The sequence below is a fragment of the Pholis gunnellus genome (genome assembly GCF_910591455.1).
Source record: "Pholis gunnellus genome assembly, chromosome: 6".
Lineage (NCBI taxonomy): Eukaryota > Metazoa > Chordata > Actinopteri > Perciformes > Pholidae > Pholis > Pholis gunnellus.
In genome coordinates this window covers 13,685,022-13,829,200 of record NC_136532.1, presented here as the reverse complement: position 1 = coordinate 13,829,200, position 144,179 = coordinate 13,685,022, and the positions used below count along the sequence as shown (strand labels likewise).

The following is a 144,179-nucleotide window of genomic DNA, read 5'->3' as shown; positions in this document are numbered from 1 at the left end:
TGACCTTGGACAAAATCAGTCCAATGAAGTACATAATGAGTTCATTTAGGTAATTAAGCATTCAGGTGGAATGAAAACAGGCTCACTGAATAGGCCTGAGGAGCCTTTTCAAAATAATCAAGATTCATAATACATCTAATTGGACTTTTATACCCCAAATAACTATTTGTATAGACGATATCTCAGTTTAGGGAAATTTCTTGGACAGATGCACAAATCGAAAACAAAATGAGACTTACAAAAATTAACAAGATTATTATTATTATTATTATTATTATTATTCCTATTATGAGTCTAAAAAATATCCACATTTGATGTAGGCAATTAAAAGCTAACTTTTACTGCAAGAAACGAGTCAATCCAGACCGTTATCCTATAATGACATGAATATAACCTATACACAACATTTCTTTGGTCAACAGCATTTTAGCAGGAAACGGAATAGCTGCATGGAAGTTCAAGAAAAAAGAAGTTTCGGTTCAAAGTTAACTGTTGACTTTTAAAAATATTTTTCCATAATGTTTCTTTAACCTTGACCTGGTGCTGGAACCACTTTAACTAAACCAAACAAGTTGCACTATGCTTTAGTTGCTTTGTATTGTAACGTTGATATCGTAGGAAAAATAAATGAAATGCGTAATAAATATATTTCGCATCCACACAGTAGTAACATTTTGCAACTTGGCTGATTTATTTATGAACAATTTTCTCATTATATGGTAATAAATGCAATGTGACTAACATCACATTTCTGTCAAAATGTTTTGCTGTTACAAATTGTTATATACATTTCTAAGAAACAGGTTGGTCCTATTAGGTACCTGTATGTGTGTTGTCAACAATAATAAACACAATGTGACTTTTTTGGCTAGATTACATGTATAACTTATCTGCACGCAGAAGCAATGTCCTAGTTATGCATGGCTCTGTGTCAGAGGAGGGAATTAAAGAACATACAGTTGGCATATCTTTGTTGATGTTGTGCATTAAGATGGAGCCATGACCGTGTTTTTTGTTGTTGTAATTATCATAATCTTAAAATTGTCATATCCATGGTTGACTTCCTGTCTATTAATCTTGAAAACTGAACTTTTGAATCTTGTTCTGTCACGTAAGCACAATGAAGTATTCACCTTAACAATAACTGACTCAGCACTCAAACAGTTGCCCTAGGTTTATCCGCACATAAAAACACTTTTTCGACAGGAGAAATGACACATGAATTGTGGTCCATGGTGCACTGGTAATGCCCAATGAATAGGAGTAGGAGCGCCTGTGACAGGTTTTGTGTTAGATTATCTCAAATTAACCACTCTGTATGTAAAATATAGATATATTTGTCCAACATTAGAGACATTATCACACACATAATATTATGGAATTAATCTTTAATTACACTAACAATGTGCCAGTGTTTTTTTCTTTTCTCTCCTCTTATGTTTAATTAAAACAAATGAACAAAGCCAGGGGTTCTCATAACCTGATTTGGCAAAGATCAACCTCATTTGGAGTCAATTAAAATATAATGCAGTGGAATTAATTACCTTCTTTCCACCGTGCATTATCTGAGCCAAGGTACATTTTGAGAAAGACAGGAGGTGAAAAGGAATTTTATCATTCCTAAAAAGAAAGTCATAACATTAAATAAAAAAGGTGTAACAAGCAGAGATTGACAGAATATTACAGCACATTAAACAGCATCATCTAAAGCTTTTGAAACTGTAGAATAGTTCACACTTTAATTTGACACAGCTCTAATTTGACAATTTCAACCTTTCAATTACTTAATTATTTCAAAAGTAATTCCTCTCACTAAGAGTATAAAGATATTGTTGGAGAATGGGTGTTGTGAAAAGCAGGTCTGGAGGCAGAGTTGTCTGAGGAGGAGCAGGAAGTGGGAGGGGCCTGGCTTGATTAGAGCCTGTAAAGGGGGATTGAGTTCAGGTTTGAGCCCTTTTTGTCCTTACCGGCCCTTGAACCCTGCTCTCTACTGTACTCAATCCTTGTCTGAGTAAACATGTGAGTTCCTTTCCATAGGGTGTTAAAGAGTTACCACTTATTGCTTCTGTTGTATTAAAGTTGTGCATGGTAATAATACTTTGTATATATTTCTGCTTAATAAACGCAACGTAGGTTGTGCCAGCGTCATCTGCCCTATCTGTCTACAATACATCAGTTCAAGTGGATTTCGTGGTGTATCATTGCATCTGACCGCACATCCACATCCGTATTGATTGTATTAACAACAAAAGCCTAGAACATTACATTTGTAAGTTAAACATTTCCCATGTCCCTCACCTCTTTATTCATTTTTAATCAATGCGTCAGTGTCACAAAGAGAATGGAAAATGTTTTCCTTTTTGTGAGTCAAAAGGATCTAGTGTAAGCCTCTTGTTCACTGTAGCTCATTATTAGGAAGCGTTAACAAGTCTGTGTTCAGGCAGAGGGAGAATAAGTAAACAGTAATTGACTCCTGACCTCTCATCGCATTAGAGGGCCCAATAAAATGGGCTCTGCTTTCACAGGCGTGCAAGATGACTGTGGGAACATGCTTGTCTCATTTGTCATCAGAACCCCCTGAAATAAGCGTACAGCCTCAGCAGATGAACCATGAACTTGGAACTAGTATTTTATAATAGACTCACTGTATGTCTCTCTCTCCTCCTGCATCTTTTTCTCTTCACTCTATCATCTGCCTCTTTGGTTGAAATAGCATTTCTGTGATCGTGTTTCACAGCGTAAAACAGCATTTTAACATTCAATTGCACACACACACACACACACACATATAGAGTGTACAGTATATGCACATGCAAACAGTGTGCGTTGGTGCAGAGCACAGCAGCGGTCTGGTGGCAGCTGAGGCTGGCGTGTGTCTGAGCAGGCTCCTTAGAAGCAGGCGAGGGTGAGGGTGACAGCGTCAGCTTGGCTCTCCTAATGAATGTCTCACTTCCCCCGGCACACTCCCTTCACTCTCCCCTCGCAGGCACCTAGCACCCCTCCGCCTACGGGCCCCGCATCTCACCGGTCGACAGCTAGTGCCATCATTGGTATGACCTCATGGCCTCCCAACCTCGCCTGCGGAGCCAGTGTCACTTTGGTTTTGGCAAAGGCTGGGGTTCCGGGGGTGGTGTCAGGGCACCGTGAAGGGTAAATAGATTAATGGAAGCTAATGAGAGGCAGAGGAGCAGTACAGCCAATACATACTAATTAGTGTTTGTCTTTATCTTTTCTGTTTCGGTCAGACGTTATAGGAAGACAGTATGGCAACACACACACACAGTACTTAATGTCAGGGTGCTGTGCATTTAAGTCTTTTTTTAGGTAAAGTCACATAACGTGAAATAATATTTTTAAGTGTAAAATGTACTCCCATTAAAAAACTGTAAACACATTTGTGACAGCGTTATGCTTCCTCAGGTGGACGATGTCCCAACGATGAAGTAGAAGGTGAATAAAAGTAATTTTCTCTTGTGAGAGCCGATGAATCCAGGACAAAAAGGATAAAACAACTTAGAAACACTTTATTATGCATGAATTACACACAAGTAATAATGTTTTGACTACTGTGTACTATTTTTTCTATTTTTTTTTTAGCCCCCTGTTGGTGTTGCTTTCCCTGAGGAGCTCCTGTCCCCACAAAGTATAAAGTGAATTGTGTTTTTAAATTTTCTGTTGGTGTGACTGTGCTTTTATACATTCACCCAATGCATGCTAGGATATGCTGATAATATCTATTTTACTAATATTTTTGTATTCAGACATATGTTTAACAGTTTGTTATAATAAGTTGATTGGTTATTCAAACTTGCATCAATAATGTCATAATAGAAATCAATGGTGGTTTAGCGATTAGTTTACTAAAATGTTAGCAAAAAATGTTAATTGAATTACTGAGCTATGCTTAGCCTGGCTTTTTCTTATTGAACAAGATAAAGCCAAACAAATACATGACAAGTCAGACTTGAATCTACACTACACAACATTATGCATGAGCACGTACAGCGTAGTATCAGGATTTTACACATTTTACATACAGCTCAAGTGTAGCATTTAGTTACATTCATGGCTCAATGAAGTGGATAGAAACTCACCCTGAACATGTTGGTCTTTTCAGTGACAAAGTGGAAACACTGCCAGTGTTATTGGTCACTCAGGCACTAATAATGTAATGGTTGTGATCACTGGATAAGCTGTGATTGTCCCTCACTCTAGTTGTTTCTATCTCTCCCACATACACAGGCAGATATTCACACACTGATTGGTTGAATGCACACTCTACATGAGCTCACTATACTGTATGTACTGTAGCACATGTTGTGTAAATCACAATTATTTCAGATGGTCACTGAGATGTCCACCACAAAGTTTCTCTTTTGGTCAGGTCTACAGTTTTTTTTGCTTCTTGTGGCATATCTCTCTACCTTTCCCTTTTCTTTGATTGCGGGTTTTCAGTGTGGTTATCCAATGTCTCTCCCCTCTCCCCTACTTGAGCAAGGTGACAATTACAGGGTTTTCAAGCTGAGAGGAGACACTCATCAACATCTATAATCTGTGGGGACCCCTGTCGCACACACACACACACACACACACACACACACACACACACACACACACACACACACACACACACACTTTACCACCCCCACATGTCCCTTGCTGTTCCTCACTCACAGGAGCGGAGCAAGCAAATCCAGAGGCATGACAGATAGACAGACAGACAAACGTATCATTATCCGAGCCTCACCATCAGGGTGGGTTGTCTGACGATAACAGGGCTGAGGACCACAGCTTTCAGTCCCATAATACTGTAACACAACTCTTTGCATGCTATCAAATGCCCAGTCACCCACATTATGTAAAGTCCATCTGTGCTCTTTATGTCACCCTTTACTGTATTAATGTTGGTCCGTAATGTGCGTAGTTTATCGGTCAGTCCAAAGTTTCGATGTTTTTGTAGAAGGTACAGGGAAAGAAATAACTCATTTATTTTACTCAAGGATAAGTTTGCAACTCTGGTAAATTTAGGACTGTGATCAGTTTAAAGTACTCTCTTTTGCGACAAGGCGGACAGGTGAGGGGAAAGAATACGCTTTTTTAGCATACGTCAACTACTGTGTTAGTTTTTACCAATCTCTCTCTCAACTCCTCTACAAATCTGGACAAATCCAAATCACTTTCCTACTCCCTGTCTCCCCCGTCCCCTTTCCTCTCCTCCTCTGCTGGTCTAGACCCTGTCTGGACCTAAACAGGAAGGGTGTGGCGCTGAGGTGGCACACCAGGGTCGCGACCTGGCCTCCCTCCCGTCATTAGAGCCTCCAGCTGGGCCAGGACTTCCGTTGATGTGGTCCACCGAGGAGGGGAGGCAAGGGAGGGACATCCCCTTAATTGTACCCTAGGTCATAGCGAAAGGAATGTCTGAGGTCTGAGGCCTTGTTACACACACACACACACACACACACACACACCAGAAACGCTCATATACACGCTCTCTCTCTCGCTCTTTCTCCACCGTCTCTCGTCCTTCTGTGTTCTCCACCTCCCATACACCCACCCCTGCGGAGAAGGCCACTAATTGGCACATTGGCTGCCAGTGTGGGTGTGGAGGGAATGTCAGAACGCCACGCCATAGCAGGGAACCCACAGACATCTCCAGAGCAATATGGGGACCCTGGGGAGAAACGGAGAAGATGAAGAGCACCCTACTTCACAGCTTCCTTTGACCATTACATAATAGAAAATAGGTAAAGATAAAAACATCCAGTACAGTTGGTCAGCATGTTTTGGGGGGATTAGAGATTACAATCAAATCTTATCCATTGCTTAGGTTTTCAATATTATGACAAGTGGTGGTGCTGAAAGAAGATTATCTTTTCGAAATTGACTCATTACCAGTTCACGGGCAAAATAAAATAGTATATTTTAAAAAACGACCAATGCAAAGACATTTACATTTAGGAAAGTTTCAGGTCCAAAGCTAAGTCTCCATCCACCAGTAACATTATATGGAGGAAGAGTACATTTGATCCAGACCATATAAAAGACTCTCCATTCATTGCCAGGAAGATAAATAAAAGTCCTGTTTCAGTTGGGCATTTTTTAGAAAGTTTTTTTTTATTGGCCCTCATCCTCTCTTTTATTGACTACTCGGGCTACTCAGGCCATCTGGAATGCTCCAGCTGTGAACATTTTGTCTACTGTAGTTTCAGTGTTTTTTTGTCGGACCATATTCCCATACAAAGCAACATACAGTGTGCATAAAGCAGACCTTCTCCTTAACTGGATCAGCACAATTTAAACACCAATTTTCAACACACATAATATAAATACAATTTCTGTGTAGGTCACTTATTTCTCCACTGAGAACAGTAACAGCTGTGTATTATAATAGCTGATGACTAAACCAAGAATTGTATTAGCTCTCTATGGTGTCCTATTACTGACATTTAATGGGTACTATTGGATTAAAGACCCTTTTTTTTCACTGTCAAATTGATTGAATGAATTCCTAATTTCAAGGACTGCCAGTATACCACAGATAAATATGGTTTCAGGTGTATTTTAAGGAGGTATAGATGTATTTAAAGAGTGTGTGCCTGGTTTGTTTTTAGCCACTGAAGCAAAATAGACTTGTATATGTGTGGAGGGATATTACAATTTTAGGTTGGTGAGTCTCTCAGTAAGTCTCACCCTTTCACAGTCCACAGGCCTAAAACTCAAGATTTAATTATGAATACATGTATAACATCTGCAGGTTTATAATTAAAGATCAAGCAATCTGATTTTTGTTAATTCGGTATGGCAGTACGAATCCCGCTCTCTCTCTCTCTCTCTCTGCCTCTTTGTCGTTCTCTTTACTTTGCATATTCTCAGGAGAAAAAAAGATTCTCAAACAAAACATGCGACACATGCCCATCATAAAACAACCCTAGGTGATCAGCTCTGACAAAATAAACAGCTGAAGGTCACTGTGAAACAATGGCAATTCTTCATCTTGAGACTAAGAGCATGGTGGTAGGTGGCGGTGCTGACATTAATACAAAAATAGAATGGTGATGAGGGCTTGTTAGAGTGGGTGGGAGGATGGGAGTGGGTGGCTATTGGTGCATTTGAACTTGTGGTGGGCTGAGGTGCAGGGGGCCCAAAAGGAGGGAGGGCAGGTCAGGGACTGATAGCCCACAGGGCTGGTGGAGCCTCGGCCCATCGAGCATGCAGCCAACTTTCCAGTCAACACATGAGTCAGTCAGCAGAGATGCGCCCAAAATAAATGGCTTTCCTGTTCCAGGCGGAACCACACCCTCTCGTGGTTTCTTAGAGGGCAGCGTGGGCAGGCTGGGCGACCGCCCCTCTGGGGTTTCTGGGGCCGGGGATGGATCTGAACGGGGGAGGCGGCGGAGGGGGAGAGAGGGAGTGGGTGTTGAGTAGGGGCTGCAGGGAGCATGGGGGCGTGTTTGAGTTCCCAAAATGGCAACATTGGGGCGAGGAGCTGGCAACCCCTCAGTCTTTTCATTGTTTATTGTTTACCCGCACCGTGGACAGTAAACAATGGCACGCCCTCTCTTAGGGCGCTCTGCGGCGGAGGCTGGAGCTGAACCTGGAGATCAGGCTGTGGGCAGGGCTTGCTCCAACTTCCAACCATCCCTGTTCCAACACACCGCTAGGCCTCCGTAGACAGACTTAAATGTCAGTCACTGTCTTATTCTCTGCGGAGTTTTTCCACTTCGTTCTTCATAAAATACCCTTTTTTTTAAATAAACAACTTGTTTCTCCCTCTCTATTTTTGAAAGCCCCTGTATGAGTGACGGTCATTTGTTGACTTTCTAAACTAGGTTGCTTAATGTTAGATCTCCACTCGGTTCCTGACGGGACACAAAGTTGTTTGGCCAGCCAGAGGTTAGCTGACCTGACGACCCCTGCCCTCCTCTTTATATCTTGTTTTCCTTCTATCGTTTCTCTTTTGCTCTTTCTCTCTGTCTTTCTCTGTGTATGTGTGCATGTCCCCGCCCATGATAGGTCTCGTTAGCTGTCAAGTGTCATCTTTATTAGCGCACTCGGTGAGTCAGAGGAGTGACAAGAGAGAGCTGGGAGTCGGTCTTTCATTACCACTGGCGACGGAAGTGTCATTCTCTCCATCTATTATTCATATTCTCTTTAATTTAACCAGGTAGAAGTGGCCTCGCAGCCTAGCGCTCACAGATACAGTGAGTCACCCCGCAAGACAAACATGGACAGGGAGGTTTTTTTTTGTTATTATTTGAAGCTGTTCCCAGTGAGGCAATCTGCTTGCTGGCTGTCAGGAGACAGAGCAATTATATGTTCGGCTCAAGATTCAAGACTTCAAAACTGTAATGATATGAGTGCCATCTGTTAAATATATTGTTTAGTTGGCACAAAGTCATCAAAATATTACTGTATCAAATTATTGTCAGTTCAAACTTTGAATTTGTTAAAGGCTTGATACGATTGTTTATATGAATACAAAATGTCTAAAGCTTTTCTGTGTTTCATGCTTGAAAAGAGGAAATGCTAATCATTGCACAATTAATTACATGAATATGATAAAATTGTTGTTTTTCTTTTGTTTGTTATTGTGTTTTTTTCAATGCAGAGATTTCTTAAATTTGCTCAGGGAAAAAAAAAAATCTTTAGGGAGTACCACCTTTCCTGCATTAGATAAAAAGATCAAACTGTAAGCAGACACCCTTTAATCCAACACACACACACTCTCACTCTCACTCTCTCACACACACACACACACACACACACACACACACACACACACACACACACACATAAACACATGCTCAAAATCCACTCAAAACCACCCAAAACACACACATTCACTAAAGCCTTTAGGAGCTCCAACTTCTCAAAGTTGGAATGATAAGAAGTACAAGGAGAGCAGAAAGAATGAGACAAAGGATGAGGGAACGAGAGAAAGAGAGAGAGAGAGAAAAAAAATATATTACATCTGCTAACCTAGAATTAGAGCGTGAATGTATTGTCACTCAACTGAATGTTGCAAACTCCAGGTTCCCTCAAAAACAGGGACGTCTCCCTCACCGCCTTTTCCCCCCGAGGACTGGGTGCGTTTGGGGAGATAATTGACGAGTCCCCTGGCATGCAGCGAGAGAACGAGCACCACACTCAGCGACTCACAGCCAGACAAAGCTTGGCTCACTCGGTGTGTGTACGTCAGTGTGTGCGTCAAAACAACAGACTGGAAGAGAGTGTGTGTGTGTGTGTGTGTGTGTGTTTATACCTGTGTGTATGTGCGTGGATGTGTCCGCGTGCGCCTACGCGTGTGTTTATCAGAGGAGGAGGAGAATAGAGTGATTATTCCTTTCTTTGTGTAGCATAATCCATTTCCGCTAAGCTTGAGAGAGCACCCAGGAGTAATGAGAGATGAACCTGAAAGAGCCAGACTCCATGAATACAGTTCTGAGGAGGGCCTGCGTCCTTTCTTTTTCTTTTCATCCCTCTCTTTCTCTACGCCTTCTTCTCCCTCCCTTCCCTCTGCCTCTCCATCCCTGTGCCTGTGGAACACTTCTGTGTTTGACTAACAACTGTTGTGTCTGAGCTCCAACTTCTTCGCTGCTTTCTCAAACTATAAAATGGCAATGCCAGATCCAATGTGGCGGATTGAATCCCACCTTTTCTATTCTTTCTTTCCTTCTTTCAACAGAAGAGCAAAGTGGCTGCTAGACTAGAGGAATTGTGGGTATCAAAGCCATGTACAAGAGGAAACTTTAGAGGGAAAGTTCTGTGGAGTTGTAAAAGTAAAGTTGGATTTGGAATCAGAGTCGTCTGTTCAAAAAGTTTGGCCATCTCTATCAGTAATTCTGTAGGTTTGTAAGAATGAGTGTCAAAATATCACACCTTAATATTTACAATATTTGTTATGATCTTTTCTTCCTTATGAAAGCTCATTGTTTAGTCATTAACAGTATAGTGTTTATTTTCAGACAAGCTGACAATAGCGTCAGAACAAAACAAAGAGAAATCTGTATAATTATAACAATTAATCCTTTAAAAAATATACTATGGGTAAAATATCATTGCTTTAGAAATGTTGCATGCATTTTTACCCATGCTCTCCTCACTATCAAAAAGTATTTAAAAAAAAACTGTTAATTTATCCATAACTGCCCTGCCTTTTAAGTGAAATGTATGTTGTCACACATTCTAAATCACTGCACACTAATGAATGCAGCTGTGCGGATTTTGGACATGACTGCTAATTACAGTAAATATGGTGATCGGTTGCTCGTAAAAAAAACAACTGAACAAAAAATGGCATAAAAGTGCATCTTGGAGCAGTGAGTATCGCTCCGAACTATAGAAAATCTTCAATTAACAGCTCTGAGTTTGAGCAGCCAAACTGAAGCTATAAATACTCACAACGGGCCAGTCTACTTGTCTGCCTGTTTACTTGGTCAACATTTTGCACAGCTTTCATTTATTCATTTAGTTTGTTTATTCATTTAGCAGAACTTGAATGAAACTCTGATGTCGCACAGGGCTTTATTCATTACACAGTACTTTCAAGTTTCAGTACAATTTCCACATTTCTTTCTTTCTTTAAAGTTCCTAGTTCTCTAGTTTTCATTTCAGGTGCAATAGACATTCACTAATCATACCTTAAGTAATACAAATATATGTCGCATGTAAAAAATAGCATTAGTTTATTCTGCATTTGTGATTTTCTAACATCGGTCTGTTAAAATCGCAGCCTATGCTCATCAGAGGAAATGGGAGAACCCAGTCAGACATGACAAAAAAACTATGACACAGGGCCAAGTTCCCTAATATTCTGACTGGAACTGTAAATACTTCCCCAGTTAACCAATTGAGGAAGCTGTCATATCCACATTTGCACAGGGACAAACGCATTTACAGTAAAATAAGAAGAACGGGCCTACACCCATAAGACGACGTCTCTCAATGTCTAACTTACAGTAGCGCATATTAGAAAGACTTTACGAAACACCGACTGAACCATCATCACTTCATCAAATTGTCCCAAAAAAATGATAATGTTAACATGGACACTTTTATTACCTTCCATTTTAACTCCATGAAGCCTATGGACGAGGCCAAATTAACACAGAGAATATGTGCTAATGTTTGTGTGGTGTTGGCTGTCTCTGTGTGATTTTTTTTTTTTTGTGTGTGTGCGTGTGTATGTGAGCTCCAGCATATGTGTGTGTGTGTGTGAGAGAGGGAGAGTGCATGCCAGATGAAGATTCAGCTGCGAGTGCAGTAGGCTCTCGCACTCAGTCAGTTTGTCCCTGCTGTGTGCGCTCCCACCCAACGCCTCCATTCCCGACCCCCTGCAGAGGCCTCTGATTGCCGTGGAAACCGCACTAAAGGAGAAAATTAGGATTGCCTCCTTCCTAATTTTAAAAGTAAGGCTTAATTGGTTTCATTTATTATGGATGGAAATACAAAATAAATGTTTTGCTATCTGATTTGTAGTTGTCCTTATTTGCTTCGAGAGACGAGATGGAAATAAATTAGTCAGAAATTTGTAATGACACTTTTAGATGAGGGATGGATATCGCTGAAGAATAATAACAAAAACACACAGATGCAGACAAGCGAAAATGTGTGCATACTTACAGTGCAGACACACAAACACACATGGAACCATACAGTACTTATCCTCATCAAAACGCCCTACAAGGTATCTCAAGTTGGTCTCGTGTAGATGTGGAAAATTACTGCTCTGATCCAACCACCCCTTGCACAATCAAGACTCGAGCCTGTGTGCTGAGTGCAGGTATATTTATCTCTTGTGGCAACCAACCTTACATACATACTGACATGCAGACAGAATTGAATTCCGCAAAAAAAGCATTTTTATACACATGTGCTGCGCAAACAGAAACCTGTTGAGTATATGCATGCATCTCCTGCATGTCTTCATAAGCATAAGCCCTTTTCATCTGAACGTGAGAACACATAAACATAGAGAAAAACACTACCTTCTGGTCATCTCTCTACCTCCCCGACATTCCTGGAGCAGGGGTGTGCATGGTCCCACCAGAGGGTGACAGCGGTCAGTGGTCACCTTTCTCTCACTGACTGGTTCTGTGTCGAACCATAACCACACCGCCACCACACGATGTCCCGGGGCCAGGTGAGCATGGCACTATCCGGGGCACAGCGCAAACATCCCTCCAGTCTTGTCTCTGTACATATACGCACGGGGGGCAAGCAGCGGGGCATGAGCGGTTAAAGTTTATTTCTGGATGTATTCATTACACAGTGAAAGGGTTGCAGTTGGGGCTAGGCAATTGTGGCGCCAGCGTGTGATTGTGGCAAGACAGCCTGACCGCCCAAAAATGGCTGAGCTAACAGGGACAGGAGAGAAGGCGAGGTTTACACTTGCACTCGCTAGCCTTTGGCAAGTTTAGTCTCCTCACCGTCCCCACCAACACACCGTGTGATGATTATTCATCCCACTGACACCACTAGGCACTGCAACAGTTTGTTGATGGATGACAAAAAAAGGAGGCAGAGAGAGCGCAATAGGGCAGAGAGAGGAGGTGAGAGATCAGAAGCGGAGAATCTGAGTCTCTCTGCTTTTCCGTTGAAACTAACAACTTCAAAAGAGACAGCCACCAAGCAATCCTGGCAATCACACACTCTCTTCCACAAAGAAATAATAAGCAGCAACCGGAGAGAGCGGGAGAGAAATTGCGAGAGAAAGAAAGACGGGAGGGTAAAAAGTGAGAAATGGATAGAGAGTTAAGAGAAACTACTTCTTTGGAGAAGTAACTGTGCTCAACCTCCGAATGTTGAGAGAAAGAGAGAGAGAGCAGTTTATTTGATGGCTCTGTACGTTTGAAATGGTGAAAAACTTGCTCCCGTCACCTTTGCCTTTCTATGGCCTGTGTTGCTGAGGGTGTTTCACTCAGAGATGTTGTGTAGCTGTTTTGTGATGAGAACACCCTGAGGGAGACACAGCGGGACACAGGGTGTTAGGGTTCAGCTGTGTTTGCTTGCTTACAACCCGAGGAGGAAAAAAAAACAGAGACATAAAATCAATGATGAGACTGTTAGTGGAGGTTTAAAAGGGAGCGTTTAGAGAGGATCCCTGGGTGGAAGGTGATGCAGTTTCAGTTTGTGAAAAGCATGTGATCCAACTCCACACTGCAAGAGAGCGAGGGGCAAGACGGCATCTATGTGAAATTGCGGTTTTGTGTGAAAGCATATAGGAGTGATTGAGCCGGAGCATGAGAACATGTGTTGATGTGTTTTTTTCGGGGTATTTATGTGAGGTGGAAGGAGTGAAGGGGTGTGGAGTTGGTGTGTGTGTGTGTGTGTGTGTGTGTGTGTGCGCGCACCCTCACATGCATGTCTGTGCACATATGCGTGGAAATGCCAGCGCTCTGGTTATCATGTCTTGAGTGTGGTTCAGGATGATAAATCACATCCCATTCTTTAGCAGCGACAGCTCTTCGTGGCAGCAAATCTGATTCTGGCCTCTTAAATCAAGACATGTGGTTGAACGGAGGCTGTGAGATCTGAGGTTTGCGATGCCTCTCAAAGAGAATGTCTGAATGGGCCTTTTGATAAGAAAACAGCTTGAAGCCATCCCACACAGGCATGAAAACAGCATGCACCTCCCGTGTGAGAGCCAAACAGATTGGAGGGGATGCGATGCTGGATCTGTTCCTATTACCCAACGAGCCAAGTGCGCAGAGTGATTGACAATGATTAAGTGTAAGAGGCTATGCTAGTGTCATTCCCTGAAACATATTTCCTACTTGTCAGTGTGTAGGAGGGTTGGGCAGAGCCTGTCCATCAAAAAAGACGGGATGAATACATGGTCTCTATCATTTACAGATCTTATCGCTCTCCATCCAATTCTCTTGTGATGTTTTCCCTACTGCATTGGTAAAGTGTATTTATTTTATTTAAGTGCAGGTCAGCACAACAGTAAATGGGTATATCACAGATATAAAAAAAAAAACAACAAAAAAAACTCCTCCACCTTTGGAATGCGATCATCCATATTTCAACTTGGAATCTGTTGTGGAGCCTTTGCCAAGTTTCAGGAAAGCAGCGCTTGTTGACAAGTTGGTTGAATCATGATCAAGGCACCTGCCACATTGAGAACCTGAAACAGGCACCATTTGGCAGTTCACAAGGTCACTCCGTCTGTGTTGAGGAGAGAAAGGAATGTGCCAAATTCTCCTTTCAATCATATAGTACATGTAGAGAGTACCACCCACTTTTCCACAGTTGGTTTTGGATCAGACGCAACAAAAAAACTTAGATTTGCTTATTAGTGGAACCCGTTCAGGGCCGTTCTTTAGCTCACTTGTTTTATACACCTCACAGTTTTCATTAAGAGTTCACCACCTTGTAGTCTGAGCTGTGTTTCATTAAGTACCTGCTCTCTGCTTTTCAGAATTAGCGGCCTGCTGAGTTCGGTGTGTTATATGTGTTTCCTCATTGCAACAGCGTAGCAAAATATAAACACTAAATTGAAGTGGTTATGGCAATTTCACACTAATCACGGCATTATATTTTCGATCACGTAGAAAACAGAACCAAATCAATTATTCTGGTGAAATGTCTTTATTTATTCGTAACCACCTTTTTATGTGAATTGTAAGAATCATACAGTAATGTGGCTTTCAGGGTTAATATATAAATATAAGGGATATTGTAGTACTCATGTGTTCTCATCATGTCTCTGTTTCTTTGGGCTATTGTCAAAATTATAATGTATTTAAATGCATATGAATCTTTCCTCTTCCAACTAAACCTTACTGAATAGATTTGTTTTATTTTATTGAAATTAATCTAAGAAACATCAAACTTTATTGCTAGTCATGTTAAATATTTGCAAATATGATGTAAATGTACAGTTGGTTTTTTCACAGGTAACAACTGTTGCCAGCCAAATCTCAATAGGGAATTACTTATATATAATGTAAAATAAAATAAAAACAATGTAAACTGTAAAACGAGCATTTATATTCATAGCACTAACACTAATATAATTATCTATTTTTTCATTTTCACGCCACATCTGAATGCGGGACACAAATCTGTTAAAGTGATGGCAACACATATCAAACCATAATTAATGATACAATCATCAATAATGCATATTATATGCAAAGTACAGCATAAACAAATATGAAAAACTTTTTTTCTGTATCTATCTAATTTCAAGGAGCTGCTGCACATGTTGCAGTCAACAAATGGTCTCAACAAATCAGGCTCTGTATCACCTGAGCCTGATTTGGAGGAAACATTATTCCTGCGGAATCTCTGCAGAACAAAGACTTCTATGTATGTGCTATTTAATTAGGAAAAGCAGGAGATGCGCCATCCAGGGAGCATCTGAGGGATAGGGAGGAAAAAAAGAGGGAGAGAAAGCAAGAAGGATACTGAGGGGGGGAACAACAGTTGCACACAGTGCTCTGTTTTTCTTTCCTTCTGCAGGAGCTTCCTCTCAGGTACGCTGAGATGCAGCAGCAGCAGCAGCAACAGCAGCAGCAGCAGCAGCAGCAGCGCGTCTTTGGCTGACCTATTTAGGTAATTGCACTCTTCATTAAAAAAAAAACTCCATCTGTAAGAGAAATTACACTTCCCCAATGGTATCTAGGTAACATAATCTCCCTCCGGCGGACTAATTGCATGGCATGATAACCTCATAGGCTCGGCCTGTTTAATTTTTCATCTCTTTTCAAATAATTATGGATCAGTAGAGAGAGGTATTGATTTGATTCATTAACTTCCTACACTGAGCCAAGGTTAACGATTACACAGATCCCCAATTACACAGTAAAGATCCACCGGTCTATTTGCTTTGATTGGCTTCCACTTTATTATTGGCAAAGGTTGTGTTGAATCCATGCACAGATTTGGTAGCAAGGGAACTAAGGAGCAGGTGTACTGTAAATGCACCATGCCTCACAGCTATAAGCACATTATTGACAAATAAAATGAAAGTGTGCAGCTGAATAATCTGCTTTAGAACAGACTGTGGCGATATTTCCTGCAACAAAGGGCTGCATACCCACTGAGATGCGTCTCTCCACCGCTGGCGTCTTTTGCTCATGCTTAATGGGAAGGAGACACCGTTGTACATCCTAGCCTGAAAGCTTAGCGCGTTGTATTGAGAAATTGAGAGCATTTCAATAAATGAGTCTCATCGCAGCAAAGGGAGCCACATTTCCACCTTGCACTTTGCTCAAACACCTGCTGTGCTCCACTTGTGAACAAACAGGTCTTTAGAAGACACGGGGCCTCAAGCAGGGTGAACAGGCAGAGGAAGCGGTTCAGGCTGTGACTCCAGGGCGTCTTACTTAACGTGCAAAAGAAAGGTTTGAGGGCATACTGTAAAGAAATGATCCCACATCATATGTTTGTTATTACAATATATTGTTTTGTTACACAACGCGGTGATGTCATTCTTCATAGGACACTATAGCACCAATTGCTTTTGCACTTTATGTCTTTAGACTGTTCAGCTGTGTATCAAACAATAACTCCGCTTCCCACACTGCACTTAGTCTCCCGCATTGCCTGTTTGATCCTGTCCCTCAGATTTCTAATCAGAAAATATTGTAAAACCCTTTTCTTGTGGTAGAAGAGTGTGTTTGGCCCCTCAACGATGATTTGAAACAGACATGAGGACATTTAAATGACTGGAACGTCTGAATGATTTCCTCCCATTAAGTTTCCTCTCCTCTCGTAATCATTTCTCTTATTTCCGCCACCTTGTGCCGGCAAAAGAGGAGGAAGCTTGTCTTCACCCATCCACGGATGAATTACATTTCTCCTCCATCACATCAAGGATGAAAAAAAAATATTAATAAGAAACCAAAGAGTTACAGAAAGTACCAGATTTTGTACATGTGTATATATACAGTGAGTGGGGGCCAATTCTCGCTGGCGCTGGCTGTAGGGGCAATTTTGAATCTGTATTATTACGTCCGTGATGAAGGTTTGTTCTTGTTTGTCACACTGTGGGGTATGTGCTAATCTACCCCCTGCCATCGCTTCCGCTCTCAGTCTCCAACTGCGGACCCCCTCGCCTACGTCCCCAGTACCTATAAACACACACACACTGTCCAATGATCTCACTTGCTCTGTATCTGGCTGTCTGCGAGCCCTTGTACGCACATATACTGTATGTGTCTGTGTTTAGTATTGTAGTTGCTATGACACAATGGAATATCATCATAGGGCTTGGAAGTGTAAAAAGGACTTGGCTGGGTGGCTTACCACTTGTCCAGTTCCTTCTGCAGTCTCACCGCTGCCACCAACGTTTTCACAAAAAGAGGGAATTATCCACGCTATCCCGCGCCTCTGGGTAGGATCTGAGCAGGACCTCACCCACAGTGGCCTTGGGACTCACCTCATCCCTTATTTTCTAATCAAAAAGAATCTCTAATTTGGGGGCCTCTCTTTTCTCCCTCTCTCTCTCTTTCTTTGGATTGTTCTCACGTCCTCTTTCTGACTCACTTCTTGCCTTCTTCCTCTCTTGGTCCCAGTTGCTCTTTCTCATTGAGCCTGTCTATCGGCGAACAATGGAAACTCCTCAGACAGGGTAGACTTTCCATGGGGTATAATGAACTAGGCCCTGAGACCTATAGGGGCCCAGAGGGGGAACCCACCAACTATTCCTGCAGTCGCTGCCACGGAGGCTCATGTTGCCTTTCACCATCCATCTGTGGACATAGAGAGAGAGTGCAGACAGGCAAGCCTGCTTTTATTTGCCCAGCATTTCCATTCAGGGTGATGAGGCCTGCCAAGGTTTCACAGGTACTGGTAATGTAAGCCCTGCTCTTGGGGTCTCAGTAGTCTAATTTAGGGGGTTTAGACAGCGGGTCAGGGGCGTAGGAGCGGTTCGGTTGAATGGCTCTGAGTTGGGTTGCTCTGTCTCTCAATCAGGCCCTTCATGAAGCAGACAGGGGGAGGAGAAGAGCATGGGCGCTACTTCCACTGTACAAAGTTATTCCTCCCTCCATTGCTTTCCTCTGCCACTCAGTCTCTTTCTCTCTCTCTCTCCCTCTGTTTCTCCCCTTTTCTTTTCTGCGTTGAGGTTCCACAGTGCATATAGTGCAGTAGCAGTCCCAGAAGGCTCATTCTCAGGCTGTTGACATTGCAAAAAAGTGTAAGTTTTACCAAGTGTTTAAAGAGCACGGCTGGGGACACGGGTCTGTGACTCTGAATGTTTGGAGTGTTAACAGGGCCCTGGGTACGTCTCAGCACAGCTCACGAACGGGATTCAGAATGACATGTTTGGAGAAGTCTGGTCATTGTGGCTTACTGGTTTTCCCCAGCAGCCCCACCCCACGCCAACACAACTGAGACAGGTCTGGGGTCAATACCAGACAGTATTGCTAAATAGGTGGATACAGAAGTTTGTTTTTGTAATTAGCTATTGCTCTCTGATTGAAGCCTCTAAAATTATGAGAAATAAAAGCGGAGTTTCTCTTCCTGAGTTGGCGGCTGTTAGGTGAAATTGGGTAATTTTGCAAATCACCCCTGCAGGTACCGTGGCCATTTTCATCAGTGTGGGGAACAATAAAAACAACAGAGGGAGAAGCAGCGTAGAAATAATTCCTGTTTTAAGTAACAACCCAATTACACCACAGCCATACAACAGACACAGAGAGACACTTGGACAGGGTTAATTTGAATAATGAGTGTAAATACTCTCTTTGGACTACTCAACGTTCCTCTTCATTGCACAGTTCATAGGCTTTATTTAAGTAATTACACAAGCTACTCATCTTCATGAGTTTTCAGTTATGGTTTTATTGTCAAATAATTTTCATTGTCCTAATTATATCTGAATTAAGATGCTTATGCCTAATTACTTGCATTCCTTTTTTACTATATAATTCGAATCCCATTCACTGAAGTAATTTTTAAGAACAACAATAAATGGGCTAAACTAAAGGTACAATAAATTCAAACCATACATTCCAGTACAACCACCAACAAAACTAGTAACACAACACAAACAATACCAACAGTCTATTTTTGTCTGTATTGTAGGCCTCAAGTTACTCATTGATCCGATTTTGCGCTCTCTTAGTTCAGAACCGCTGCAGTTATGTCCCTCTCAAGATCTGTAAGAATCTGTCTAGGTTACTCACTGCACCCCTAAAACCAACCTCTAAATCACATCTATGACATCTCTCCATCATTGGTTTGTTGCCAATTTACCTCATGGCAAAATCCCAGTTATACCCCACCTATCCCCCTTCATAGCTCCCAATTCAAACATTTGAGAGCCTCTGGAAAGGTGCAGTTCAAGTTTTTTCACTCAGACATCTCTCAAATGCAGTGTTAACAGACGGTATGAAAAATACCCCGAAGACACATATCAGTTTGGCTAAAAACAGGGTGTTAGGAGGAAAACATTGAAAACCCCTTGTGAACCAATATGTGTGGAACTCTCTGGAGATGTGGTGCTACTGCTTTCTATCTTTTTTGTTGAGACCAGCAATTAGCTTATCCTGAGTTGTAATCCCGGAGGAAAGTTTACTGTCAACCCACTGTTCAGTATGTGAAGGTCAGATTTTACACATAGACAAGGACTGTGTGGGTCTCAAAAGAATGTTTTACTTGTGCTTTATATTCACTTGCACACAACACAGCAGGTCATTTCTCATTTCCCTCCAGTGGTTGTATGTAAACTCAACAAAAATTCACAATTTCTCATTGTAGTCCTGTGGGGCGTCCGACAGGATGACAACTTACTGCTGGGTCCACTGAACTCTCTGAATTTTTGATTCTGAACATAATCCACAGCTTTGTTTTTATTTTCTTCAACAAAAACATAGCTGGTTACGGCACATACCTATCTCTCAACAGAATTTAACCCCAAACCTGCACGCCAATGATCCAGTGTATGTGGTGAACATTTATCAAGTTTCGTTTTACATACTGTTGCACAAAGAGCTGAGTGTTCTGGAAGTCTACAGTAGGGGACAGACCTCAGAGCCCACATGATCTACATATGTGCGCCGTAAACCTCACCATATTTTCAAGGGGATATTTCTTCTTCTTCTTTATATTTCAGATACATTTCTGTGGTCAGCATGACATATTTTGCATAGAGTTGAACTGAGGTGGTGGTTATAAAAAGGGAGAAAAGAGGAACTTGTTAAAGATTGTTTCTTCACCATCAGTATAAAATTATCACAAAGTTGAGTTAAAGGAAATGAGATACAATTCCACAATATGTTATTTTAATGTTTCCCGTACTTCAGGTGGTTGATGTTAAAAATAAAAATCATCCAGATATAAACAAACAAAACTTTTTTTATCCTGAGACCCAGTATACTGTAGCTCCCCCCCCCCCCCCCTCCCACACACACGCACACACACGCACACACACACTCACATGCACATACACATGCACATGCACACATGCACAGACCCATTTACACAAAACACTTGTACACAATAAGAGGGAGACCCTTTATTCTCAAATGGGATACGACAATCCAATCAGGCATGCAATCATGCTAAAACAGAGTGAACATGGCCAATTACAGAGCATTTTGCTGGATGCTGATTAGTGCCTGTTACCCCGAGGCTACAGTGAGGTAAACAGAGGCAGTGACCGACGGCGCGTCAACGTTCTCCTTTCACTTCACTTGCCCAACCGGATGAGGGATGACAAGTCGCCATGCGTAATCTGTTAAAGGTAGAATAACAAATACCAAAGTGCCACTTCGGTTCCTCCATTCTCCGGCAGCCGTTTCCACCCCTGGAGGGCAATTTGGACCAAGATTTATTAGACATAATTAACTGACTTTGCTGCTCCTGTCTTAGCCCTGATATTTAAATTTCTCATTTAAACAAAAGACAGTCAAATGAGATGTGTATATTCTCTGTGAATGCCTTTTGTTAGACTTGTACACTGCTATGCTCTCCCAACTATGTAAGACTTAGGGAAGTTTACATAGTTGCGACAGTAACGATATTAAAGCATGTGGCCATGCATACACATGTAGCCTCCACAAACTACTGATGAGACATTGAACTACCAGAGAATTACATTGTTTGTGTTGTCAACGCAATATTACTGCCATTGCAAACGGGAAATTTCTGTTTATAAATTTGCAGTAGTTTGATAGATTATAATGTCAGTTTACTTTTGACAAGTTCATAATTTACACAAAATAATACAATCAAAATAGAATCCATAGCATTCCCCTATCATACATTGCTTAACATCCACACTGTATGACTTGATTATACCAGAGGAGGTTTTCGGATGGAGCTATGCTTTATTTTAATGTGGATGAGTTCAAAGAAGATATCCATAGAAAGTTGAATTCTTATCTTAGCATTCTTTTTGTTTTTGTGAGAAATTCTCGCAGTGCAAGACGACGGAGGGTTTAATAGAACAAGCAAGATAAGAGCAAGCAATAATTTAAAAGTAGTTGGTAAGATTATTTTGCACTCCTTTTATCAAATTCTCTACAAATTCTCCATTGGTTGCAGTCTTTAGTAAAACATTTCAATTTCTCTCCGAGCAACACTGTAATACCAAAGCAATGCCTGTTTAAACTAACACTAACACGGACACATTTCGGCTTCTACCAAGCTACACTCACAATGTGCAAATGAGAATATCTTTATTCACAAACCAAAACGTATGTAGTTGCAGCAGTGTAAACCTGTATTCCTCTCTCATCCTCATTCTGTCATCTTTCACAGTAGTAGCGGTGGAGCAGGAGTGGTCTGTGCACTGTAACCAGTCCTTCGCTTAATCTTAAACATCAGACTAACATGCAGTTCATATTTTAGTAAACTGGTTATCATTCGTTAGAATCTCTCATCATAATGACATGAAGGAGAAGTAAAGAATCTTTGTTCATTTTATTCAGTGGGTGGTATTGGTGGCTTATCAGTTAGGGTTTGCTGTGGTGTATCGGGCATTAGTGGTACCAAAGGCTGCACAAAAAGGGGAAGTGTGCTCTTCGTAATGCTGGAGGCTGCGGTGTGGGGGTGGGGGGTGTGGGGGAGGGGGGAGGGGGGAAAGAGTGTGTGCATGTGTGTTTGTTTCTCTGTCTGTCTGGTTTTCAATATGGACCTATAAGTGTTCGGAATGTTTGAGTGTGTTGGAAACCCCCTCTCAGTCCTGAATGTCTGTTCAGCTGCTCTGCAAGAAGACAGAAGTGTTGAAACACTTCATTTCCTGAGATGCAGCAGACATCAGGAGCAGCCAGTCAGGTTCTTACGCGTGCTCAGCGTGCGTTTGTGCACATTGCATGAATGTATGAAAGTATGAATTAGGGAAGGGGGATATGACAAGTCAGTGTAAATATACAGTATCTATTATTTTTATATTTTACGTATTTCATGTCTTCATATTGTTTTTATCATTTTCCTCTCAGTCAAACCGTGTTCAGTGACACATAGTTACTATACAGGAATGGCGAGGATAATGGACACGGTGTCTGCAGTAACTTCCCTTACATGTGCACTTTTTGTCTCGCTTCCTCTTCAACAGCGACTTTAAGTGTCTTTTGGTCTTTTGTCATTATATTGTCATTGTCTGTACTACTAAATTGTATGTAGCAGTGGCACATTAGGATACAGTATTACAAAGCACTTATCTAAACATAAACTTACCATGCAATAGGGATCTGAAATTGTATTTCAAAATATGTGTAGTTTGTGGTTTACAATATTTTCTTTGTGAATTTGTGCTGTCGGGTGTAGTGGTGATTCATTGATGTTTTGTCTTTAGCATATTTGACACACAGAATTTCCTTAAAATAAAAGATTATCTTGCTGTGTGGCCTGTAAATGGAAAATAGCGTGAGTATTGTGCATTGCATTGTCTGACGGAAAAAGCAACTGCATAAAAAATATGAGTACACAGTGTGTGCCTGTGTGTGTGTGTGTGCATATGTGGATGACTGTGTGCCTGCACGCGTACATATACACAGTGTGTAATGACGAGACCCGAGACAAGGGATGCCCTGCAGCTGCTTGTTCCATCTGATGAGGGAGAGTCAAGCTCTGATATATTCCATCTACCTTGCCTTAACCTTAATTTGCCAGGATGCAGCACGTCAAACAGCCTCAGGACCAATGCAATCTGTCAGCCAACTTCCAAATGTTTTTCATTTATTTCTCTGCCGTAACAAAAGGGTTCAAACGTGTATCCACTCAAGCGGCAAGAGATCTTCTATCCTCTCTCTCGTTTGCATGTCCCCTTTATGAGGCTCGATTGAGAGTGCTAGTGGTTCAAGTTATTTTCTGTTTAAAAGCTTCATAAAGCAGATATTTACAATTACTTAAAAATAATTACTTTACACATAATACAGTAATCTAACCCTCACTGATGTGACCAGCGTGCTGGTATTAATGTCTACTTGCCATCTTTTATTAGTGTGTTATAATTGGCATGTGCGCTTTTTGCAAAATGCACTTTGACAAAACACTACGCTACATTTGATTTGTGATTGTCTTTTGTTTTCTTGGTTCCAATTGAGCTGATCTCAGTTGAAAAGTTTTGGACTCCTGCTGGCTTGTCGTTAAGTACGGACAGAGGCAGACATTCTCAGTTCCCTAATTCGGCACATGTATTTTCTTTTTACTGGCAGCACACTTAGTCACACTGAGAATGCAACTGCTCAGTGGAAGATTACTTTAAATTCATACAAGAGATGGTTTAATTTCTTCTCGTTCTCTTATTTAGTGCCGTTTTTGTTATTTGACTTGCACCGTGACAGTTTGCATGTGTGTCTAAATGTGCGCAGGCATGACCGTGGGTGCATGTGCTGTACGTGCAAATGTGCATGTTGGTGCGTCTGCGTACAGCTGTTTGCTTCTTCCATAGAGTGGATCTGTGGTTGCCTTCTCGGCCCTCAATGCCGGAAGTCCCCCACCAGCCGAATGTGACATTGGTTCCCGACACCCTCGTGTTTACAGTGAGTGCAGACGGACGTCGCCCCCTCCAGAAACGTTTGTCCTTAGTAAAAGAGGAGGTGTTTGTCCTTCCAAGCCTCTTGGGAAATTGTCCAAGGCTCTTGTTAAGCGGCTCCAGACCACACTGAAAACACAGCCCTGTCCACAACAGATGTTTGTTTTGCTTCGTCTTTGCTCTGTTGCGCTTTGAGCATAAGAATAGAATCCTTATGGAGGCTGTTGTCCACTGAGCTACTTTGCTGTGGAGACTGGGGTTGGTGGATTATTTCAACAGCAAAAATTATCGCCAAACCCCAAAAAGATTTACTTTCTTATGTCCCCTCCAGAAAATTGTCAAACATGGGAATAGATGTTATTTTTGTTATAGGATAATAATACGCGATTCAATCCATATGCTTTCCTGATTAGTGTTTCCCAAGTTTGTGTGATGAAAACTCTTAATCTCAGATGGAGAAGGAGAGAGGGTTTAAAAAGAGAAGGGGGAAAGGGAAATATGGCCCAGTACATTACCACCAGCCAGGTCATTAATGAGCATTGCTCATGCTGTCATGGCAACTATTATCACAGTGATGTCGCTAATGGCATCTGAGACAGAGCAAGAGAAATATGTGAAAATTATTGTCAGATTCAATTAGGATCCTTTCATCTGAACTCAGCTGGTCCTCCTCCAGGCCCCTCATTGATTAGCTATCAAATTGAAAGAAGAATAGGAATGCTAGAACTCAGACACCCTGATGTGAGAGTCATCACAGGATCCTGACGCTCACTAATAGAAGAAGGCTGACCCTATCCAGCAACCTTAATCACCATCATTGCTGACATATTTCTATTAGTTGTAGTGCAAACTATCATCTGCACACAGAATATAATTGTTCTGACAATGCCTGAGACGGCTTGTGTTTCAGTGCGGAGCGTTTCACTGCATTGTTTGGAACAAAAATGAAATCGGTGCACTGTCAAGAAACAACAAGTACAACTTTGTTAATATAATTTGACATAATTAAGTGAAAAACAAATTACTCTCGCTTTTTAAATCTTGAGTTTGTTTTGTATTTTTGTTTAGGCCCCAAATTATAGGATAATCAGTACGAAGGTTTACCGGAAAATAATGAAGCATGGCTCAAGGAAATGGTGTATTGAGAGTAATGTCAGCTTAATGAGAACCATATTGGCCTGATGGGCAGGTGGTTTGGTGAAAGGGAACAAGTGAAAAACAGCGTAGATGTTTAAGAGCTGGGTGCTGGAGTAATCTGGATTGATGAGTCCCGTTTGGTCAACATGTTTGTGCGCTCTGGAATGCATGAGGTTGTGGCGGCGGGCCACATTAGAGGAGCCGGCCCGGATGGCCAGATTCCTGTGGTCAGACAACGACAGAGCTTCTTGCCCCCGTTAACAAAAAAAAAAGAAGCAAAACCTCACTCGTGTTTGCTGGCTTGCTGTTGACAATAAATTCTCAACTCAAAGAACACTTAGCCAGCCTTCAAATTGCCTTGCTATTTTAACATAGAGGTATATATGTTCCAGTATAGCAGGCCTGGGTCTCATTATGTTTCTCAAGTGCAAAGTCTTCCATAAAAGACAGGATTTTGAAATAGACACGTTAATAAGAAAGTATAAAAACATTTTCTTTTCCCTGAATGAACATGAGTTTGGTTCAGATCATGTGTATATTTAGATTAATATTAATATGTCTGCAACCTGACTGTCAACCACAAACTACAACACAACCATGCCAAAACTAACCTTTAATAAGGTTGTTGGGATTATATCATTGTTCCAATCCCTTCCAAGATCATGTAACAGCAATAATTGCAGGTTATCGTGTGCGTGTCTTCAGGAAATCTAAAGCCAAGCACACAATGTGGCCTGTGTTTCTACATTTATGACTTTTACATTGAAGTTGGAGTTTATGTAAAGATTTGAATGTAATGAAAATATTGCAGAATCACTTTCCATGTGTGCTGAAATGCAATCCAGCTCGGAGGCAACAGTCAGAGTGCTCAGTGTTAATGTAGTGGTCACAGTGGAACGTTCTGTATCTGAGTCTTTGGATCCTGGATTTCACGGAGAGCACTTCCAGTCTAGACTTGATCTATGATCCTCTCAACCCAACTGGGCATTCCAAAATCCTCACCCGGGGATGGTTGCTTCGCCCTGGGACCTGTGTTCTTTGGCTCAGTCATCCAGCGAGCTCTTATGGGATTGTCTAGTTTGTCTGGGTGGGGGCAGCGGTCAGCCCTGTGGTGGCTGGGGAACACAGTGGTCTGCCGCCTTCATTCTGTGGAAAAGATCGTGATCAGGGTCAAAGGAAGAGATGTAACAATAAGGTCGCCTTTCTTTTAGATGTAAACGGAGAGCGTTTGATGTGTGGTGTGTTTTTGAATGTGGGTTTGACATGATGGAGGAGCGCTGCTTTTTCTGGAACATGTACTGAGTTTTACCTTCCTTTATCTTTCCTTTTCCACGTCCTTCTCTTATTCTCAGACGTCACACCACATGACTTAATCTAAGTCCATGGAGTTCAATCAGCTCTCATAGGTAAAATGTCTTGTATGCTTAACAATAACCTTGCCTGTGAGCACTTTAAGACTGCCACAGGTGCTGCAGGCACTTTAGTAGCAGACATTGAAGTTTATTTTTTGTTCATATCTTATAATAATGCATTGCACTGAATGGCTTGGCTTTCAAATGATGCAGACCAAATAACTGCTATTACTTCATGCAACCATGCACACAGCATGACATGTGTGCACGAAAAGGCTTTTCATTTGAAATAGGGGCTTTCAAATTATTTACAGAACCAAAACCCACAATTATATGAGGTGAAGCAAACCTGCTGCTTTCTTGCCAATGGGAAATTCTTCTGATTCTTGTGGATGCTTTTGAAGGATCCCTTTCCCGATTAAAAACTGGATCAACTTAGTGCAAGAGGTGAGTTCAGAGTAGATGGATGTGATGATTGAGACTTAATAACCACAGCAAATGCCCGTTCCTCATTAGAGTCACTACTAAACACTCCCATTGTTCTCAGTTTGGCAAGGCATCAAAAACCGAATCACCACAACCTCACGGTTCAGTCCTCTGCCGTTCACATTCAAACAAATCAAACATTTCCACACTGACAAACCATAAAATGTTGCAAGCTGTCACTCATAATGAGTGACATGTCTTAGCTGAGGCTAATATTATTACAGATAAATAAAGAGGATGTGTAATAATCCATACATGCCATTATCCCATTATGAAATTCTAGCCTGTGGCACAGCCCTTTGGAAACTTTTAGACTTGACTGTGTTTGCTCAGGGCCTATTAATAAACTCCCCTTTGAATGATAGAGTGTGTCCCGACCAGACAGCATATGTCAGTGATGAGGGAGAGACGGGGGAGAGAGAGAGAGAGGGAGGGAGGAAAGTTGACTGAACCAGAGAGGCAGGCTACCACAGCTCTATTACTATTTACAGAAGTATACTCGGTCCCCTTGTTCAGACAGGATCTCTCTCTTTTTGTGGCTGGATGGTGCAACCACACCACGCCATCCTTTTGCCCCCATAACAGTGACCTGCTGCAGCCTCCACCTCTGTTCTTTCCTCTAACGCCAACTTCCAGCCCATTTCCACTCCATCTAGTCCAGCAGTGTCGGCTTCCTCGTTTGTCTCACAACCCACTTTCCGAACTGGTTCACTGGCACTTACCACAGTACACCCACTGGCTCAAATGGCTTATGAACAAAGCATACTTTTCACATGATAAAAAAGAGACGGAAACGCTCATTCAGATACAAACCAGTATATTTGTGTAATAGCAGGGTAATTACAGAAGAAAAGGGCAACATAATTTGAATGTTGGTTCATGCAATTGCTTGTTTGTTTAAAGAATCTGTCCATCTGTGGACAAACTCTTTAAAGAAACAAGAGAAAGGGTAAATTATTTTACATTAAATCACTGAGTAAGAATAGATCTTATTCATCTGTGCTTGTGTTTACATTAGATCTGTGCACAAGCTTGCATTCCAACATGCCCCACAAACAGTTTGACCTCTAGGACAGATGCAACCATCAGGCTGGTCTGGTTGTACACAAGTGTTGGTGGAGGAATTCAAACCCTGCCTCCAGGAATGCTTTTCCCCGTAAGTCCACATTCCGAACGCAGACAACACACATTCCAAAAGGTTTTACTCCGGTGGCTTCTTGTAAGCTTGTATCCAAACCTAAATCAAAGGCCACTCTTTGGCAGGGAAAGTATTTGGTCCTGGTTAAGTATCTTTTGATCCCGGGGCAGGGATGAGTAAGAGGCCATACAGCGACAGACATGGCGTCTGCTTTGGGTGCGGCGATCACAAGCCTTTGATGAGACAAGAAGAAGAAGGGGAGAAAAGTGGTGGAGGATGTGATTTTGTCTGACATGCAGTCACACACTTACTTGCACAAATGCTTGTAGCCATGTATGGTTGTGCACTCCTCTCCCACCAATAGAGTACACAGCGGGCACTAACAATAGAACACACCTGTTGGTCATTACTGCACAGACACCCGACACCATGTAGACGCACCAGGCTCACTCCCAGAATCCCCACAGGGGGGCCTGCATGGCTGCTGCTGACGCACAGTAGCTTGTGGAGAGAGACACTTTCTGGACAGATGTACACACATCTAGAGGCACATAAATTCACTCAATAGCACAACAGAAACACAGACACGCAGTGACCGACAGGATACTTTTTGTTTGAGAATCACAATCATATTTAGTCTGCAGTCTGTGTGTTCATTCGCACATCCCTCGAATCCCATAAAAGGCATCGTAACTCGATGTCCCCAGTGTATGTGTGTGATTGTAGGGGTGGGTAGGCCCACACAGGCGGTGCTAGAGAGATACAAGCCTGAGGGTGGAGAGTAGAGAACGAACACTGACAATGCACGCAGGTAACTACTAAGCAAAGAGTCGGTTCAACGGCAGGGTTCAAGACAAATAGGGAAACATGGGCCCGTATCAAAGTTCATCTTGCAGCAAATCCCCTGTATAAGACTTCCACAAGGACCCGTAATCCAGAGCTTCTTACTGGGACTTTTCCAGCGCCCTCTTGGAAAGACCACCAACATCCTCCTTTTTCCCATGTTTTACTTGTCCTCCATGGTCCCATGCCAGCACCACCCATGGTCAGAATGCAAACTGTTGGGAAGTGGACAGGGAAAGTCCCATATTGGACCATATTAGTATTATTAAACCTATCTCTAGGGTATATTAAAATAAGCAGAACTTGAATATCCCAAAGTACCAGTAAGTAGTGTGAAGCCAACATTTCATAAATTTAAAAGGAATAGTTCATCAAAGAAGGTCATCATTCATGCAATTTGAAGCAATATTTTTTAATAAGGTTTGATTACATTTAAAGAATTTACATTTAATATCGGAAGCAATTAAAAAAAATAATAATAATATTAACGTATGCAAAGCATATACTGTATGTTACAGGCATTACATTTTATCGGTGTTGTGCCAAACATAAATTGTTGATTCTAAAGTATTTGTTAACTGCTGCATGTTGGCTAATGTTTAATACCATCTTTTTATGTTATAAACAGTAAGATAATAGCTGCCTGTCTCTACAACTGGAGCTTTCAACTTTCCGTGTATATTTTTGGACGCTATTCTCCCAACCATCTTGTATCCAAAATTCTGGCAAGGATAAAGACGCATTTTATGAACAGACCGGGAATGTGAGCAGCTAACCCAAATCAGAGAAATATGAAAATATTGCTTGATTGTCTATGAACATTTGTCAGCTTAGTGCTCACAATTAATTTACAGTCCATCCACTTACAAAAACCAAACCCCATCTTCTTTTGTCATCCACAGAAATCAATTTAGGAACCAGAGAATGGCCTCTCTGGCCCACTCATTATCCGAGCATACGATGTTGCATTTGTAATTCTCATGTAATCAAAATTGTCATTGATGTGTGCTCTCGTCCCTCTGGCAAGGCAATTCATGAAACATAGAGGTAATCACAATAACTGTGTAGTGACAGAATATGCTGATTATGTGATTAAGTGTGCATGTAATTGGCATTATTGTTATTTTTAGCTAGAAGTTAATTGCTAATGGAGATCCTAGTAATTGGATCACTGAATAGCAACACTGCAAATCTATTAGCTCCTAATAATTGCTGCAAAGTGAGAACAGAAAGAGTGGGTGGAAGGTGTTTATGGGGGGATAAGTAGCTGTCTCTGTGCTGTCGAGGGGATACAAATAGCATATTTGTTGAATTTTGAATTTACAGCATTACACTTAAAATGGGAAAGGTGTAATGGTGAATTAGGTCGTAAGACGGGTACCAATTTAAGTTTTTGATATCGGTATTCAGTGTTTGTTAAAATGACGTGTGTTCAGTAAAATATTCCTTAACAGGAGGACATCAGTGTGGACAGGAGAATGCACATTTGAGGATGGCAAATATATGAGCTGGAGTAAGAGAAAAGAAGAAAGAGCTGACTAGAAAGAGAAACACAGAGAGAGAAAGACGGGAGCCTGTGCTGTATCATTTGACAGGGGACCTCTCCAGTGCTATCAGATGGAGGCGTCAGAATGATCAGTCTCTCTCTCACACACACACACACACTCTCTCGCTCTCCTTCTCTGTGTCCCTCTCTTTCTCCTTGTCTCCTTCCAGAGCAGGGACCAGCCGTTCGCTGATAGAACAGGCCCATTAGGATCCTGCTATCGCCCTGCGCAGCGGAGAGATTGAAAGGCCCTGATAGCTGCTCTGCGATCCCCGCAGTCCCGGGAAAATCACTCCGTATCAGTCATTGGATGCCTTGCTTAAGACAGGGGGAAGAGAGGGAAGGAGGGAGCAGACAGAAAGGGAGAATGAAAGGCAGGTTAGACACCTAGTGAGAGTTAAAGAGGGAAAACACGAAAAAGAGAAAGCTGGGAAGGAATGACAGAGACTGTCAAAGAGGGAGACAAATTCAGAGAGAGACAAAAGGAAGAAGAAGTGTGCGAGTCTTTGTCTTACTGCCTTCATGCTGTGTACCGGAGGAGACAGCAGCAGATATCGGAAAGGGCACATGAGCCTTTCTGAAGTCAAAGCTTATACCGTCTGACAGAAAAGACTCCCATCCTCCAACACAAAGTGTCAGGATTTTATGCATCTCACAATGACACAAACTAAAGATTTCAGATGTAGATAACAGCATGCTTTCCTGTAGCACAGTTATCCTTCCTTTCAGGCTTCTACTTTGTACGCCGGTCATCATCTCCTGCCCGCTGCCTACAGGGACACTCGGTCATTTAGGCTGTGGGGCAAAGGGTCTGCAGGTCAGGCCGGAGCCGGGTGGAGGACAGGACAGGACAGTTGAACGGGGTACAAAGGCATGTCCTTGTATGGGCAGACACTTGACTGGCATGGCAGAGGCCAGCTCACTGGGTGCTAAGCTGCATGGCCTCCTATCAGTGGGGACACATGCAGGAGCCGCCAGATCCAGGGCACTTAGTGGATGACTTCCAGAGAACATACTGGGATAAACTTTGTGTCTGGTGTGCTGTGTAAAAAACTGTGCACATTGCGATGCGAGCGACAAAACAGTGCATATTAATGTGTGTGTAAGTTGCAAAAGGCGGTGACGGGGGTAATCTCGGTCACATTTATGTCGTCAAGAAATTGACTCACATAAGGTGGAAACCACAGTCGTCTGGAGGAGCTGTAGCCTCTGATTGAGTGAATGAGTCATGCAGATGGAGTGAGCCTCACTTGAGCTGAGTGACTCTGGATGTCAAAGCAAAGTTTAAATTGCCGTGTGTGTGTGTGTGTGCGTGTGTGTGTGTGTGTGTGTTTGTGAGAGAGTGTGGTGGGTGGGGGTGGTGGAGACTGAATCTGCTGTCCTCTGTGTGGTGGAGGCAAAAAACAGTGTCTCTGGGATTTTGGATGCTCTAATAACACCTTGCCATTGAGAGGCTAATGAAGCATGTCTGCTTTCTTCATCCTGACAGGGAATGAGAGGGGAGACACGCACACACACACACACACACACACACACACACACACACAGCGATGCAGAACAACAGCTCTCTGGAGGTCACTATAGTGAATGTGACTTCAAATATCTTTTGTACATCTGCAATAGAAAGAAAGAACAAGAGGGGAATCGAGCAAGAATGACAGTATCCCAGTGGTTTGTCTTGCATCAGCTGTAAGGGTCGGTGGGTTTGTGGTGCTTAGACCTCAGGATGCCTCCTGTACTGCCTGGGGGGCCTGTTTGAAGAGCAAGAGCTGATGAGGCTTCACTGTGAAGCCACATACTGGTTTAACGGTGCAACTAATACGCCCAAGTCCCAGAGTCAACCCAGCCAATGTAGCAATTCCACGGAACGGTAGATTTCTATTAATTAAATCATAATTGGGTTTTATATATTTATTTGGTGGAGACATTGGCAGGGAGAGGAGTAAGATTAGGCAGAGATTTGCATGTAAAATGTACGAGCTTCATTACACTACCTTGGCAAAGACAGAATAATTCGCCTGCCTGCGGGGCACACAGATGGCTCTGTATGTTTGCTAATTTGCTCTCCTTTCAAGGTCATTAGTTCTGTTTGGGGAACTATCAAAAAGTTTGTTTGAGGTGGATTAGTTTCTGAAATGTTTGTAATGTGACAGCTTTTTTATTGTGCGACTGAAGATTAGAAGCAAACTTTAACATCACCAAGTATCAGAAGGCGCAGCTAAAATACTGCAATTAGACCAAAATGTTAGAAAAATGAAAATCAAATATAGAAAACAATATTACAATACATCAAAAAACCCAATTAAAAGAAAGTTTTTGCAATACTGTCCACAGCCAACTCGGCGATCATGTGTAATATTTATTTTTCTCCAGATTTTGTTCTCATCAACACTAATGACTACTGTACAGACACAGTGTACCTGCATGTTATCTAAACAGCAGCAGAAGCACATTACTCAGTGAAGATCTGGAAAGCTGAATTAATTTTTCAAAGTGCAATATTCACCATATTCTCTTCCCTCTTTAGACGGGTCCTGTTTAGTTTTCTTGTGCAGGAAATGAGTTTTGACATAATGGATTTTTGCCCAGCGTTACATAAACACTGACGGCACTGGCACAGTGTGCGGCACAGGTTGCTATGGCTTTGTTTGCCCAAAGACCTACCGGCCCTCCTGTCACTCACATCTGGTTGTAAATAATCTAGATACAGTACTTTTTTATTACTTTTTATTAAATTTATGACAAACAAAATATTTGCCTGTTCGGGAGCTAGACAACTTCAGACGCAAAACAAATCCAGACGCAGCTATTTAAATGAGGAGCACTGCAGATTGCATTTGTTGGTACAGTGTGTAGTAATAACATATGAGCAGAAACAGTGAAGTAAATCATGAGCTGCAAGCCGCACAGCTTGTTGTTGTGTTACCTTTTCTTTGTAGTCTAAGTCTGAATCATTGATGAGCAGAGTTTGATGACAGCTATTGTTTTCAATATTGTCATAGACATTTGACGGACCACTTTGCACAAAGACCCAGGATAAAACACGGTAAAAGTGTCTGATTCAACGAAAATCAAAGCCATGTCAGCATATTGTGCAGTTTGAATGGAAATATATATGTACGTGGCTCTAGATTGGTCACGTCTTGTCAGTGGAATTGATTTAAAAACCCAAGAACACAATAGGATTTGTTAACTAGAGAATAAAAGAGATAGTTGTGGGCATGTATCTTCTGAGTATATGGCGCTACTGTAAGTGTGATAATTTAAAATTAGCATGTCGAATTCTCTGTCTTCTGAGATACGCAATTGCAGTGTGTCTTATAGGGCTATGTTTCATTTAATAATGAAATAGACGAGGGAAAAAGTTTAATCAGCCTGGGTATTATTGAGGATATAGTGCAGACAGTCTTGCATAGTAGACATAGAATAAAAAAGAATCACTTTTATTACTATCTAACTGCAATTAGTTTAACCCTTTTATCTCTCACCATTTGTAACGCTATTTGGACCATTTCACAGAGCCTGGAAATTTGAGCAGTAACAGTGAAATTGATATAGTGAGGGAGATACCATCAGCCCAGAGGGAAGGGTTGGGTGGGGAGTGGGGGGCCCTGCTTATTTCACAGTCTGTCCTTATGGCTTAAATCCAGCCAGCTAGTAGCCACAGAGCAGTCTCTACGATACAGTACCACATCATTTTTACTCGTAAATCAAAGCATGTCTGTCTGTCTATATATCCATTGGTCTATCACATTTATTGAGTGTTTCATTTAATTTACAAATAAAGAAATCTTTGACATTCATGGTCATTTAGGACACGTACAGCCAGAGTCACCTTAGTGTACTACAGGTGTACTCCAACCCACACCAGGCTTCACGGAGCTATATAACCAACCAATGCTTGAACTTAAATACAGGTCTGTGGTGGACGGGTCTTAATCCCAAATACCTCCTGTTCTTCTTCATAAGATTCACGAGATGGATATTAAAATATTCTCTTTCCAAATAATAATATGACTAAGTCATCTTATTAGCATACAGTGCAGGGAAGAAGACTTTAATGAAGGTATCAGAAGGATCTTATTGTCTGGGGATTAACACTTTCTTTTTCTTAAAAGCCATTATTCAACATTGACTAATGAACGTATTGTATTTATTTGTGTTATTTTTGGTATTTTCTTCATGTTAATTGGCTGTTTTCATATTTCTTCTTTTTGTTTTGTTTTTTCAAAATAGGGCATTGCAATTACTTCATTTTTTTGCTGTATAATTAGAGGTTAGATTTATTTGTTTATTTCAGTGCAACTTTAAACTTCAGATTGACAACAACAGGGAAATGATATTGGAGCCATAGTTATTGATCTGACAATTTAAGCTGTTGTTAAATGAACAATGAAAAACATGAGCTGATTTACAGTAAATGTATCAGGTTGTGTATCCGACAAATGCAAAACACAAACAATTGAAAACAAGTGTTTTGAATAACCTTCAAAATGTAAATAATATATGTCAAATTAGGTCTGAAATAATTACAAAAGATCTGTTCAATTGGTAACAAAGGGTGAATAGTATATGGTCCCCATGAAAGAGAGTGTGCTTCACTGTTCCTCTCCTGTTCATTAATAACTTGTCTGATTGGCCGGCATTAACCCATTAAAATCCAGCAGGGTCACTCAACCAGTTAAGCTCTAAACCATTACTGATACAATCGTACAATAGCTGCTGAAACTATCCTAACCATCAGTTAAATGGATGAGTAAATATATATATATATATTTTTTTTTAGCACATCCTGCGTGTATTCATTTTGTATGTGGCAAATATGTAAGCATGACACTACAAATCAAGGTGTCCTGATATAGAACAAAGATCCTGGCAGGAAAGGTACTGTGACTGTCCACACTTGGGATTAATCAACACAAAAGTTGTAGCTTTGAAGCTAAAATAGCTCCTGGTTATTTTGTCTTGTTTGCCTCTTGCCGCAGAAACAGGAAGTCACGGCAAGATGCTAACACCGCCCTGGCAAAATCTGACCAGTTTAAATTTCTCCAGACCTCTGCTGTTCAAGCTGAAGGTGTGAGATTAGACGTTCGGGAGTGTAACACAAATGACAAGATTTGCAACTCTTTCACCAAGAGAGGAGAATGTGTCGCGATCATTGGCAGGAAAAATGAGCAAGGCTCTGTGCCACATGGCCAAAGACTGTGAGCCCACTGTTGGCAGCCTGGGAGGAGATGGCTACCTTCCAGTCGGCACTCAGGGCTGAGTGGCTCAGGAAGACATTTGAATTAAGAAATGTGAATTTAGAAATCTGGTCTTGTAATTGCACTTTTAGGTTAAAATTAAAAATAATGTCATTAAATGTATTAAACAAGCTTTGTCGTCAAAACATCCGCTACTCAAAGTGGAGGCTGAACCACTCACCAAACTATAAGTAATAATAAGAATTCTACAGCATAACTGAGTAGCAGCGCAGAGCATTTGCATCTGACTGTCAAAGTTCAAAACAATTGGATGCAAAGATATTTGTTTTATACCCTCAGACAACTCCTCTAATCCAAGCAAATGCCCCTTCCTCTGCTTTGCCAGACAACCACCACATGATAAACCACTGCTGTCTATTACAAGTTATCGAGTTCCTCAATGGAGTTATCAATCCTCAGATTTCACAGCGCAATCAGGATTTGCAAAGCAAATAATGACCCAGTCATATTTGTCTGAAGCTGGGAGTTGTTATCCTTGTGCTTCCTAAATATTTTAATTTTCCATTTGGGAAACTCCCCTGACCCCCTGTCACTGGGGAAGATATAGTACATAGTGGTTTATTCCTGTCTGGGTCAGATGTTAAAGACGGCACAAACTTCCTGGTTTGTGCGTGAACCAGAAAAACAGCTCTCACAAACCCGTGTCCTCAACAACCTTTTAGTGTGAAAAAAATGAAAAAAACACTTAAATTGAGCAAAAAGTGAATTAGGTACTATTACAGAATATAAGAACATATGTTTTTCAATGCAAATGAATGTTTTTTGTGTCTATATGTGTTTTTCTGTGAAGTGTGTGCGTAAGCTTGCGTGTGTGTGTGTGTGAGCAGCCAAGCTCTAATGGCTTGTGTGTGAGATAGGCCAGACTGTACTGCTCTGACAGTGAAAAAAGGATAACAGGGAGATGAGGAGCAGAGAGAGAAAGAAAGAGCGAGGGAGAGAGAGAGGCACTCAGATACTCATTAGCCACCAGACGCTATCTGGAGTGTGTCAATAGAGTCATGTTAGTGGGGTGTTAAAGCATTGACCAAGATACGCTGAGAGAGGCAGAGAAAGACAGAGAGAGGGGGGCCGAAAGGGAAGGATAGCGAGAGCCCCCCCCCCCCCCCCCCCACCATCGCAGCACCTGTCACACCTTGAGATAATCATCCATCATGCCTCGCCAGTGACTGGAGAGTGTGTGGTCCTTTTTAATGGCCGCCATTGACACAATTCGTCTTCCCCGCCACCCACAGCCTGTCACCAAATTGCTACTCTTGCAGTGGGGATTCATTCTATTGCACCTGTGCTAAGATGAGATGTGTGCATTCTTGCATCTAAGAAGTTTTGCCTAGAAAGGGGCGACTCCTATGTGTTGATAGAGGCTAAAGAAAGTGGCCATTTCTATTGTTAAAACTACGGCATATTGGGAGGTCCTCAACTGATCAACTGACAGTGTATGAAAAAAAAAAAAAGTCTTTGAAGTTCCAGTCTTCACTCTGCAAGATTAAAACCTGATAGCAACTGAAAAAAAATCTGACTTTGATGAGAGAGCTTTTTGGTTTTACAACCAACTGACATTGAACTAGCTTGTCCTTTTCATCTGAATTATTACTTTCCAACTAAAAAGAGCTCGCGAGCTAAAAGCTACAGTTATGATTGCTGAAATAAGAAGCTGGGCAGACAGGTGGGAAAGCCATGAGACCATGTGAATGAATAATGTGTCCTACACCCGCTGTATAGATACCTGGCCTTCACACAAAGACACCATTGTTCCTTATAGACCGGCGACCTCTGTCTTCACGCAGGTCTTGCTCCACACCACAACAGACATGCATGTGTAGAAGCACGGACGTCTAAATGTGTGATTGATCGCATGAGCATGTGTTGAGTGTATAAGTAAAAGTGTCATTTCACACGTGCTCCTATGCTCTTGTAGGCCCATTACTGTGAATCTGTAGCGTGAATATGAGAATATGTAACTCACCAGGATCTCCCCAGGTCTCCTACTCCGCATGATGGCTTTTCCTGGGGAAACTGTGGTAAGGTGAGCTCAGACGTTGGAACAGGCGTTAATAGTGCATCTAACACGACTAGATGTCCCATGGTGCAGCTGGGCACGCGAACGGAAGAGGCCTAGCTAATGGGAGGACCCCGGTGGGAGGGTGGCACGCACCCAGGGCCTCTGGCGGCCCTTTAATAGAGGACCATGGAGATGCCTGCCTGCTGTGGTTTCTGGGTTTCAGATGATTCTAGTTTCAGGTGACATGCCTCATGCTCTATTAGCAGACTCTTCCGACCACAGTTTTCTTTGGCAGCCACACAGGTTCAGACTGCAGCAGCTCTGAGCAGGACTAGTTTTCCACACGCCACCTTTCTCCTCCTCCATCATACACACACACACACACACACGCGCGCGCGCACACAAATAAACGTATGCAGACGCATACCCGCACACATGCGTGGGCATACCAACACATACAAATCAAAATCTCTATTTCATTAATATATACACACGGAGACACATAATCAAACATCATCATGCACAGACACTGACAGACGAGCGCCGCCGTTAGTCTCACTGGTAAATAGAAGTCTGTTGATGTACATAGATAGGTAGGGAGTCCAGCACACAGACATCCATATATTTTGTCTGAGCCAATACTGTAGGTCGGCCTTGACATGGTGGCAGTGGAGGATTTAGGCTCCAGTGGTGTTTGTGAAGTACAGAGCTGTGTCCAAACATCCTGCTCATTCCTGTGAAGTGGTCGGATGCTGGTCCCTCTCTCTCTCTGCCCCTTTTCAGCACTCTGGCATGCGTTTCTGGGTGGCATCGGGTCTCAGGCCTCAGTCAAAGGGCTGTCTGCTTGAGTCCTGCTCTGCTTCATTCTCTCTTTCACCTTCTCTGACCTTCTCTGTCGGCCTCTCAGTGGAGTCGTTCAGACTGAAAACATTTTTTTTCTTCATTTCAGATAATCCTGTGAGAGTCGCTAATGCTAAAAGCAAGCCAATATGTCAACTCTCGCGATTTGCATGGAAATCTACGGAGAAATGTGAAATTGACTTTTATCTTCTGTTAAGAGTGCTGACTTTTTTTTCTTTTGTCATTGTGACAAGTGTTTTATAGCACCATATTTTACACACACAATGGCGGTCTTTGTTCTGTTCAAATCACAGCTCCTTAAGTTATTGTTCCGTGATATTGTTTTGTGAAGTATATGAGTTTTCCACGGATGTCTCAGTTATCATCTCAGTTGGATATTGGCTCTCGAGTGAATGCTGAACAACCGTATTGTGAAGTCGTTCTCAGTCTGCATTCGTGGAAAACTTTTCTGTCTATTTAGTTTTCAAAAGAGCAACTGTATTAATGAAATCAAAGGCACTCTGCGTGACAGTTCCACAGTGTTTCTTTCTGGTGTGCAGTGTACGTCTGGACCTCGAGAGGTTTGGCTGATTAAACCAAGAGGACAACTGCCGTGGGTGGGAACTCCTCTCGGCTTTTAAAGAGATGTTTATGAAGTCTGCTTACACATGTTAAAACGCCTGCTTGTGTATTTTTCATGCAAACGGGGACAATTCAAGACTAAATGGCAGTGAGTGAAGAAGGTATTTGGTCAATATACAATAAAAGCTCTAAATGAAGGGGGGGGGGGGGATTTTATGCTCTAGCAGGTGCTCAATGCACTTTTAGCTGGTGACTATTTTATTTCTTCAAGTTTAAAAATAATTCTGCCCAAATTAAAAAAGAAACTTTTTAACTGTTCTTTGAATATGACCTGTGCATTAAATCCATGTCAATCACTTGTAAAGGCATTCAGAATGGATTCTGGCATGCTGTGTATTGAAACCATTTATCTCAAAGCTGACAAGAGTGACATCGATGTATGTTCTTTGATGTATAGAGAGATCATTTTGACAAGGATGAGGCCATTCATGAATGCACTGATATGTGTCTGTTTATGTCTCCACGCTGCGTATTTGCTGTATAATCCGCATGGAATCGAGATTTTCACCAGAGGATATTTTCATCCGGGATGATCTGATTTTAATGAAAGCGTCTGTCACTCACTAGGCTAACCTGTGTAATTTGTTGTGTATACTGTGGCTTGAGGCAGAAAATGGCAGCCAACAGGCCTATCATGTTCAGGTGAGACGAAGCATTGAGAAGAAGTAAAGCACACGCACACATACTAACATCATGAATTTGTGTCGAGTCATTTGTTGTCATTGATATACTTGTTATATTTTATTTGCAAAGTATAGATACCTTTCTTAAATACTTTACGGTAAATTAATTCTACCTTTGATGTAAAATTAACCACTAATATGCAGTTCAAACAACATGTCACCAATAACAAAAATAGCCCATAAAACTTACCAATTCATCTATGTGTCTCCTTTGAACGTGGCCAGCGCGACGGCTCAGCTGACCAAAGAGAAGCCCAACCAGCAGGCTCACGTGACCGACATCAACTGTGGTATTTACATTCAGCTCATGGCGAGCTGTTTGCTGAGAGGGATAATTTGACAGTCAGATAAACAGACAGACAGACAGACGGATAAACAGAGTGTTGGCTACTGACAGAGATCTCACTGTCAGTCTCACTGCCACTCTGTTCCTCTCTCAAGCCCAACAGCCACGGGGCAATATTTGAGCAGACAGTCACCAAGTCTTCCAAATATTGAACAACATAGCTGTTTTTTTCCAAGTGATTTTTGGACTCGCTGCCTCTGTTTACTTCTTCTTCTTCTTCTTCTTCTACTCGTGGTGCAATACTGGCAGGACATTGCTTTGACAAGTCTCTGCCTTTCATTACTTTCTCTCCGTTGAACCCTGTTTCTAGCTTTATTTCTCCTTTATGACATACTGTTAGATTACAAATACAAAAATTAATTTTCATCTCATTATGTTCAGAATTTCTTTTTTTTATTTTAAGAGTAAAATGTACTGTACTGATGTAAGTTATGCCAATAGAGGTGTACTTGCTGTAGGAAGATGGGGTGAAAATAGGTTTTCACAATGTATACATTTAGCTTTGATATTATTAAAGTTAAATTATTATTTTTTATTATTAATTATTAGTTTTTCCAAGTAAATTTAATTAACGCCCATATATGACATAGCATCACAGATATCTGTCTCACTAGGTCTGTTTTGTGTAGGCGTGATAGTTTTGCAATATCAGATGGTGTCGGTGCTCGTCTTTGTGTCTCCCTTCGGAGTGTGTCTGTATGTGTGTGTAGCCATTGTGCGGCCGTGTGTGTGTGTGTGTGTGTGAGTGTGCGTGTGCGTGCGCACATGTGTGTTCAGTGTTCTGTGCCTGTTGTATCCAGTGACGTTGTCACACCTTTCTTGGTGTCCTGCTGTGTTTCCCGCGGCGTCCTGAGGTCCTGGATGCTGTCTCTGTATCGCTGCTGAGGATGGTGGGCGTCTGGCACAGATAAGACTATGATAGCTTAGTGATGGACAGCCGGGAAACTTTTTTCCTTTGCTCTCCTTTCCCCATCCCTCACTTAACACTATGACAACCTGATGTAAATGGACCTCAGAGGTGAGTGTGTGTGTGTGGGTGTGTGGGTGTGTGCGTGTGTGTGTGTGTGTGTGTGTGCGCGCATGCTTGCGCTTGTGCTTATGATTGCAGGATTGGGTGGGGGTTGGACTTTATTTGAAAGTACATTATACATTGAAATCTTGCCTTGATGAATCCTGGAAATGAAGAAAACAGCCTCTGAAAGCAGGGATGAAAAAAAAAGAAATACAAAAAAACTCCATATATAAAACAAAGAACTTTTAATAAGAAATGTGAATTAATTTCCCTTTTTATTCCTTTTTTTCTTTTTCCTTTGTATTAGCAGTTTCCTTCCTTTCTCAATTATATCACAATTTCTACTGCTGTTACTTAACTTGCTCCTACGTTTTCAGTGGTTGTTTGGTTATTCACAAATGTCATTGGCATTCTTTTATACTCCCCTTGTGGTGGCCTGTGGGGGAAAGGCTAATATCTTGTGTGTCAATTCACAGCATGAAACTTTTAGATCTATATAAGGTTACTCATTGCAGAACTTATTTTCTAAGATAGAAAAGAAATCCATTATTTATGAACATATTCCCAGTCCATGGCTAATTGTTTATTTTCTTCACAATTGCTTTGATGTAACCAGCTAGACACTTATAGAAGACTGTCGAAAGCTGACTATTTTCCATTACACTCCTTTAATATATGATTATTGTGTGTCATTCCCCTAAAGTTTATTTTAGTTCAATGTTTCCCACATGAGGAATTGAGTAAATTAAATAGATACTGTCTATGTCCTGCTCTAAAAGGTGACACCGTGATTTAGTATATTCCAAATTTTCCCTGTCAAATATTTCTAGATTTTTTTTCACCCCGGCACTGCTGGGCAGTATTATCTTTTGTCTACATTGTGGTAAACACGCATTTGCTTCCTTTGGTTATGCTTGTAAAACTAAATACAGAAATCACTTGCCTGCTACTGAGTAAAATAACAGATACTGCTTTTCGAGTGAGCTGGGCGGAAGGCGCTGTGTTCTTCACGGGGCTTTCTGTAATTAAGCGGGCTGCACATTCCTCAGTTAACATTACGTCTCAAGCTGCCTGATCAGCACTCTGCAGTATTTAGAGAAGTTTAGGGTGGGAGCGGACGCCCCAAGCCGCAGAAGAAATCAAACGTTCATAAAATGGGTTTAAACTACAACAAAGACAATGCCCCCCCTATAATTAGATTAGGGAAACATAAAACATAAAAAGAAGGCAGGGTTGTGTGTACGCACCCTGCCAATCCAGAAACGTCTACAATGCCCTGGAGTCGGGCTATTGTAGTTAAGGGAACACTTGTAGTGAGCCCAGTGTGGTTTTTCTATTTTTTACAGTCTATTATTTCAGTAAATGTAAATGCATTGCTATGACTGCAATGATTGCAATAACTTCACAAACACTCATTGAAATATATTTGGGTAATTTTTGATATTTTTCAAAATGTGTAATCAATGTCCGTGCATGGCACCCTCCTCCATGCACTCATATCAACAAAGTAGCCCAGGTTACTCTGCTATGTTCCCCATACAACCTCTCAGGTATGATCGGCTCTGTACCAGCCAGCTCCACCTGTCTAGACTTAACGTTCCCAGCTGGCAGGCTATAGGGGAATGGCCTCCTCACTGAGGCTTTACACAGAGCCATGTCGTTCAAATGCCAGGGTGCCCAGTGGCGGGATCTGCAGCTCTGTTCTGGATATCAGCTTTCATAGGATCAAAGCACTGGCAGCGATATCCTCCCCCTCATCAGCCGAGCAGCAGTGCACAGACCCAAGGGATACGATCGGCGGAGGGGAGTGAAAGGAGGGAGGGAGTGAGGGAGAGAGAGAGAGAGACAGACAGATAGACAGAGAGGAGAGAGAGGCAGAGGAGGGGGGGGGGGGGTGCTGGTGAAGAGGGGGATGGTTTAGGGGATAGGGAGATGAGAGCTAGGTTAAGGGCCTGCAGGGCTGGGGAGGACGAGTGTGGGTGAGAAAAGGGTTGGAGGATGGAGAAGAGGGTAGTTAGGGATGTTTGAAGACAGCGGGGGAAGTGCTGATGGGAGAGCAATGCAAGGAGTGCAAGGAGGGGGGAAGGGATGCGAGGGCTGGGCGGTGTGTGTGTGTGTGTGTGTGTGTGTGTTGTAAACGAGACAGATACGCCAGTCTCATCAACATATAGGGCCTGGGTCTCTAGATGGAGCCCTAACAGCTGAGTTTCCCCCTGCACAACAGCAGCTGTGCATCTCCCCCCCCCCCCCCCCCCCCCCCCCCCTCTTTGCCTCACCTACCTTCACCACCCCTTACGCCCAGGAGTCTATTTACTCACCTGCTTGTTTGCCAAGAGCGACAGCATACCACCCCCCCCCCCCCCCCCCCCCCCCCCCTCCACCCAGACACCCTCCGCTCCAGCTCCTTTCCCCCCCTCTTCCTATCCCCTCTATCATCTTCCTTAGAGATATGAGGAGCGAGGTGCAACACTTTACTCTTCCTGCTCTCCTCCCTCTCTCCAGGCGCTTTTTGATTTCTCCTCTCACCTCCTCTTTTTCTCTTCCTCTTTCATATCCCAGAGTGCTTCTTTTCTTCTGTTCGTCTCTTCCGATCGCGAGTTCTCCTCAAGGTATCAGTGTGTGGTACAGAGTTGTGGCGCAGTCTTTTCTTAAAAGTGCTAGCTCATTAAGGAGTGGGAGTGTTTGGATATGCGTAGTTTGTATTTTTAGTGTGTTTGTTTGTGCCGCTGTGCCGGGGCTGTGTTCTCGGTTCACCGTCTGCGTGTGTGTGTGTGTGTGTGTGTGTGTGGCATGTGTGCGTGTTGGGTGTAAAGTAGAGGTAAGAACAGTGCTGAGTCTGATTCTTTCTGTTCCACCTAGGCATTTGGGAAGCACAAACTTTATTCCTGTATAGCGATAACATCTGTTTACAATGTTGAACATACTGAACACCAGGCGAGGTGAAACAACAAGATGTTTTAAAATCTTACTGCATAATGTAAGGATGGGGTGGTACAGTAGCGGGTGTCGATTCAAACTTTGCAAACCCACTTTCTTATTATAGTTGTAGGAAATAGGGATAGCAGAGCCAAACATGTACTCATAATATGTTGTTTTTGACATTGAACAATGAGAGGTGACCTAAATATAATTTAAAAACAAAAACATGTTTTATTCAGACATTTAACTTCAAATTTGTAAATGAAACCCTGACCTGTAAAAAAGTGTCTTAAATGGACCTGCCCCTTGTGGATCCCCATGAAATCAAGTTAGGAGAACATCTTACATTTTAAATCTTTCTAAATGTTATTTTGTAAACTACGTACTCAGAATGGTATATCTCAGCTACTGTAAGTCATTATGCATACAATTTCTATATATGATATATAAGATTATATCAGTCAGTATCTTTTTACATTAATGCATTTTAAAAGGAATGAAAGACTGACATACTGTAAGGGATTCATAAAAAGGCCATGTTTGCGCCATGTTGGCCATGTTTGCGTGGGCGAAATTTAATATGTGTGACAGTTACAGAACATATGTAGTGTATTATTGCTTACAAAACTTACCGCTCACCATAACATGCTGCAATGTTTTCAAACTTACTATTTCTTTCATTCTCTACATGCATAAAAAACACTTTTTAACATTGTCATATTTAACCATTTGTCCATTTCACTCCATCCAGGGAATTGCTTTTAAATTGCACGGTATACTGTCTGTCTTTGACAAAATACCACACAATGACGATGGGAAGTATTTCTGCGACATGCCGTCATTCAAACAGGCGGGGACACTGGAACAGCAGCAGCATACGTGCATGCTACAGAGAGTTCATCTTCTAAAGAGCCATGTTTGCTCTTGGTTAAGACAGCAACTGTCCGAGAAAGTACTGTTCAAGTTAAGAGAAAAACTAGTTCCAGGAAAAAAAAAGGAATCAGTACTATTGAAGGGTATGGAGCGTATTATAAGGGGAAGTCAGTAGTGAGGGTAATGTTTTTTTTAAGCTAGACCCTCCACAATGCTATTCATATTTTGACATTTATTACCTTCCCCTATAATATTTCAAAATAGTAAAACCACAGTATGGAGTTTAAGAGTAACATGTGTTGTTTAATAATAATATTTAAGTCTCAAACCCTGACTATACACATGAAAATGGGCCTTAACAGGAAGGGGCATGTAAATAACCTCACTCTCTGCCAGGTTTGGGCCGCATTGGCGACCACATATTAGCGAGCGGACTTAAAATGGATATGTTGCTGTCACCTTATCTTCTGACAACAGATCACATTACACACACACACACACACACACACACACACACACACACACACACACACACACACACACACAAACCAGGAAGTTTAGCTGCCCCAGCTCTCAGTTTTGCACCCCAGCAACAGGCTGGCAGCTCCCAGTTCTGAAGTCTGTCCCAGAGTGAATATGTGTGATTGCGTGTGTGTGTGTGTGTGTGTGTGTGTGTGTGTGTGTGTGATGGAGTCTTCACCATGAATATTTCAGCCTTGACCCAGTTCCCCCATGCTCGGGATGTCCTGTCTTCACCAGAGGAGACGTGGTGTCATATATTCCAGGTGGGTAACTGAGTCACTGTGTGCATTGTGACATTTCAACCCACTTCCACTTAATTCATTTGCAATCAGGATTCTACCGTGTGTCAACTAATACTCTGCAGGCCTGATGGAAATTCATCATGGACAAAATGCTTGACTTTTATTACATTCACGATATAGAATGGTGCTTTGAATTATGTACAGTACATATCTGTGAAATAAAATACCCTCTGACTCTCAATGACTTCTGAGATCACAGACTGAGTGCAAATATGCACACATTCTTTAACTTGTGTATACACACACACACGCGCACACACACACACAAACAAACATGGTACACTAAGATGCCTTAAGGTCTATCCTGTATGTGCAGAGTCTTCCTGGAAAGAGGAAGGTAGCAGTAGCTGGCAGGCTCACTGCTCCAGATCGATACAGGACTGCTTTTACTGCTGTTTGTAGACGCCTCCTCTCCACTGTGTTATTTTATCCTTCACTGAGCTCTGTTCATTTGTTGTTCATTTGCTCTGCTGTGTTGGTTCAATAAATCTTATATCATCTTTGTTTTCCCCCATTACAAATAGCCGTCTCTCCTTTGCCAGGTCCTCCACAGTATGTCTGCTCGTCCTCGGCAGTTATTGTCTTTCCAACATTATCCGGCAGGCCCATCTGTGAGCCGGGAGAACAGATTTGATAAAAGCGTGTGATATACAAAGAAAATCAAATTTACATACACACATTTCACATGCAGACATACTGTACTGCTCACTTTGAAACAATACAAGACCGTTTACAAATGCACAAATACACACATCACACCCCTCCCCCTGAACCTACACACACACACACACACACACACACACAGACACACACACACACACACACGTGCTATAGCTACCCTGCCATGAGCTACATTTAGGTCACAGTCTTTCTGGCCACAGGTGGTCTTCCTGTCACAACCAATGGACCATGACTATGAAGGATTACTTTGGAAAGGTACCATACCGCAAAACACAGGTTACATTAGACAGGAGACTGAGCAGCTTTAGTTGCAATGAAAACAAGAGAGAGAGAGAGAGAGAGAGGCGGTTAGGTGAGGGACTGTATTGTAGCAAAGGAGAGGAGTCTGAATTGCTCTGTCCACCAGACGTCTGCAAACAGAGGGTGCCAGGCATGCCAGGGAAGCTGTCACTGCTCTCACTACTGACAACCCCGGTGCCACCCGCCTCTGTTTGTGTTTTATTCCCCTGCTTCCTCGTCATGGCAACCTGCTATGTTTCCTCTCCTCCTCTTCACCATCCTCCTCCTTTCCTCCACCTCGTCGCCTCTTTTTGTCCATGTAAAGTAATTCTCCAGGTGGAGGTTGGCCATTTGGAAGCTTGTGGACTGGCAGTTGACTGGTACGCGGTTTCTCCTTAAACCCGTGCTCACCCCAGGGACTGAAGCCCTAGTGGGCTCTTGAAGCTCAGTGTGGCTGACGTCCAGCATCTCCTCATCGAGTAAGACCGCCGCTTGGCCACGCTTAACGCTCCCAGCTCCAGACAAAGGCTGCCATGTCCTGTAAATACTGTCAGAAGCAGTTAGGAGTTACACTGATGGCTGATTAATTTGTGTGGGTCATTTCCCTCCAAATTTGGGCGCAAACCAGATTTGCCTATGGAAAGAAATTATATGACCTTATTTGCCACCATTCAGCAATTTTTCTGCCTTCTGTGTCTCTGTGTGTGCTGCTGCATGTGTGGGTGTGAATGAGCAGTCCATGACAGTTCGATTTACCTGCTGTACAACAGTACGACAGTGACATTTCAATCCGTCTGTATTGCGTTGTCTGTCCATGTGTGTGTCTGTGTGTACGTTCCTGTGAAGATGTGTGTTGTGGAACAGAAGATCACCTTGACTGTGGCCAGTCAGAGAGAGCCGTGGGCAGAGAAACTGAGAAGGCTGGGTCGAACTGGCTCCCAGAAGGCCGTTCTGTTCAGCACAGCCGTCTGCACCGCCCCTTTAGACTTTTTCTCTCTCTCTCTCTCTCTGTCTCTCTCTCTCTCTCCCTCTCTCACACACACACACACACACACACACACACACACATACACACACATCCTTACCCCCCCCCCCTCCAGCTGGGAGGTCCCGTGAGGTAGTGAGGCTCACTGACTGATTAGGTCCCAGGTAAAGCACTGGCCGGGAGCCTGCTATAAAGCCAAAGTCAATGACGACAGTAACACGCACACACACACACACACACACACACACACACACACACACACACACACACACACACACACACACACACACACATCTACTGTACACCTCTCCCCATGCCTTTTTACAGCATATGCACACACACACACAAAGACACACAGACATGCGCATGCCTACTGTCTCTATCAGACAGCTGCTCATGCAGTCTGCTCACCACTGGGATTTCCCTGTATTGTATGATATAATGATATTATTCCCTCTATTTGCTGGGTAGTTAGGCTCCATGCCAAGCAGCTCACTTATGAATTTGGGGTAATAGCACGATGTTATTTCAGGATAAGAAATGGCTATGGAGTCGAACTGATCTTATTTGGACTCTCTACATGATGTTTCTGTTCCTGTTTTAATCGTCTCCTCTTCTTATTGACTTTTCTCTCTTTCTCTTACTGATGTCTTCGCCTCTGAACATTCTAAACAATAGTCTCGCCTTTAACAATAGCCGTCATAGCACTGCAACCACATTTATAAACCAGGCACCACGGTGAAAATCAGGAAGTTACTGGACAATGGCTGCAGCCCCCTCCAATTCACTGGCAGTAAAACGTCTCTGTTTCTATTCTCTGCTCTCTGCCATTTTACAGTCTGTCAGCCCGTTAGGAGCTCTGTAGTTCGAAGCTCAGACCGGAACCCTCCAATGCTATTTCCAGCTCTTTTCTGAAAACCCGCTATTGTGGAGGTATAATTACAGGCCTATCTTCTGTGCTTAATTCTCAAACAATAGGGTGTACTTTTACACAAGGACATGAAATTACTCTCCATTCAGAACATGCTCGACTAGACAACAGAGCTCTTCATGTTCAGAGGACGTTCATGCTGCTGTAACGATGCTGTGCAAAAGCCAGACTGAAAGTCTCTTCCTGTTGTTCCCTCTCATTACTTCAGTGTTCGCTGCTGTTGATGGCAATGATGACTCAGGTAGTAGGCTTCTTTTTCTATCTGTCTGTCTGTCCATTTCTCAATCCTAGCATCAATTGAAAAGAAGGGAGATAGCGGAAAATCACAAAAAATCCAAATTGCAAACGTCAGCGAGCCTATGTGGCAGATTCTGCTTTGTCAATTACATTTATTTCCCTTTCTCACTTTCCTTCATGGAACAAGTTACCTAAGTTCCTTAATTAATTTACTGGAATTTATTTTCTCTATTTACAAACAGTTTCACATCGTCTTTCCTCTGTTTTTTTTAATTGTTTTTTTTTATCCTACCACAGCTCTGTTGTCCCTCAGTGGCCGTAGCTCTGTGTCTGACTCTGACAGTGATGGTGTTGTTCCCCCCCCCCCCCCCCCCCCCGTTCTCTGTTGGCCTCCTTCTCCTCCGACAGGCACCCAACTCCTGACTCCTAATTGGTGGTAATGCTAGCAGCAGCTGGTTCTGGTGAGCGTCTTTGTCGACGACGGCGGTTATCCAGCCGTTTGACAGCTGGTTGCCATAACGTCATCACCTTGGCGACAGACTGGACTCTGGCGCTGTTCTGGAGGACCTGCCACTCAGCATTACCAGCCACGCTCACAGAAGAGACAGGGCATTTCATGCATCCAAGAAATGAGGCAGTTTCAGAGGGAAATTTGATAATAAGCTTATTTCAGCCCCCACCACAACACAACACAACACGGCAAACGGCCCTTCCAGCGCTCCATGACTAACCCCAGCCTGTGGGAAAGAGGCTAATATTTCAGTGGATGAATTATATGGCCTGTTAACTTTGAAAGATTCTGTCGACAGCGGATCGTGTCAGAATGCCATTCCATATAATGCCGTTTCATTTTTCTACTTTTCACTGTAGAATTCCAGCTTTACTAACAATAGGGGGAAGCAGAAACCTTGTTGGCCTGGAAAAGAGAACGAAGGAGAATTAAGTCTTTGAGGGAATTTTCTCTTTTTCCCTCATCTCTGTTTTAAACCCCTACACTCTAGTCCTCTCCCCTTGTCTCCGCTCTCTTCATACCCCTGTGGCCACATCCACGGTATTCCAGGAATACTCAGGCTCGATGCTCGTTTGTGTCTGCCGTTAGTGCAAGATACTGGTGCAACTTCTGCAGCTGATGTAGTCATTGTCAGGCAATACTATACTGTGATTGATGCTTTCTGTTTATGGAAAACCAACAGACTTGACAGAAATCAAACAACTGGATTATTTGTTTAGACAATTAAATAATAAGAAATGTTTATGTCTGTGAGAACATTTTTTTATTATTATTTATTCGCATTACAGGACTGGTATTTTTCTGCCCTTGGGTCAGTTAGTTTGATTTGATTAATTGTGAAATTTCAAATTATGTTTTGAATCTAAATAAATAGGATAATCATCATAACGATTATATGTGCCTTCACTTGGCTCAAGCACTGCATCCAGAATGTTTACAAACTACTTTAGCAGGATATGATTTGAAAATTAAACTACATATTACCAGGCGAACCTGAACATTTTTTATTTGAGCTGTGTGTTATATTCATTCAGCATTAACCAGTAACATATACACTGACATGTACATATATTAAAAAAACTATCACAAGTGTTAGTGTTATAATACCATTGAAATTATTCAAATAGACCTTGTAGTTAGTGAGATAAGCCCCTTTGAGTGTGGGTATGAAATGTTCGAGCGGAGGGCTCAAAATAGGCTTAGGGGTTAAAAGGTTAAACCTTCTATGCTTAATCATTTATGGACACAGGTCTTTATTCATATTGCTACAAGGATTGTCAGGAGTTAGACGGAAATAGACACATAAGAAAAACGTAATAACGTAAAATAAACACGCATCTCTGTTCCTGCAAGGTGGCACTCCTTTCCACACATCACATCATATTTGCTGCTATTTCATATCCACGCATGAGCAAACACAGAGCTGGCCATACAGGAGAGGAGGCGGCGGCAGAGGAGCAAACAGCACGAGGGCACCGTGTTCAAACTGTGGTGACCAGTGGCTCCTGTCTGCCCGTGGCCTCACAGCATTGCCTCTGACCCAGTGGCTCAATGCAGGTATTCACGAACTGGATTCCAGTGGCCACCAAAATATCTAGCCCAAATGGACACAGTGACTCTTCTAGGTAAATAGTGGCCCGTGCCAAAATCTAAACCGTATAGCCTCTCCTTCTCTCTCAGTATCTAGGTCTCATTTTAGCTCTCTAGCTTTGTTTCCCTCTGCAACCTTTGCCAGCCTAAAAATGAAAAAGAGCATGCTGTGAAACAGAGCTCACAACTCACATCCTGGAATGAAATGCTCCCAGTCAGTAATAAATGTAAATGCTGCGTTGGTGCTATTTACCTCCACGAAAAGGAACTAATGATGATTTGGGGGAAGGTTTATTTCAAATCTACGTTTCTAAAAAGATTAATCGAATGACATTAGATGGTGAAAAAGAACAAACATGTTAAGCAACAGAGAGTAATTTCTCATCCTTTATTGTTAAATTGTGCAATTATTGTTCTACATTTAGTGTCTCACCTAAGCAGCTGTGGAAGCCGGAGGAGACTTGATGATTTGGCAGATTTTTTTTTGCAAAAACAAAAGGCAAACAGACGAGGCTACAGAAGAGGCAGACAGCTCACGAGAGAACAAACCACACCACAGAGAGAGAAATCAAACCTAAGCACAGCCCTCTGAAACCAGACAGCCCTATCTCCCTGCACGCCTTGGCTCAGATTGTTTCTACTTATTGTTTACTTGGCTGTTTGACTGATTGGTTTATTGGTTTCAATCCAAAGTGGGAGTGTAATGATATGAAGTTACATGTTTAATGGTTTCAGGGAGTACTCAAAAGTTAGTTTTAATGCCCCTCTGGCATGTATTTATTAATCCTTGTTGCATAGTTAATGCATTTACAGTAGTAGCCTGTAAATACCTTTATTTATATAACAGTCGAGCTTGTTTTATCAACTGTGCGGTACATGATATCACTTGTTTTCATATCAGCACTTAAGTAATAACTTGTCTGCTATGTAAGTGTGATTGAGATTCAGTCAATCAATCAGAGTGAATCAATGATGTTGGAATACATACTGATTTCTTCACCTTGGCTTTACTGATCGGCATAATTTGTGTTTTTCAATATAATCTTTTCTTTTTTTTTAGACTAAATGATTTAACAGAGAAAATGTATCAAATAATTGTTGCAACCCACAGTCTCAGCTGCTGTATGTTAGATATAATAGTTAAAACTACTTTAAACATTTATTATTGTCTTCTAACCGTCTTAAAAAAATAATACAGCATTTAAGTGGTAACTATTTGATTCGGCACAAATTTGGTTTACAAATTTGATAGTGACATAAAAATAAATAAATATACATTTTGTTTTGCCAAAACTTTATTCGCCAACAAAGAAAAGTTCAGTGTGTTATCTTACACAGTGACATGTTTGGGGTCAGTTAGACCCGGCGAATAACGTTATGGCAAACAAATAATCTATCTATGGTGAATAAGTATAGTTTAAGACCTGCAGTAGTTTCTGGGACTGTACCTGATATTAAAACAAAATATTTCTCATTTAACCTTTCTGCGTGATTTATTGGCTATGACATAAGTAGCGACGAGAGTATTTTGGTAGAAGCCTCATCTTCGTCTATGGCAAGCAGTGGTCTACATGCTTTACATTTATCAAGCATAATTGCTGCTTAAAGTCTTAAATTATTTATTATTGTGAGATCTGACAGGGCTGCTCAGAAGCAAATTGGGATCATCTTCCATGACCACCAAGGATTTGCAGATTGGAGGCAGAACTAAGTTTATTTCCTCCGCTCTGCTTTTATCCCTGCAAACGAAGCGTTTAAAAGGATCACCCGCGACAGATAACCACGTTACTGTACAGACGAATAACGCCGCTGCTCTTAAGATCCTGATTTTGTCTGTGGATTTTTTTTCTCTCTCTTCCCTTCACCCCGGTCTAATTGTGCTGATGCTCTCCCTGTGGGTTTTAATGTTTGACACGGCGAAACGCTCTTAAATCCTCCACACTGCTCCCTCCCTCATGAGACCCAGTATCTTAAAAGCAAAAAGAATGTATGTCTAATTCACAAATTTATCACTTCGCAAAATGATGCATTAAATGAGAGGGGACACGCTCTGATTTGAAATGCTGACTTTAGAAAAGAAGTTCTGATTTTCGAAATGAGTTTAGATGGGCTTCCCCTCACCCCTCTCCCACCCGCTCGCCTCCCACGTCATCTTGCTTTCTCAGTTGTATCACTCTCGCTCCTTGAGATGGGAGGCTATGTAGCTCTCTTTGTCTGTCTCACTTTCTGTCTCTCTCACACACACACACACACACACACACACATGCAAAACACAAAATGTTCAAACACGTGTTAAATTGACAACCAGCTTAACTAACCAATAAAATGTACTTTGTGTGTGTGTGTCTGTGTGTGTGTGTGTGTGTGTGTGTGTGTGTGTGCATGATATACAGCACTGCATACAAACATGTCTTTCTTTTTTTAACATCACGCTCACATGATCGCCTGCATGCAATTATCATTGCTTTTGAGGACAAGGCAATAGAAATACACCCTCTTTCACAAACCATGACTGATTTTAATTTCTCCAGCCTTGAGAAACACGGCACTTACATTAGTATCTGATTAAGGCCAGTTTAACATAATCAGACTTGTTGCAAAAGACTGTTTTTGCCTTATATTTCTCATCAAGGACTTCTTCATGTGTGCTTCATGTTAGCCCTCTCTCATGTAGTGTTCATAGAAAGCACACAGTTCAGCTGTAGCCAAAACACACAACCTGATTCAAACCAAGATGGCAGGGACGCTGATATGATCAGCAAATTAGCTAATCTGTAAAGTCATAAAGAGTTATGATTTGATTGACATCTCATTGACTCCTGCTTTAATACACACAATTCTTTATTTATTTTCTTCATTATTATATTTTCAAGTTTGGCGTTGATAGTAAAGCTGCTCTCCAGAGTATTCTGAGCTCCCCAGAGGCTGAAACCAGAGGAGGCCGTTTTGAACACAGTTCTAACTGCTTTTGAACGTAGCTCAAACTGGCTGTGAGGCACCGTGGGCTCCCTCTCGACAGGTCAACCTGCCAAGAAACAAGTTTAAAGAGGAAAAAAAAAAAAAAAAAAAAAGTCTGTTTAAAAAGAGTTAATGTAAATGTCTGCTCAAGAAGCAGTGATCCCTGGAGATGTGTTAAAACAAGGGCGAGGACTAAACTGATGACAACTCCATCCGCACGATCTACACCGTGGAGAGGAAAAGCAAGCCGGGCTTAGTTTTAAGAGCTGCTCTCTTGACAGTGTTAATGACGGTGTTAGCCTACTGGTGAAATCATGAGGGAGAAGAGTCCAAGCAGCATGTTGTGCTCTCGGGAGTGGGAGTTGTGTTTGGGTAAAAACACATTTTAGACATCATTTGCTTTTATTTATTGTTTTATTTTTTATGTTTTCTATTCACAACGATACGACCAAGATTATAAATGAAAAGTAACCCTTGCTGTCGTCAAGTATGATCACTTAAAATTCAACAATTTGTCACAAGATCTTTGTTACAAAAGGTTGAACATGGTCACTAAAACCGTGCACATATCTATATTTTACATTTCTTTCAAATTACATGTTAATTACTGATGAGTCAGCATATCATTTTGATGTAATATTAAAAGCAGTTTTGAGGGGTGTCCTGATGATGATCATATAATTGCAACGTTCCAGTCCACTTAGGAACCTTTTTTGCACATCAACCCTCCTGTCTGTCATTTCTCTACTGACATTCCCAAGTTTGCCCATGGGTATACTATACCAGGATGAAAATGTGGTATTTTCAGTGTTCCTATCATTTAAATCAAACACTAACAGAGATGCTCTTTCAGCCATGACACACAAGTTGTTTGTTGCCCTCCTTTATGGTATATATGGTGACGGCCAGTGGGTCTAATATATGGCCCGCAGTGTCAAGTTACCGGGCAGCCAGAGTTCTTTGGCTACTCACCAGACATAAAGCTGTAAATCAGAGTCAGCAGATTACTGAAGCATGGCGCGTGGTTAGAGGCCGGCTGCAGGTGTGTGTTCTCAAACACGAGAGACGGAGGGAGAGAGAAATGGAAGAAAAGCCAGAGAAGAACTGAGAGTGTATGTGGTAGATGTGATCACTTCCCTCAACTCTCCAGGTGCCGAATCGTATTGTCGGGAGAAAACAACGGTATAAAAAAAATATATAGGAGAGAGAAATGAAATGCATATGTATGCATGCATATGGTATATATCCTCAAAATGATCAGAACAAGGGCCTCTTCAAAACGTTGACGCTCTTTGGTTTGTGTTGTTTTTCCCAATTGATTAGGATGCCAGGATGCACGGTCTATATGTGTTTTTTTTCTGTATGTGTGTGAACGAGTCCCAAAGGGTACATCATGCTCTATGTTGTACACTGTTTCATCCCTCATTGTATGTGACTCAAACGCTGCTGTTCCCGTCCGTGTTTATGCGTCCCTCCCTCTTGATCGAAGCAAGCACAGCCTCATTAGACGCAAACACACTCGCGCAAAAACACGCATGCATCCATGGAAACATACAAGCCGTATACATAATGAACACGGAGACTTCCTCCTTCTCTCTGGGTTTAGAAGGTGAGGTTTGTTACAAACATATTTTGCCAGTTAGAATTAAAAGCCACTGAGTATAATTAGATACTTCTATCGTGAAAATGTAAATGGACAATTCGTGAGTGTATTTATATTGCATGGAGACTGCTTATGGGAACGTTAATGATCAATGCACATAGGTACACACTGATGCTCACACACATCCACACATCCATGGGAAGTTCACCTGTACAAGTGACTACCACTGTATCTGCTTGTATCTTATAGATTTGCAAGTATACAGGCAGCTTGTGTTTTCTTAACTTTATCTGAGACAAGGAGAAGTGTACAAAAAAAAAAAGAATCTACACCAACAGTCTCCATGAACCCACTGGGTATAAGGAACGGGTGGGGGAGAGTTTGAAGAGACTGTAAAGGTGAACAGGTGAAAGAGAAAAGCTAGCTTTGCCTGCCACCTCTCCGCCCTTTGTTGCCCCCCCCCCATCCCTGCATCACCTCGCCTCGGGGGGTTGAACAACTGCTCTTGAAGGGGGGGCAAGTGTTCTCTCTGTTCTTTCTCAGTGCCTCTGGGTGTACTACCGACTCTCACTACCCTGGCGATCTCCTGCCGCCTCACACTCTCAGACTTTCACACACACACGGAAACACAAACACACGTACGAGCACACAAGCGCTGCGCAGCATCTGAACCATCTTCACTCTCTGCTCCCTCTCATCTTCCTATGTGGGGCTCTTTGTAGCTGCTGTGCCTGAGCTTGGTGAGGAGAACAGGGAGAACAAAGCGAGGGAAAAGTGGGGGATGGAGAAAAGAGGACTGAGGTTGTGGTGGATGAAAAGGAGAAGGGAGGAGATGAATGAGAGCCAGCGAGAGAGGGAAGGAGATAATGTTCCCATCGCATTGGGAGTGTCGCCTGTTGTTGCTCACAGAACATGGGTCGGTGAGCGTTTGTGTGCCACAGCTTGATTTGGGGGTTGTCCCCAGCTGCACATGGAGACAGCAGCACGGAGACGTGGCAGAGACTCTAATTAGATGGGCCTAAGTGTGCTGAACTCGGGGAGAACCCCGGAGCGCGAGCAAATGCTGCTCAGCCCCCCTGCAAACAGAGCGGGAGGAGACCCCCAGCAGTAATTACAACGTTTCACAAACCAAGCAAGACACCTCCAGGAAGTTTTCAATCAGAAAAATCCCCTTTAAATCGCTGGGGAGCTGAAGAGGAGTTGCATTTCATTAGCCCTCACCATAGGGTCCTTTTTAAGGGAGGGGATTAAGCTTTGACTGGGGGAGGTCATCCTTTTTGCATCTGCTGTAATGGCATACCATCAACTGTGATTCAGCATTGTTGACAAAAATAGGTTAGACACAGCATCTCCAGGGAAAACTGCAACATCTCAATAAGGTTCATAAAAACTCCTTCCAATACTCATAATTGAGATAAATATGCATTGAAATCTTACTCATCGTACCTGAGTGCTGAGAACATTAAAACGCTGTTTGAGAGTGTAAGCTGCATAAAAGGGTTTAGTGCCCAGAAACGGCTGCCTGGTTAGAAAAATAGAACAGTGACTGAATTTTGGTGGCATGGAAGTAACACTGGAACAATTTTGTGGGACTTTAATTAATTTATTCTAAGAGTTAAGATCTCCATTTGGTGCAGAATTGTACTTCAAATGAGAATATTAACAATTTCGTGGCATGCCTAATGATGGTCTTTTGAATGAATGTTCAGAGCGGGGTCAGTAATTGTGATATAGTGTCAATAAGTAGATCTGGGGATCCATCTTTTATAGGGCTGCTTCTTGTTGCAGCCATGAGAAGGTTTGATGTTTGTTAACAAGATGATGTGGAAATTGTCAAAATCCTATGGGATTATTTGCACGCAATTAGAATATATCATCTCCTTGTATTTAAATCGTTAACTTTTTACTTCTGTCGATTGTATTTCAATTTAAAAATCATAAACTTGTGTACATTTGCGAAGATTATCCTGCTGAACAAAGCATGTGAGTACCATGAATGCTTGTTTGCCGCAGAGCTTATTTACGGCAATAATCCAAAATAGTTTCTTTGAGCCAGGGCGATGCTGATTTCCAGGTTGGCCTACAAAAACACGTCCTCACTGCAACAATCTATATCCACACTAATTTCATGAAGGCAGAGTTGTCATCAGTTGGACTATATAAAATGGCAAGCCATTTTTCTTTTCACTAACAATGCTAACAGAGCTAACAGTGTTAACCTGGGAGAACCAGAGGGTGGACGATACGCGTCTGCACTAACGCCGTCCCGTCCCATGGGGGCTTCTCTGTCTTTCTCACTGCTTCCTTCAGTTATGGTGAGGAATCTGATGCAGATGCGTTGCATCAGATTGACTTCATTCTCTGCTCAGGTAGACATTACTACACTATATTGTTACATGGCAAACAGCTGTTTGCTGCTATATTAATTCTCTGAATGTTGTATATGATACCATAACATTGCCAAATAGAGCATCTGGCCTTGGCAAAGATCTATACTTACCGAGTGCCCTTGTAGTTCTTTCTTTAAAAACTCTATACTCACTGGAGACCCGAGAAATATGAGTTCATTTTTCATTGACGGTATCCTCGATGCAAGCAATAGCACCCTAAAGTTTGTCTGTATTCGCCTATGTCACAGTAACATGATGGTACAGGCCACGAGTGTCAGGTTTAGAGAAGCTCTGCAGTTTTTCTTTATATTGGAAGGTAAGAATGGCAAAACTAGCTCAGACGATACCACCCAAGAGAAGTCAGGACTGGTGAGGGAACTTTAAAGAGTTACTTACCTCAGCTACCTCAACCTTGCTGCTTGAAACACACAAGTAGATTTTCTGGCCAGACTTCCAACTTCCAATCCATAAATTCTCTCAAGCATCACACTTTCCTGAAAAACCTTGGCCTTCAGCTGTTGTGGCTTACGCTAAGAAATAAGAATACAAATAAAAGTCTGCCATTTATAGATGTAATAAATTACAAATTGATGTTGTTAATTATACGAACAAGTTTAGAAGCAATATGATTTTGATATATGGCATAATATATAACTAACGTGTCGCTTAGGACCCAAAGTGTGTTGGAATGTTTTAAACTTTAGTGTAAGTTACATTAGTGTACCTTCTACAATATATGCAATGCACTCCGTATTCATAAACACAATGGGAGGGGATGGTGTTTTTTTAACTAAAGCGTTTGTTACTGCTCTGTGAGTGTGTTTCTGTGTGTGACAAAAACATCCACAGCAAAGGTGTGAAGGCACTGTCACCTGTCTCCAGCCAGAAGCATGCCAAGCCTGCACACCCTCACACATGTGTACACAGATGCATATACACGTTGTGTCATGCGTCACGGAAAACAGATGTGCAAGGAACAACACTGCATCAATTATCCCACCAAGTTCACTCAGAAAATTAGAAAGAGATAATTATGTTGTTCTTATTTTTCTAGCGTGTGTATCCTTTCACTGTTTCGTCTTTTTTTTTGGCATGGGTAGTGGCAGTTGTCATGAAGTGCATGTAAAATCATCTGCACAGGTACAAATGTTTAATTAATCTATGCTTTTCCTGTTGGGATTAGCCATGATGCTGTGGTACGGCTGTCACAAAGTATTAAGGGGGGAAAAAAGAGGAACAGGAGCAATATGGGACATCTACTGCCAGACCAAATTCACAATATATACATAAAAGTTCAGAAGATACATAACAGGACCTCAAGTGAGTTGCAGTTTCAGCTCACAGCCGTGGAATTATTATACCAAACACAATCATTTATAATTCTTATATCAACTTAAATCATGTAGGCTACTTCAGTAATAAATGCACAAATAACCTTCTTTTGCACATACATTTTATTTGTATTATTTGTGAACATCTGAAACATGAATATATATTAGCTTTATCTACTCTTCCTCACTAAACCCACATGCTTTTACTTTACCGCAGAGATGGTAATTACAATCACGCTAAATAGGCTTGAACCGTATCAAAAAATAATTAATATCAAATTTATTTGGGTTATCCATTGCTAAAACGCATATTTTTTGCATGCTAATGCCTCGTATTTTGAAGCATTCCTGCAATTCAATTACTTGGGAATATCATTAAAGGCAACAAATTTACAGTTTAATTGGTGTGGTCTATTTAAGTCGCTCCAGAGCTACAGAATCCCCTTCCTCTATAAGTGGATTAATTAATTTGAATCAATAAAGTCTCTTAGTCGGGTTGCTCTACTCCACCAAAAAATAACTAACTCCAAACAAAGCCTTATCAGCTGCAGCGTCCAAGGTCCAAGCTCTTGCTTTTCAGCTCAAGATGGAAGTTTTGCTGAGACAATTACCAGCAGATGATTTCCCCTCCGTCGTTTGCTCTTTCAGCTCTCTGAATCCGTGCAGAATGTTAATTTGTTTAGCTTGTTTTTGCAGCATGTTTTGTTTTGTGATATTGCTTTTATACAAGTAACATCAAGTCGGTACGTGCAGAGCTATTTTTATTTACTCTGTGGTAAATATGGTAAATATATTTGTATATGCATTTACTTTAAAACTATAACGTTCTTACTCTTAACTTTACAAAGAAATGTATCGCCACATGTATTTTTAGATGTAAGTCATTACCCAAAAATTACCAAAATATTGTTCAGTAAGCGCAGAGTACAGTCAAGAATCAGCATCTTATAGAGACTATGTGTGCTACACCCTAGCTCCTTTTGCGATGTCTTCTCTCCCTTAATGTATGAGCCGAGCACCAGCAGATCAACAACAGTTGCAGGTTACAAACAACGCCTCCCTTCTTCCCTTTCCGTATATGATAATATTGTGCATGTTGTAATGCAACTATGTAATCATTGCGTGAAAAATGGGTCAGGTTGTTTCATAAAATTAAAAATAATTAACCTTTTGTGTTTCTAAAAACACCATATACATAGTTAAACTGACTCAAGATGTAAATATTACTTTTATTAACACCACTTGAACGTGTAAATGTAAATGTGAATCATAAAGGTAGGTTTGTCGAAGAGCTGTTATATATGCTGAAACAGAAGCATTTTTTTCTCTCAAATAGTTTATTATAGCCTATTTATAAACTACAATTCACGTCACAGTCGATGCAATGCATTTCAGTAATGATTAAAGAACATCAGTGACTCAATCCCCGAAGTCTACAAAAGAAATCTACCACCAAAATGCAGATACTTGGCATTGATGTTCCAGTCTCTTTAGTGATGGTGAACCAAAACCAAAAATTAAAAAATACTGTTAGCCAGCCAAATGCTGCAATTCCGATTGCAAACCTGCGATTTTAACTCTTTACAAACCCTAAACTCTTTTTTTTTTGTTCTAATAGTGACGCAATTATTTCTTTCTGGTGCATTTATTATGGATGGCCTCAATGAACAAACTACCTTAGGAAGGGGAGAAAGGGAAGCGGACAGAGCAACTGCCTGCTACAAGTCAAAAGCTATGTTTAAAAATCCAGACTCTTTACTCAAACATTAAACTTTTTGATTGGCTGGTAAATAGAACTTATTTTGCTGCTGAGTTGAATTGCAAGTAAAGCTAAAGGATAAAAACAACACTTACCACTTGACAGGTTTTGTGTTAAACAGCAGGAGACTGAGTTGCTCGGTGAGTCACTATGACTACCCTGCAATGTAAAATTCATGTAAAGAACAATATTCTGCCTCCACATGTCAGTGTTCAACATTAGTTTTGCAGTTTTAGTGTCATTTTACATTATTGGAAAAGCATAAAAGTGCCTCGCTACGCCTTAACACATAAAACAGCTCCATTGGATTACTTCACATTTCTGTGTGCTCATGTTCATGGTTCATTTGGTTCCTACTTTCAATTAAGGATTTAGAACAGCTGTCTTTAAACATAAAGATTATATTTTGTGATTTATGTCGACTTTCTCTCCTGGTTTCATAGAGGATAGCCCAGTTTAGTTTTGATACTCGCAACAGAGTGAGTCTGAAAATAGTGTTGGCAGATGACTCTTATTCTTAACTAGTCAGAGGGTGTTTTGCACATAATGTTCATCACTCCACTGATCCAGTGAGTTTTCTGAATAGACAGTAAACATCGCAATCTTATATTAGTTTATATATAAAGTGTATATACACAGTATATATGTATTAGTGCCTACACTGTGTCTGTTTTTCCCTCCCCCTCTCTTTCTCACTCCTTCCTTCAGCCGCGGTGAGGAATCTGATGCAGAGGTGTTGCATTTCTGTTTGTGCAAGTGTCTGTCAGAAGTCCAGTTGGGAAAATCTGATCAGCTACACTTGTCCTCAAACGGAAAGCTGTTCAACACGGAAGACTAATGACAGGTGGCATTATTTATCAGATAACCCAAGCCTGCATGTGTTTGGGGTCACCAGTACACCAGTACTGTGAGAAAAAAAAACATACGCTTGGGCAAAATGCCCCTCGCAAGGTTTGTGTTGGCCATAGATGCATTTTATAAAGCTGTCAAAAATGTTATATTTTATTCCTAGATTGCATTTTATTTTAAGCCAAAGGTAAGTATATCCTCAGTTGTTTTGTTTACTTTTCGATCAAAACACAGACCCCCCCATGGTGAAAATAAACTCGTCACTCATGAGAAATGAGGAACAACACTAAATATAACATGGAGCATTGGTTTAAACTACTCCAAACAGATGGACACAAAGGGACTGTTTTCTGATGGGGAGACCATGCGTTTGCTTTATTAAATTGTCACATCTGTCTTGTAAAGCTGCAGTCAAACCTTGCTCCTTGGAATATAATCAAACTGAATGAAACTGAGTTCAGAGGGAGAAAATGAAAGACGAAAGAATATCAGTGGATGTCCTCCACGTTCAGAAAGGTACACAGACCCCAATGAATACAAGAGAGAAAATAAACGTGTTTACGAGAGGAAGTTTAAGTTAAACATTTCTGTAGTTACAGGAGCTGTTTGTTGATGATGAGTATCTTTAAAAATGTTTTAAACTCTGATTAGTTGCACAAAATAAAATTATACAATTGCAAGTTATACAAATGCATTAGTGAACAAAAAAATCTATTTTGACTTGTTTGACATGACAGATTATTGTAGATGGTAGTTTAAATATAAGGTGTGTAACTTAGCTCAACTTTTGTTAAAAAGCGTACACAAGAGTGTTTGATTAATTTGTCCATTTTTTTTTATCTGGTATACGTTTTGACACATATGGATGAGCATTATATATTTGCATTCCTCTTCGTCTTGCCTGTGTATGAAAAGTCAATGGTTAGTACAATTGAATTAATGAATTAATTCAGTCATAAAACTATGACCGGTCATGGCCATCATACCATTTCTTAATCCAGATATAAGAGCCTGGGATCAAAGCTTTGAGAGCACGTTAGACATTTAAAGTGGAGCTGTGTCGGCTTTGAGGAATAAAGGAAACATAGTTCCATTGAGCTAGGTTCCTCATTCAGTGGCACATGGGTCTATAGAACATAGTTACAATGCCTCATAGCTTTCTATAAGTTATATTGAGGCAAATTACATCTCTTTCAATGTATTACCTATGCATTATGGTCTGACAACGATTTAGCCTCTAAATGATTGACATTCAAATTATTGGTATTCAGAACTTATAGAAATATTGCGTGCAATAGTCCAGCAGCTTCCAGCTTCTATTCTTCCCTCTCTCTTTTAAAACACACAGCGAGCGATGCGGCGCTGTGTCCTAGGCTTTGTAATCATCTCAGTCCTCAGTCCAAATGTCAAATGTCTTGAAAGAAATATACTGATGTAATCACTTCCAAAATTTACAACATGTTTTGAATTATATTTGTTGGCGTTTAGCCTTCAATAAACTACTTTTTCACTGCGGTCGAACACTGTTTACTTTCTGTACGCACCCACTCGGCAGTCTAGCGACACAATAACACAAAATCAGACGTATACTAACATGTTGTTACTTTTTTTTTTAATACACTACAGCAATGCGGTGAAGCATAGAGAGTAAAAAGAAAGAGAGAAAGACTGAATGGAGCTCCCAAATCATGACAGTCGTTCTGCTATCGTGGACACGTGTGGACCATTACTGTTGCCAACTGATACTATGTCGGACAATGAATCCCGTCATATCGCCATAGCCCAATGCAGATATATATGTATGTTATATTACAGATGTATTTCATAGAAAGCTTTTTTCTATTAGAAATTGAAACCTTTTGTGTATTTCTCCAATCACACTTTTCAGATGAAAGTGTCTTGATATGCCAGCCTGAGAGCTGATGGATTGGATCAGGTATTTGAATCAAAACCAAGGACACATGTTCCATTTGAAAAGATCTCTTAGATCTATTTAATGAGTCAGAAACCATAAGCCAAAGCTGTTTAGTTTGCCAGCAGGACTGAAGCATCACATTTGTTCATAATAAAGCTGCATTAACTAATCAGTCTCAGTCTGTGTGTGTGTGTGTGTGTGTGTGTGTGTGTGTTTTTGACCAGTCTTTGGGACTTACTGTGGCAGTGATTGCCACTGATCTCTTATTTATGTCCTTAGTGAAGCTTTTAAAATGTTATTTACATTGTCCCTGCCAGACAATCACACGGATTACATTTTCATTCCTCTTAATGGTGCTTCTGACTTTATTGTTTTCTACCTATTTGATGTGGCTATACAGCATGTAGTCATGCAGTGTATTTAAAACCAACAAAAAAAAAAAGATTTCAGTTCCGGAAATAAAAGAAGACAAAGAAAGCAACCAGGTGGTGCCCTGCACCATTCACTGTCCTTTTAGGTGCATTTTTTCAATTAGGAGAGTGGTGGGCAGTTGGGCACTTTAACCTAAGACCCTAATGGATGACGACTCAGGGTGGTATTCCACATCCATCTACTCAGAACAGCACTAACAGAAACTAAGCTCAACCAAGAGCTGCCCTTTCAAAATGCTCTTACCCCTCAGTAGCTCTACACAAAGTGAGTGAGTTCTGGACTTGTGAAATGGGAGAAAATCAATACTGAGAAGAATCAGAGCTACAAGCACAGGTAATAACTGTAGTACTAAGGTCTGAAAAACTAGTCAACTTATGTAATGCTAAATCACCGTTAAACCCAGTAAGAAAATAACATTTTACATCCTGTCACTTTTAGATAACATGCTATTTTTTATCCTGAGCCTCGCAGCAGGCAGGTTTGTATTTCTGCTTTGCCTTTATTGTAAAAAGAAGTACATGGTTGTCAACAGACAGAAAACAACCACTAGTACTTCCAATGTTGATAGCGAAAATCCAGCCGGATGTGACCATAATCCAGCAGCAGTGCCAGGGACATATGGACGATTGAGAGACATGCCTCTCCATCTTGGTGGATCCATCTGTCAGTCTTTGGCGGTGCTTTGCTGCTTTCTCTGGCACATTTGACAGCCCCACGCTTCGGCAAGATTAGAAAATTATACAAAAAGGGTGGAAAGGTGTAATTGAAGATGGCAAAAGGGCTGATTGGGAGACACTTAAATGATTATTCTCCAGTGTTCAACATGGAGGGCGTGTACATGTAGCACAGGACGCAGAGAGAAACACTTTGAAATGATTACTGCTCCTGACAGGTGGATGACAAGTCTCGCTCTCTCTCTCTTTCTGTAAACCTATGCATAAGTGTCAGTGCACGCATGTACACAGTATGTGTGTGTTTGTACTGTCTGTGTATAGATTTTTGAGCTCTATGTAAACGTCTTAAGTGTCTCTTGTGCAGGTTCTGTGAATGTGCGTGTGATTTGTCTGGCGGGCATGCGTATAAGCCCCGCAGTGTTCCTTACTCAGAGCCACCACAAGTCAGAGAGGATTTACATCAGACAGATTATTAGAGCACTGCCGCCATGACAGCATCTAATGGAAGAAACAAGACACCTTTTTAATGAAGATGCTTATTTAGGAAATATCACACTCTGCTCTGAAATATAAATATGAAATATGAATCAGACTAAGATGCAACAGTGGAGGGAAGACATGGCCTGACACAGGGAAGTCCCACCTTATTTAGTTGTATTCAGTGCTAGTTTTATTTCAGTGCTAGATTTATATCTAATGATGCCCTTCAAATAAAGTTTGGGTTTTTTTCTTTCAAATTATTACTTTCAAACAAATGTAGCAAGTCTATAGTCTTAATTTATTTATTTGTATCAATAGCAGCATATAGGCAATGCAATTTCGTATTCTTAACAATTAATAAATTCATCAAAGATTTTGTTCACGTTATGTATGTGTCTGGATTTGTGAGGTCTTACATTTCTCTCATTTTCTGAGAGGGATAAACAAAAGCACAGTTTCCCGCTTGTCAGCAGACCATACGTTTTTTTTGTTTTTTTTTACTGAGCCTGTTCCTGTGTATCTTGGTGTATACTGTACATGAAATATAAACAATTGCTTTTTTGAATTCCTTTCTGTTTTTCTTCACCAAGTTACGACTTCCACTCCATTGCATGCGTGCGTGGCAGTCATACAATATGCCACAATGAAACGACTGACATATCACTTTTTCCCCTGACATAGTCAGAAGTTTTCTATCTATGTGGTCTGAGTCAGAGTTGTGTTCTGTCATGTTAAATGCAGTTGACAGAGGAGCCAGGCAACACCCTAAACCTCTGGCCTGAGACTTTGTTTTCCCTGGGCACCAAAGCACTGTACTCCCTCAGGCTTTTGTCTGCTGTGAGCTGCAGGCTGTGGCTGTTTCACTGTACTCTCTCATGTCATGCATTTAGCATAAGCGCTCCGCGAGCTGCGGCCGTTTGATTCTGCAATTTATAGCACGGCCGAACTAAAAGTTGGGGATAGCTTAACCTGCAGCCAATCAATAAGCAATGTCCTGTGACATGTTGACCTGTGTTACAAGCTTCTTACAACCCGAAACCCATGGACACGCCTCCTAAAATATAATTATTGCGACATGGTGTACTTTGCTGCTGCTTGGTGTGTTTCCAGCGTTACACTGCTTTGTCATCATAATCTCAAAGGGTGTAGCCAAGTATGGATGTACCTCACTCGTCATACACTTTCACCAGAAATCACTGCACACACTACAAATACTGACAGTAGCTTCTTGAAATGTGCATTACTGGTGTGTGTAAGGTGTGTGCAAGACAAGAAGAGACATTTTATCATGTCTCATCCTGACTTAATAAACTTCAAATGTTTCAATGGGACACTTACTACTACATTTCTATTTGTTTACTCTATTCACACCTACACACACACACACACACACACACACACACACACACACACACACACACACACACACACACTCCCACACAAAATCTAACTTGTGTATGATATAAAATGGGCATTTCTTACTTGAGACCATAACCCACTGGACCGTAGAGCCATGCTGTACCCATGACACCAAACCTACCCACATTACTGTCATTTCTGTATGTCAACCCAACAAATAGATATGTAAAAGTTCAAAATTTTAGAAATTCTATTCAGATTTTAGCATTACATCCCAAAATGTAATTACCTCGAAGGGTCCTCAACTTGACCTGCCAGATAGTTTGTTACACAGTACCATCTGAGAAACCGTCATTGAAACTGTTTGGAAAAGGGCCAGCGAAGTTGGAAGAAGAGCAAAAGCATCTTTTCCATCAAGAAAAGCCTTCAGTTCCGTTCCTTGCTCTTCTTTTAACGAAGAAATACTCTCCAGTTCTGATCTAATTGATGCTATGTTTAACGCCATTGTTGTTTAGATCGAACAGCAGGCTCTCTGAGTCGTCTCACACACACCTAAGTGCTCGTAACGCTCGTAACCTCTCTCGTGACTTGTGATGTCACGAGAATCCAGCTGCAGAAGGGACCTACAAGGTCAACTGAAACTACAGAAAACTTATGTTAAAGCAAAACCACAAGGACTTTTTGAGCTGTGAGATTTGCTAACAAAGCAGCAATATATACAGGTAAACAGACAGAGAAAACAATAATAAATCTTAGCTTTTGAAAGTGATAAATGAATCTGGTGTTGGTGGTTTAGGAAATGAAACCCATATTTAACAAATCGAAAATGAGCCATCAAAGTGATGTATCACTTCCAAAACAAACATGGAAATAATAAGTTGGAAAACATTATTGTGTGAATTTTCTGCAAAGTGTGTAACGAGGAGAAATTAAGAGAGCGAATGATTTCCCTCCCCTTAGAGGGTGTCAGTAACTCATGACGTTTACGCTGGCATGATGCAGGCACAGACATCACCAATGGTTTACGTTCTCCTCACTCTGAGCACATGGACATTGATTCTGGACACTACCTTGATTTATTTCACAACCTCTTCAACATATTTACAAGTTAATTACAATCCATTTTCCCCAAAACTTTAAAGATAGTAAAATACACAAGCATGCAGGCTGAAAGGCATTTTGCAAAAAGAGGTTAAACAAATTTGAAATACGTTAAAAGTTAGTGATTTACAGATATAAAACATTTGTTATTTTTTTCCAGTAATTGTAAAAAGAACTTTGCTCTTTCATTACACGCGACTCCCCTCTAATTTAAGAGAATTATTTTATATATATATATTCATTCATTCTATAGTTATATTCTATAGCAGGATGTGGAGTCCTGTGAATAAGTTATTTTTTACTGGCAAAAAATAACAAATATTTTCTATATCCGTCAATCAACTTCACTTAATTCAAATGAGTTCACCCTCTAGAGTAGTATTTTATCATTTCCTATTTTACATTAAGAACCCTCATATGTGTATGTGTGTGTGTGTGTGTGTGTGTGTGTGTGTGTGTGTGTGTGTGTGTGTGTGTGTGTATGTATATATATATATATATATATATATATATATACATGTGGAACTAATGCACAGTCCCATTTCATAAATATACTGCTAAACGATTTCTCAGACAATTGTGTGTTATACTTTTTTCACTCACCTACAGCGGATGTTTACATTCAAATTGAATGAGTTATTACACAAACATTGTAAATGCATTGACATTACAAACATATCTGGCAATAGAAAATTCAATGCTCTGATTCAACAAGCTAAGGATCAACTCCTATGCGTTGATGCTAAATATAGCCTTACTTTGAAAAATACACTAATAGGCAATTTCTTGCTTGGCAGGCGTTCAAAGGAAGTCAGGATCATATACTGAGTTAATATAGCATTATTGAACATGGCACAGTTTGTTTAGTTGGGCTCAAATGGCATCACAAGTTCATCACTGTCTCAGTTCTTATTGGCTTTCAAGTCAAAACATCTGCCATGGAGGTTTACTCTGGGGTGAAAACACTCAAAGAGCAACATGAGGAACAAATGAGAGATCAAGCAGTGAGATTGAATTGAATGATGTGGTTGCACTGTGTCCAACGTCAGTGATTAAAACTTAAAGCGTGAATATTAATCAAGTGTTTTTGATATTGTGAGGTTTGGTCCAATCCGCTTGTGAAAGCGTATTAGATATGGCTAATCGAGAAGTCATCCTATGTTTGCCCTTTCTTACCCTTTTGTTAATATCTTTTTACGTTTCCGACATTTCAATTGGACCGCCTGTCACTTTAAATATGGTGCCTTAGGCCATAGTTTGAATCACAGTATGGGAAGAAAAGAGGAGAGGAAAGCTTCTGCTGCCACTCGCAATCGTCTTATGAGTTCAGAATGCACCATATTATATAACTTTCATTATGTTTTTGATTCATGATTTATACACAGCAAGTATGTAGTATATGGCCTGTATTTATTTCACATTCAATTAAAAACTATGCATAGTGTGTTTGATTTATATTCTGAGTGCTCGGCAGTAATCACAGGACTCACATTTATTTCCTGTGTAACTGTCCTTTAGGAAAAATGTCAGAGTGGACTTACAGAAGGAACAGTGTGGGATAAAGAGTTAGCCATGGCACCAGTCATAATCCACCCTTCAAAAGAGCCAGATGGAGAGGGTAAAGTTTCACTCAAAATATTGTTTTTGGATTGTGGTGTGGACCCGCTCGCTCACTCTCGCGTTCTCCCAGTCTCTCTATGTCCTTGTCTCTCTCAATCTTTCTCTCTTGTACTCTCCAGCTCTCTTTCAAACCCTCCTCCTGCTGTGTTTTATCAGATCCTGTCACAGGGAGCTTCTTATAAAACCAACAGAGCTCATCAGGATAGAGCTCCAGAGGACCAGTTCGGTCAACCCTTGTTAATCCACTGTGTTCCGAGTTAGGTTAAGGCCTCAGCTGCTTTTTACCAGGCATATCAGATTTTTGAGTGCTGATTCAGAGTCAACGCTTCCAATCGTGTTTCATTAAGAGTGATTCGCGATGAAAAACGCTCAGGGACCTGAGCAGTGGTCCTAAATCAGCAGTCTTGCCCTGAGACGCTTGATAAACATACAGCCCCTGGGTTTGTGTCTGGGCTGGTGGGGCTGCGGGGCAGAAAGGTATGTGCTTAGTGGTGATTGTGCGCTGTGGCCTCCCCTCATTCTCGGAGGCCGAACACACACAGAGCGACCTTGTGTGGAGCAGAGGGCTGGGCAGACACGCTGAAGTCAGCTCACGCCATTCAGTGCTTTGTCTGCAAAAGAAAAAAATTATCCTTCTGGATTACAAACACAAATATTTACCAAAAAATCACTACTTCTACCATGGTCTTCCGCATTATTATCATGTAAAAATGAATTTAGAAAACTAACATGCACACGCATGTATTCTTACAAGTGATTCTCATAATCATCAGCTCCAAGCCAGACTGCAGGGCTGCCCCAGACTACTGTAGAGTTGTTAGAGAAGCACTCATAAATCCACCCAGACTTACATAAACCTGTCAGTGGGTTCATTACAATAATTACTTTAATTTTCTGCTGATGATTTAATGATAAAGCAACAGAAAAAAAGAGAGAAAATAAAACGGGGTGAAAGGAGTTTTCAGAGGAGAGGCCACGCCACGTTTCCTGTTGAGCGCCTGTCACTTCTCAGCTGACAGAACACTTTGTGTTTCACCATTGGCGAAGCCCACAGTGTTGTGAGCCACAGCACGGACACGCGGCCTCACCCCTCGGGGACACACACTAATATGGGCATGAACACACATATGTACACTAATGAGTGGATTCCATACTTGAGCATGGGCTACACAAAACCCTTACACCTGACCAAACAGAGCGTCGGTGGACTGGCTGGTCCTCGTTTGATTAGGACAGGATGTTCTCTAGAAGTTTACTGACTGTACTTTAGCCTTTGCTGGTTCTTGTGGTCGACAGTGTGCCACAGACTGCCATGCTGCTTGCTGAATTTCCCCTCCTTGAACCTGCCACTCTCATAAAAAGACAGCCAGGCTTTAGTCCGCTGTCTCTTTACATAGTCCCTCCACAAGCCCCATTAAAAGGGAGACAGAGCTAAAAATGTCCTCTCACCAGGCCCCTCCTGGCAAGGCAGCAGAGGAAGTCTTTAGTCAAAATACACAAGCCAATAAAAATGAACGCAGCATAATGTTGATGTGTGCGTACATTCAAATAATTGTGTATTATTCAAACGCTGTTGTTTCAAAAGCAATACGTTAGCTTCGTGTGTGCAGCACAGATCACGTCACCATATTAAAGCTTTGATCAAGACACTGAATCCCTCCCTCATCTAGGGATGTCATAATTAAATTAACTCCCACCGACATCCATCAACCACTCCCCACCCAAAAAGATCACTGAATTCCTGGCCATGAAGTCATCACACATACCAGACTGGGCAGACACTGATCCCTCGATGTATAGGGGTGCAGGTAGTCATGGCGACAGAAATTTCCCAAAATAAACCGATTAGTTGATTACCTGTGCCCAGAAACATGTAAACAATACAACCGGATCAATACAAAATATATTTCACTGTCAGAAGAGTGTGAATAGCGATCATCAAGGGAACACCACTGTTTTATCTCCTCTCACTGTGTTGTTCTTCTTTTGGATGCATTCTGGGAAAATACTAATCTATATTCCACTCATCTTTCCCTCACATTATCAATCTCCACATTCGCAAATCGGTTGATTTAAGACGGATATGTGAAACGCTAATTTGGGTGTATGATTCACTGTCATTATCATTATATTTTGGCATGAGGTATAAAATCCTGACTGAAAAATACTTGATCAAAATACAATTACCCCCGTGCCACCCCCACAGTAGTCTGATGTGAAACAGTCACAGAGGATATTGCGATTTAAGCTTGTTGATATGTACATTCTACTGAATGTATCATTTAGATCGAGAAATGGCTTAGAGTCAGGTCAGGATGCCGGCAGCTTAGGGAAACGCAAAACGTTTCTCTTTGGATGGAGATGTGTGATTTTTATCAGGTATTAATGAAAAACTGACATTCCCTGGGTATTGTGGTTCTTTGAAAAACTGTAGGCGGATTTTAGTCATAGATGTACTCTGTTAAACGAGCTTATAATTACCAAATTATAGGTGTATACCATTGCACCTGGTATTTTGACATTTGACAAGATGCTATCAATGCCGGTTAATCTCTTCCGTTGGGTAATTTATTTATGATTCACGTCGATTACACTGATGCTGTTCATGAGAGGGGTAATGGTGTTTGTACAGCAGTGTTTATTTAATATGTGTTGCGGCTGTGATACCCTAGGTCATCAAATTAAAGAATAATAACCTTTTAAATGAGCTCCTAATCTGCGATTGCCCATATTACAGGTTTTAGTGATCCGGCCCATTTAATATAGTATGCTGTGTTTTCTGTCCAATGTTGACAGAAAGGTTAAAGAAACACATTGGAAGTGTGTGCAAAGTATGCATACTTATTTCTGTAACAGCTCTGTTGCGAAAGAAGAATGTCGTCTGTACAGTTGCGAGTTGTGGACGTGTGAAGGGGGAGAGAGGGGGAGAAAAGGGGGAGGGGGGTCTTTTTTTTGCCACTGTGAAGATGGCAACATTCTTAGGGGGGCAATAATCCAGGGCATATATGCCCGTGCTGACAAAGGTCTAGGGTGTGTGTGTGTGTGTGTGTGTGTGTGTGTGTGTGTGTGTGTGTGTGTGTGTGTGTGTGTGTGTGTGTGTGTGTGCGTATGCGTATGCGTGTGTGTGTGCTTGGAAGGGGAATGGGGTTGGAGGGGGGATTGGGTGTCACTGATCCCTCAGAAGGCTAAATTTATCGAGGAGTGATGGGGGCAGGTGGATTCAACTGGGACAGTGGGGGTGGTTGTGGGGGGGGGGGGGGGGTGGTTGGAAAGAACCAGACCCGTTTTCAGTTCAGTCAGAGATCGGGGGCAAACACAACCCAAATCGGGGGTTTCTATTCAAAGCCAGCTGGTCTGGCTTTATCACATGCGGGACATTGGTTTCAGGAAATTTGATGTTATTTTTGTTTTCTTTTAGTCAACTATCTCTTTCATTTGTCTTTGATTTTTTTTACTTTTGAACTGCTTGATTGAGCCGGGCCTTAGCTGGTGCTGCGGGGTGTAACTTCCTGGGGAAGCAGAGAAACAGCACGGGTAAGTTTTCACAGCACACCTATTCCCTTCCTTCTTTCCCTCTCCTCTGGATCTCATTCTGGCGGTGGAAAACCTGTCTCTGTCAGTATTTAAAACCATGCTCCGCACAGTGGGTCATGACATGTTTAACAGATTAAGCCATAATTTTGATATTTGAGCTGCTCAATTTGAACTGAAATTCATTTTGAAGTGCTGTTGCCTAATTGTTTCATTATAGCCTTGCTGGATTCAGTGAATGATGCCTTTGTCATGTTGCCCAATACAGAAAAGACTGTACCAGTATGAACAAGGCCAAAAGATACACTTAATTGGTGTTAACTTTGAGTTTTTCCTGCTCTTGACAAAGTCAAAAGACACCAGAGAAGCTGAGGGAGGAGTCATGTCCCAGCTGTTGCCAATCACCTCTGTGGAGCACTTGGCGAATCACTTATTGAGGCTCCTGAAAGTGTGTGTGTGTTTAAGTTTTAAAAGTCTACACTTTCATTTCTCTCAGGCAAGACAAATGGTTTCAGTCGCTAAAGTGGAACTTTATATTGTGTTTCTCTGCTTCTTATTCTTCACAGTCAGTTTAGGTTGCTGGTACTTTTAAGGGTAATTGCTTAGAACATCTCATTGCACAATCTGGAATTATCAGCGAGAGAAAAGAGCATGACCTTAACATGCTGTTTGCTTTAGAAATGACTCACTCCCTCAAGGTAGCTACCTAAGTGGCAACTACACACTTCAGTAGCAATACGTGTCACACAGTTGTGTGTTTAAGTAAGACATGTTGGGCAAACTTTAGAAACAAAGGAGAAAACTTTTGTCATATTAAATGAGTGTGGTTTATTCCCAACCATATGGAATTAGAAACGGTCTCTACTGTAGGGCACTTGTCCCAAAACAACCAAATGGAATTTCATACTAAAGCAAAGGCTTTGTTTGATTTTAATGAGTGGTGAATGACATTCTCCTTCAACATTTGATTTAACTGTAGCTTTTGGATGGAATGAAAGAAGAAGTAATATTGTTCCTGAATTTGACATGCTTCTACTTTGAGTGATTTTTTTTTTTTAGATTTTTGGTTTTGCGTCCACTTGCTTTATTGTACAATATGCTACGACAACCACTAACACACTAATAATGAAAATGTAAACCGTTTCATTCAACCCTCTCCGAGCAAACAACACTGTAATAAGCTAAAATAGAGGAAATGAACAGATTAAAAATATATATATAAAGATATAAGTTGACATCCACTCACTTATTTCATACCTGTCCTCTTGCTATTAACCCAAAGAGGCAGAACCTGAGAAACTTTGACCCAGTTTACAGGAACCGCTCAGTCCTCACTTATTAGGCTTTCTGCCCCTGAATTCCACGGCTTTGATGGTCAGCGGAGTTGAGGAAGTGCGTTGTTATCTTTCTCTGTAGGGTGGCGAGCGCTCTTACGCAGTTGCCTCTCTGCCTTTGAAACTCTCCTCATCCTGTCAGTTCACCTTCACACCCTTCACACTTAGTTTCATTGTTGCTGCTGTTCTTCATAAGGTATCGGGGGATGTTTGTTCGTCTCCACTGGTAATGTCTGATATGAGTATAGATTGAATCTAATGCTATTTATAAATGAATGGGAGGATTGCAAAGCAGCATAGAAGTAATTTGCTGTTTGATTACTCTGTAACAGCCACTGACAGACAGCATAGCAGTAGATAGGGTAGTAGTTAGTTTCCATGGTTATTTGGTGGGCACCACTCATCCAGATGGTCTTAAGTTACCTTAATATGTTACTGTAGAAAGTGCATTTCATTTGTGAAAGAAATGATCACAGAAACCAAGACCTATTACACATATGGAAGCAGTTTCAAATGTGATTTGTTCCACTGTTATGGCTAACAGTAATGGCATAGTCATTTTTCTCTTATTTTTCATTCTCTTTATTATTTAATTTTGGAACATTTCCAGCAGCGGTCCAGCCTCTCATATGAAAACTCTCTTTCCATCTACCCCCCTGAGCACTGTTGAGGCCAGAAAACAGTATGACGCTCTGCCGTCACTGTACAACGCCTGTGTGCCGGGGCCGCCTGAATCTACAAAACACGAGTGCTGGCGCGAGGCAGCTTCTTTGATCTGCAGCTAATCTCAGTTGCCTGCCTCCCCTCTGATCATGTCTGAATAAGAATGAGTCGGGGGTGATCCTGGAGGCACAAAGAGCTTAAGACGCTGCCGCTCGTCTGCCGAGCTCCACCGTGTAACGCGGGCCCGCGCCGATGGTCGCTAGGCCTCACTTATGCATCAGAGCTGGGAAACCCTCATTATAGACACACATTATATTCCACTCCACTTGCTTTTCTTCACAGTGAGATGCTATCAGCTGCTTGTTGAGAGTGTGGGAGAAGTTGCATAGCCATGCTGAGTGATCTTTAATTGTCAGGGGAATTGGCTGAGGTCAACAGCTGCAGGAGGGACTTCTGCTGTGTAATGGTTACTCTGGGAATTGGAAACAGTGATGACTGTAGGCTTTTGTGCTATAGCTGAATGTATTTTAGCACAAACAGGTTAGTCCCCTGTCAGTCTAACATATTATAAGTAAAATAGAGATCAGATGATGACCTACGGAAATCGTTATGCTAAACCCTGATATGAAATCACTGAGATCACACTACTGGCCTGAACTAAAAGAATATTTTAGAATTTCTGTAACAGCTTAAGTCTGTCAAGTAGTCTGAAATGCCCAAATTCCTATACTACCTTTACAGAGAATGTAGCCTCCTGGAGTGGCACTTAATTCAATGGATGATACAACCAAACAACCAAATATATTATAATTGCCTTCCAAAACAACCCATATTCTGATGTGGTCTCAATTTCTCAGTGCTTTTCTAAACGCACATTATAAAATATCTTCATTTGACTGTTTTAACAGCCACCACTACGGTTAGTATTTGGTTAGGTTCAGTCACAGAACATACTTGGTTGAGGAAAGATGGTGGTTTGAATTTAAAAAGAACGCTGTTTCATTGCTTAAGTTTAGGGAACTATCGTGGTCATGGTTAAAGAAAACCAATGCTGACAGTTAGAGGAAATGGGAAACAAACAGTGGTCTCTCATGTCAAAGTCCATCTAAACCAACAGGTCAGGTTAACGGAGACATTAACCATACTACTACTACTATTCATATAATTTCCACATTTTCATGTTGGGATCTATTCCATTTCTGCATATTTAACATTAACACTGTTTCAGACACAGCTTTTGCACCACTTCAGGAAACACTGGTGGGCACCCCTTGTACACAGACATAAAAATCTATCATTGGCATCTCCCCTTTAAGCGCACAATAAGAGAAAGGGCAGCAAGAACAATGAAATAACTGTTCCTGTGTTGGAGCAGTTCATAGGGAATTACTTTCTAACCATTCCACCACAAAGGAAAAATCATTAGCAGAAAGTGAGTTTCTTTTTTCCCCTCGCATGAAGCAATCTAGTGTAGACAAAGACAACTTTGAGCCCCTGATATACGGACAGAAGGTCCAGCAATTAAACTTGCAAGAGAAGACATAGGAAGAGGAGGAGGGGGGAGAGGAGTGCCAGTGGCTGGGATTAGAAAGTAAATTGAAATAAGAATATTTGAAATGGTTTACGTGGGATAATTGGTACTGATATTTAATTTCTGTGACAGTAAAATTACTTTGCTTAAATGTTTAGATGATTTCTCTGAATGAAAATGTTATTATGCTACCCACTGAATAAGAATAACCTAGGGTTGAAACACAATAGTGTTTCAACTTTGCATGGAGACCTCCAATAAACCCAGTAGCAGTAAACTATATTTATTCTGTGTTGAGAAAGATGCAGAGCTCCCCTGCAGGCAGCTCATTTTATTACACAGCAGTGCTTGAATGCACCTCTACAGGCTAAATGTGCTTTTCATATGTAGCAGGTGGTGAACTGATGGCACCTGTCACGTATATGACATGCAGGATATTAAAGCATTTTGATTGTAAAATCAGTGAGCAGTTTTGACAGTTTAATCAAGATATTTCATCTGCAGGTATCAAGTCAGAATAATCAAATAATTTTTGTCAACAGCTGCTTTTACTTCTAAATATTAAAATGTTATTTGTATGTTGTGCCTTGTGGAAACTATTTCTTATCACACATTAAATTCAAGAGACGTCTGGTTGTTCAATTTGTAAGTTTCATATATCAGTGTGAACCTTCTCAGCAGGTGGCAAAGCATGTGTGAGTGTGTGTATCTGTGTGTCCGTATATCTACATATTCACAAATAGAAGATAGTATACAAAGTGAAGATGCAACAGGTCTGATCAACAGCTCGGCCAGCGGCACTGTGTCTCAGCCAGTCAGCGCAGTCACAGGACCATGGGGCTTTTCCTATGATGTAACTGGAGCATCAGGCAGAACAAAGGGAGAGCTTGTTGTTCAGCTTGTGCCTCATCCATAATGCATAAAAGGTGTACAGACAGAATACTGTTGGTTAAACACGACACATGCAAATCACCAGCGCCGTCTCTCCTTTAACACTGCTCGGTAAGGGGTCGTTACATGTCTATTACAGTTCCAGAGGCCTTCTGACTTTGTTATTATTGCATTCAAGTCTGTTCTGTATAGTTTGATCCAACAGGGTGCTGTTCTGAAACTGAACTGTAAGGACAAGGAAATGTATGAAATGGTACAGTGAATTTACTGCTGGCCAGACAGTTAATGGCCAAACCACAGAAAAAAAACATGTTATTGAAAATAAGGCTCTGTATGGTTTCACTGAAGAATGAGTCATACTGTTATAGAACACAGCAGCTAATGATAAGTAGACATTACTTTTTCTTTGTCCTTTGCTTTTTTTCTTACTTAGAAAACTAAAAGAATTGCAGCTGACCAAAGCTGTAGCAGTTAAAATGACTGAGGTAGATTTAAGGTTATGATATGTAGGATCATTTAATGTTCAAGTCAAAATCTGTTCATTGTAGTGTGATTTCTTTACTTTAAAAAAAAAAAAAGCGAGCTGTCATTTAAGACTTTTCCAATTTCCAAGGTAAGTTATCTACATAAAATATCCAAATATATTATACACACATATAAAAAAAATGTGAAAGGTATTTAGCACAAGGTGCTAATACAGTATATATGGTCTTGACTCAAACACTGCATTATTTCAATTGTAGAATTATCAAGGTAATATTGCTTGCAATTCAAATTTAGGAAGGCGAAGGTCAGGTCACATTACAAAACTTCAATCAACTGCACAAATAAATAATATTCTGAATTTCTTTGTTTTATATATATATTGTAATATGAGGACATATGATTCCAGTTAATGAAAACAGATTTTCTCACCTTTGCTCCCCTAATTATACTGTACAGTGGTACAATTCATGCAACTATAATTACTGATGATATTGCCCTCTGAGTTTCATTATAAACCTTATTAATAAGGATCTCCGAATCATGTGTAATATAACGCTGATTTACACAAAGACAAAGTGCGGATCGGCAGGCAAATGTCTCGCATCTCTCCTACTAAGTGTGAGATTACTTCTAAAGAAGTTTTTCTTTTCCTAAGAACAGAACCCAGGCTCACCAAGTCCTGCTCAATATCAATGTCATTAACACTCAAACATTCATGATATTGCCCTCTGAGTTTCATTATAAACCTTAAGGATCTCCGAATCATGTGTAATATAACGCTGATTTACACAAAGACAAAGTGCGGATCGGCAGGCAAATGTCTCGCATCTCTCCTACTAAGTGTAAGATTACTTCTAAAGAAGTTTTTCTTTTCCTAAGAACAGAACCCAGGCTCACCAAGTCCTGCTCAATATCAATGTCATTAACACTCAAACATTCATGGAGACTATTACACACATTATTCAGTCAAACACACATAACACATACACGTACATTTTTCATTTTCATTTTACTTCATTGTCTATTTCTTCTGGCTAAAGTATTTCTCACAACTAAGAACACAGAATGTTATGATACATGATGCTTCTTCAGAGGCTCTTCCTTCTGGTTAATACTAATGAAACTAATAATAGTGTTGCTGCCCATCTTTCGGCGCAGGCTGAAAACTCACCTCTTCAAGAAGTACTACCCTGAGCCTTCCGCTCAGCACTTATTGTTTGCTCTGTTTTATGCTCTTAGATGCTTGTTTAAAAAAGGAGATGCACTTATGACTTCTGGTGACTAGTAGTTCTCTTGAATACCTATGTTGAATACACTTATTGTAAGTCGCTTTGGATAAAAGCGTCTGCTAAATGACTGTAATGTGATGTAATGTAATAATAATTATTGATATATTTATTCATAAAGTCCCAATTAAATAATAGCATTATTTATTTAGGCTTTAGTCTTAAAATATTGTTATTGAGACTGTCCCTCAAACAACCATAAAGGTCTACCCTAAAGACATGCACACACACACACACACACACACACACACACACACACACACACACACACACACAGACGTGCAGAAGTAAGATCTATAGATCCCCAGCTGAGCCTGTGAGTTAAATTGGCCTGCAGGTCTTTCTGTTACCCCTGTGAAGCTTGGTCGTCACATCATGTCGCATCAATCTACTGTCAGAACACCAAACGTCTCTCATATTCATTAGGGAACGAACGCGGGAAGAATGACTGAAAGCAGTAAATACCAAATAAAGCTGGAAGCATCCTCAGACATATCTGATATACAACAAGTACTCCATGTGTCTTGTAGTGCTTCTGTAATAAGCACTGAGCTAATTCTCAGGAGCAGTGAGGCAGAGAGCTTGACAGCATCATCTACTGTGACAGGCAGATTGTGTTTTCACGTGAACGTGATCGACAACAGATTGCACTGAGCCCGGGCTGTTCCTGTTTGCCCTGGAAATGTGTTAGTGTTTATCTTTTGCTTGAGAGAGGCATTCCTTTCTTTCTCCCTCCGTTACAAAAAAAACACACGCACGTTTTCAGGCGAGCTGTTTTGCATGTGTGTGTGACACACTCTGTGAAGTGACTGCCAGCAGAGGCTTAAGAAACAATCCAAGCAAGATCAATATCAGCAAACCGCACTTATGTGTTTGACTTAACATGCAGTCGCAGTTTCCCCTCTTCTCTTTTTATGCGCAGTTGATGCCAAACCTTTGCGAAATTGCATTTACCCAAAAGCCTAACGTGTGTGTATACGCACTATGACATATTTGAAATTACATAATTGTATTGGCAAACTGTTGATTTTTCTCCATCAGGCTTTGATGAGACTGTCAATCTACACTTGAACACACACACACACACATACACACACACACATCAGAATATAAGTTCTAGATTGCGTGTTCTGGCTAATGAGTTGTGCAGGGAAAGTTTCAGATAGCAAGAGACTAATAATCTAGTTTGTTTTCATTGATGAGACACATAATTTGGCTCAAGATAACACAAATACCACAAACTACAATATTTAACCTATAGAGCACGCTTTGCTTGTTTGATCACACTTATTGTGTTGCTAACTCTAAATTCATCAGCTGTAAAAGGCATAGTGTGACACACTGTGAATGGCATTTTATAATGTAACAATAATCTGGCTATAATGCTCTGAGTTGTTTCTATCATATTCAGATTTAGCTGTAGACCCACACTTGGTAGTCTCAAGAGCAAAATATACAGTAGATCTTTCCTACTTTGCATTAAATGTGTGAGCATAGAAGGAGGCTGTATGCCTTCACCATAAGTTTATCCCTGTAGACAAGTTAGACAGTCATTTATGAATATGCATGAGCCAGTGTTTGCCTCGTTTAATGATTTTTCACCATTCAAATATATTCAATCCACCTCCCCCCATTTATTTCTTTGTACTTCATATGGACATTAAACACACACACACACACACATACACACATGTTAACATGGATCCTGCTCACTATGTGCATGCAAACAATTACCATTTTAATGGCAGGTTCACTCTCTCTTCTCCTCCTCACGCTACCCTGTGTTACTTCCCCTCCCAGGTGCCAACCAAAGACAACCTCAAGCACTGTGAACACTGAAAGGACCTCTCCGATGAATTGCTGACAGGCAGCACAGAAATCTACGAGACTGCACGCAAGACGGCTGACGAAGGAATATTGAACGTGGTATGTACGATCATCCAGGCACCCATAGGTTTCCATACGTCCGAGACATGTGAATGCAATTGCCAGTAGCACGTACTATCTGCACGGAGGAACTTGTCTACTGAGGGTGTCAAACCTGTATGCTTCATACAGGCTGATATGTGACGCCATTGATATCTGCCATGTTGCATTTATGAACCCACTGTCTCTAACAGACTACACCTTATTGATTATTATGGAGGTCTGGGGGGGGGCAGAGGAAATGCTATTAAAGATTAAAGGGTCAGGTGATGTGAAGGTGGTATCCCGAGTCATCAGACACCAGCGGCTTCAGTTACAGGCTGTAATGTCCGCCAGTCAAGCAGATTAGCCAGCTTGATTTATTTATTAACTGATTTCATGTCCCGCCATTTCGTACCCTGACCCACTGACTGGCATAAATGGTTTACGCTTCACAGGTGAACTTCTAAGGAAGGGAAAGATTAGGATGCTGCTTGGTGTCCACTTACACTTCACGCAGTCTGTAGTAACAGGCATGTGCTGCAAAGCTGTAAACTCATTGGGAAAATGCTTCGCTGTGTGTATGCATTTAGACAAAAAAGGTGTGGCTGGACTAACATTTTCAGTAAAAAGTGGATGGTGCTCAACTGCCAATACAATGAAGATGAGGAATAAAACTCAACAAAAGGAAAGTTTAAGGGGTTACACCGTCCTTGAATGACTTTAGAATTAAAAATGGTAAATGTTTATCAACTATATGTAAAACTTCAACCATCCAAAAAGATGAATCCAAACAGACTTTCTGAGGATGGATTGATGAAAACTCGAGAGTGAGAACTGATGGTGTATGGCAGTATAACAGGCTCCATTCAAGACAGCCGCTCTTTAAACTGATTCCGCGCCCATATAATGTGAGTATAATAGAACCACAGTATAACAAGGCCTATCTGAGATACATCTCTGTACAGACTGCCTGTCTGTGTCTTATCTGAAGTGGCAAACTTGCTGTTCTAATTGTTATCTTCACACTAATAGAGTGGATGTTTTGAAATCATTTGGTTGGATGGATAAAGGCTTGGTAATTCCCCCATGCTTACTGTCTGTGTCAGGGCTTATCTGAAGGAGATAGCTGGGTCCTGGAGAATGATTGGCGGCGCGCTGGAGGTATAAGTTTGTAGAGACTCAGACTGGAGGCCGCAGTAATGTTTCACAGACATGGAATACATCTGTTGAGAACTGAATGATTCTATTATTTGGGGTTTACTGAACAAGATATACAAGTTGAATCTACTTCAATTGCAAGAAGCATATACAATGAAGTTTTCCCCCTTCTTTCTACCGTTTTCCTGAGTGTAGAGATTTGCCTATTCTGTCTTTTTTTTCTGCATGAAACAACAGGCCACAACTAAAACATAAACTTTGGCGGCTGGATTTAGCTGTAAATCGGCTAAAGATGCTTAACGTGCTCTCCGTTGGTTCATTAGTTAAGCACACATCCCCCATCATCTTCCTCTAGTGGTCCTCTCTGAGCAGTTAATTGTCCGTCCACTCTATCGGGGCTGGCGCGATAATAAAGCATTAAGAGCCGTGCCTCTTTCATTAAAGTAGAGTTGGGAAATGTGAGCCCGCCCCCTTTCAGGAGTCAAAAAAAAAAAAGAGAAGAGAAAAAAAAAATCGATTATTTCTCGTCGCACTGGGAGAGGAGAGGGTTTGGGGAAAGACTCGGTCAGGATTGTGGGAAGGAGCAGAAAGAGCCTCTCAACATCACCATCAAGATCCAGACCTCCAGCAGTACAGAGTACCTGCACCACCTCCAACATCACCGCTCCACCGGCACCTCGCAGAGAGCCCAGGCGAAGCGTCCTCGCCGCCTCCTGAGCAGACACTGTCCGATCAGAGAGAGAGGGAGGGAGATAGAGGGAGGGAGAGAGAGAGAGAGGGAGGGGGAGAGAGAGAGAGAGAGAGGGAGTAGTTGTCTCTGACATTATAGAGACTCCTACCACGTACTGTAGGTTACTTTTTTTCCTCCCGGCGACGTCCTCAGCTAAGTTGCGCTCCTGGATTTTAAGTGCGTCTTGGCTAAGTCCGTCCCCATCAAGCAGCAGCTTCAACCCCTCCTGTCAGTCGGCCGGACCAAACAACCGGCGGACCGCTTGTTGTATCTTTCACTTCACCCGGACACGATTTCATGCGAAATAAAGTAAGTACCGCGCTCGCACTCACTCGCAAACATCTACAAGACACGTTGCATCATATGATCCGTATTTTCAATCTTCCAGAGGGAAACTTCAGGGTCTATTTTGATGCGCGCTTCCTCCTCCACAAAGTACAGTTACTGCGTCTATTGATTTGTTGGGACCCTGATCGACTTATGCCGGTGACAGCTATGTCATATAATTACAGGCTGACATCAAGTAGCTGTTTATGGTCTATTAGGAGCTAGTCAAGGTCTGTCTCGTGTTGTAAGTAGTGTTACTCTTGTCTCGACCTTGTGAAGCTTTCTCATGTCCACATGCAGGCGCGCAGCCCCAAAGCCACATCTACTCAATACGCTGCCCTCCTTAATAATATAACATAACACAGTATGTTCTGCTCTTCTGCGCTATGGGGTGGCACATGAAAAGTTACACTTTATGTTTAGTTTAAAATGTAGTGTTTCATCTACCTGATCTATACGATTTTACTAAATAATATAAGAAACTTTCTTTCAAAGACAATTGAAATAAAAATAAAAAATACATGGAGAAGTTGTTACTTCTTTTACTAAAGATAATTAGCTTAAAGCAACATAATGCAGGTAAACTCACTGCACATGAGATGGCCTTACTTACTTTGAATATGTAATTATTTGCCAGTGGTTTACACGGACTAAACTGAGGTGCACTAATGATCACAATAATCACATTAAATAAGGATAACCCATACATAGGCAAATTGCATTAAATATATTAGAAAAGACTGAATAGAGTAAACATTAAACATTTCCAAACTACAATACAAGAAGAACACAGTTTGCTGGACTTATTTGAGCGTTCATGTAGACTAGAACTGTGAATCAGGGTTTTAGAGAAGGTTTGGTGTGTTCAGGTGTGTTATAAATTCTTCTTTGTGACTGAGATTGATTCGACTTATTCCACTACATTGAGAATGTTATAATTATTCAGTGAGTTTAGTTCACACTCCTGGCTCAATTGAACCTGTTGCAGTGAGAGGATTAATAATGACACCATAATTAACCTGTGGCAACTTTCACAGGTTGCAGCTTTAGAAAAACAATTTGATGTATTTGTGATGTACTTAAAGTGTGGATGTGAAGCCCACTGATGAAATGTGCAGATTAACTAATGATGGTTATGACATTTTAAATTACTCATTTCATTTGAATTTGAATTTGGACAGATTTTGGAACTGACTGGGCTGTGTGCATTTAACTCACGTTCAGTAATATAAGCATACACGTTAATATCTGTACGGATATGCTTGTGCATCTGTTCAAAAGTTAAACAGCAATTATAGTACCGACATAAATACAGTCCCTTTTTTAAGTTAAAAAAATTGTTTTAATGTAGAGATATATTCAATTTCTCAAAATGATAAACCTGATATGATATTCACAGCATATGTAGAGATATATAAGAACTATTATTTTTTAAATGGCCTATAAGTGATATTTTGAGGGCAAAGAATATTTTTAAAATGATAAAGTGTTTCTGTTTACTACAGCGTATCAACCTAATTTGTGACTCTGTGAAAAGTGTGCCGCATACACTTAGTCACTTACATTTCACTAAAAATGATACAGCCGATATAAAGTATATGCAACATGTGACGTACTTTTCTGTGCATTGTCCCATCACTTTATATAATCTATTATGGCGTTTTATATGAGTTGTTTATTCATGAAAAAATATATAAAAGTGTATTAGTCTATAAAAAGATTTTACGCATGGCCTTCCCTTTTGCCCATCGTCAATGAAGTTGTTCTGTGTGGCCTGTCTGGCCTGTTGCTCTCTTGGGATTTAGCGTTAGGTTAATCCGCTCAGAGGAAGGTGAGCGCTCGCATGTGGACCCACGATTACACACAGAGGACTCTGTCAGCCAAGCTCTGTAATCTCAGAGACCCTATACAAACACGCACACATGCACGCACGTATGCAGTTGCATGCAAATTCACACAAATGCCGAGGCAAAAGCATGGTCTTCCTCCTTTCTGTCACACACACACACACACACACACACACACACACACACACACACACACACACACACACCATCACACACATGCACACAACGACACCCACACTAACTGGCCCGTGCTGCTTTTGTTTCTCTTATTCTCTTAAGACCTCTCCTTCATGACAAATCATTTGGGATTTTGGGCGCTGATTCACAAAACCAACATTGACAACAAACTCTTACCCCTTCACACAGAGAGGGATTAGAAGGTCACGTGTCCCTGTGATTGGCCAGGGCATTGAGCCGATTGTCAGGGCACTTTGCTGTACACCAGGGGCTCAGTAGAGCTTTAGTTAAGTGAAGGGAACGGACACATTGTGTGCCATGGTCAGGGTTTTGCCATGGGTTTTAAAAGTGCTCAGACAAAATCAGCATAGATAGGATGGACTGCTGCTTATATCTTTAATGATAAATGTCTAATATAATTCCTGCACCTTTCTTAAAAAAAAAAAAAAAAAAAAAAAAAAAAGGAGTAAAGTATACCACTGTGCTGCCTCAGAGCACATGTAATACTGTACAGCAGGCACATTTCAAGATTCCCTCCTTCTATGAAAACATTATTCTTAATGGAAACATCAGAAGCATTTATGTTTAAGCAAATAATTTAATGGCCCCTTTTGCTATCCTTTAAAGTTTTCTTTTCACTAATGGTTTCAAATATTTTGGAAAGGGTTTGCAGAGTTTGCTCAGTTAAACATCAGTAAAACACTCATTTGCAGATTGTAGGTTGGCAAGATCTGCAGGTAGATATTGAAGTACTGTAATTGGACTTCATGCCCTTTGGCTCAAATAGGAAAGTAATATAAGAGTCAATTGTGGAGAATCATATTTACCTCATATATAAAGAGCATATAATATCTTATACTGTCAAGAGACATCCCTGTATATCCTGTAAATAATGCAGCATACTTTTATTCTTTCAAATGAATGTAACAGAGAACACCAACAATCTAGATGTCATAGAATAAAGTTAACCTCTCCTTATAGTAAATTTATCTGACACAAATACTGTAGAAATGTTAAGCCATTTGCTTAGAATAACTCCTTTTCTTGCCTGTTTATAAGCAGATGAAAATACCTCAGTTTTATAATAACTCAAGGGCTTGTTGTATTCTTGTTTATTGCACAAGGCAGGTGTTCCCTCTTTTGCTACATGGAAGGAAAAGTCTTTTCATGGTTTTCATACATTTTAATAGTGCGAATGAAACGTGTAGGGCTCAACCTCACCCTGTGTTTATTTACTCATTTTAAACAGACCTCCCTTTCTTTGTCCTAACTGTTGTGCATGTTAGAAATGTTTACCCAAATGTTTCTGTGCCTTTGGAGTACTGTCTGTATATCTTCATAAGAGCTGCAATTAATCGTGAAACTTAAAAAGTAATAATCTAAAGTAAATAACACAGTCCTTGAATGGTTTATGGTGGATCGAATGCATATATTTGAATATGTCCTGTTTTTTGCATAATGATGCAAAGTCTTCTTCTGTCTCTATCTAGTAATTAACGGTGACGTTCAGCAACTTTCTCTGTACGCTGTAAGTGGATGGGGGTGTATGGGGTTTGTTCACTGGGGTGTTAAAGATCACAGAGGAATATATCAGCCTTTGATGTTTAATTGTATTGTAAAACACACTTTAGAATATTTCTGCATAAAGTAGTCTTCTGGCTGTGCTGTGCTTTGTGTTTGCTGTTTCTTTGTGTGTTTGTCTGTCAGTATGTGCTGTGTGTCTGGGAGGTGTGTGTGTGCGTTCAAGTTTGTGTCTCGTCTCCGTCTGTTTGCGCGTCGGAATGTTTGTGCTTTTGTGTTTTTTGTGTTTTTTTTTGTCTTGAGTTTTGTGAGGTTGTCGCTGGTGTATATTCAAATGAAACTGCGTGTATTTCTTTTTCTCCTTTATTCTCACACTGAAGAGGGTAGGATTTGATGTCTGGAATGATGGAGCAGTCTGGAAAACAGTGTCAGTGTGAGGGCTGAAAAGGCAAACTGAAAATGATGCTCAGAAAGACAGAGAAAGAAACACACACACAGATAAAACATAGATAGAAATGTATTGGAGCTTAGGTGACTTAAGAGCAGAGCGACAGAATATTTGGCCTCTGAACAGGTATTCTTCATTAAAGAGTGATGCTTTCGTGATGTCATGCTTAACACACTGATGAACAGGATGTCCTGCCTTCTTCTTCCTGTTTCCTGTTTCCTGCCCGGCCTGTTGGTCTTTGTGGCAGCAGCTGCCTACTGGGTGGTCTTTGCTCAGAAGTGCTGACCACACAATCATATCGTCAGCTGCAGCCCACCTAAAGAGACACCCAAAACACCTCACCATACTTGAGGCCTGCTGCCTGAAATATTTGGACAGGGAGAGAGTCTGGGAGGAGAGAAGGCAGGAGGAGTTCAGTGAGCAGAGGACTTTGAATGATTAGACAAAGAGAAACATTTAGAGTAGAACAGAGGTTGGATTTTATTGTCTAAACATTGGATAGTTCAGATCAGGCTGAATGCCTCAACTTCAAGACTTGAATCGGAAAAATGAGAGTTAAATTAACACGTTTATATATAAGGTCATTGACTTCCCCACCAGACACTTTAGTTGCCTTCCTGAGACTTGTGATCTTTATTTAGTAGCAGTGCAACGGACAGAATCCAGGCAGCCTAGTCTGTGATACCACATACATACAGTGTATATCTGTAATAGCTGCTCTAAACATGTTGTGTGGTAAATCCAGAATTAACTGGGAATCCTTTTTAGTGGGTTTTAGGGGTTAGTTTGAGGGAGAAGTATTTGCTGTCCATGTGCATAAATCTGGCGACAGAAGGCATGTTCCATCATAAAACACAGTACCTGACCTGTGAACGTTGAGGAGCAACTTCATACCCCCTAATATATTTTCAGAGAGCCCCCCCGCCCCCCCCCGTCTTCACCATCTCCCTTTAGTGTGGCACACATTTGGACTACACCCAATGCCAAAAAAAAGAAAAGACGTGAGCGAGTGAGAAAAAAAATGAAGAAATGTTTTCCAGTGGCTGTAATTTATCTTTGTCACGACTGCAACATAGCCGAGTCATTCTGCAACATAGTCCAGTGAGACGCACAGAGGTAGCTCTGTGCCTTGGCCCCACACAAGCTCACATCCGTCTGAAAGCCCTGCCACAATCTGCGCCGCTGCCGCCACTGCTCCCCATCCGCGCTGCTGCAGAGCTTCACATTGCTATTGCGTATTTTAACAGATCTTGTGTTCGCGCTAGATTCAGAGGAATAGGGACTTGAATTTTACCAAGTCAGGCTTTTGTGTGATGTTGCTCTTGTAATAAAACAGTGTCACACTAAATTGCCACTAATAGGCAGCACGATTGATAAGTCTATCTCTTTTTTTCTGCTCTAAGGAAGAATATTAAAGTCTTAAATGCGATGCTTATTTTTCATTTTCGAGTCTCAGTTTTCTGGGCAAAGTCTGTAACATCAGGAGGTTCGCTGAACAACTCCGAGGGGACCGTGCTGTTGAAAATGCTGTTAACACCGTCTAAGTCGAGAAAAAGCTATATAAGAATCCACGCTCAGTGCTCTCCCTCTTCTGCACAGCACACAGCTTAACCAGGCGGTGTCCTGCCAAAGTCCACACCAGTGTTCCTTTCCACTGTCATCTGTGCCATTCCCACACCAAAGGCCAGCCTGTAAAAGAATGCGCAGCACCGGACTGTTTTGAACACTTATATTACTCAGAAAAAAAGTCAGGGCAAAGAAAAGAAAAGGGGTGTTGCTGCCTGCTACATGAAGACATTTGGAAAAGAGAGAAATTAATTGTGCTTAAACTTTTCAGCTAAAGTGTATCTGAAATGTTAGACTTAATAACACACAATAACGTACAGCAATTTTTTTTTTTTACTTTTTTTTTTTTTTTATCCCGGCTCCTTCTGCCATGTGATGTATGGCTTTTTCCTACAGTGGCTCTTCCAAAGTGCAGCTCGTGATGTCATTAATTTTATTCATACTTTATGGATGCTCTGTCTGGAAAAAAAAAAAAACGAGAGAAAAGGGAGAAGATAGAGAGAAAGAGAGCCGCCTATAGAGGCAGAGTGAGAGAGAGAGAGAGAGAGAGAGAGAGAGAGAGGAGAAGAGATGGTGTTGCGGAAGGAGATTTTCAGTGCAGTTGCATGTATAATGAATGAGGGGGCACTTTGTTTGAAACTCCAGCCCGGCGCTTCACTTCAAGGTTTGCTGGGCAGAGTGGGGCCTTGTGATCTCACACCAGCCACTCTCTTCATCCTGCCAATAGATGCTTTCACCTGGCACTGTCGTTCGACCCAGTGGAAAAACAAATAACCTTGTGTGTGTGTGTGTATAAGAGAAACACAGAGAGAGAGAGCGAGAGCACTGACAATGGAGCGAGGGGTTGGGTGGAAAGGGTGAGGAGCGGGTGAGAGAGGAAAGAGGTGAGTTTGTATAACAGTGGCAGTGCAATGACGCCCAGACGATACTGAGGAGAATACTGGCACCCAGCCCACACTTCCTAAATAGTGCTCTCTACAGAAATAGCTCAGCCTTGATATTGACTTTTGTCTGGTGTGTGTGTGTGTGTGTGTGTGTATTAGTGTGTGAGCATGCTCGATAGGAGGACAGAGATGGTTTCATTGTCTAGTGAGGCAATTTTCATTTTGTTGGTATCTGTTGTTAATTCCTGTACAGTTTTGTTTTTTTACGCTCCTGGAGTGTGCGTTTGTGTGTGAGGAAAGGAGTGAGCCGCCTTTATTATTTGGGATATAAATGGCCTCCGTCTTATTTTTGGCCCTGTGCTGGACTCGTGGTTTTATAAATAGCTGAGGAAGTGCGGGGGATACCTGTCGTGGCTCCAGCCTCCCTCTAGCAGAGTCCCGGAGCCTCCACGTCACATCCATCCACCGCCGGCCCACTCCGGGCTACAGCGGAGCAGCACCCTCAGGGCCGAGCAAACAGGATGGGACTCAAATTGAGGGTGTGAGAAAATCCGTCTCTGTAGTAGAACACAAAAGGGCTTGCAGTTCAGGGTGAGCAGCCGAGCTGCCGCTGTCAGATTTTGTAAAGTACGGATTAAAAAATAAATTACAAGTTCATTTCTTATCGCCAACACTGAGCAGTGTATAATAGGAGTGTCAAGATGGCAACACAATAGAGAGTCTTTAAAATGAGAAGTGTGTTTTTTTGACACTTAGTCTACGCGTGTAAGGTCATAGGGTGGTTTTCTCTCCACTCCGCCATCTATATGCCGAGGTGTCTTGTTAATTTAATTTCAGCGTCTCAGGCATATGCCATGTGAACGGCACTGAGAGTGTTAACTTTCTCTCTTTGCGTCGATTTACACTGTTTTCCTCACATTCTGCTCTCACTTTCTTACGGGATGATCCGGCTCCACATTATTGAGGGTATAATCAGTGTTTTGGTACGATGGAGCGCTCAATAAAGACAGAATGTGTGAACAAACTTATCCTTCACTGCCAACGATGTTTGATGGTTGAACTGACTTATCGTAGTCTGTTCTATTATGACGAGGTTCAGACCATCCTGTCTTGTTGCTTATTCCTCTTATCCTCTGCTGGGCATCATATTCCTCCATCGGACCATCTAATTATTTGGTCTTGAATCCACATTATCACCCCGGGATGCTCTTTTATCTGTTTAACTGTCATCCAGCACAAGTGGAGTTTGTCTTGTAGAAAGTGGAAATTCAGCGCATGTTAAGCCTGTAATTCTGTTAAACATGAGCACCATCCCTGCTGCATCCTAGCCCGACATATTGTCACCCTCTAAATGAGTGGCACTCTACATCTTGCCCCCTCATAACAGGGGCCCCATAATCACATTAAGAATGGAACAGAAAGAGGGAAATAGAGAGAAGGAGAAATCTTTGAAAAGCTTTACTGCCCTTGGTGGACTGTCTCTTCACACGGTGAGAGAGAAATCATTCCCTTTTTTTTTTTTTTTCCCGAATGTGCTTTTTTCCCTCTTTCTCTGTGAAGGGAATTGTGCTGCCTGTTATTAATGTGCTTTTGACAGCTTAATTTGATAAGCGGGCTACTTGTTAAAGAAGCCTTGGATTGTTCTCATAGAAAGAAAACGCTTTTTTTTTTTCCCTCCCATGTTCTTCAAAATGCTGCCGCACAGTCTGTCGATGACCCAGTTCTGAGAGATGGTCGAAAACAAGGAAGAGCAGTGCAAAATCCACAGGGAAAAGAAAGGAGAGAAGGCAAGAGGGTAGCGGGAGAGAGAAGGATAGAGTGAGAAGGGATACTATAAGTAAGAAAGGCACTTGTGGGAAGTTAACTGAAATGCTTTTCTTTCTTCTCTCTCCCTCTTGCCGCCTCCTCACTCTTCTTCTGCACTGAGCAGCCTACCTTCCTGCGCTCCTCTCCCCTGTAGCCTAATCGGTGGAGAAACGCTAGGAACGATAACGGGGATTAGCTTCCACTGCTTGCCAGCTCCCCTTGGTTAAGTACACGTGTAATGAGTTGTTTATTTGGGATAATGCACAGTAGGTGCAGCAGGAGCCCAGAGCTGCCCTCACCTCCTTCCTCCTCTGCGTACATAGACACACACACACACACACACACACACAACAGGAATCTGCACATCAAGTAAATGTATAACACATGCAGTAACACAGCAGCATACGCGGTGTGAACATTGACATGCACAGGTATGTGCAAATACATACATTCACACACTCAACCCCCTCACAAACACACCCACTCATACAAATTCCCACACACAGCTGTGATGCAGGTCACTTTCTGTGCAGGGTTGTACGAAGGGGGAAAAAACGGGAGCTTGGAGTTGAAGGGGTTTAGTGTGTGTATTTGTGTGTGTGTGTTTGTTGGGGGGGGGGGGGGGGGGGGGTAGCGTTCTCAGGCCTTCAATGGGTCATAAGGCCAGGGGACTTTTCTCAGGGTGAAGAAATTGAATGATATGAGAAAAAAATGAAGGGAAGGAACCAAGAGAAGGAAAAGGAATATATTGTGCCCGCTAGACTGCGCGCGTGTCCGATGATCTTGTGTGCATGCGCGCAAAGTTTGTGCGTATGTGTGTATGTACATGAAGTGGAAAAAGCTGTTGCCTTGTGGAGGGGACGTGCTCTGCTATCATTAGCCGGGGGGGAGGGAGTAGGAGGGGGCAAGCGAGGTTATGTGAACGGTGCAGCTGTGCTCGCAGCAGAGGGATTTGAGTGGAGGGGGGGGGAACTCCAGGCAGCCAGGTCCTTCACTGAACCACCAGCTCGCAACACTGAGGAGAAGAGAAGAGAAAAATTCAACCAAGCAGCGGGCCTTGTGAACCAAACACAACTCTCCGCCGCCCCCTCTGTCCGCCATCCCTCCATCCCCCCACTCCTTCACTCCTCCGCTCCTCCACTCTAGCCCTTTACTTCCCAAATAGGAAAAATAAATAAATAACGATTGATGCTTGATGGCAAGGATAAGAGTGCAAGAAAGAGGAAGAGGAGGAAAAAAGAAACAGTCATGATTTATATATAGTGAAGAGTATGCTTTTCTGTCGGCCATTTGTGGTTTGACTGTCAATTTTCATCTCCGATTTCAGTCAAAATAACAGCAATAATATAATTATTATTATTATTTTAATTATTTTCAAATAACTGTATTAATAATGGAGAATTGTTGTTGAAATTTGCTGCCTCTTTGTTTGGGGGGGATTTCCCCACGACTTGGCGTACAATTCCAAAATCACTCAAATTTGTTTAAAGCTTCCTCCCCGCCTCTCTTATTTTTCTCGCTGAAAGAGTCGGAGCCCACGTAGCGAAGGATGGTGCGGCAGACGAAGACCCAAACTTGCTTGTCAGCCTGTGTGATCAGTAGCGGTAGAGAGACAAGGCAGAGGTGGCTGAGAGACGACAGAACACAGAATGGCATCGGCGTGCACTGCTAATGCATTCAGCCTGCCACCATATCCAACAACAAGGCAAAATATCACACAACTCACTTCACAAGATGTTCCTACAACAACAACATCAACAATAACAGACACATAAATGCACACATACGCGCAGACACACAGTCTCACACAGGCGTGCACACATGCATAAATAACCACACAGCATGTTAAAAACCAACCATGAGGAACAAGAATTTGAAGGAAAACAAACAAGTCAGAATGTAAGCAACTTGTCTGAGACTTTGTGACAGAAAAATAAATGAAAATTGAAAAAAAACACCTTTTTGTTTCATGAGAAAGGGAGCTAATATGCTGCGGTTCACCAGGCATTCACATTTTGGAATAAAAAAAAAAAAAAAAGCAACAACAAAAAACAGAAAAGAAGTTCCTGGTGAGCGGTGGGCTAAAAATAGAGCGTGGTCAAACAGCAGTAGTGCTTTGGCAAGAGGGTCATCTCCGTGTGATACAGTGGCCTTCACTGTAGCCACATATTGAGAGCAGAGGCACTCTGCCAGAGCATGTAACTTCACAGCAGTAATTTAATATTTGTTTGTCTCTATTATTTCTTTCCCCCTCTCGCTCCTTCTGCCTCTCTCCATAGCTTATGGGGGTTAAGTAACAGTAAGCTTTATCAGATTACTGGGTCTGAGGTCTCTTTTAAACCACTCTTGCCATCTTGATTTTGTGCAGCTGTGCAGACTCTTTAATCATACGCTATCTTTTTTTCACTCCCCCCCCCACTCCCTTCTTCACGACGTCCCTCCTCCCTTAACATATGTTAATTGGCTGCTTTCTGTGACAAATTACGAGCGCTCGCTTTGATGAGGTTGGGTTGTGATGGTGCTGGGAGTGGAGTATAGTGGAACTGCCAGACCCTCCTCGGTTCCCCCTTAACCACTCCAAAAAGGAGCGCGGCACCCAGCCGATGACTAATGAGAGGCTTGGACTGGGTCTGGCCAGGCTCTGGCCTCGGTGGGGCCACTCCCCTATACAGAGGCTGATCTGTAGGTACCGTATGCCGCCACACGCCCTCCACACTCCATGCAACCTTTATCCTCATGCACCCCACCACCAACTCTCTTCTGGGAACTGTAAAGCGCTGTGAGAGTAGTTCAGGCTACGTGCAGTTACAGATTCATATTTCAAAGACCCTTTTCCATGTATATATCCATTATATTTTATGTTTTTAAATGTATTTAGCTTTTTGATTTAATTTACTTTAATTGTATGTTTGACTTGAAACAAAGCACGGGAGCAACATAAATTATACATGCAATGTATACGACTTGTGTCTCAAGTTCACATTGTGTGTGTGGGTGTGTGAGTGAGTTTGTGTGTCTGTGGTGAAGAGACAGTGCCTGGAAACATTACACCAGCCTTGCTTAAACAAACACTAACAGTGGAACAATCTCTGTTTAATGATGCGCAGCGTCAACAGGGAAACAATGCTCACCAATAATCAGCACAATCAGCTTGCGGTAACCATAAAAAAAGAGGCGTGAACCTGACATCATCCTGGTGGAGTTTTTTTTAGTGTTAGGGTGATGGGGTGTCAAATTCTGACTCTGTCTCTCTTCAATCCTACTGCTTCTTTTTCTCAGTCTCTCTCTACCTCAGTCTCTCCTCATTTCTATCTCTCTCTTTCTCTGTCACAATCCCTCTCTCCCCCTACTCTACGATCTAGGTTACTCGGTTTCCTAGCAGAGCACAGGGACCGGAGGAAGAAAAAAAAAAAAAAACAGAAGGTCGAATCTATGAAGGACATCCTTGTTGAAGTGTGCAACCTTCTACTTCTCTGCAAATTACCCGCACGCTGTGCATAGACTCAAAGCAGTGCTGTGGCTCTCACTTCAGCTCAGCAAGCCTGCGACCATGACACACACTGCTGTTGGAGTGTCACAATTATAGGGAAAGCCACCGTTCTTTCTTGTTAACTGGAATTTTTATTAATTTTCTTTTTTTTTAAAGGTTAATTTGTAAGACATGTACACAGCCAAGCCTGAAGATTAGTGTGCCCAGTGCAACACAGAGTGATGCTAATTATGATAAGTGCCTGTTTTTTTGATTTTACATATATATAAGTTGAAGCCCTCAGCTCACTGAACTCAAGTCTTAACAGTCGATAAGTAGAGGAGCTCGCCAGCAGCTTCAGTATTTGCTTGTTACAGTCATAACTTCAAAAAAAAGCCCTCCACGTAATAGTTTCGGTGTGGAATCCAAATGTGCTGATGAAGCGAGACAAGGACAAATAGTAAATTCCACAACTTCCCCGTTGAGCTGCCTGCCCCCACATGCTGACTTAGTTACAACAAAAAGCCTGCAAAAAAAGGAAATCATTTCATTTACCTCTTTCCATTCAGCAAGTATTCAAAACAGATAACGACCCAAAAGCAAACATGCATTTCCATACCCACCAAGATGATAGACACGCACAGATGCACATGCACACACACATACATGCCCCAAAGGGCGACAAAACAAAGCTGGTGAAGAAAAGGGAAGTGTGCAGGCACCTCGTGGTTGCATGAGGGTTAGCCATGTTAGCAATAGCCTGCGGGCCTTAATTGAGGCCAGGAGGGAGCATTTAATAATTGCTGTCAGAAGATCAGATTTAATTCTCCTCTCTTCACAGCCACCACTGCTGTAGGGTAGAGTGAAACAAATTGTCATCAGAGATTCCTAAATGAACAAAGCTTTTAATTAGGGTGATTAGAATGCTGTGGCAAAGAGAGAGAGAGTAAGGGGTGGGGGTGATGGAATCATCAGCGGCTCGTCTTTACCGTGATGTCTGGTGTTGATACAGTTTGGGGTGAAGCAGAGGGGGCAGCACGGGCACACGACTGCTGGGAAGTCTGCTGTGCTTGAACATAAGTAAGCGCGGTCCATGCAGCAACAAGCCCTTAGCCCCTGTTTCAAACCTCTGACACAAACACACACACACACATACACGCACTCTCTGCCCTTCTCCCCCCCTGCTGAAGAACACTGCTAACATCCTGAGACATTGTCATACTCGGCAGGGAACATAATTGGGTGAATATGTCAGCGCTTTGTGTTCTTAGTGACATGACTCGCGGCTGTTCCTGTGGGGGCTGGGTACTCATTGAAGGGTTTATACTGTTCATTACAGAGTTGTTTTTTTTACTCTTGCTTTGTGAACATAATAGATAAGGAGGGGATTATCCGTGAACCTAGACGCACTCGTGCGCGCGTGTGTGATCATTCATGTAGGCGTGTGTCCATTCTCTCTTCCCATCCCTTCAGTTTCAGCAGTTGGTCACACCTGGGTCCTGCGGCGCACGGGGCAACATGTGAATTGAGGCAGTGGTTTACTCTCGCTGGAAAACATGACCTGCGGAAGAGCTTTTTAAATGACTTTACAACGACTGGAAAGAGGGACAGGGAGAAAGAAGTGAAAGAAATTGTGGCAGTGTTGATCAAGTGAAACTTACGTGAAGTTATTTGCGTTTAAACATCAGATGTGCGTCTCACCACAATCTGCACCACTTCCATATTCAAAACCATTTCAATACCTGTCTTTTTTACGCTGCTGCCCAACTTCCCTCTGTTTCCACCTTTATTCGGTTGATTCTTGTTTTTCTCTATCATCTTTTTTATCTTTATACTTGAATGCGTTCATTGCCCCACCTTATGCTCATGCCATGGAAAGACTGAATGCACTAAATGGTGATTCATTCCAGCCTTTCCGGGGCCTCTCCAAGTTGTGGCTCGCCAATGCTTCTGCTTTTTTTTCTCTTCTCCTTTTTTCTGATACCATTTTTTTTACCAGCATGGCACAAGGGTATGTGTGTGGCAAGTTTGTCATCGCTGTCCTCTAAGTTTATTTGTTTATCACTCATGGCTATAAGCCACTGTCACAACACAAAGCTGCTGACAATCGACAGGGAATGTCTTTCTAACCACAACGGCCACTCTTCCTCCCTATTCCCCGTCTGTCTAGCTTCGCCTGGCTTCATGTGTGCCCTCTTGCTCGTCTGACTTTGGCCTAGCAGCTGCGGCTTTACAGCCCTTGGCCTCCTTTCAAAAAGCGGGGCTGACGCATTGTCAAGTCATTTTGTCCTTGGGGAAGTCAGCAATGGGCTATGGAAAGATGGCTCTCACCTGTCTCCATACTGGCTCTGACGGATGGCTACCTGCCTCCATTGCGGCTCTGGTGGCCCAAGGCCCCTGTTTGCTGGTGCTGAGTGAGACGTGCAGCTGCCCAAACGAAGGGCAGACTCCGTACTCCTCTACCTCCTTTTCTACCCACTCATTACTACCTTACACTATCTCACTACAGTTGGCAGTACTCTTCATGAACAATAAAATCCTAAAATATATACATAAATTAGTCTTATTTATTATATTAGTCTTTAAGTTTAATTTAATTAAGACGAGGCCATGTTTTAGGAAAGTAAAGCCTACAGTAAAGTATTTCATTTTTAGAGGGCGTTTTGCTTCTGTTGATTTGCACATCATCTGCTGTTACTTAGTTTGATTCCCAATTTCTGCTCTCTTAACAGAGTGATTTGGGGAAGGAAGCACCTTTAGCACCTTTGATTGTCTGTGCCTGCTGATGTCACATCCTTCCGCTGAGCTGTCTGTGTGTGTGTGTGTATGTGTTTCCTGTCTTTCTGTCCTCCAAGACCCCGGGGCAGAGCCGTTGGATTGTAGGATAAGAGGGGAAAGTACTGCGGAATCTCATTAGTATGAAAATCAATTAAGTTTAAGTTAAAGTATAAAGTTTTCAGTTGAGAAATTGGTTGAACTGTGGTTGGCCAAACATTTGGAGCTCATCTTGTAGAACTTGAGCTGCTACTTATAACAATATACTTTGTTCCGTAATGTCAATCACAATTACGAGTGCTTGACAGAGTGTATAAAACTTGTGCCAACCAAGGCTATTGGCTCACTTTCCTCCTCATCAATAGACAGGTGTCTTAGTTCTAAGGCGCATAGAGATTGAAAATAGAATACATGTAAAACCGTCTCTGTCTCACTAATGATCCAACTAAATCATAAGCTAATAGAGAGAGACAGGTGAAGACATATCCTCCAACACACACACACACACACACACACACACTACATCGTCTCAAATTCAAGTTTAGCTAGAACGCTCGCTGGAAAATAAAAAAGGAATGAACACATTATGAGATGATCCACCACTATCACTCTAATCCCCAGATGTACATGTTGCTAATCTCTTTAGCCGCTAACATGTTAAATTAGCCCTAATATCTGCCGAGATTCAGAGCCATAGAGGCCCACCTACGCGTGGGCTACCGCCCAGGTTTAGGTCACTCTTCTCCCTCAGCACTGCAAAAAAGATACAGACATTAGAGTGGGGGTGTGGGGGTGGTGGGGGCTGAGGGAAGTAGCAGTGATAGCCATTCGTCACCCTGCCTATCTCGCTCTGACAGATGGGGAGTGCAGCGTGCCACATAGAGGAGTCACTGCCTGTAATGACATTAGAGGCACAATGAGACCTGATACACATTTCTTTTCCGTTCCCATCCTGCCTGGCCATCGACTCGCTCCTTTGCTTGATCCTTCCCCTCCTCTCATTTCTGCTGGTACGTCTCCATCCATCCTGACAAGGAGATAAAGTGCAGTGTACCACTATTTCCAAATAAAGCACAAACATACACAAATGAGCTCACAAACACATCCACATATACACCGGCACACGCGTATATAGCTACATCAAAAACCCAAAGAAGAAACCTCCAAAAATCGACACATCTGAAAAAAGAGCTTAAATGTTCTCAAGGTACAAACTGTCATGTAGGAAACCTTCTACATGACAGAAATGCTCAAGTAAAAATGAAGCACTGTCAATGTGTACTGACGTTCAGATTGTATCTGGAAAACCATATTAAAACGCTTTTTTTCGTCCTCCTCTTCAAGGAAATGGGAGTTTATTTAAAAAGAGAGAGCGTTTATTTAATGTACCATACACCTCCTAAAAGGTTTACTTACTGCAGTGTAATATGTTATTTCAAATCCTCACAACCACATTTCCTAGGAGGATAGGGGATACTGGCAATAAATATATATATAATTTTTTTTTTTTCAGGACACATGCTATTACCAAATGTGTTGCAGATGTACCATGAACCGAAGCTGTGCTGCCGAGGTGGGGTTTCTTGGAAAAACATCGCCAATCCTGTCATGATAAATCACCTTCCCAAATTTGCTATACCATGTATAGAATTAGGATTCGAGAACATCGGCATCAGCAAAATTCTACACACGCTGCATTTACAAGAATGCCAGTTTCACTTGAGCATCTGATAGATAACTGCGCAAAATGTTTGTTCTCGGAACTATGGTTCATGTGGATTCCTTCTGAGCTCTCCTCATTCGCAAACAAAACGATACAGCTGTCTTTCAGAGTGACAAATTACTCCCGAGCATGAGTCAAGGTAAAGTTCCTCATTTTGTCGCCTCCTCTTGGTTCAAAGGAGTCGCCTTCAGCGTCTGTCCTCAATAACAAAGCCACATTAACAAGCACCCTACAGACCGTCTATTAGAATGTGAAAAAGCGCCATGTGCTGTATATTAGTTTTTAGTGACTAAACACTTGGGAGAGAGGCGACCTAGAATCAAGCCTTGTGGTGCACTGAGTGTATATGTTCTCATCGTCCTCTCAGCTCCACTTCTGAGACTCAGAGAGAGAGAGAGAATGCTCATTAGATCTATGTGCTGAATCGCTGCTCCCTCTCCATCTCTTCCATCCTCCCCCAACCTTCATATCTCTCTCTCTCTCTCTCTCTCTCTCTGTCTCTCTCTTTCTCTCTCTCTCACTCTCTCTCTCTGTCTCTCTCTCTGTCCGTCTGCTTAACAGATGGGAGGGTCGTGGGTACAGCTCTTCCCCTCCCCCTGGAGAGGCCTGGTGCCTGTTCAAAAGATCCCTCTTTATGCTTCACTCCATTTCCCTCTCTTCTCTCCTTTTTTGCGTTTCTCCTCTCTCCACTCTCCTTCTCTTTCATTGTCACCTCTCCAACTCAAAGCACAGAGAGTTGGGACCCAGGATATAAAACAAGCAGAGGAGCAACCGTTTGTCCTTCTGTCTGCTTGGTGCGAGCGTGCTCTCTGACCCTAGCAGTCGCTCGCTCCAGCCTCCTTCCAGTTATCGAGCTCGTGTGAATGCAGGCGTACCATTAGTCAGACTCCACAGAGGAGATAAAGGCGGCCTTTAGTGTATTCGTCATTTTTCACAGCTCATTCCCTCTTTCCCCACGCCTTACATTGGGATTAGCAAAGTGGCTTTATTTGGACAAGCTTGTTAGTTATTTCTTCTGTCTCACTCTGTCTGTCTTCATTTATTTATCCTCTTGTTTCTTTCTCACCGTGTCTGCCCTCTCAAGGTCAGGTGTCAGTGTCAGTCCCCGTCGAAAAATTCCTGCTCAGGATTACTGCCCTGTGCCACTCGACCATCCTCACTAAGCAGTGCTTGTTTCCTGCATTCCCCTCCATTCCGCTGTCTTGGCGTCATGAAGCTAAATTAGATTGAGTGATTCAGTGGTAATCTGTTAAGTTAACTGATGCTTTAGCCACCATGAGGAAATAAGAGGGAAGGGAGCCCGATGAGGAGGTGGGCACTCAGTTCTCATCCAGAAGCTGCCTGGCACTCATATGGGACGGGGGCGGGTGTGAGGAAAAGTCGGTGGGGGTTGGCGGGATGGGGGGGGGGAGTCGGAAGAGAGGTGGGGACGGAGGGAAGAGGAACTAGGTTTGTTGTGTAGGAGGAGGTAGAGGAGGCAAGAGTGAGAAGGGATGGGGAAGGAGGGGGTGGCTGAGGCGGGGGACGCCGACACGGGACTAAGCGGCAGCAGAACCTCACCTCGGGGAGTGTTAGCTGGCGCTGAGAGCCAAAAGCAGGGATTAAATGTTCAGGACACGGGCTTAGTCTTAGCCTTAATGTTACGTAAGGCCTAAGGTGATGCCCCAGTGGTTGTTGACATTGAGAGGTTCAGCTCTGCTCAGTGTGCTGTGGGAGGAACGAGAAGGAGGTGGAGGCCAGGAGGCAGGGATCACGGAGGTAACGCCTCCTTGTTTGGAGCGATGCCCGGGCTGGGTAGTGTTGAGCACAAAGACTGGGAGGGGAGGATGCTGTCAGCCTGTGATTGAAGTACGCCAGCTTGATTGATATCCTTGTCTGGCTGTCTTGTGCCAAGCGCCTTAGTGTTGGCTTGTAATCCTAGTTTGTCTGACAACATCCTTCTTTGTTTTCTTCCAGAGGGCAGCGCTTTGTTTTTCTGTCTATGGATGGGTGTGTTTGCGCAAAGCAATGCTAAAATGTTTTGGGTAGCCTCTTCAGAGCTGCCACTGAGTTATTTTAGATCTTGTTATTATTATGATGGTGCAGTCCGGCTGTTGTCCTAACTGCCAAATGATGCATTTTTGTTTGCATCTCATTTCTTCCATAAAGTGGGCGTATTCCAAACCATCAACCAGGGAGGTTTTTGTCATGTATTTCATCATTGTTCAAATTGTATTGTCTCACTTTGTTGTCCATTTTTGTGTGATGGAAGTTTTTGGCTAAGAATCTTATAATATACACAGTAATCAGTGTGATGTCATTCCTTCAAAATGTAATACATTTACTAAATCACCAGATCGCCCACATCATCATAGTTAAACCTAACTCAACTAAACACTACAGAACCCGAGGTCTTGAATGATCCAAGCAGTGTCTTCTGTTGCAAATGAAAAGATCTACAGTTATGTACTACTGCTATAGGCCTCCGTCTGTCACTAGGAGACACAGTATCCCTGGATGTCCCTATTACGCACTTTCATTATCAATGTCCTACTCTCTAGCACAAAGAGGTCAAGTGCATAGCAATGTGCTACGCTCACCTCAGGGGTTTAGAGCTTTCCTGTGCTTTCTCATGCATGTTACTCGATAAATACATGGATTCAGGTTAGGGGAAGGAAAAAAAAAGGAAAGAAGGAGAACGGAAGTGCATTACAATGTGCATGTATGTGTGCGGGAGTGTGCAAAGGAGGGAAAATGAGAGATTGAGGAAGAGAGCAAGGTTGTATGAGAGAAGAGAGAGAGAGTGATGGAGAGAGAGACTGAGACTGACATGTCTTTTGGTGAAGCAGTGTCGTCTTCCACATCAATGTCTGATGCTCGTGCTGCCAGGTGCCGGAAATCTGGTTCAGAAAGGAGAGAAGAGAGAAGAAGGGGAAAGTAGAGAAAAAAAGGCAGGGTAGATGGAGGAATTTTTTTTATTTTTTTTTATGTGACGGCGCTGACAGCTCCCCTGCATTGCACTGAGCTTAAATAATGGGATGCTCATTTGCATAACGAGGGACGTTATCACCTCTACTGTCAAAAGAAAACACAACAACAGTTCTTCTGCTCCTCCCTGAGATAGATTGGGTTGGCCTACTTTAGCACTCTGGAGAGATGCACTGGAGCTCTGGCTTAGCCAAGCTCAGACAAGAACACACTCACACACAAACACACACACACACACACACACAAACATGTGCACAGTCACACACATGCACGCACGCATGGACACACAGTCACTCACTCACGCAAACTTTTTGGAGCGCGCAGCTTTCTTCTTCACACATGCAGTCCAGCTCATCAGCTGCTGGCCTCCACTCCTCGAACACACGCACACACGCACTTCGCCGTGTGCACACAAGCAAACGCGCAAGTGCATTTATTAAGATGCTCTCACTGAAATGCAATGTCTCCAGCTGGATTAGGTTCATGTTGGAATTCTTTTTGATTTCTGTCTCTAAGAAACGTCCTTCTACCGTGTTTCAAAAGATCTCTTGGCACTGTTCGTCTCCTTGTCGTTTTTTGGCTTTGTTTTGCCAAAATATGGCAAGAGTGATCTCGGTCTTACATCTGTATTCTATCCTGCGACTCATGTCTGCCATTTTGGAGATGAGCACCAGATAGAGTAGAAAAAGCTGTGTCTGGCAGCTCCACTGTCAATACAGTGCAGTTCGTGGGAAGAAACAAAATGTATTTCTCAGTCTGGAGGTAATGTTACAGTGTTGGTGATTAGAGCGTTTAAGTTAGCGGCACTTCCAAAACACTGTCAAACTCTCTGTGAACGAAGCGAGATCCTGACAGCGCTGTCTCTTCTCATAGTCGGTGCCTGGGAAAAAAAATGCAAAAGCTGATTTGCATGATATCGACAGTGAAAAACACAGCCGTTCTCACAACATTGTTGACAGATTCTTTGTCTTTCTTCACCCTCCCTTGTGGCTGCCATGATGCCACTTTTATTATTTTTTTCTCTCAGTATTTTGCCATATTTCATTTCATTTAATGCTTATCCTCTCCTCTCCTCCCCCTCCCCATTTCTTTCTTGCAGGTACGGATGCTGGAATCTTTGAGTTGATTGGAACAAATAGAAAGCAGAAAAAAGACAGATAAAGGAAGAGCAGAAGAGTGAGGAGAAAGAAGAAGAAAGAGGAGAGAGAAGAAAGCATAAAGTTCTTTAGAAAGAGGAGAGAAAGAAAGAGACTGGGACGATGGGGAGGAAAAAGATTCAGATCACGCGGATTATGGATGAACGCAACAGACAGGTAAGTCCCTGGGGGAGGGGAGGATGGATGAGTATGAGGGTGAAGAATGGAAGGGGTGGAGGATGGAGGAAGGAGAAACACCCTACACCCCACATAGCCCTCAACAATGAAGGTCTTCAGGGAGTCTGGGCAATATGTGAACTGGGCGACAGAGTGGTGTATTCAGAGATAGCACTGTTATTGCTTTGGGTGGAAGAGTTCCATTGGGTTATAATGGCAGGTTTGTTTCCCCACAATCTCAACAAACCAGTGTGAGGGCACCGGGAGGATTTTTCCAAACAGGGATTTGCATGAGAACATTTGTAATTCTCCAAAAACATTCAGCATATCACTGCCCGCTCTGAGGGCTGCGGCCTACACGCAACTGTAGCACCCTTCACACACCCAGCCTCTCACACCATGCCACCCAGTTTAGCTCACCGGCAGTGGAATATTACCGGGAAGAGGGTGGTAGCACCGGAGAAAACATAAACAAACAACTAAACAGAGATGGGATGGTCTGTAGTGACACACTGGAGTGGGCCAACAGGGTGGAGATGAAGAGCAGCCTTGGAGACAAACAAACTTGAGCTAAATCGGTAACAGTAGGACTGCTGTAGCTTTCCTTTGCATAGCACAAGAGCTACGTTTTGAAACCAGCGAGACTTTACAGACAAACCTATAATGAACCTAGCAACAATGGAATTCTTGCAAGACACTTTTTTAACAACAGCTGGCATTACTTGAGAGAGAGACATAATAAATTGTGGACAGCGTGATTCAAGCAGACACTGCCTCTGTGGCAGGAAATAGATAGAGACAGAGCTCTCTCACTGCCCTCGAGGCCCACAATTGATCACTTCCTGTGGCACGACTGACCACTGACACTTTGTCAGCATCCTGGCAGCCCAATTGGATCCATACGCTGCTAACGTGGCCCCTAGATCACAGGTCAAACAGGCACACACAACTTGCATGAACACACAGATCCACTTCATCACCTTTGCCTCCTTATCGTCTGACGAGAATAAGGAGGATAGTCCGCAACAGTTTCTCACAGTGGGCTGTATCAAACGTTTGCAGCCAGAGTAAAGTGACATAAAAAGGTTCAAGGAATCGATTGGGCAATACTGGAGGAGTAATTGAAGCAGATTGCGAACCCTGTCATGACTGGTCTCAGTGAGTGTGATGTGTAAGTAGCAAGAGGATGGTGAGAGGAGAGCGAGGATGTGAAGTGAACCTGAGATGAAGAAGAAAGTTCCTGCATTAATGGTTTTACTGTCTGTGATACACAGCGTGCTCATCTCGAAAACAGGGTGCCTTTAGAGTCATAGCTGCAGCACAGAAAGGAGAGAGTGAGAAAGAAAGATTTAATAAATATGCAGGGAGGTGTGACAGTGTGCACCCATGTTCTCTGTATTCGGATTTATCTATGCACATGTGTGTATGTTATTGTGAGACAGGCAGACAGAGAGACAAGAGCGAGGAGGAGGTCACAGAGTTTCAGATGAGGACGAAAGCTATCGTGTTGCTGCAGCACCCACACCTCCTCCTTACTGTTATCTCAGCCCTTCTCTCTCATCCCACCTTCGGCTGGGCCCGCCAGTTGTACCAGGCACTCCGGCTCCTGCGGATAAGGAGGGAAAGAGGGAGACAGGAAGGACACCTGAGGGGAATCGATGCCTGAGATATCCGGGCTTTACTTACAGAGAGAGGAGAAGGGAGGAGAGGAGGGAGAGAGGGTTCAGGGAAAGGAAAATCAATATGTCACTGTATTTTGTTGTTTTGATCTCTGATATGATAGATTACTTATTTAGTTGTTTGTTTTAGTTGAATAGCAAGTCCTACTGACATGAAGTCATCCAGTCATGTGGTCAACACTGCAAGCATGCTGAGCATATGTCATTTACTGTCAATTCAACCTATGGCCTAAATAAATGACATCACTACATTTTGTAGAGGCGGACATCACAAGACAGAGACGGAAAACTTAAATTTTCTTCTTAGAAAAAAGAAAAGAAAAACGGAAGCTTTGGCTTTGCATATTTTCACTTCCTTTTTGAGGAAACGTCCTAGAGCCCAAGCCAAATAAACACCAGATGATTTATTGTTTTATGTCTAAAAAGGTTTACCTTAAGACTTAAAAACTATTCTACGGTCTTCTGCATTTAACAGATTGATGTTTTTATGATTTGTACAAAATATCTACTATGTAGTGATAGTTATTTGACATAATCTGAATGTTCAGAAGCCCTTAAAAGTTTTATGAAATAGAACATGGTACAAAACCTTTTCACTCCAAAATAGCAATATAAATAGACAATAAATAAAACATTGTAACATTTCCACTGATTCTTAAATGTCTATACACACTGCAGTCCTCTTTAGAGTGGCACCACTCTGTGTGGCTGTCAACGCTACCTTGCCACTTACAGGGCTACAGTGCCTCCCGAACCCATGCCCTCCCTGCAGCGGCAGTATGATAGTAGGCACAAGGCCTGGCTCTCTCTCTGGGCGGCCACTTTGGGCTGCCACCCCCAGGCCCAGAAACACTTCCCCAGAGCAGGGACAGAAGGGCCAGGCCTCCCTGGCGTTGACTGGCTGCCCGGAGCTCTGGACAGTGGGCAGCAGTGTGGAGCCCTGGCTCCAAGCCCCCTGACCACTCAGACCCTCTCCCAGCCTCGGGCACATGAAAGAGCCCCCTGTGCCATAAACTCATGGGCTGCTCACAGAGAGCAGACTCTCTTGCCACAGCTAGATCACACACACACGCACACACACACACACACACACACACCTACAGTTCAAGATGCATGCACAGGTATTTTTGTGCACACACTGGTATAGATTTTTGACATTCAGATTATACAGTCAAACACATACTTGGATGGTGTATTTTGGTGTCAGGTTTATGCAGCGTAGACCAATGTATGCTTGTAAACATGTGTACACATCTAAAACGTGTCTATCTCTCTGGAGTCGGCCTTGTGGATCGACTAATTTGCTGCAATTGGCTCTAATTAGTGTTACCTCTCCAGCCAGTACACTCAGTGGGCTTAATTTAGGATGACTTGTTAGTACAAATCTGTGTGTGTGTGTGGGAGGGACATGCGGTTTTCAAGGGGGAAGGGACCCAGGGCCAAAGGTTAAACATGGATCAGGTCATCAGTGACAGGAAGTAAAACAGCGGGATCTCCCAGCTCCCACAAACAGCAGTCACACTAATACATACTTGGCTAGAAGAGATGGTAAAAAAAAAGAAACGTTTTTTTTATGTCGTCCTGCATATGCCGCTTCTATTCCCTCACCATGTTAACTGCAGCTGAAATAAGGGCTCTTTTTCTTTCAAGCATTCTTTCCTCCAATCAACAGCACTGGGGTGAGAAAATGTGCGAGTGAAATTAACAGCAGGAAAATAATGAGGCCCACAGGGTAGCTCTTCACCCCTGCACCCCTCCTATAATTCCCTGTTTCCCACCTTCTACCATCTCCTTCTTTTACCCCAGCGGGTGGCACTCCTCTCTGTCATATGTTCAGCGCTTCGAGACCTCACCTGAAAAGGGCTCACTAAGCTCTCACCGTCTCTGCGCTGTATTGTTGTATTCTTATGCCTTCTCAACTTATGTCTTGTTTTGGTTCTCGCTCGCATGTTCTTCACCTGGCTCTCTCAACCCACCTCTCTAATTTTCCTTTGCCTGCTGTTAGTATAGTATATTGTGCTCATTATGTTATGTTGTCATTGTGAAAGTAAAAGTCAGTTTATTTATCAAGTTGTATATTGGCTATAAAAAAATAGTGACATTTTATGAAATATTACTAATTCATAAATATGTGTAAAAATCTGATTATAAAAATATATTTGTCGCACATACCGACTGTAGACTGGCCATTCATATATTGCTTTTTTTTTAATTATTTGCTCATATACATCTTCCTGTTTTACTACTAGAAGCTAATTCTGAGCTGTGCTTATCATAAGAAAACTTTGTGAAAACCTGCAGCAGAAATCACTAAAACAATTAGATGTGCGGGGACATAATTTGCCTTAAGTATACAGTGTCAGAAGTTTATCCACCTCAAATGAATGACAAAAAAGTTATTTTTGTCATTCCGGCCCCTAACTTGGGCCCTTTTTGTCAGTGGGCATATCCTTTTCCAGTTGTGGTTTTTCAGCATAAACAGGAGCATACAGAGAAGTGGCCTAGCCAGCCATTACAGTGCTGTCCTGAAATGTAATTACAAGTTTTGGTAAGAACAATTTAAACTGGCATGTATTTTAAGACACCTATAACTAAAATCGGCATAATTAAGACACCACTCAATCAGTTCCACAGGTCAGCTTTTAACAACTCAAAGTGCATGGACACTTTCGATTCAGACACTGAAAAAATAAATGTTTGGAGTCTGCTGCCTCTTGTTCCTACTGTATAATGAGGACGCACTGAAACAGGACGATAAGTGGGGTTTTAGAAGAGCAGAGCATATATTAGAGGTGGGACAAAGCCTCTTTTGTCGTAATGCCCCTTTTAACAGCTTCTTTGGCTGTGAAGCAGAGTTCAGGACCAGGTCTTGGGCTCCTCTTATTCCTTTTGCGTAAGCCCGTGTCTTCCTGCTTGGCCCCTGACAATGGGATAAGTGTTTGTCTCAAGACAAATCGTGCTGCTCCATAGCTGACTGACATCCATGTGTGTGTGTGCTTGCGCGTGTGTGTGTCCCCGCACAGCCATGTTTGGTTTGCTAACCAGCAGTTTTTGGTGCCTTTCTCTCCACTCCTCCTCTTCCTCCACCTCCTCCTCCCCCAGGGAAGCAGGCAGGAGGTGGGAAGCAGAAGCGAAGCCATTGTGAAGGGGAAGCCACTGGCCTCTTCCTGTTATGAGAGGAAATGCATACAAATGTGCTTCCTGTGCGTCCGCCCCCTCTCTTCTCCCTCCTCCTCCCTCCCCTCTTTCTCTCTCCCCTCTCACCCATGTGGCATAGAATCAGCCACTATCCCTCCTTTCTTCCCGTCCCTCTGTTTATCCTGGGCGTTTTTTCTCCTTTTATTCCAGAGGAAATGTGACAAGTCAATTGTGTAGAGCAGAGCAGATTATTTTATTTTCATAATTTATTATTTATTGGGTATTTTCTAGCGGTACCGTACTTTTATTTACACGGAAACGAACATGTAGAAAGAAGAAAAACAAAGAACGTAGAAAGAAAAGCTAAATGATTTTGGTTTGAACAAAAATGTACAATAGCGAGGGATGTGCTCTGAAAGGAGATATGATGATAACACTTTTAGGTGTTTACAGGGGGGGTGTCTGACTGCATTTGTGTGTGCATGTGTCTAAATCTCTCTTGGGATGGGTTGGCGGAGGAGGATAGGGGTGAACGAATAAGGGTTGTGTGTCACTATGAGTCTACAGTGTATGTTCACGATGCTTATGCCTACGGGTTGACAGAGTGCTCATTATGTGCCAAATGTAATTGAGACTCATGTAGCATAAAGAGGTATTCGTGTATATACTAAGTAGATATGATGGGGCGGAGGGGGTGTTTTTGTCTCTTTCGAAAAGGATCCAAAATTTTTCAGGAGGATTTTTACTATCTCTTACACAAGGTTTTCCATAACACTGTAATCTCTTAAAAGGCTTAGCTGTTGATATGAAGTGTCCCATTATGTCATTATTTAGTCTTTACCACTACACATTTTTTAAATTGTCTACAAAATATTCCTGTGTGCGTGTGAAGATAGGTTTCACACCCTGGTTACCAATTTACTGTGAAAAGACACAGTTGGGTTCACACTCGCACGCTCACACTGGGCCCTTTTACCAGTATGTAAAGTTCCAAATGTGCTGTAACGTCATGCTCTCCGTTATTAACACAGTGGTGTGTCTAGCTGCACCCACCGACCAAGACACAAAGATTACACCCACTCCGACATAGGGGAGGTTTACAATTTATCTGGTTTAACAACAAGTCCAATGTAATCCAAAGGCTAAACCCCAAGCATCAGAATTATGGTGCTTCAAAAAATTCACGGATGAATTAGATGTAAGATTAAACACAGTGATGAATAGAAATAAGTTCCCTTACTTACATTACTTAGAAAATACTGTCACATGGCAACACTTGTATTGGTCTTCCATTTAGTGCGCTGCTTTCAAAATAAGTTAATTATCATAACATTTTACCATATCTTGAACATAGAATATACTTTTTTCACTTACTCAGTCCTTCTGTCATAAACATGTTTCTGCTCAGAGAGGCATCCAGTGTCTTTACCTGTCAGATATATATGTACATGTGTGTAGATCCACTGAGCCATTCATAGCATGTGTTTTACCCACTCAGAGGGCAGAGCAGTCGCTCGTCGTATAAAGGTCCAGCGCACTAGTTTACAGCTGCTGTGTGTGGGCCGAGAGCTGTTTTGACCTTGCACAGGAAAGGCCGAAGCTTGAATGTTGATGGGCTGAAAGGGTCACATGACGGCATCATGTGAGGCCATGAAGTCACGACAGAGTTACCTCAAGCTGTAAAATTGAATACTAAACATAAAGATCTCATAGCTAAGGTACAGCACAAATAAGTACATTTCACGTGATGTTTTGCATCAGTATTTACCATCAAGAAACTCTCTTAAAACCTGCGTAGTTCTTCAAGCAAGCTTGGATGCCTGTGTATTTATGGATGTATGTGCATAGCGTTAGTAATATATGTGATTTGGAAGGTAGCAGGTTGTACGTGTCAGATTGAGATGTGGGGGTGCGGTGTGATATTTATGTAGGTGTTATTGTTTGGTCAGTCAAGGCTTTTCATAATCACGCTCATTCTCTTTCTGCGGTGTTGTTAAAGTCGGTCAATAGGAGAAGTATAATGAATAAGAATGCACGCACAGTTCCTCGTTTACAGCGCGATGCTCAACATAACTTTGATTGGACTCTGCTTTACATTTTTGTACAAGTTTTTACAAGTTCAAACAAATACTGCTGTGTGTGTGTGTGTGTGTGTGTGTGTGTGTGTGTGTGTGTGTGTGTGTGTGTGTGTGTGTGTGTGTGTGTAGGGGCGGTTGTGCTGATGTTTGCAAGTGGTCCAGTAATATGTGAGCAATCCGAGCGGGCATGTGGACCTCCCCTTTGAGACTAGCAGCTCTGGACCTCTGGGACTCACACCCAGCCCACTGTGTGCGCCACGTGCCACCGTTTGAAACATTAATGGCCCCAGCAGAGTGGGTGACTGAGTGAGTGGGTGATAACGGAGCTGGGCCGGCAGCTAGCTGTGTCCTGCGTTTGCCCCGATGCCCCTTGCATCAAAATACCAGGGGAAGACAACACTCTACATGTCCTGTTCCTGAATAGTCTGCTTTGACCTTATGTCCTACCGTCCTGTCATCTTATTCACTCGCTCGTATACGATTTGTACTTCAGCTCTGCGGTTGTAAGGCTGGCAGACCCCTGTAGGGTGCGCATGTTTAAATTTTGGGTTGGATATGACAATTAATTTCGTTGTCACAAGATGCCTTTTGATCTTACGGCGTTAAAAATGTGACTTGTTTTTTTCATTTTTCAGTATGACTGCGTAAATGTCAGCGTGGTATTTAGAGCCCAGGGGAACGTTCTCTGCTGATGTCGTCGGTGAATCAGATGCGTGTTTGTGTTGAGGTACGGAACAGAGACAGTGCGCACGCCGCTGTGTAATGAGTTAGAATGCCGTCCGTTTCTCTGGTTTCAGCCTCTGCTGTCTGACACATAGCTCGGCGTGACATGATGACATCACTGGAAAACTTTATCTGGTCCAGGATACGGCAGTTCATGCAAGGTTTTACCTTCTCGCGGTCGAGAGGGAGAAAGATGTGGGTGTATACGTGAGGGATAGCTTGGTATTCAGTTTCCCTGGTGCATCCTGGGAGATATTATTTCAGGAAATCCAAAACGATCTATCAATAGCCATTCAACCCTATCTCCTCTTTCAGACCTCAGAGTAGTAAAGAGAAAATCTGAAGGGCAAGACATGATAGATTTATGCCGCAAATCATGCATTACCCTGATTTACCACACACAGAGATCTCTTATTTAAAGCCTTTCTTTGTAAATATTTTCATAATACGGTTATCTCCTTTATAAGTACTTTACTGAGTGTTGGGAGGTTTTCATTCTGTGTTTTTTGGCCGACTTGAGTGTCAGAAGAGAATAGACAAACATGCAGTTAATCAACAAACTGAGATCATTAGCTACCAGCTGGGCACAGCTTTGGCAGTATTTCCTCTGGAAAAGGCTTTGTCAATACAGATCTTCAATGTAAATAACACACACAGTCACAGTAGGAGATTAAATTAAAGAAAGTTCAATGCAAAAACGCAGTGTTGCTCGGACAAGGAAGCTGGCAGTGGCACATTTTCTTGTTTTCCCATACAGCCAAAGAGCTTGCACACATGGCTTGGAAAGGAAACCAGGTGCAGCTCACTGGAATTAATTCACTTTCACTGCTCTAGTTTTCATCCAAACAATAGAGGAATAGAGGCTGTTCTATTTTGACAATGTGGGCACTTGTATGCGTGTGTTATTTAAGTTACCAATCTTGGGCCCCGCACACATACACATGCATGCACTTACACATAGCCACAGAGAGAGAGAGAGAGAGAGAGAGAGAGAAAAGGCCCCATTAGAGAAGACAAATGTTGTGGTTTAAGTTGAGTGTATTGTCACTATTTGAGCTCTAACAAATAGTTTCAAGTGCAGTCAGGGAATCCATCCGTTATTTATATCAATGGTTTGTTATTCAGTATGAGAGGCAGTTAATTGGGCAAAAAAACAATGTGTGTTAATGTCACTGAGAAAATAAATAGTATGCCTCAGCTATTTTTTTTCGATGAAAATAGTTATAGGTTTGTGTATTTATTTGTGTCAAAGCGGGAATGAGAGAGCGAGCACATTGGGGCCTTGAAAAAGAGGCTATTTAACGTGACATATGTTGTATGATGAACCTCTGTGCGCTTTGATGTACCAGCAATAACCGTTATCTGTCTGAGACTGAGTATTTTCAGTTCCCTAAATACAAACCCAGCTTCTTTTTTTTTCCTGGTGTAGTCAATGGACTGTTACAGTCAGGGAGCGTTGAACCATCAGCAGACTCCACTTTCCTTTAATTCAGTTTCATTTTAAAGAGTAAAAGTTATGTCAGATTTCTATTTATTCTCTTATTAGAGCGAATATTGAGAGAATGGGGGACTTTTTTTTCTATAATTAAATGATGACTATATGTCAGACATGTTGATTGATTTGATCATAGGTGAATCACATTCAGTTCAGTGACACTAGATGTGTGAATATAAATCTTCAATGCCGCACGGTGAATATATATATATTTTCTTTATCTCCTTCTTTTACCCAGGTGACATTTACAAAGAGAAAGTTTGGCCTGATGAAGAAGGCGTATGAGCTGAGCGTGCTGTGTGACTGTGAGATTGCCCTGATCATCTTCAATAGCACCAACAAGCTGTTCCAGTATGCCAGCACAGACATGGACAAGGTCCTGCTTAAATACACCGAGTACAACGAGCCCCATGAGAGCAGGACCAACTCCGACATTGTGGAGGTAAGAAGACGCAGACGGCACACATTAATGCGCTCACACATGCACAGGAGCACATGCACACTCATGCACACTCATGCAAACACACAGAAACGCACAAGCAGACAGATGGTTACAGCATTTGTGACTCATTTAGCAACCCTTACTTCTCTCTTTTGGTCTTCACACCTAACATAGTGTAAAAAATAATTGCTCCCATAGTTTGTCGGTCTTCCACAAGGGTCCAGTCTCAATATACATTTAAAAAAAGCTATTTTAACACTTACATTATATTGTTAATTTCAAGAGAATATGTTTATTTAAATTCCCTCCTTGTATTGTGTGTACTTTTGTAACAAAAACGTGTTAGGCCTATCATTGATCTGGACCTTTCAGACAGTCCCCTGTGGTGTGCAATCACCAGACCCTGCCCTTGGTGTCTTGTCACCATTGATGTGCCTCTTAGACGAGGATGTTGATCTGACTTGCTTTGGACACATGTCGCTTGTGTGGCTCAAGGCGATGTTAAACAGCGCTGTCAGGCCAGCCAGTCGGCAGGTAGATAAAGCAGGAAATGACGCTGGCACCCTGGACTCTTAAGCTCCCAACGTGAACCTGTCATGCAACATTCACACTGTAGCTCGGCGGGCCACACACACACACACTTGCATGCGTTCATGCAGGGTTTATCCCCTTTCTCTTGTGCACACACTTTTACACTCACACCATGTTTGCTGATTAAACTGTCCCACAAAGAATAAATAATATTGTTCAACGATATGAAAATATCACATAATTCACATAATTCATGCTTGCTACATGAATTCTTTAAAGCAATGTGAGGCTTATATTGTGTTAAATATACAACTCCAGATCAACATTACATTGAATAGGAGTTTGTTTTTACAGTAGACTTTATTTATATGGTGATAAATAACAAATACCGATAATATATCCAACGTGTACAATTCTGTCAGTTTAGAGGTCATAGAAAACCTCAACTGTGTCCTAATGTGTTTACTTGTTTTTTATTGTGTATGCATGCTCAGTTTGTAATGCAATAGGCACCTGATGGTAGCACAATGTTAATTTGTTAGGGTGTCGTGGTCACAATTCATGCTCGACAGTCTGCCATTCTAAAAAATAAATACCGAAAGAAAAGTGGGTACCCAGTGAGACATAATGAATGTATACTCTGAGCACACTCACGCCTATGGAGCTGGCTGTCCAGTCTAACACAGGATCAAACAGCATGGGACATGTTTTTATCTTCATTCATATGGGTGTTGCTGTGCTTGTCGCCCGCCCACGGGTGGACAGGCCCACCGGCAGCAGTCCTGCTATTCCAGATGGCACTCTGCACCTGACTATAAACCTTTTGAATTCACACATTCATATCAAATGTCTTTTGCTTTGGGAAAAATGTTTGTCTTACATTATTCCCATTCTATATATAATTACCTCTTCCTTCTTAGCATATTTGGAGGTTAAAAAACAGCATACATGTATTGCTTTTGTGCCATGTACATTTGGTGCAGTCAAATATGTAGTGTGTTAATGTAACCCATACATCAAGGGATACAGCACTCAACATATGACTAGCCTTAATGACGATAACAAAGAGAATGGACTGGGTGCATTATCGTGGACAGTACTTAGAAAACAAATAAATCCACGAGACACAGCATAACAGCTTATTCTTTTTTGCAATGCAGGATGTGCTCTTATTCCCTTCCTGTAATTCATATTATTGAGCCTTTTTTTCATTGTTAATGACATGGCTGAGGCTACATCTTTGAAAGCTTAGATTCCTTTATAAACTATGAAATCAGTTTTGTCTTAGTTATAATATGATGTGCTATTCTAAAACATGAAATAACCAGTAACGCTGTTTACATCTACGCTGTGTAATCAAAGCTTTGCATCTTATTAGCAATACATATGAATTGCCACAGTTTGTGCAAAATGAATCGTATCCAAGTATATCAGAAGGGATACAAAATGATTATCTGTGCATTATATCATTTACATTAACCTATCTAGCGTCCACTCTGCCTGAAAGGACTGATATCTTTTATGCAGCAAGCCCTTCAGCCACTGTATAGTCAGTGCATTACCCTGCCCCAGCTGAACCCGTGAAGAGAGTTGTCACATGTTTCAGCAAGTGCCTGTGACGAGAGCTCCCCGCTTTGAAGCTCTCTCTTTAACAGTGTCTCCATTAGAGAGCAGAGGATGGCTAACGTGTAAACAGCCGTGTCAGGGGAAGACGCTAAAGAGCCTAGTGGGGGCGAGTGCCGTGGAGCACTACCTACACTGTGATCCCTGGAGGACTCTGAGCAACTCACAGCGGCAGAAATCGATCTGAAGAGGCCTTCATCCTCAGCTGCAGCGTACTAACGGGATTGGCCACGGGGCTGACACTAGCACGTTTAGCATGGGTGGGAGGAGGGTGTGCGCAGAGGGAGGGTGAGCGAGGAGAACGGTGGGGCCGGGGGTTGGATCTCTCCCGCCGAGCCTTATGTGCCGCTGCTAGGCTACGTCACAGGTGCATAATGGTGGGTGGGCTTTTGAGTTTGGGGGGGTGGGGGGGGGGGCAGGAGCGAAGCGGACTTCCTGTTGAGATGGGAGGATGATGAGTAGGAGGTCAAGAACATGAGGGGTGGGGGGGGGGGGGCTGGATTTAGAGGTGTATATGAAATCTAGGTCCCCCCATAGAGGAAAAAAACTCAACGACATCTGATATATAACATATTTAATTTCAAATTTGTAGGAAGCTCTTGTCTTTAGAAGTATACAAACCGCATGCATCTCTCTCCCTCTGTTGCTGCTGTGCCTGAAGGTGTAGTGGGAGGAGAGGCAGAGGTAGGGGAGCGGAGCTCAGAGTGTGGGCGGATGGCATAGAGGCCTGCTACATTAGCAATAAAGCTCTATGTAATTAGCATGTCTTTGGTTGATAATTAGCGTTGTTCAGAGAGTGGCACTGAGAGCGGTGCACAGCCTCTCTAGCTACAGCATGTTTACAAGAGGCTGGAGGGCTTTTTTCTATCCCTCCCTCGCTCACTCTTTTTCTTCTCTTTCATTGAACATACATAATCTCTAAGATGTTTCTTTGTATTAGGCTGAATCTATGGATGGGTCAATGGGTGTATGTAAGACACTGAAATAGGAGGTTGAAAAAAGAGAGAGAGAGAGAGAGAGGAGTGGTAAAGAAGGTCTTGATGACTCACTTGAAAACAGTCTCAGCTGGGAATGACACTTCCATAAATATCTGTGAAAGCAAAAGACCAAGAAACTACAGCTGGTTAGCTGCTCTTTGAAGCACAAGTGGTAAAACAAAAGAAGCATTGCTAATCCAAATGGCGACAAGTATTGTCACATTTACAATTTATGACCCCTAGAAACCTACAATAATTACATAAAACAGTGCTAATCTGAAACAAACTGAGGACATGTTTTTTTTAAATGCGTAATTTCATTGCACGCCACACATGTCATGCAGGATACAGTGGTATCTAAACTCGCAGAGTCTCCCCCTCAGAGACTATAATAAAACATGTACTACACGCTGTCATAAACAAGTGGGGAGGTCCTCTTAATTAATGCTAATTGTTCAAAGAGACATGCAAGCTCATCAAGCCTCTCGTAGCTTGATGAAAGCAAACACAGAGGCGGATGCTCCCATCATTGGATGTCCGAGCAGGGTCCAAATGTGTCATCTTGGCCGGTCTACAGTACACTCTGAGTCTGGCTCCGGATAAAACAGTCAAACACGCAGATAGATTTCCCATACTCGTTGTCTGCCAGCCCGGTTTCCTGGACATGCGAACGGCATTAGAGGACAAATGGGAAGCCGTGTTGGGAAATAACAAGAGAAAAGATCCATACCTTCTTTTTCCTCTCTTTTTTTTTTATACCTGCTTAAGAACAATCACTTTCGTCTCTTATTGGTGATTTATTATGCCGTTACGGGGGTGGTTTATTGCGTTAGCAAATGAAAGAGTCCTTTCTTTCCGCTCCCGATGATTGCAGATCAAGCCCAAACCTAAGCAGCGCTGGCTGGCTCTTGCTGTGATTGAACGGCCCCAAATCCAACTACACACTTGGGCTGTGCCAAATCCCTGTTCCACAATGTGTTTGTTTACCCCTCTGTTGAAACAAAGAACACAGGTTTGTGAAACAACTAAAGCGTTAGTGAGGGAACTATGCCCCCTGAATGCCTGGATATACCTGAGGGCGCAAATGCTTTAATATTTGTGTGTACTCTATTTGCATATACCAATATAAGATATTGTGTTTATATGCACACGCACAAAGTTGAATTGGCCTGTGCACGCGTGTGCTCGCAATGACTGCACTGCATGGGTGTATGCATGTGTACATACACGGTGACAATTGGCTCGAACCCTGCAGAGCTGTTGGCATTGTGATGACCTCAGCCAGCACAGCACACTCTGATGCCATTGGCTCAAGTATCACATGGAATGGCACATGCCTCTTGGTACTGAGCTGACCTGCCTACCTGCCAGAGGAAAGGCCGTTGGCCAATCCCATTTCCAGCAGATTAACCTAATCTGAAAGTTCAGCTCACCCTGTAATCTTAAACAGCAGCAGCAGGGACCTGCCTCGCCACCTATATGCTCAACTAATTTCTCTCCCTTCTTTTCTCCTGCTCTCTCCCTCTGTCCTCACTTAGGAGGAACTATTGAATGAGAGGGGGAAGGGGAGGGACAGAGGGATGGATGAGTGCGAGAAGGGAAGGAGGGAGGGAAAGAGGGATGGAGGGAGGAAGGCTGGTAATTATTTCCAAAGGTCATTCTGTTAATGACTACCCGCTTGGCTAATGAGATTCAGCAAAGCTCCCTCACCATGTTTCACCCTGCGTATGTTTCACCCGTGTGCCGAGATGTGTGAGAAGCACAGGTGTGATTTCAGCCCAGTGACAGTCCAAGGAGGGAGGGAGGGAGGGAGGGAGGAAAGGAGGAGGGGGTGGGGTGTTGGCGTAGAAATGAAGGAACATAAAGAGAAAGTAAATCAAGCAGGTATGTCTGGAAGATGGCAAAAAGAAAACGAGTAATGTAGCATATCCACACCAGTTCACTGCATGCCTTGCATGCAGTGAACTGCACAATGTTTCAATTAGCAATACAACATGATTTTCCACACACTTTAAACACTACAGAGACTAATTTGACAGATTCCACTGTCATTTACCTAAAAAAAATCCTGTCTTTAGTGATTCAAACATCTTTTTCTCTGCTTTCTCATAATTTTCTCGCAAATCAGCAGGACATGTGATCTCCCTCTCTGAAGTGCCAGTGTGCTCATGTTCTCATGCCTCGCTCTTGTGAAAATATTTTCCAGCATGTGTGCTATTCTATGTGCTTATTTGGTTTCTAAACAGCATGGAGAACATTAGCCTTAAGGAGTTTTCCGTGTTGATCAGCCCACTGAATGACTTCTTCTCATGGCTCTCAAACACTGTATAATTACTCTGGCTTGAATGCCTTCACTAATTTACCCTGTACGACTTTGACATGTGTCAGCATCCAAGAGAAATAAGGGAGTTATATCATATCTCCTGTCTTACAGTTGTCCACAGTAATTTTGTGTGGAGTCATTTTGAGGATTTAAGGATAGGGTACATGTGGTGCGACATGGGGTGGAGGTAAGGGGCGGGGTTGTCTCCGAGATCACAGTGCCTCAGTGTTAACTAGTGACGGAGAGATCGGCAACATGGCTTGTTTTTCCCGGTGCGCTGAGGATTAAGGTCTGAAGCTTCTTTGACTAAGTAAATTAACCTTATGACATTGGAAAGCTAAGGGTATCACAGTTTGTTAAAACAGAGACCCTGATGACAGTTAGGTTAGTTAGTATATGCCAGGGTTGAGAATCACAGGTTGAAGAAAGGGCGAGAGGAATTCTTGAACTATTAATAACTTTTCACACACCTCTACCGTCAGATCATACTTACTATTTACAGTGTTAATAATCATGGTGAAGTTGGCTCTGGAAGTCTTTTCCAGAGTTACAAACAAGTTATAAGGTTGGTGGAAAAACATAAACAAGCTACCACATATTTTAAATATATATGAAACACTTTTCAAAGTGTGGTGAATATCACAAACAGAGGCATGCCTTTGACCTCCTCCTTATTTAAACCCGTCTATGTCCTCTCTGGTTTGGACGTGAAGCTTTCAGATAGGCAATTGTTCATTCTAATGCATAGAAAAGGGTGGTGAGACCAAAAATACGAAGTAAAAAAAAAAGAAAAAGAAAGAAGCCATGTTTAGACTCTATTTGCTTCACACTTAAAACCTAGTTCGTCGTTAGATGGTCAAAATAAAGCGCCACCCCCGAACAACCACAAACATCACTCTCTTATTTGATGTACTCTTTTTAAATGCCTCAAAAAGTGGTACTGGTCTAAAAATAGTGTGTGGTGAAGCTAAAAATAGTTGCCTAGCTGGCGGTCCTTGCTGGGAGAGGGTAGAAGAATAGGCATGGAATCACTCTCTCTCTCTCTCTCTCTCTCTCTCTCTTTCACTCCCCCCTCGTTGTGTTTGAAAAAGGGTGGGTGGGGGTTGTTTTTGAAACAGAGGAGTGAGTAAGCGAAGTGTCTGAGTATTCATTCAGCCTCCGTCTCTCTTTCTGAGGACCGACCATGAAGAGTTGCCCTCGGCGACCACATGCATAAGGCCATTGATCTGAGACCCTGCTGTGCCTATAAACATTTGATCCCTCGGATAAAGAAGTCTATTATTCAATTCACTTGTTTTTCTACCCCCACAGTTTACCAAACAGAGGCTTCCTGTCTGGTTGTTTTTAAAAAACTTTATTTATTACAGAGAAAATGCATTCTTGGAAAGTTATATTATCTGTGTCAATAGAATAAAGTGCATTTTAATCAGCCGGACTGCCTGTGATACCAGTAACAAACCCTGAGCGGGGGTCAACCTCACACAACCAAGTCAGTCTCCTCACGCAGCTGAACATTGCCTGTTTTAGGCTGGCACACTACAACACATCTGTCTGCGGCGCCAGCCTCAGACATAAAGCGAGCAAGTTTACTGAGTTCCTATTTTATAGACTATATGCCTCTTCCACTTCTTAAGAGTGGCTAAAAGCAAGATGACAGATAATGCATATGATCTACAGGCTCAGCATTTTATTCCACATCAGACGCCCGCTCCACAGAAAAGCAGAACCTCAGACAAGAAACTAAGTAGCACTTGGATCTCTGTCAGAGGTGTTTTTTATGTTCAGTATACTGAAGCGGAAGTCTGAGGTACGCACACAACAACAAAAAGAGGTTTTAAAAATAGACTGTTTGAAATGTGCCAATATGTGGTCCCTGTGGTGTGGAGCGGTGAAAAAGGCAGGCCACTTCTGAGGCCACGCTGCCAAAAGGCAAGGCTTTTCCATTACACAGCCCAAAACAATTCACGCCAGCCATTAAGATGAAATGATGCCTTGTTCTTTGAAACTATTTGTGGAAAATTCGGAATAATGAAGATCTATTTTTATAGATGGCATTCCCTGCCCTGCCTAGAGCTCCCCCCCTGGCCTCAGCCCCTCCCCTGCCATGATTACTGCTTTGGACAGGGTGTGGAAACTCATGGTCACAGTATAGAGGTCAACCGACTGGTCATTGTTACTCAAGGCCTCCCTCAGGCTCGCTTTTCCTGCTGTGGCACTACACGATAAGAGACAGAGAGACAAAAGACGATAAGTGATGATTGGTGGGGGGACAAAGAAAGAATAAAGGGTCGCTTGAGTTTTACCCAAACAGAGCTGGAATCATTTAGCTGAAGCTGTTGCACTATAACTATCTAATGGTGATTTAAAGTATGTAATTTAAAGCTTTATTGACAATGTCACAGTCACATATGTGACGTGCGAATAACTGAAATAAAATGTTACAGTATATTAGTATGAGAGTGTTTTCCAGATGCAGTTTATCCTTAGCGAATTGATTTTCATGTTGAATCAGAAATACATATAGACACATTCTCATTTCTCTCATTTGAATAGAGACAAATTATGCAACTGGAGCGTAGACGGGATGGAAGATGGGTAGTTTGAGGGTGCAGAGATAAGTGCCCTCTTTATCCAGTTTCACTGAGCTGGCATTGTGTCTCATAATGTCTATCTGAGTAATTATACAGTGTAGTGACTAGTGTGAATGACCACTTTGTTCCCAGGGCCGGGATGCTGCTGTAGCAAACAGTTTTGGATTCTGACATGTGCTTAGTGTTTGTCTATTCCATATGGGAAACACTGCACCATCTGGTATTGTGCTATGTACTGGCTAGCTAAGACTGTCTGTCTGTAAGTGGGCTCTCGTCTGCAGCGGGCTCTTAATGGTGATCTTAGCACATGCACCATCGCAATGCCACATTTTGGAGAAATGTGAAGGAACCTTGATGCCTACAGTACCCTTTCTGTCTTACTCACTTACTCTTAACACTCCTCTTAAATGTGTGCTCTACTTCTCACTCCCCTTTTTATGGTTAGTCAACCTAGTAATCCCTAGACAGCTAGTCATTACATACACAGTTAGCCAGCGTTATTACTGAACACACGACCACTTTGCCAAGGATGATGGATCCCAGGCGCCAGCCTTTGATTCCTGATTATAGTGTAGCAGGGCACCAGGAGTAAGGGGCTTCAAAGCCACCAAGTCATTGATGCATAGTTTTTCAAACGTCGCCTCAACCAGTGAATACGGATGCACAGATGATGACTGAAAGAAAAAGCAGGCAGAGACAGGCTGTGATTTGGGGGTCTCATTCCTCAGATTGGTAACCTACAAAATCAACCGTCCGTCCCCGTCCCCGTCCCCCCCAAATGGTCGCTCTCACACACACACACACACACCGTGTAGCCATCATCCATGGGCATGCCCCTCGACATGGTCCTGGCATGTTCAAACCACGCTTCATGAAACTGTGGCCTTCTTGCCTTTGGTCTGCCATCTGCTTCCAATAAGCTAAGCCAGCCTGATCCCTCTGATGTTCCCTCCACTATGAAAAGCAGAGAGAAAGAAAGAGTGAGCGAGAGAGACAGAGAGAGTGAGGGCGAGAGACAAAAACGAGAGCAAGTGAGAATGAGCCAGACAGACAGAAAAAGAAATAGAAATATAGCGAATGAGAGCACATCTCAAACATACTATTACCCGATCTGTGCCGCCAAAAAGGCCACCCTGAGTGCGCTTATTGTGCAGTGGTGCTGGGGGGGGTCCTAATCTACTGCCGGTCCACTTTATGACCACCTCCATCTTGTTATTTGTGATGGGAAAGGACAACGTTTATCCCCACTGCCTCGCCCTTACTGACACTGAGCCACTTTGCTCTTTACCAATCTGCTCTGACAAAATTGACTTTGCTCCCTGGTTTTCCAAACTTTTCGCCCACATTTTCCCCCTAAAACAGTCATGATCTAAATTGTGGGTTTGTAGGTTAGTGTGAAGACCAGTCAAAGGACACGTACTGTAGATTTATTTGTGGTTACACCTACCGTAACCCATTCAGACATTTATACATTGTGTGATTTTAAAAAGCCTATTTAAATATTGTAGCCCTAAACTTTAGATGACATTTTCTTGAAGATTATTTGGGAGCCCTTTTAATTTCCATTAATTAGTAATAATACAATAAGTAATTCAACTCAATCCACACCAATGCTCACATATTCTGAAGGCAGGTCTGTATAAATTGCATACTGTCGTGTTTTCAAGGAGTTACTCTGATAGTCAGAGTAACTCAATCTGTTCTCAGCCATTTTTAACATTGTGACAAACAGGCTGAGACCCTGCTAGGCAAAGCTGTTTATTCCCTGTACAATTGTATTATATTTTAACAGCACATCAAATATGATCATCCATAAGTGGCACAGTTAATAGTGCTTTCTTATTGTGCTCATCTGTCAGCAACTTGTTTTCCATCGCCTGCTGAAAAAATCCTGCAAACCATAAATTGCTGCATTTATGGGGGAAAAGTCTTTGTGCTCTGGTAGTATACTATCTTCTTTTATAAGTCTTGGTTTTGCTTACAATAGTATGTGTATTCTGAAGACCATACAGTGCTGGCAAAGATATAAAAGACCTATTATAACTGGCTGTTTTTGTAGAGTTTTTTTTTTTCCGCTGAAGCTGTCAGCCATTGGGTTGAAGACATTGAGAAACATTCACTGGCCTGGCTGTCGCCAATAGCCATAAACACAATATTGAATGTGTCGTACCCTTTAGCCACTGCCAAGATAACTGCAGAGGGGAATGGTCAGCAATGAAGCTCTTTCCAAACACAACCCATCAACTGGCCCAAGTCTATCAGAAATAAAGATGTACCCATCAAGCCAACAGTGTTTTGACTCGGCTTCTGTTGAGACGCGGTAGCACTGCAGAAAACGAGGGGAAGAGGACAGAGGTAGGGAGACAGAGACAGACTGCGAAACAGACTGAGACAGAAAGATGGGGGCAGAAAGATGGATAGAGGGATAGAGAGGGTGAGCAGGGTGGCAGAATGCCGAGCAGACGGATCCTGGTATGGCAGGAGCTCTGGGCAGGCGTCAGCTGTCCCTCGTAGACCCCCTGGGGCCACCCTGAATTCACACCCAAATACCCTCCATGGTTTTTCTCAAGAGCTACATGAAGTTATTACCCACACCCTAAACTATGAAAGGAGTATAAGGCTCGACTTTTTCCTGCAATTAAAACATCAGAGAACTCAAATCTTTGACAGATGTACTAACACCAAGCAATATACAATATGATTCATTTCCCTTGTAGCTCAAACCTGCCTCTGATTAGTTCAGTCCAGCCCTGGCCGCCTTGCTCACTGTAGTCCTCTAGCCCATCGTAGCCCTGCCCAGTCTAGGCCAGCCTAGCTGAGGGGGCAGAGCTGAAGGGTACCGATGAGACGGGTGTCTAAATATGTAGGACGCCGTGTCTATGCTGTGCCTGCTTCACACAGGCCCTGTGACAAGTCGAGCCATGAGGGAGCATCATGAAGAAGGAGTTTAATTAGGAGCAAGCCTCCAAAGGGGCCACAGAGAAAGACACAGAGCCAAGCAAGCATGCACAGCTTCGTCTCTCCTTTCTGAAATACTTTTTCTCCTTCCTCTTATTTTCTCACGTTTACTATTCTCACTCTCTGTAGCATGCCTGGTGACTGTTCACATTGTAAAAGCTGTGTAGCTTTTTTCTCTCTCTCTCTCTTACCCCCCTTTCTCCATCAGTCTCTCTCATTTGAACTGGTTTCTCACTTCATTGCATTTCCACATGTTTCTGTTGTGTTAAACTGTACAGGAAATTTAGTTTGATTCATCTTATTTTTAGTTCAAAATGAACTGACTGACCAAAGAATATATTAATTAATTAACAGTGAACATTTTTACTTTTGTAATCGGAAGCAATACAATTGCCATAAACTTGAACAATGCTCTGTAAAAAATGCTCTGGCTTTTATGCCAGCAGTGATTTTGTAAGAATAAAATAATGAGCATTTCTTTATGAAACAGAAAATCCCAGTTACTTGTGAAATTGAATAATTTGAATATGAGAATGATCATTTGGGGGAATATTTTGTGCATAGAATCCTTGGCACAAGTGAACTGCACCAAAGTGTTTTTGCTTAATCCTCATCTTATTAGCATATCCCCCAAAGACTCTATTTTCATGCTAGCGCTTCATACCCAGACTAACTTTTTTCAATATAGTTGTAGCAGCTCCTTTTCCAATGATCATTATTCTCTCCGTCATTTTGAATTGTACGTCTTTGATGTGTCTTATATAGTGATGATGTCACTGAATGAGAGACTCAGAGCCTTGTTTGGAGCAGCAGTCGATGACTCTGTGGCGCAGAGCCATGAAACACATAACAAATTCAGGGCACAGATTAAGTAATGGGCTATTAGAGAAGGACATATAGGATGACGAGAGTCGGGCGGTGAGGTGGAGAGCGCAAGAGTGAGAGGCCCTTCTTTGGCTATATGTGCACTCCAACGGATCTGATTGGCTGTTGGGTTGTGTGTCAGCCTTTGGCAACAGGTGTGATGTCTTTAAACAGGTGGGCATAACTGGGATGAGTGGCATACCGTCCTTGTACCGCACCCTCAATGTGCTGAGCCCCGATGGAAAGCTTAGCCTGGGCCACATGCTTCAAAGTCATATAACACTCATGCCCTGCACCCAATCAACACCCAACGCAACCACTGCCCAACCCCCTGTGAGAACAGCTCAGTTGCCCCCATATGGGTGTCACCTTTAACCCAGCCCTCGTCCTCCTCCCCCAGCAATGCCCCACTGCTATTCTTCCAAGAAGTGGAAATGAATCTCTCATGCACTCAGTGCTAGCGGCGGTAGGCGGTGGAAATCTGTGCAAGTAGGAAGAAATGTTGTTGTTTTTCCCTTGCGTGCATCCTCATGTGAACAGAAAAAGGCCACTGGTTCAGCTCTTGTCAGTTCGATATGATGGATCGCCAAGGCCAGAATGAAACTACACCAAAGAAATAGCTGAAGTTTTACATCTCACGCCTTTGCCAAAAAAGACAGCATGCTAGACCTTTGCAACCCCTTTGTTCTTTTGACTCATCCACCTCTGATGGAGCAAGAGTGCCTGATTCACTGTGGGTCTGTTAGAAGTCAGATATCCTGCACCGCCTTGGTTGATTTGTTTGGTGTGATTTCCTGAAGACTGTCAAAGATGTGAGAGACGCTTTCAAATTCAGAATTCCAGATTTCCACTCTGGGGGCCAAGTGAGAATTCAGAGAGAGAAGAGGAGAGCCAGCAAATGTTGACACGCTTACAGTAGCTGCCTCGCCACGAGACGCCTCAGGAATCAAACAGTTATCACACAGACAAAAGAAGCCCTCTAAGTTCACTAAAACCACACTCAAAACAGGCCTTTGTTGTGCTGACATGAGAGATGACTGGATTGTTATTTGTTTTCTAAGCAGGCAGATCTCTCCCTGTCACTTCGGCTGCTGGTTGTGATGGAGTAGCTAGCGCTCGTATCTCTTCCGTGAGTGAGTACTGACGGAGACAAACAAATGAGAGGAAGAAGTTCACTGAGATTAACTTATCTTAGCATCTATCTTCCTCCTTGCTCCTGCTCAGTCTCTCTGTCTTTTTTCTTGACGCTAACACCCACTCTCACACACCCACACATGCACACACATACACAGACTCATTCCCCTCCTTCCCCTCCCACACACAGACACACACACACACACACACACACACCAGCAGACACATACCCACACTACAACATATACAGAGAGAGAGAGAGAGACACACACACACTTGATCAGCATCAAATACAGGGTGTGCTAAAGTAAATTTAATTACGTCTGTCTGATATGGAGCTTCAGATGAAAGTAGGAGAGCGCAGTGTGAAGCGACGACTGCACAGACAGGAGCAGGCCCGTGATATTCCTCCTGTAGACTAATCTCCCTTTATTAAAGCCAGGAGTAGAGAGGGAAGCGGGGGGAGGAGGAGAGTGAAAGCGGGCTGGAGAGGAGAGGAGGTGGAGGGGGGGGGGGCCTTTGATGAGATCTCTAACTGTCAGCTACTGTACTTTTCTTCTCTTCCGCTCTGTCTTTGTCTCTTCTTACGAGGCAAATGAACACAGCACCTATCGGTACATGCCTACTTGCTCAAACAAACATACCCTCGTGCTATCACACACAGTAATGTCCTCTGAAACTTATCCCTGTTGTTATGGTTGTCAACAATATCTAAAAAAGGACCGAGGCAGCGCTCTCCCTCTTACGCTCTCTTTGTCTGCGTCTCTCTTCCCCTCAGAGGGAGTGGTGAGCGAGTGGAGTGTGCGCTTTTCTGCCTGTCTGCTGTTTCCTGGCCAGTCTAATGGGGGCAGGTGGCCATCAGGTGGCCAAAACAGAAACTGCCACTTTTAATAGCACATATACCACAGTCATGAACTCAAGTCCTTCAACTGCATTTTAATTCTATTTCATGAAACACTGATGATTATGGTTATAAAATGTATTTTACTTTTACGACTTTTCCTTTTCCTGTGTAATTATGAGGTTTCAAGGTCCATGATATGTCATTGGGTGAAGAGCTTGATCACTTGTTATGTTTCGCTATTGGATGCAATTAAATCCTTTGTGCCATTGTAATGTTTTGCTGCATGTTTTCTTGTTCACAAAGCAGTCCGTGTATCCTTGTGTCACCCCCACGTTGATGGATGTTTGGCAGAGCCTGCCAAAATGATTACTTTCTTTCGCAGAACAATTTATCAAAGAGAAAAAGTGCTTTGGAAATGTATTCATTTGAAATATATCAATACAGTAGTTATAGTTTTGTAATTGGTCTTTTGTCAGGATGGATTCTAAAGGGTACCTCTTCACAGGTCATCACCATGTGTCCCTCCTCATGTTCCCTATCCCAAAGCCCTTCAACTATTTTGTGCAACTGCTGTGTTTGCAGACATTGAGAAAGAAGGGTCTAAACGGCTGTGACAGCCCAGACAACGACGCAGACGACTCGGTCGGCCACAGTCCCGAGTCCGAGGACAAGTACAGGAAAATAAACGAGGACATTGATCTGATGATCAGCAGACAGAGACTGTGTGTAAGTAGCTCTTGTTAAACCCCGAACCTTCCTCTCACCTTTCTTTCCTCTCTTTCCCTTTTTTTTCCCCCTTCTGCTTTCTGTCGCTTCGTCCACGTCTCCTCGTTTTTGTCATCTGTTCCTACCACCCATCTCTCCGTCCCTTCATTTGTGTCTCCCTCCGTCCGTCTCTGTGGTTGTGGGACCTGGCAGGCATTAAGCAAGAAGGAGAACAAAGGTGGCGAAAGCCCGGAGCTCGAGTCTGCTCTCGTCCTCACCCCACGCACTGAGGAGAAATACAAACAGATTAACGAGGAGTTTGATCACATGATTCAAACTCATAGGATACCTGTAAGTACTGGGTTGACGCTACGCCGCATCCTCAGCAGGCTAACAAAATGCTGACTTGCCAGTAACTCTTGAGCTAACCCAGCTAACCGCCATTGTTTGCCACTAGACTAAATACACAAAGTGAGAGTGAGACAAGAGTGGATTGATATTGTATACTTACAGTAAAAAGAATTACAGTTCTTTGATTTTGCTTGATTACAGTTGAGAAACGGTCCTCTAATTTGACACAACTGTAACCATAACTAGCAGGCACTTTTGCTATATAATTGCAGACTTTCTCTCATGACAAATTTTAACCTTACTGGGTTCCCTCCTTGAACCCGTTACCCATAATGCCTTGCCTGGCTCTCAGGGGAGGTGTGGTCTGCATGCGCTTTTCCTGCACCAAAACACAGCGCTCAGTCACCCGTAACAACAAGGACAGGCATTGTGGCAATGAAACAGCAGCAGACATTCAGAAACTCTTAAGCGTATCTCCGTACCTCACAAAACTCAATTATCTCTACTCCTTGCTGGAATAATTGAAGGCAAAGTCTTCAGTAGCCTAACAACATCTCTGTTAATAGACGTCAAAACATGTGAGGCTGCTGAATTTGTATTATATTGTCTTCATTTTACAAAGAATCTAATCTATAGCCAGATGCCAGAAACCACAAAATAAAGGCTGCTCTCTATGTAAACTGAGCCTGCCCTTCATTCAGAAAGCACCATACTGGAATGATTAGTGCTGTAGCCTTACAGAGAAAGAGATAATTCCATGGTAGATCATTTAGAGAAGAACAGTAGTGTCTAAGCCACGTGGAGCAGGGGGAGATGTGGTTAGAAGCAAGGCAGGGGTTGGTGAGCTGGGATGGCGTGGCGGTGTAGGGTGGGTTTGGGATCAGAGCTGGGTGGGGATGGGGGTGGAACAGCAGGGTGGTGGTGTTGGGGGGGGGGGGGGGGGGGGGGCCCGCAGACAACAAGTGGCAGTTCAACGTGTGGTCAGGGTGGCTGCCAAGCACTGGGCCTCTGGATTGCAGGGGACTGTGGGGAGAGGCGAGGAGGAAGATGAGTTAAAAACAGGAAGGATGGCACCAGTTAAAGGACAGCTTACAGACGGGGCCCTTACGCCCAGCGAAAGGGATGTGTGCCCACGCAAATGTGCACACGTTGAGACAGCTCCCCCACTCTTAGAAAACACCGCATAGGGAAATCTTGAGGTATAAAAACTCCAACAAGGAATTCGAGATGGAAGAAATTACTGAAAGTCTTGAAAAAAAAATATAACATAACCAGAGGCAGACCCTCACTTATAAAAGGAAGCTTCCACAGCTTTTGGCTAGCCCACTACTATGTGAAGTTGCAGTAAAAGCGAAACGTTTAGAGACCCGCAATGAAATAATATTTGGCCTGCAAAAAGAAAAAGACAAAGCAGCGCTAAGGCACATACTCCACTTCCAAGTAAGCCAGGCTGATGATCCCCCTGATGCGCTCCCTCCATGGCTCTGAGACACATGGCAGTAATTTAGGGCCCTATTTTCTACTTCCTAAAGCTAACATGCAGGATGAACCACTTCCAGGGCACTCCCTAGGTTAAGCCCTTCTGCCAAGTGACACAATAAACATGACAAACTAGACGCCTGGGGCCGAGAGGCTACCTCTACTCATGTTCCTGATGAGACTGGTGACTGATCTGAGTCTACCCCTTAATAACACTTTGCATTAGCTCCATGTGACAGGCAAATAAATTATACCTAATTGCATTCAGTTCTCCAGTCTTGAAGCTACTTTTGCAAGAAATATTGCAGACTTTTTTAGTGAGGTAAAGACAGACTGAATTATCTTTAGCCCTTTTGGAACAATGGGATGCCATTGGCTTTCCTCCCAGTAAACCATATCCTTCTTATTTCTCTAATATAAAAAACCAGGAATGTATTTCAGGGGAAATAAATGGCCACAAAATAATACTTCCAGGTCGGCCGTTGGCCTTCACAATGACAAATGTCACAACGTATTAGCGGCAAAATCTTAGGCCTTAGGCAGAAAGATACAGTAACCAATTCTGGTTCAAGTTTGAGCGACAAAGTATTTCAAACCCATCATCTTGGCGGCAATTTAAGCAACTCTGGGAGGAGTTTTCTCGATGCTTACCCTTTAATTTCAGTGCTCCCCTCCACCATCCATACTGTCTCGTATTTTTAGTCTTTGTCTTGGAAGCTGTTCTCCGTACCATTCATCTACGCATTGCTGTTCATTGTTAGTTGTCCATTTGTCCTTTCGAACTTGGCTGTCTCTGTCTTTTTTCTTTTGTTTGACTGTTTTTATTGCAGATAGTCAAACAATTTTGAATTCCTTTGAGTTCCTGGAGTGTTTCTGAATTGCCACGTCTGTTTCTCTCATCCTGTGTCCACTCCTCTGCTCGGAGGCCTTGTTTTAGTTTCTTCACTCGCTGCAATAATTACTTTCTTTCGTCTAATCAAACTTGGTCCTGTGTCTCTCTTTCTTTCTCTCTCTCAGCAGGCCGTGCCCCAGTCGAACTACGACATGTCTGTGTCCATTCCCGTTAGCAACCAGAACAATCTCATTTACAGCCATCCCGGTGGTTCCCTAGGCAACCACAACCTGTTGCCATTGGCGCACCACGGCCTACAGAGAAACAGCATGTCTCCCGGAGTTACACACAGACCCCCCAGTGCAGGTAACACAAGAAGAGCCTCACATACACCCATGTGCACGCTGGTATCCAATCCCTCTACCTTCCCAACTGTGTGTGTACCCTTCTGTGATGCTAACAGACACACGCTTCAACACGCGTGATTTATTTCATGACAGCTACCTGTAATATACCTAAATCTAAAAGCAGTGAATTAATTAGAATCTATATTCACATATTACTTCGCTCAGTATTTTTTTTTTTTTAAGTAAGAATATTTAATTGCATATTAAATCCCAGCCCGCAGTCTCGTTAATTTAGTGTGAGGTTCTACACATGGGATGTCTATGTACAGGCTTTGAGTGGTGACATAAGCAAATCAGGCCTATTGGTTTGTTATTGTTGTCCAAAGTCCTTTTTCTGTCCCTCTGGTCTGAAAGCTGCTGCCCACACCCTCACCCTGTCATTACAACTGGATGCTAGAAGCGCTAGCACAAACTAAATATGAGTTTTGGCGCTCGCAGCATCCACACCAAACCGCACACGTTCTGGACCCTCCCACTCTTCCACCTCGCATGGCTTAAAAATAATAATGTGTCATTTTTCTTGGATGGCAGCTCGATGTATCCACTCGCAGTGTCCAGTTGCTCAGAGTGTTACGATTTGAGTGGGAAGCAGTATTACTTACTAGTATCAGTGCACATATGATGTACTGACACATAAAAACACACACACACAAAGTGGATTGTGATTAAATTGAGTTTTCTGAAAGGCCACAGAGGTAAGAGACAGGAGGCATCGTGGATGTTACGTGGGCGTCTATCCTCTAATGGTTTTCTCTCTTTTGCTCTCCTCTCTCTTTCATCTTTCAGGTGGCCTCATGGGTGCTGACCTCACCACTGGCGCAGGCACCAGTGCTGGTAAGAATGGCCTCCTCTTCTCGCACACAGTTGTCTGCTAGCACACATACACCCACACACACTCACACACACATACATGGCACCCACTCACCCACTCTGCACCATAAAATGCATGACTAATAGTAACCCAAACCAGAGTGGAGATTTGCCCATGATGTGTTGATGTTAGTGGTCGTGGAAGTGGTCGTGGAGTTCATCTGGGAATGTTTGCCCAGTGCTGGGGCTGTGACACATCCGGCCTGCGTTCAGCTATAAAACGGTAGAACAAGTGTGGAGAAACAGAAATAAAATCATACTAAATACTGAAGCGGCAAATTGACTGACGGGCAGTCAGAAAAGGTGCTGGGCTTTTGAATGTACTCTTGAATTTTCTCTATATGACGAGCCATCGCTTTATTTCTACCACATCTTGGATTTGGATGATAATTCAAAATGGCAACACCGCGAGCTCCCATTTGGAGCTCACACAAACCCATTACACAGTAACCGCTATCATATGTCTGCAACCAAATTAATTCAATGTTTGGAGTGGCTCACCATGCCATAATGATCCTGTGGAGCAACCCGTGTTTGAGGAACATATGTAAGGAATCTTATGTGTTAGCTTCTGTGTGTCGATGAATTTGTCCCTGAGGACATGTCAGGCACAAGTTTATGCCAAAGAGACTCCCTTTTAAAGGGTTAAATTTTACAGCCTTGACATACAGTGCAGAGTGTAAAAATGGAGAGTAGGGGGGTCAGAGGGGTACAGCTGGGCAGCCTTGTCTGGCCCCTAGGGCTCCATCACAAAGGGTCAATGCCTGGCTTCTCTGTCTGGTCACTCATCACACACACACACAGACAACAGGGCCATTTGTTGCGGCGTGTGTTCCGGCGACGGCGTGCTGCAGAGCATGCTTCAAAAGTAGCCTTTGTGTCACCGCGGCGAATGAACAGAGGCGCTCTGTGAGAGCTGTGCGTCGCTCAGCAGCAGTGAAAAACACGACGTGGAGAGAGAGTCATGTGGGAGCTAAAAGATTCCATTCAATGCTCTCTTAAATCTCATCCAGGGGGGGGGGGGGGCAGAAAAAGAGTGTGTGGGGGGGAAACCCCAGTGATGAATATCCACTGATGGTGGAAGCATGTGTGCAAAGGAGAAACAGTGGGGGAACACAGATGGAAGTGTTCTGTGAACTTGGTCAGCCGTTTTAATGATGTTCCTCTAAGTGACTCAGTGTGAGGTGGCCCAGCCGCTGTGGCACCACAAAGACCGTTTTAATGTTCCTCTTCTCCTCACAGTAAGTTTTGATAAGCTGATAGTACAAGTAGTTGTCTGGCCTGTGTATGAGTGTCTTAAGTGGCCTGGCCCAAGTGACATAGGAGGTGCCTTGCGTGTGTGTGTGTGTCTGTGGACATGTGGATGAGTGTGTGGTTCAGACATGCACATAAACATAACACATGTACATAAACATAACACCTCTTTTGTGCCTCAGATATCATAGTTGCACTGTCTGTAAAGAGAGAAAATCACCGATTTGTACATGGAATTAGCGTTGTCTTGGGTCCTCCTGTAGTTTGGAGGGAAGTTTTTCTTAATCCCGTAAGTATCTGCCATGTCCTCAATCTGTAAAATTACAATTCCACTGCTGATAATATACATTTGACCAAACTCATCTCAGTAAACAAGGCTAACAATGATGCAGGTAACAGTGGAAATAATAGATTTGATAGCATTTACAGTGACAATTCAGTCGGCTCATGTAGCTATGCGTAGTGAGAGTAGTCCGTTTGAACTTACAAAATCCTCACTATTTTTAATTTTTAAGGAAACAACGGAAAGTCCATTTTTGTTGTTAGTTGCCACCAACACTGTTGTGATTACTTTAAACTACTTGAACTACTTGAGTGTATTGTGTACTTCACCTCCCATGTAGAAAATACAAACTTAAGAGTTACAGTTCATGGCAGATCATGAAAATATTTCATGAAGATACACTATGTTTCAATCATATCTGGAGATAATCCTTGGGATTTGAACTAACAAATACATTTAATTGACACAGACTTTTTATTTATCCTGTGCAAATATGCTGCGTGAAAGCCAGACATAGGTTGAAGTCTAAATCACACGAGGTCCCCGGGTAATTCATGTCCAGCGCAAATAGGGCATGTTACTAAAAGGCTGAGTCATCATGTCTCTTCAATGGAAATATTATGGGAAGTTTGCTCATTTATATACCGTATGTGTTCAATCTGTCAACTCCTTTGCTGGCTAGGAGAGAGCGCGAGGTGAAGAAGGAGACAGAACGCGAAGGAAGGAGAGAAAGAGAGCTGATGAAGGGAGCTCCGGACTAAGGCCCCAGCTTGTAAAAATCTCCCACCTCCATGTGTGCAATTATGTAGCTGTCATCTATGCTCCAATCAGCACTCTGCTCACCAAAGCACTGAGAGGAATTAACGAGAAACTCTAGTCACCTCTCACCTTGATCACGCACCAATTACTCCTGCAAAATGAGTTGCATACAAGCTACATCTTGAAGACATCTCTGGTCAAAATCACACAGAAATACAAGCTAAAGAGCCTACATACAAGAACTGACAACAAGTCGGGTTCAGTAGATCATACAATGCTTGTCTCGATCTTGGCAGCACCTCACACCAACTGTACAAGTTGTAAGCGTGAGTGTGACACCTTAGTTCAGTTGGAGAATTCAGGGTTGAATGCACATTTGGCCAAACCGCAACGGAAGAGTGTGTGTGTTTGGGGAATAGAACGGAGTGCGCCTGTTAGACCACAACAGGACATCAGAAATTTGTTCAGTAACAGTAAAATGTATGAGTTTAACCACACACCTCTCCTTTGTGTGTGTGTGTGTGTGTGTGTGTGTGTGTGTGTGTGTGTGTGTGTGTGTGTGTGTGTGTGTGTGAGACACAGAGAGAGAGAGAGAGAGAGAACAAACACTCTAGGGGTAGCTTGTCAAACACATGTATCTCGAAGTGCAATGAGTTGTAACCATGACACCTATAGTGACAGATTGCAATCCTTCAGCTTTGACCTCAGCTGTCCCCTTCACACCTCAGAAATAGCAAAAAGCTGTTTATCGTAATCTCCGATCAGATGTTGTTCTCTATGTGTGAATTTTAAACTGCAGCAAAACAGACTCCTGGTTGAGCTGCGTTTAATTTTGGTACTTCCTGTAAACGGTTGGCGCCAGCCTGCGCCGCAGCTCGAGCGTGCAGAGTAGCATTTGAAGAAGGGAGGTGAAATGAATTCTGGCTGTCGTGTCTTCAGCTGATATCATAGTTGAGCCAATGTGTCCGTATTGAATTCAACTGTCCTAAAAGCAGGGTGATCAAGCTACAGAATAGAATGATTTGAGTCACAGTTCTTGCTTCATTAGCTTAATTAGCCAATGATTTTACTTTCGAAGTGCTTAAGGACTGGCCTCTGCCACTCATGATCACAGCCATCTAGCAGATAATTGATTGGACTGCAGCCATCTCCACAGGGCGGCAATACACAGATGTCTGATTAACTGTCACCAAGATGAAGTCTGTGTCATCTTGACCAAAGTGTGTATTAATGTCTCTCTAAAGCTCAGTCTCTTTTTTTAATTCATCTGTACAGAAACACTGATGTACTTCCTGCTGGGTTATTTACTAAAGTGTGTGTACGTGTGGTGTGTGTGTGTGTGTGTGTGTGTGTGTGTGTGTGTGTGTGTGTGTGTGTGTGTGTGTGCGCGTGCGTTTTGTGTGTGTGTGTGTGAGGTCTCATTCATCTATCTCCACATGCACCCACTCAATCTCACAAAGGGCTAGCCATGAGAATGAGAGAGCAGGAAAACTGAAGAGGCAGCTGCCTCTTCGCTAATGTGAAATTGACACTGGAACTAAGAGGGTCCAATACAAAACACACGTGCATCCATATGCATGGCTCGTGCAAAGGAAGTCATACAGCGTGTCTCGTAGAGTCTCAAGTCGTACCGTGCTTATGTACTCTCAGTTTGACAGACAAATGTTACTTATGTAGAATCTTGCACATGCAAAGTCGTATGCAGCAAAACATACAATAACACACAAAGTCTAGGTTGTTAACATCGACTCGTACATGCTCACACATGCCAGCAGAGGCACAAACACGTACACACTCCAGCAGTCACACACACTGTTTTTCTCATTTTCTCTCACCGCTAGCGGTCGTTTACTCTTCAGATTGTTCAAATTGAGCTTTTGAGACTTTTCATTTCCAAACAACAAAAACCTCGCTCTCAAATTAAACAAAGATCAGCAAGGGAAATTGCCCAGGAAGACATCTGCGACTCATTTTCCCCTGGAGTATATGATTAGGAAATTCATTTATGTCTAACGTATAATTCCTGCCCGTCTTTCAAGTGGGAACGTCCACACAGTGCCCTGTGTTCTACCCCTTGGAAGAAGGAAGGAAAAGTAAGGGGAAAAACAGCCTGTGGGATTGGGTTAGAAACAAAGACTATGTTGCTTGCAAGAATGCTCCACTCTCAGTTTTTTTTTATGATCTGCTGGGATTTCGCCCCACCGGTTTTTGAGCAGGAAATGGGTGCTGCACTTGGTCCTCCGTATTTAGGGGACTGATCCGGTGGAAACCCCAAGGCAGGGTCTTTGTCTGGAAGAACCACACATGTGTTTAGCTCTGATGGCCAAATGATGGGTCCCATCCCTCTGTGGTCTTGCTACCCGTAATTAGATGTTTTTACACGATTCACTGGCTGTTGCAGGACACATGTTGCCTTAATTGACAGTGACAGAGGTGGAGGGTGAGGTCCTCTCAAGTGGGTGCCTTCATTGTATGACTGCCAAGCAAACAGTGGTGATCATCAAAGCAAAAAAACAGCATGCTTGTTTGACTATCTGCCTTGCCAGTGTGCACCACTTTCATAAAACGTAATTTACAACTCTGTTCAGAATGGTGAGCTGATAAAATGTGTACCACAGGAAGTAGAGATGAGACAGAAACAGTGAAAATGAGCTCAAGGTGAAAATGGATTCCTGTAGTTCTTCATTAGGCTACACTGTCATTAACAGCAGGCTTTCCAAGATTCATTAAACTTCAGAAGCAGGTTTGATAACATATAGATTCAAGAATATTAAATGTTTCTCCCCCACCTTTCTTTGCTCTCTCAGGAAATGGATATGGGAACCATCGCAACTCACCAGGTCTGCTGGTTTCTCCAGGTGGCATGAACAAGAACATGCAGGCTAAGTCTCCCCCGCCCATGAATTTAGGCATGAACAACCGCAAACCTGACCTACGTGTGCTCATCCCCCCTGGCGCCAAGAACAACATGCCCTCCATCGTGAGTAATCTTTCCATCCCTCTTTCCATTTCCCCACTGTATGTCTTCCTATCTATTGGGGGGGGGGGGGTCTTTCGGGTGTGTTTGCTATTGTTGATTTCCTTTCATGTCCCCTTTGCTGCTTTCATCTCTTCATATCAGACTTGGGTTGATGAGATCATGTTTGAGATACGCTTGGACTTTTGTTTTTTCATGTTCTTTGGCCCAAGTCTGATATACTGTCAGATATATTTCCTCTGCTGTGTCTGTATACGTAAGTGGACGCTTATACAATAGTCCCTAATATGTCTCCTGTCTTTCCAATAAGGTGTGTATAGTTACAATAGTTCTTAGCATCCTCTTTTCACTTTAGTTCAGTCAGTTGGCTCAATCCTACAGCTGCTCCATCCCTAGATCCGCACTTAGCCACCACTTCTATATTCTCACTCGCACTCACTAATTCAAATGTATTGCCCTCCCCTTTTAATGCCGTCAGTCTGAGGATGTCGATCTGCTATTGGTAAGTCAGACTGCCACTCAGATTTAGAAATCTGAAACTTGAAAGCTTTTCTAATAAGAAACTGGTTAAAATAATGTTCTTGGGAGCATAATGTGCCTTGTGGAACTGAGAGCGTTGCAGTCACCTCAGTCTGAAGTCTGTATTTTGCATTCAGTTTTATCCTTCACTACTGACATTATTACATCAAAATACAGCGTTTTTTTGGGAAAAGCCGTCTCGACTCCAGAGTAACTTTAACCTTTATTGTTGCTGACTCTGCTGAAGGCTCCAATGTCACCTCTCAGGACATTTTGTGAGGGCACATAGTGCCATCCAGTGGTGCGTCAGAGTAAAAGCAGCCTGGCCTCTTTTCTGCCTGAGCCGTTTTGTCTGTACTCCTCCCTTCCTTCCTTTTATCTTTTCAAGTGCATCTAGAGTCTTGCGTCGCACACGTATACCTCACAACTTTTATTACTCAGAATTCAGAAATGAAGGGCAACAAAAGAGTTCTCTTTCATTTCGCATCGAACCTCCATTATTTCCTGCCCCTCTGCCACAGTAAAGTGTCTCTTCCCTTGCCGTCGCTACCCTGCGTTGCCTTGGAGACCGATGGTGTTACTATAGCGACAGTGGGCCCTCGGAAAGGGTGGTAAATGATAGGGTTGGCAGGGTTCAGCCGTGCCGCATGTCAAGTGATTAATTTCCCCAGAAGTTGGCATCACATTCATTCTCTCAGCATCTGTTGAGTGAAAGAAAGAAATTAAAGAAAATTAAAGAAAAAAAAAAGTTTCTTGGTTCATTGCAGTTTTTTGTTTGTTTTTGTCTGTGAGTTGGCTTCATGTTCTCAATCCTCTTCCATCTCTCTTGCTCTCTGTGTCTTCCTTTCCTCTGTCACAGAACCAGAGAATAAACAACTCTCAGTCTGCTCAGTCATTGGCCACCCCAGTGGTATCAGTAGCAACCCCAACTCTTCCAGGACAGGGCATGGGCGGATACCCGTCTGCCATCTCTACTTCTTATGGTACCGGTACGTACTGTGTGATCTTTATACATTCAATCAGTGTAGTCTAATATAGTTTCAGTTCCCCTGTACTATACCCAAACAACACAACTAATCAAATTTAAGTTTTAGAAGTTGTGTAAAAATGATTTGACCCATTTCAGGTATATGTACACCAACCTGCACTTACTTCCCAAATGTAAATATAATACATCGGTCCAACTGCAGAGGGTGCTATTGTCACACCAACAAACACAGAACTCATTCACGTAACATCACAGCAGCCTTCATCAGAGCTGCCTTCTCTTAGCAACTGTACTTTGACATCTTTGAACAACCTATAATCCTCCTGCGTGCTCTTCCTTTCTTTCCTTCCTTTCAGAGTATTCCCTGAATAGTGCAGACCTGTCCTCCCTGTCTGGCTTCAACAGCGGCAGCTCCCTTCACCTCGGCTCAATGAGCGGGTGGCAACAGCAACACCTTCAGAACATGCAGCATTCAGCCCTCGGCCAGCTAGGGTGAGTGCATTGAACTTAATTTGAGGTGTTGTGCTGTTGTGAAATGCATGAAGTAACACATAAATCACAAGAGATTATTTTTCGATACGCCGAGAGTCCTTCACTGTTTTCAACTTTCACTCGCAAGGTCCAACATAAATATCACAACTCCTTGTTTTCTTGAATATGAGAGTGTGTGTGTGTGTGTGTGTGTGTGTGTGTGCGTGCGTGCAAGCATGCATGTTTGGTTGTGACAGACTGCCTTTAAAATCACTTTGTTTCTTGCTCTGTAACTCTGTAACCCCTTTGCGTTTCCTTTCCTTCCTACAGAAATTGCTCTAGCTCTCACTTATGTCAGGGTTCAAATCTCTCCCTGCCCTCTGCTCAAAGCCTGCACATCAAGTCCGAACCTGTTTCTCCTCCTAGAGATCGCACCAGCAGCACGGGGGGCTACGGTGGGGTACCACCTCCCCAGAACCCCTCGTCCCGCCAGGACTCGGGACGCTCCCCTGTTGATAGCCTGAGCAGTTGTAGCAGCTCCCATGAGGGCAGCGACCGTGATGAGCACAGGAATGAGTTCCACTCACCTCTGGGACTTGCCCGGCCCACCCTGGACGAGCGCGAGAGCCCCTCCATCAAACGGGTGCGCCTGTCAGAAGGATGGGCGACATGATAGCTCTGTCCTCTCCCCGGCAGTACCCAGAGTTACCCTGAGCCCCCGACAACGCAGCGTTACGATGCCCCCCCAAGTCAGATCCTCTTCCTCCTCTCACCTGATATCACGAGTCACTCAACCACCCAACCCCATGGCCTCTCTCCTTTTATCTCGTTAACGCTGAAGGAAATAAAAGGGACAGCCCTTTTCTAAAATATGTTTGTAATTTCTTTTCCTTTTTCCTTTTCTTTTTGCTGAGTGTGTGTGCTATACATATTGACATTATATAAACCAGTGGGGTGTTGTGATGGGGGTTTGGGAGGGTGGGTGTGGGTTGGGATGGCATCTGGGGGTATTTCTGTTGGGGAACTATGCATAAATTGTATTGTGTGTGGATAAAAAGAATCACGTATGCATATATATTTACACGTGTGTGTATGTGTACATATATGCATATCAACAAGTAAACAAAAAAAATAGTCAGGTACTCTGTTTCATAAAACGTACTTACACTTTGCCTCAGCGATATATATCCGTGACTAGAGACAAAAAAAAAAAAAGACAAAAAAAAACATTAACATGAGAGTGAGTGTGTCCAATGGAAAACACCTTAGCACTTGAGTTGGACAAACAATACATGTGTACAGTGTCGGTTTCATTGCTATATACCTTCTCTGCAGTTCTCCCTTGCAAAAATGTGTGTTAACATTAGATGATGTCATGTTGCAGGTTCAACGTATTTATGTAAATAGAGGGTCGAGGGGGGAAGGGCAGGGGTCAAAAGTTGCCAGACATTACAAGATTTATTTACTCACTAAATGAAAAGCTATTATGCAACATTTGAAGAATTGTACAGGTAAACAGGCAGACCCAATGCTAGACGTGTGGAACCTTTGATGATCTTAGCGCTCCCCTTAACGAACGGAGCTGAGCGAGGACCAGCCTTTGATCTAAGAGCTGCGTTAGTGTAATCAAGAAAACTCTGGATCTAGTATTAATATTCAGTATTAATAAACAAAAAAAAGGAAAAATAAAAAACAATTGTACGATACACTTGCTTATATTTTCATATGAAAGGAATACAATGCAAAGCATTTTTGTGGCTTTTTGTAGTTTCTATAAGCCAGAATGTGTTTTTTGATAGCTTTGCTAATAAGAGACGGATAGTTCGCCCAGAGGGGAATCGACAGGGCGTCGCTGCCCTAAGCCATTAAAGACAGACTGAGATCCAATGCTTTGCTGAACTGTTTTATCTTTGTAGAGGTTTGTTTTTAAACGTGTATTTCTAATTATATATAATAATGGTAATATTAAGATTCTTTAAAAAAAAATCTGTGAAATTAACATGCTTGTGTATAGCTTTCTAATATATAAATATATATACTAATTTTTGTTGGTTTCTTAGTGGAGTTTCTATGTGCAGTTGCACATGTTGTCTGGTTTGTTTAATTTGAGCCCTGAACAGTGCTGTTCAGGCGTGTATTTAGTCTAACCTTCAAAACCAGCTGGAAAGCATTGCCAGGGTTTGTGTGACGGAGGAAAAGACAGGCCTGAATGCTAAAACACAACCTGTTAGTGGGGAAATGTCATGAGACTGGAACTGGGGAGGACACAGAAGTAAAAGTTGACACATGATGTACATGATTGTCATACTGATGAGGAAATATGACTGACCCTCCATGCATGTCTAGATGCATTTGAATGCATCAGATATTTCATTCTTAGCCTTAATTATCTAATTTCATAATGTCAATCTCGTAAAACATGTTATTGACAATAGCGATGTTCAGTTCAATTTCAAATCTTAGCTTGTGTTCCAGATGTTGCACAAGCCCTGACCCAATCAATACAATTTTTCTTTTGAATCATATTTATATAATGTAATTTTGTGAGTGCATTGTGATTAATTACCCCCGATCATTTGCAAACCTAATTTGATTCGGTGTCGTCCTGTGACTCCTCATGTTCCACTCTTCAGAACAGGGTTCCACATCATTTACCACAAGTCACATGACAGTTCAGCGTCAGATACACAAGGACAAATTCATCATGCTGGTATGAAAGAAGCACAATTGTTTATTTTAAATAAATAGCTGTTTTGATTTACTCTTTTTTAAACAATGAAACTAGCCACAAATCTCTCTGCCTCCCACTCCCGTATCTGCTGTCACTTAAGTGTTATAATATTTCTATGTGCATATTTCATGCAGGTTCACTATGTTGTTACTGTATACAGTCTGTGTAGTCAAACAGGGGCAGAGCCTCTATAATGGTGTTCTTCTCTCTTTTTTTTTAATTCAATACAAAAAGGTTGAGAAAAAAAATAAACATGATGTTTCAGGCAGCAAAAGTGTGGAGAAACCAAAGCCAGTGGCATTTCTGTGTTGTAAACTCAACTTTATTTTCACATTCATTTATGGTTTTTGCAAGCATTGAAACAAGACAATAAAAGAATTTGCTCAAATGTACAATTGGTTTCACATTTCAATTTCAGTCAGTCAAATGTAGCTTTAGAGGTCAATACCAACACACAGCAATGTACCTGTTTTGTTGCTCATTTGTCTCCCTGTGCATTGAAAAGATTATATTCAAAAACATATTTTGTATTTACAATTTGTTATTTGCTCTGAATCGGCAAAATCACTCAGGCCTGATCATGTGAAACACATGCTTGCTGTCCACTTGATCAAAGCCTACCACAAACTAATTATCATGCTACTTGCTCACTGATTGAAATAATGCCAACATGTCCTCACGGTTGATTACACTGCTGTAGTTTTGACAATAATTTTAACCAAAGACAACAAAGAAAACTTGTCTTCATATCTTTTTTTTCTGTTTGTTAAATTTGAAGGCGTTCTTTATCATCACCTGTTGACCAGTTGTTCTTTGTCATTATTATAATGGGCTAAATGTTGGTACCTCAAAATTTACCTAAGCAGTACCTCAGTCGATGTTTTGAGAAGTCACTTGCAGTGAAAAGAGGAGACTATACACCTGTACAGCCATGTGTAATAACTATGTAATACCATTGCTTAAGGTCCCTACATTCACATGGGATTCGTTGTTGCTCCACCGTGTTTGTGGTTTATTTAAGTTGTATTCAAAAGCTGAAAAGGACATTTTTTTGAAAAGAGTAATATGTTAAAATGCTTAAAAAGTCAGTTTGTAGTATCAAATGTAGCTTGTATAAACCTGAAAATGGTGGAGGTTTGGAACTAATGTTTTCTGGAACGCAAGAGCGGCTTTCAGCGGCATAAGCTGGCCTTTGTCGCCACTTGAGACTAAGATGGTATTAAATTAAATCCACATCTCTGTAACTCAAGGCACTTGATTCAGCTTTATGTAGTGAAAACGTATGAGGATGAAATAAAAGTCTCTTCTGATGGAGGGGAAGGCTATTTGTATTTTGCAGAGATTTCAGTAAAGTTACTGGCTTTCTTAGTTATCCTGATGTGACTTGGTGTGATTTCATTGTGTTTGACTTTTTTCTGCATGCATCTCGAAACGGTGGCTATACTTTCTGTGCAGAAAAAAAAAACCTCAACATGAAAATATTCAATGAATGAAAATCAGGGCACGGTGCCATGTAGCAGCTTCCCTTTAAGTCAAGACATTGTATGACATTGAAATAATGACATCGGCCTCATTTTCATTTAAAAATATGGCTTTCTGACACAAGTATTTATACTAAAGACATTTATTTGACATTTATCTCACTTAACAGTACAGTTGCATCGTCATCTCTCAGTGATACATTATGCTATAGACAATACAAATGGACCTTACAGTCACAGGGAAAAAACATGTACATAAACAATGCAAACAGTGATCTGCTTATCAAAGAGATGTGGAAACAGTCAAATGATCTAGGCTTCCTCGGGACTATATAACATTCCAAAAGAAGAAGGAGAAGGAAAAGAAGGGGAAGGAGAAAGAGAAGAATAAGAGGAAGAAGTTCAATTAAATCATTTCCTTTTTTTTTTCTTTTTTTTCGTGTTACCCTGTAACAATCGTGTGCGACTGTCTGACGCACATAACCTGCAGTGGAGCTGTTAAGAACTGCGTATTAAATAATGATGACAGTGGATGATGCATTTTTGGCTTCTGCAATACTTAGTAAGAGCAGATACGCATTTACAAAGAGATGATGGTGTGATTAAACGACGGTGTCGAGACGCAAACACTTGTACAAATTAGACACATTTGATCCCAGCGAGGGGTTTGACGCTTCTTTGAGATCTTTCTTTTCCGCATGGCTCGAATTTTTATTTACACTACAAATCAAGTGTTTATTTTTCTTTATAATTTATAGCAAGTTAAGATAAAAACAATCAAGCAAAAATATTAAAACGTCTAATCAA

General features: G+C 42.3%; 1 protein-coding gene across 6 annotated transcripts; it reads left to right on the top strand.

Moving 5' to 3' along the window:
- The first annotated feature begins 72,820 nt into the window (after positions 1-72,820).
- mef2cb (myocyte enhancer factor 2cb) lies at positions 72,821-140,123 on the top strand. Of its 6 annotated transcripts, none has more exons than XM_079161940.1 (11): positions 72,821-73,058; positions 81,047-81,172; positions 103,652-103,865; positions 113,217-113,420; positions 128,184-128,321; positions 130,821-130,998; positions 131,826-131,873; positions 137,013-137,185; positions 138,561-138,690; positions 139,046-139,181; positions 139,491-140,123. In XM_079161940.1, exons 3-11 carry the CDS (start codon positions 103,812-103,814, stop codon positions 139,831-139,833), a joined length of 1,404 nt encoding a protein of 467 aa, XP_079018066.1. In that variant the 5' UTR covers positions 72,821-73,058; positions 81,047-81,172; positions 103,652-103,811; the 3' UTR covers positions 139,834-140,123. The 6 variants fall into 6 exon arrangements, with proteins under 6 accessions (XP_079018066.1, XP_079018065.1, XP_079018064.1 ...); XM_079161939.1 differs by having other exon boundaries at positions 130,818-130,998; XM_079161938.1 differs by lacking the exon at positions 128,184-128,321 and adding an exon at positions 127,848-127,991.
- The last annotated feature ends 4,056 nt before the right edge of the window (positions 140,124-144,179 follow it).

Bases quoted from the DNA above. Each gene is read 5' to 3' on its own strand.
- mef2cb (XM_079161941.1), top strand. From the start codon at position 103,812: ATGGGGAGGAAAAAGATTCAGATCACGCGGATTATGGATGAACGCAAC. The intron at 103,866-113,216 runs GTAAGTCCCTGG...TCTTTTACCCAG, and splicing joins TGGATGAACGCAACAGACAG to GTGACATTTACAAAGAGAAA. The intron at 128,322-130,817 runs GTAAGTACTGGG...TCTCTCTCTCAG, and splicing joins TTCAAACTCATAGGATACCT to CAGGCCGTGCCCCAGTCGAA.